This window comes from Ptychodera flava, chromosome 1, assembly GCF_041260155.1.
Source record: "Ptychodera flava strain L36383 chromosome 1, AS_Pfla_20210202, whole genome shotgun sequence".
Taxonomy (NCBI): Eukaryota; Metazoa; Hemichordata; class Enteropneusta; family Ptychoderidae; genus Ptychodera; species Ptychodera flava.
In genome coordinates this window covers 14,543,401-14,687,579 of record NC_091928.1, presented here as the reverse complement: position 1 = coordinate 14,687,579, position 144,179 = coordinate 14,543,401, and the positions used below count along the sequence as shown (strand labels likewise).

Here is a 144,179-nt window from a genome sequence, read left to right as displayed (position 1 = left end):
CTAACGAAACTGAATTTGACACAACAACGACGAAGAACAATAATCAAAATTAGAATATATCACACAGTTTGCATAAATTGATAAATCACATAACAGTAGTTTAAATATATCATTTCTAAATTCGATGATGAAAATCTTTCCATTTTTTAAAGGACTTTCGTCTAAGATGGAAATAAAGCATTTGATTATCATTTGCTAATAAACTTTATTATTTTGAGTAAAAAAATTGTGTAAGAGGGGCAAGTAATGAAAACATTATAGCCCAAACTAGGTACTATGTACCCTTGGGACAGGACACAATTTGCCCTCCTTACGTCGGGCAAATGGTCAGCCACCCTCGGGCACATAGTCCGTAATTTGGGCTATAATATATATATATATATATATATATATATATATATATATATATATATATATATATATATATATATATATATATATATATATATATATATATATATATATATATATATATATATATATATATATATATATATATATATATATATATATTTCAATATTTCATACATGATTGTGATACCTAGATTCTGCATCCTGGAATAGAACGAAAGTCTTCAGCAAAATCAATGCACATTTCTTTCACAACAAGGACACCTGTGGGTGACAGAAATCAGTGATGGATGAAATGATGACACTTTGTTATCACTAGATTTGACAGTCTGACAGGTATGTACGTCATGAATGTCCAATTGACATATGGACCTGACGGAGAACAACACTTTCTATGGACACAAGAAGTGCATTAATGATTTCGGACACTTACCTTACTTTTTAGTGGGTGTCATAAAACCATCAAGAAGATATTGCCAAAGTAAGTGTCCAATGGAAAACCAGTCCTTTCGTAAGGAAACTTTTATTCCGGTTGCAAATTTCAACATTCTAAGAAACTTTTGCACAAGCTTTCCCCGAGCATACTTTTCAATGTTCTCTTTAAAATTTAAAATAAAAATCGATGGTAACTGTGCAAATTGTGGCACTTGACAAGTATCACCTAGACTTAATGTTTACCGACACTTTACATTAAGAATGGTCACAATGTCTCATTTGCAAGTCTTTCCTTGAATTAATTGTTATGATTACCTTTGGTGAATTCACTGACTCTAACACCTGATTTTTAGTAAAACATTGTCACCATAAGTGAGGGGGAGCAAAAGCGTACGATTCGTCTTACTTAACACTTCTCAGGTGTACCCTATCCTTTTAGCTGCTAATGGTGTTGTGTTGTGTGTGTGTGTGTGTGTCGAAAGTTGGCTTTTCCTGTCGTCTCATGGGTTAACCTGTTGGACCAAATTTCCTGTCATAAACAGGTCTACAGTCATTATTGCTATCAATGCGTTTGGGCCAATCAACAATGTTGATGCGGTTTACCGTACTGTTTAAAGTTGACATTTCACACTGGTGTTTTAGAAGCTGTTGTTTGATTACACGCCGGGAAAATGGACGTGCCTTCCGCTGCTCTGAAAACTTCGAAATCACCCGTGGAAACCAGCCTAACACTCCGTCCAATATTTTTGGAATCTAACAGCCTGACTTCGGATCCCATCAGCCAATCTTAGAATCCTGCCGGCCTAACTTCAGATTCAGGCACCATAAGTTCGGATCCTGTCAACCTATCTATTTTCGGATTCAAGCTACCTTACTTCGGATGCTGTCATCTTATCTTAAACTACAGAGTCCTAACTGCGGATTAAGACAACGCAACTTCAGATTCTGTCAGCCTATCTTCGAATCCTCAAAGTCTAACTTTGGATCTTATCAACATATCTTTCAATCCTGGCTACTTAACTATTAATTCTCGCAACATGACCTTACACCCAGCCAGCTTAGTTTGGCGTTGATTGCGCGCCATCTTCACTTGCCAAGGTCTCTTGTCTGGACTGCTTGATTGTCTCTGTTAGTTAGTGGTTCGAAGACTCTTGTAGAACTAATCACCCGTGCGAGCGGACGATGAGTGAAATCAGAAGCAGTCGAAATCAGACACTGTAACAAATTAAACAATATCTAGCTTTCGAGTATAATCACAAGATGCCTAAAACCAGTAACTGCAACAAATTTAGCAATACAATACACGACAAATCGCATAACCTAATGAAAACTGAATATACTCTTGTGACAGAGTGTTTTGTTGGAGGAAACTGTCATAGTACCTGAAAACTTTTTTTCATGGAAATTTTATTAAAAATGTTCATCTTTCAAATATGCTTCAACTCAGATATTAAAATAGGTGTGATGTTTGCAATTTGATCCGAAGAGATCCAAGATATAGCTCTGTCCTTTCCTTTTCTATGTGTATTCTACTTCACTCGATTTTAGTTTTGTAAATATTGTCTTCTGTTCTGTCCCTCTTTGTTTTCGTGTAAATGTGAGTTAGAAAAGAAGATAAAACATTGTGAACTCTCAATATTAGCATTTGAAAGTTTAACTAGTAATCCAGGTAACACGTAGTTGAAGTTTCTTGTTCAACATTTATGGTTCTGGATAACCATGGCAACTCAGTTGCTTCTCTTATAAATCCTATAGTCAAATTTTTTATCATGTGATATTTGGTTGTGCGAAACAGATTAAATTACAGAGTAAAATAAATTTAGTACATTTTCCGTTTCCAACGAGACACGTTACTTGAAAAGACGGTTAATCATAATTTGCCGAGAATGCACCATCCAAAGTTTTAGTTAGTGAATGGCTCTTCAAACCCGATTGAAAACACCGTATTTTCTACCTTGGGCTGGTAGCTCTGGTGATGGACAGAATTGTCCCCAGGCTGTCTTTCGCCCAGTGAAGCGATGTATTCATTGCTCTGATAAAGATTGAGTGTACGATGGATGATAGCGAGTGTGTGAGCGTGAGTGCTTCTGAATCCTACAATGTGGGGAGCGGTAGCAGTCAGAAATATGTTACAACTTAGCCGGTTATTGAACCACTTTTTTGGGAGTGGGGATTTAGCCGAGCAGTTCTGTCTGACAGTGTTGCTTCTCCGCTAGGCTACACAATACCGTATGTTGCTGGTTCGACTCCGATTGAAAACACCGTACTTGTACTACTTTGATAATTATTAAACACTGCCAAGGGCATCATACAAAACAACATGATAAATTATCTGATATTTCGGCTAGCGATTTTTGGATATCGCACAGCCACCCTATATCAAGTATGACCGAAATGGTCCTATCCTTTATAGAAACTGCTGCTATGATGTTTTGCAGTTTTTATCCCAACGACACCATTGTCTCTACCTATTGCCTCTTTAGTAAGATATTGTTTCGATTATTCTAGGGCTGGAGTTTACAATATTTTGGCAAGGAAACATTGGCACGAAGCCAAATGTTTCATTTTTTACGACTCATGCAAATCATTTTACGACAATCGATACCATTGTCACCGAAGCTGTTTCATTTGTAATCAAAAAGTAACACTGTATCTGACCGGATTAGGTAGGTTTCCGCAATGTTCAATATGTTTATGAGTGTACGTTCTGTTTTAAATTTCATGCCTTTTTCTCATTGACCAACACGTCATCTTAATTTAGATCCAACTAAAATGGTGTCTTCATCATTGGTGAAAGGCAAAACTCTGATTGACTATTTATCTTGACGTGCACACTCTCTTTAATATGAAGATATATAGTGTAGACCACTTGGTGACTTAGCTTAAATTCAGAGATAGTAGTCAACAGTAATGCGGTTACCTATAAAAAAGTGTATGCTGAGCAGTTCAGTATTATAGTGGGTAGAAAATTCTAATTTGAATATACATATACAAGAAGAATATGAAATATGAATTACAACTATCACTCATTAAGATTCCCTAGGGCGGAGGCAACGGTTTGAGCTTTTTCATTAAATTCTGATTGTACGTATTGTCCTTTTTGTCAGTGTTTCGAATATTTAACAAAACGATCTGACATCACTGCCCTGTGTTCAGGATGATTTGATAAAGTAATAAAAACACGACTGTCTTATACCGCGACATAGATAGGACATTCTACAAATGATGCAGTCGTTGCACTCGATTTGGAAAATGAAAGTCGTTTAGCAAGAACGCCGTTACGAACAAAACATTGTTGTCAGCTACTTCTTCAAATAAATCTTTACCTGAATGCATGGACGTACTCCCAGTCGTCGTTGGCTATTTGAAAATAAAGATGAATTTTTGTGTTTTGTTATCATTTCCTCATTCAATTAAGTCGCCTTCCAATGGCGTTGATATTGTTAAAATACGAACGGGGTGATATGTAAAAGTAATTTGTTGCAGTAGAAATGCCCTATTTCTTAGCCGATAATATAAACTAATTATATATAGGTTCACAAAAGAGAATATATCTTTCTTACTCCATTATTTGGCCATTATTTTCAATACTTTACAACCCTCTCCATGCTCAAAACCATCGCAAATCCTCCGCTAATAAACAAAGTTCGGTACAGGAATATTTTTACAGCATTACATATTTATTTCGTGACATTCAAATAGACGTAATCGAAATATTTACATTGCACAGTGAAGGAGTGTTTAAGTTCAACAAATCTTTTATTCAAAGCAAAGTAACTCGAGTTTTGTTTTAATGACCGTAGTCCTTATATATCTCCTGAAAAATTACAACAGTTATAGAATTGTGCCTAAACTTGGCCTAGCAAAACTTTTCAACATTTTATGTATACAAACGAATTACAGTGTGTTTTTCGCAAATGTACTCTACCGAGATCACAGCACATTTAGGCATTGTAAACTGCTATTAGTAAGTGAATCTCATTGTTATCTACAGGTCGTAATCTGCAACACGACACAATACAAGTTTACATTTAGATAAACGATGATAACTGTGAAACAGTTTGACATTCAAATTGTTTTGTTTCGTACTTCAGGCAAATTGTTGGAAATACTGTAAAATTTAAAACTAGATTTATTGAGAGCACGTGTTTAAAAAGTAGACAGAGTACATTTATCTCACTATCGTAGTGTTTTGATTATTTCTACATTAATTACTAACAGACAGCTAATGATATTATACACGACTCGTTAAAGTTTCTCGACAATTGCTTCCTAATACGATATATCTTTGAAAAAGCAATGTAGTGACCAAAGGATTTAGATAACACATCATTTCGTAAACACAATAACATACACTGAACGAGTGCAACACAATTATAAAAAACCTACATAAACAATGCAAATGAAGAAGGCATAATCTTTTAAAACACAATAGAATAAAATACAATAAATACAATACAATTACAATAGAATAGAATAGAATAGAATAGAATAGAATAGAATACAATACAATACAATACAATACAATACAATACAGTACAGTACAGTACAGTACAGTGCAGTACAGTACAGTACAGTATAATGCAATGTAATTCAATACAATACAATACAAAACAATACAATACAATACGTAGGATTGATAAGTCGAGTATTTACTTGACGTGATTGATGGACAGCTGGTTAGATAGGATACGATTATTTGACACGGGAGGGATCGTTATAATTATGATATTTCGTGAGTGGCTTTTGTATTTAGCAGTTAATTTATTACTCAATTGAATTTCACAATGACATCACAACTTCTGCATGATCAAGTCAGTACTATGAGTTAAAAAAGAAGTTCACCTCTTGACTGTATGTGACTTAAGCTATCATTGTTTAGTCGTTATTTGTTACACGCGTGATGCGCTTAATAATAATTGGTCCGATTTTCACGATACATAAATAATAAGGTAATTTTGAGACGCCGAAATGAAAAAAATGCCATCCATTTTGTAGTCAACTATTACCATGGCAACCGTTTTGGCTCCCCAAATCGTAATTTTCGTAAACTTTTTATGAAAGAACTTAGATATTCATCAAACTTACAGCATAAAAGTATTAAAAGTGTCTGATTGCAAAAATGGAAACTTTAATGGTAACCAGTTTGTGACATCAAAATTAAAATTTTCAGATAGAGATGATGACAAGAAATTCATCAAACTTACTGCATAGAAGTAAGTTATATTTGTGACTACAGCTATTTAATACAAAAACTGATTGCCCTTTGCATGGCTATGGTTTGTGTCATCTGTCGCAAATATTTCGGAGAATTACTATTTTAACATGTGTTCGCGATGGCCAGATTCTGCATCCTGGCATAGAACGAAAGTCTTCAACAAAATTAATGCCCATAAATTTCTTTCACAACAAGGACATCTGTGGGTGACAGAAATCAGTGATGGATGAAATGATGACACTTTGTTATCGACAGTCTGACAGGTGTGTACGTCACGAATGTTCTGTTGACATTTGTACCTAATGGATAGCAACACTTTCACGGGACACAAGAAGAGCAATAATGATTTCAGACCTTAATCTTAGCTTTTAGTGGGTGTCATAAAGCTATCAAGAAGACATTTTCAATGTAAGAGTCAAATATAAGATGAACTCTTTTCAGAACTTAAAGGAAACTTTTATTCCGGTAGCAAATTGCACTCGGGAATCGATATTCAGAGAATATAATCAGGATACTTTGCCCCTTCAAACCTAAATTTAAAACTTTTGCTCAAACTTTCCTCAAGCATACTTCCAAATGTCCCCTTTAAAATTAAAAATATAAAGCTATAGTTATTTTGAAACTTTAGGCAATAAAAAGTATCACTAGTGGTTACCGACACTTTACATTAAAAATGGGCACAATGCCTCATTTACAAGTATTTCTTCGAATTAATTGTAATGATGACTTTGTTGGGTGAATCTTAATGTTCTTACATCTGATTTTGAGTAAGAACATAAGGAAGAAACGAAAGCGTTCAACGTCTCTGTTGTACCCTATCCCTTTTGCTGCTAATGATGTTGTGTGTTTTGTGTGTGTGTAAAGTTGGATTTCCCTGCCATGTTGTAAGCGAACCTGTTCGATCAAATTTCCTGTTATATAGTAAACAGGTCAGCAGTCATTATTGCTGTCCTTGGATTTTGGACAAACAACGGTGGTGAAACAGTTAACCCAACTGTTTGCAGGTTTTTGACCCTATGCACAGGGAAATGACTATTCCCACTGACTTGATGCTCTTTAACCCTAATTTTTTAGATGGTGTGGTTTGATTACACTGAAAAATGAATGACGTGCCTATCGCTGCTCTGGAAAGTTCGAAATATCCCGTGGAAACCAGTCCGACACTCCATTCACACATTTTTTAGAATCTGACAACCTGACTTCGGATCCTTACAACCAATCTTCAAATCCTTGCGTCCAAACTTCAGATTTATGCAGCTGAACTTCTGATCCTGTTAACCTATTATCGATTCCTTTTATCCCAACTTCGGTATCAAGCTAGCTGACCTCCTACGCTATCATCTTATCTTCAAATACCGAGTCCTACCTGGGGATTAAGGCGACGTAACTTCAGATCCTGTCAACCCATCGTCAAATCCTAACAACCTAACTTCGAACTTTATCAACCTATCTTTCAATCCCAACTGCAGAGCTTTGAATTCTCACAACATAAGCTAACACTCTGCTAGCTTAGTTCGGCAATGATTGCGCGCTTTACGTCTCATCATTTAACCCTTTCACCACCATGGTTTGTCCCAAAACCATTGTTTTCTATGGTAAAGTTGGACCTGTATACAGGGAACTGGGGGTGAAAGGGTTAAAAGTGTTATCAATTTTCGCTTGCCAAGGTCTCTTGTCTGGCAGCTTAATTGTCCCCGTTAGTTAGTCCAGTCAATCTACGAGATTTTGGCACCTAACCCACCACAAATTGCAACAGAATTTTTTTCTTCAGAATGCATTTTAATGAGGTACCCAGAACAACATGTTAAAAGTTTACTCGAATCCACCTTGGGGAAATATGTCTAATTTGCATAAATCAAATATGGCGGCCAACCATCCAACAAAATAACATAATTGGCTATATATCACATATTAAACAAGCTATTTCAGATATTTCTCAGTCTGACACTAGTAATTTGGCTCAGGAAATCATTTTGGAGGTATAATGTTTCATATAGGCACCTCTTTAATTTGCAATATGGCGGCCTACATTCCTACAAAAGACATTTTCGGTCATATGCCACGTACTAAACAAGCTATTTCAGTGATTTTAAAGTTAAAAGTATATTTCTTAGGCATGGACAAACGATTTTCGAGATGCTATGATTTGCATAGGTAATTTTTTAATTTGCATAATTCCAATATGGTGGCCAACATACCTACAAAAACATTTTCTGTCATATACCACGTATTAACCCTTTTGGCGCCAAAGTCTATTTTTGTCAACTTTATAAAATGTACCACAGTCAATTTTTCTGCTTTTTGCCAAAATTTTGATAAAAATATGTAGCTGCTGAAAAATGATATCCATTTGGTCCACATTTTATGAAAAAACCGTACAGAAAAGTTCACAGAAATTGGTAAAATATTGCATTAAAATTTTGGTGTAAAAAATTACAGCAGTCAATGGGTAAACAAGCCATTTCTGTGATTTCGAAGTTAAAAGTGCATATCTTTGGCATGGACAAACAATTTTCGAGATGCAACGATTTGCTTAGGTACTTCGTTAATTTGCATAACTCCAATAGGGTTATCAACATACCTACAAAAGACATTTTCTGTCATATACCATGTATTAACCCTTTGGGTGCCAAAGTCTATTTTTGTCAACTTTATAAAATGTACCACAGTCAATTTTTCTGCTTTTTGCCAAAATGTTGATTAAAATCTGTAGCTGCTGAAAAATGATATCCATTTGGTCAAAAATTATGAAAAAAACGCACAGAAATGTTCACAGAAACTGATAAATATCGCAGTAAAATTTTGGTGTAAAAAATTACAGCAGTCAAAGTGTTAAACAAGCTATTTCTGTGATTTCAAAGCTAAAAGTATATTTCTTTGGCGTGGACAAATGATTTTTGAGGTGCAATGATTTGCGTTGGCACTTCGTTAATTTGCATAAATCCAAAACAAAAGAAATTTTCTGTAATAAAATGTATTGAACAATCTATTTCAGCCATTTTGAAGTTTAATTATATTTCTTGAGCATGAAGAAACACCTTTTGTGGTTCAATGTTTTTAAAAGACACTTTGATGATTTTCAGAAATTAAATATGGCTGCCAAATTAATGCCCAAATAGCTTCTAATATAAGTAAGGTTATGGTAGAGTTTTTAGGAATAGGAATATCAAGAAAAAACTGTCAAGAGGGCACTGCACCCAACGCACTGTATTTTGCAAATATTCCTCCAATTTTTATTAATTTGTTAACCCAAGATTAAAAATTGGTTAGGTTCACCTTTTAGCTTGGCAAGCAGTCGTAAGTTGCATGATATAGAAGGGTTAATGTATGCAAATGTATGCAAATCACCTGAATTCCTGCTTCCCTTTTATCCGAATTTCAAGATTTCCAAAGAATATAACTCTGTTTTAGCTGGGTCATATTTTCTGAAATTTTCACAATATGTTTTTAAATGCTATATAACAAAGCAACTATTTTGTTTTGCAATAAAATTCTTACATTTTGAATTAGAGGCATTTTTATTTTGCTAACCATGATTTTAAGCACTTTTTTTGAGTGTCAGTCGTTCAGCCCATGCCGTTTTAGAATGAGGATATACTTTTGTTTCAAGTGAAATATTACATTTCACGAAATAGTTTGTGAGGGTTTCCTTGTCATCTTAGATGAGAAATATTCCTTCGAAAAAAACTGTGTTGGCAACGTGCAGCTCCACATTAAGTCCTTGAACATTTATTTTTAAAAATATAGAAAATATACAATAAATTTACATACAATAACGATCCATTTACGAATAAAAGTTTATTTTAATAGGTGTCTGTGATACCTGAATTCGTTAAAATACCCCATAAATATATTGTATTTTGAAAAGAATGTTAAAGCAAATTTGGTAGACTTACATATATGACTTCCGAACGGATTAAAATACGTATATGTTGATGTGCGTTTACTATTGAGTTGTAAGAAAGTCATGCAATTTTAATTATTTGTGATTTTTCTAAATATGACAACCGTTAATGATTGTTAGTCATCTAATAATAATCTCTTTCTGAATATAACATTGGATTCATCTGTGTACGGCATTATTTGTGATTTTTATAGGTGCTTTATAATCTACAGTGTTAAAACATGTAATCTTTAATGTTTACTGTTTTAAAAAAGTCGTGGACAAAGTCTTTAGTTTCTAATTTAGACTGAACCCCTTCCTTATGGACGAGTGCATCTTTGGTACATCTCCCTAGATGATAGGCAAGAAGTCATCACATATAACAGCAAAAATACAATAAACACAACAAAGATAATAACAACGCAAAAAAATAAAATAATGTGACCAAAAATAACACATGCCACAATACAGACAAATTAAAACTTAGCGCTGATGCAAACAATGTCAGACTCTTAAAAACTTGATCAACACACAAACTCACAAAAATTGAAAATTGCATGGTTAGCAAAGACTTAAAATTAATTCCAACAACTCATTAGCCCAACAGAATCCAACTGTTACGCCATATAAACATGTACATCTGGAAAAATGACACTTGAAAAAATGGCTCAAGATGCACTTCTTTGTATTGTGTAATAGTTGGATTCTGTGTTTGGATTAATTGTAAGTCTTTGCTAAAGCATGCAGTTTTCAGATTTTTTGAGTTTGTGTGTCCAGAAAGTTTTTATGAATCTGCAATTGTTTGCAATAGTGCTAAGTTTCAATTTGTGTGTATTACGACACTTTTTATTTCGGCCATATCATTTTTTCTGTTTTTTTTAGCTTTTGTTGTGTTTATTGTATTTTGCTGGTATGTGTGATGACTTCTTGCCTATCATCTAAGGGATCTTATAAAGATGCACCCATCCATAAGAAGGGGGTTCAGTCTAAATTAAAAACTAAAGATTTTGAACACCCCATTTTGTAACGGTAAACATTACAGATTACATGCTTTGACACTGTAGAGTGTTAAACACCCTTACAAATTACGAAAATGCCACACACAGATGAATTCAATGTTATATTTAAAAAGAGAATATATCATTCAGAAGACTAACATTCATTAACATTAACAGTCGTCATATACAGAAAAATAAAATTTTTTTAAAAATGAATGTCCAAGGACTAAACAGTTTCTTCTTGATAGTTTCCTAGTGCTAAAAACTATAACAAAACCGTTATTTATATTAGAAGCTATTAAGCCATGGGGCATTAATATGGCAGCCATATTTAATTTATGCAAATTATCAAAGGACCTTTGTAAAAATTGAGCCACTAAAAGTGTTTCTTCATACCCAAGAAAAATATTAAAACTTTAAAATCAAAGAAATAGCTTGTTTAATGCGTGATGTATGACAAACAATGTCCTTTGTAGGAATGTTGGCCACCATATTGGATTTATGCAAATTAACAAATTACCTCTGCAAATCATAGCATCTCGAAAATCGTTTGTCCATGCCAAAGAAATATACTTTTAACTTTAAAATCACTGAAATAGTTAGTTTAATACGTGGTATATGACCGAAAATGTCTTTTGTAGGAATGTTGGCCGCCATATTGGAATTATGCAAATTAATAAAGTACTTATAAGGATTATTATACCTCCAAAATAATTCCCTGGGCCAAATTACTAGTGTCAGACTTTGAAATCACTAAAATAGCTTGTTTAACATGTGATATATAGCCAATTATGTTATTTTGTTGGATGGTTGGCCGCCATATTTGATTTATGCAAATTAGACATATTTCCCCAAGGTGGATTCGAGTAAACTTTTAATATGTTGTTCTGGGTACCTCTCTGAAATGCATTCCGAAGAAAAAAATTCTTTTGCAATTTGTGGTGGGTCTAACCCTATTTTGACTGGACTAGTTAGTTAGCTGTTCGAAGACTCTGGTCGAACTAACCACCCGCGACAGCGGACGATGAGTGAAATCAGAAGCAGTCGAAATCAGACACTGTAACAAATTAAACAATATCTCCGTTTTGAGTAGACTCACAAGATGCCTAAAACCAGTGACTGCAACAAATTTAGCAATACAATACACGACAAAGCGCATAACATGGCGAAAACGGAATATACTCTTGTGGTCGAAGGGGTGACAGAGTGTTAATACACACACTAACACACACACAAACACGATCGGGCTGACAGACATCGCTACATTAGCTCACACGCGTGAAAACGTCGGCTAAAAATAAACTATTTGAGACGAATGAGGTTTCCCATGAATAGGACCTTTTCGGATCATCCAAAAACGTTTGCCTGATAGGTCTGTGACACGTACACACATTCTCCTCTCTACGTTTTTCATTGTAACTATCTATATTGTATGGAGAGGAGTCAGTTCCATTTTGACTGACATCTCTGTAGTCACAGCAACAGTCTCCAAAGTAAAGGCACTTTGGGTCTCACTTACAGCTACACATATATTTTGTAACTTCTGGCAGATCAGTCATATATATTATTGCCTGAATACATGGGTTTAGGTGCCCGAGAGCAGGGGACAATTTGCCCGACGCCAGGCAATATTTTCTCCCCTTTTAAAACTTTCAAGAATGGGCATATAAGTATACTTATTAAAGAGGCTATCTGCTGAGTTTGTTAGATTTCTAATCAGTCTAAAGAAAATAAAACTGATTCTCCAGGTAGATGCCAGGTCATATAGTAGAGTTCTCAGCTAAGCTGCTGGCTAATTAAATAATTGGATGTGACAATTACTCATTCGCCAAATGTTAACAACACGCCATTCCTTAAACACAATAAGATACGCTGCACGACTGCAGCAAAATTACAATAAATTCAGCAGAAAAGAATACGGATGAAGAAGAAAGGGCACTAAACTTTAAAAACCAAAACCTTTTAAAACAAAATACAATACATGGAATACGAAGCAATACGTGAAAGGAAGCCTAAAATTGCTAATGATCCATTGGCGATATTTCAAACATTTGACTTTGAATCACATCACCGTTTACTTTGAAACAAGCGTATCTTCAACATTTCGAAAATCAGATTTATTTAACACAAGCAACGAAGATGTCGGACATTTATTCCTGAATTTCGTCATGACGTTAATGTAAATATTGTTTTCGATATTACCTGTTGAATTAAAAGTTGTGCATTGAGTGGTGTTTTTCAGGAATTCGTTATATACAGTTGCAAAACCGCTACTGAACTTTGAACAGGTTTGTAACTTTGGGTCGAAAATTTCGCCTACTTCACATAGAAATTGTAATGTTCGTCCAAAATGAAGTTGTCGAGCTTACTGAAAGCGATATATAGCCATTTTGTTTTATGTCAAACAACATACTTAATGCAAAAAAATATTTGCCATCTTTTCCAAACAAATTTAGGTCTAGACCACAGGACACCGTGTTCAAATTTTTGTTGTTACATATAACACAATGCTTATTTCTGTATGCTTCGCTCACCGCTTTATATTTTGTGACGATTGAAAACTCTGATTGACACATTTGTTCCATTCTTTGAAATTCTGACTCGTTATCATACAAAGATGATTGACATGTATCAATGATTCCATAGAAACAATGATTCCATAAAAAGAATGTCTCTGCGGTCGCCTCCATGGAGATTTTCAAGCCTTGTCGTAATTTTTGTGTTACGTTCAGAATTACCATCATGAGGTTGCTGCTGTCGATCAGTTGCTGTAGCTGGAAGCTTTTATAATAAGACCACTTCACTGAAACGTTCCACATCACCACTTCTGTATGCCCGATGCCGTTGCATTGTGCACAATAGATGTTAGCGAAGACGTCTCTACCTGCTGGCCAGGTCACGGGAATACTTCTTAAGGACATATCTACAAAGGAAAGGAACACTGTGTAAGATCAGGCGTTGAGAGAAAGAAGCTTTAAATGAAATCGCCAAAACAAAATCCTTGATCGATATCATATGATTGCTTCGATCACGTGATTCTGCCTATACTTTATTATCTCTTCATCTCCGAAAATAAAGCAATAACCATTGGATTGGTTGCAAGGTTCTTTATATCTTGAGTCTTCCAGACAAGGACACTAAAACTAAGTCTCTGTAACAAGTACCGAAAAGATACATTGAAATTCAATGTATGAAAAGGCTTTGAGTGCACACTGTCAGCAAAAGGTTTGCTGAGACAAATTGATGTGATGTGTAAGACATTCCATCAGTATTTTGGTGCTATAGGTGAGGTTCTCTACGATATTTCTTGAAAAGGTTAGCTATTCTAAGTAAACCTGCAATCATCAAAGGTACCGAAGCACATCTAATATGCTGGTAACTAACTAAATGATATATTCGTAAAACTCATTCGGCTACTATCGACAGCGACTTTGCTTTACTGATATCAAGATTTACTCTTAAGCTAGTACGAACCTCGCAATTCAAAGACTTAAAATTTTGCTCAAAGTTTCCTAAAGGGAGTGACTCTTTGAAAGTGAAAAACATGAAGAAATTTTAATCAACGGTATTTCCAAATTAATAAAAAGTTAACAGTGCAAAAGTTGATACGAGAGAAAGAACTGCCTAACATTGAGCAGCTTAAAAATTCAGAATGGTCGCCATTGTCAGGAAGGAACAAATTAATTTTTGGACTATATTAAAGTTCCGGCGGTGAAATCTTGTCCGCAGAAGTTGTATGCCAAAAAATGTGTGTAAAACTTTGAGAATCATGTTCTATTTTCCCAAAGGCCATTCTGCCTGAAATAAACTTAAGACCTTCTCTTAACATAGAAAAGATAAAATTCATTGCTGGTATACTGAATACCAGAGAAACAAATTAATTTGCTTCAACTAATAGTAGTATGTGCTGTCACCAACCTTAATAAAAGCATTTATACGAAAAGGTGGTGTCATAAAATTGATAAAAAATCATACTTGATGTCATTATACAAAGTACATAGTAACGCAAACAAATTGATTGATACAGACATTTTTGCTTATCATTGTTTTGGTGCGAAATGGTATTATAAGCATAACGTACCAAGCGTAGTAACATTCTCACAGCTTTCACGAATCAGGTCATCTTTCCATGACGTGGGACATTTTCGAATCATCCAAAAACCTTGCCTGACAGGTCTGTGACACTGGTACACACATGTACATTCTCGTCGTTACGTCTTTCAGTGTAACTATCTATATTGTATGGAGGGGAGTCAGTCCCATTTTGACAGACATCTCTGTAGTCATAGCAAAAGTCTCCAAAGTAAAGGCACTTTATGTCGCAGTTACAGCTCCTCATATGTGTTATGTCCTCTGGCAGATCATTCAAGTTTGGTATCGAATTGCACAATGGCTTGTACGGCAATGGATTCAAACACGAGTTAAGTCGACGGGTAGTGTTCACTTCAACACATACGTCATCCACCACTTCCGAAAGTACACTGCTTACAAGTAAAAACAACATCAGTTCGCCAACCATATCTGAACTTTAACGTTTCGTTCTGCAAAAAGAAGTACTTGAATCTTAAGAAAACGTAAGAGAAAGTCAGGGTTGATAACTGTTCAACATAGTCTTAATTCTAACATAGTCAACTTAGTGTTGTGGCATTTACTCGTAAATCAGTTAAGGAGGTACGCTACCATTCCAAAAAATGTTGGGACATTCTTGAAGTTGACTTTTCTCAAATAATCTTTACGTGTACATTGCAAAGATATGAAAAAATATGGGGTACCCATGCAAAATTTTTGAAAAAACACATGCCAAAATTGACAGAAACCACTAAATCTCCCATTTTGCGAAATTTGCACTTACCAGCAGAGTCTTTATTTTATCGCAAATGATTAATAGATCCCAGTGTGCATACCACAGTTTTGCATTGCCAGGACAGCTAAATAAGGACAATCAACTAAAACTTGTGATGTCTTGTCTTAAAAATTAAATATTAGAACCTAAATTTATCATTTAACTGTAAAATTAGTCTTTTTTAAAAATATAAACTTCATATAAATGCACAAAATAATTTTCAAAATGTTAAAAAGTACAGCAATATCTATGAAACAGACAGTGTTCTTTGATTTAGAAGCATAAATAGTTGGGGTCACCACGCAAATTTTCTTACTAAACAGCAAAAAGTGATGAAAAAAGGTGAATTTTGTTAGGCCTGAGATTTGACCCTCTAGCTTACTGATATTATGTCAGAGCTACAATTGTTAATTATTCTCTACTGATCTTTAACAATAAAATTAACTGACGATTTTTTAGTGCAAAAATAGAATTTCGGTTGTTTTGATTCATAAAAACTTCTGAAAGAAATATTACAAGGTCACTAGCATGGTTTTTTGCCATTTTGTCCTGTTATTCACGCTCACCAGGTTAGGTAGTCTAAAAGGAACCTGTACATCTTCTGGACAAAAGAGGGCACTCTCCTATCTAGGATGGTAGCGTACTACCTTAAAATAGTTACAGACCATTTTAAATCAAGTCAGTATGTGGCCGAATCCAACACATGTAATATCATGTTATTGGGAATGTACTGTCCGTTGCATTGTTGTAAAGCAATTACAATTAGCATGGTTCACATTCTAAAATTTCACAAATATTAAGCTTATTGCACGAAGTCTGGATAGAGAGGTACCATCCGTAAGTCCACATAACTGATGGTCCAGCCCCTAGGATTTCGTTGCACGCCATTGCATATATCCTTGTCTGTGAGTATGTACTTGAAGTTAGTCGGTAATAATTGTTAATCGTGCTTACACTTTGGCTGCGTGAAGCAAGTCGATGCATAGCACATAGTCAATAGATGTCCAGCCTCACATTTAAAACAAACAACATCAACTGCTACCCCAGGTACTGTGCACTGCTATTGACAGTGTTTGTATCGCGTTTATGCCCATGAGAAGGTTACTGGCCATCAAACATGGAGACCCCTTCCGATTCTTTATTTATTTAAACATTTAAACATTGATGTTTAGCATGACTAGAGCAGTGGCGACTATGCAGGATTGTTAATGAAGACTACAAAACGGATGGAGAGTTTAGAAAACACGAAGATCCTTAGCGTCTGTTTGTTCGTCTGTCTGTGTGTCTGTCTGTCTGCCTGTCCGTCTGACTCTCTGTCTGTCTCTGTCTCTCTCATACGAGTAGGATTATCTTCTTTCTTCGTATTTAACACAAAAAAGGATAGAACACTGAAAGCAAAACTGTCCTTGATTATGGCTCTGCCGTCTTTCATGAATATAGAAGTTACATGTGAAAGATCTTTGTACACTGTACTCGCACACAACTCTTGCTTAATTACAACAATATTGATGTGACAATTAGATATTTATCAGGTCAACATCTTTAGAACGTTTCATTGAATTAAATGCTGTAATTTCGGAGTAATATAACTAATTACAATGTTCATTAAATATGCGAATGAACGCTCAATTACCTTGACACTGCCCAGTGCTTCTCCGGCAATTAGATATTTATCAGATCAATATCTGTAGCAGGTTTCACCAAATTTGGTGTCACAATTTCGGAGTTTTATCATTAACTACAAAGCCCTTTAAATATGCAAATGAACCCTTAATTAACTTTGCACTACTAAATGTTTCACAACACAGTCAGATATCTGTCAGATCAGTATCTGCAGCAGATTTCATCAATTTTTGTGCAGTTATTTCGGAGTTATATGACCAATAACAAAACTTCACAAATATGCAAATGAGCTACTCATAAACTTGATACTGCCCAATGCTTCTCAGCAAATCAGATGTTTATCAGATAAATATCTGTAGCAGTCTCACCAAATTTAGTTCCATAATTTCGGAGTTATATCACCTATTAAAAGTTCATTAAATATGCAAATGATTCCTTGATTAACTTTACACTAAAAATGCTTTACAACAGAGTCAGATATCTGTCAGATTAGTATCTGCAGCAGATTTCATCAATTGGGTACGGTTATTTCGGAGTTACATGACTTACTAACAAAACTTCACAAAATATGCAAATTAGCTACCTTATAACTTAACACTGTTCAATCCTTCTCTGTATTAGATGTTTTTCAGATCGTTATCTGTAGCAGGTTTCACCAAATTTAGTGGCATAATTTCAGCGTTATATCACTAATCACAAAAGTACATCAAATATGCAAATAAGCAAATAATTGCCATGACACTCACAGAATCATCGAAATGTTCTGAGAATGTCATCTATAAATAGTTTCATGAAATTTTGTGCAGTATTTCTTGATATATGTTGATATATGTCGCCATTGTTATTACTGTTTACTTATTTCTCCATAGGAAACTATTATATAAAATAAATGATATCTCATAACTTCATTAATATGCAAGCCACAACTACGAAAATCTAATCAATTTTTGCCATTAACGTATTGCATATGTCTACTAAATCTGACTTTAATCCATTCAGGCCTTTTGGGGTTACAGTGTAAACAGACAGACAGACAGGCAAACAGGTAGACAGGCAGACAAACTCACACACACACGTACAGACAGACACACATCGCTATGACATTAGCTCATGTCTGTGAACAGGTGAGCTAAAAATCAGGAGGCAAAGCACAAAGTTTGCTACTGGAGAAACAAATTAAGAAAAAATTACTAACATTGCAGATTAAACATAACCTATATACCTGTGTTTACTCTATGGGGCAAATAAAATATTCCTTATTCGAAAAACAATGAAAGTGGATTGTTTACATCCAAAGCATTAAAATTTGTCCTAATAGGTGGTTGATGAATAAAAGGTAATAATGCCTATGTGAGGGCGCTGTTTTTCAAAAGCGGCCACCAGCTTGAAATCTGTGATTGGTTAGATTTCCTCTTTCCATGGTAACTGTGGCAAAATTGGAACAGGTGACAGTAAACATTTAATACGACAACATAACTTAGGCCTATAATCCAAGAATCTCCTTTCGCTGTATAAAACAGTGGTTGAAGTTGGCAACATTATTGCTGGTCATGCTTTTTCGGAAAACATGTTTATTTGCAAATGGGCAGGCTAGTTATTGAAAAACCAAACAAGCAACAGTCGAGTTTAGATAACCTTATTGTCTTATGTTTTTTCATATTGTCTGGCAAGAAGTGACATGTCATCTACGGATCGTTAGTTAACGTGTACACAATCAGCAAATTAACCAACTATATAGGGGTCCATACGGTAAATGGTCATAGCACTTTGTGAGCCTCGTCTCTATCTTCATAGCGATACCGTTTTTGTTTGATTTGACTGCATACACGTTAATACGTACGTATGGGCATGTTGCCATTAAACTTATCTAGATAGAAGTACTTGATATAGGAATGGCTGATTTTACGATATTAGGTTCAGAATGAACGTGGAAGTTATACCTTGGATAATATCATACAATACGCTACTGAATAAAGGTAGTTTTTAAGCTTCATTTTTTCATTTTCTAGCGTCTTGTCTTATTTACTGTTCTGTTGAATTTAGATAAAGTTGCCATCGATGTCATATGTTAAAAACGGAGGCCATGTCACACAAGGCATACGCAGACCTTGAAAGAAGAGTCGAGTCGTTTTGAAGAGATGAAAATTTAATTCTCCTTCTCTTGTTTTGTTCTCTTTTTTCACTAATTCTTTGTCCCACTACATTAATGTACAACAATTTGTCCTTATGGAAAGTTGCGTATGCTTCTGGGACAAATATTCGGACACTCAGATGTTAACAGTTCTTTTACGATCTACCGCTCATGGAGCTCGTTTAAAGCTTTCAAGTAAGCAATATTTTCAATGTCTTAATTTTTCAATAGTCGAAAATTTTATTTGGAGTTAACACAAAAATGGCCACCGTTTTTAATTTCAGATATCAGTAAATGTCAGGTAAATTGTTTCTCAGGTACCAAACATTGTACGGTGACCCAGATTTGAATTGTTGATTTGCTAAGAGCACGGCTGCAAGTTTCATTTAAGAGGGTTTGGGCAAAATTCTTCCACTTTCGAGGTCCATGCAACCTAAGCAAGGCTCCATTGCAGAACAGGTATGCACAGCGGGTCATTAATTTTGAATTGACAGAACAGAATGATAAGCCCTGGAGACAATTTCCAGGATAAAAATACCGTGACTATTATCAGTGTTGCCGTTTAAAGTTAACCAGTAAGCGTATTTATGTCAACGTCCTTTGACAAATTAAAGTGTTTTCGGCTAGTGATTAAAATACGCCTGACCCATTTCTATTTTGTAGAGATAAGGAAACATAAACTTTGGAAATGATGTGAAACTGCGATGTTTAGTTGACTGAACAGACTATCAAAACACAGAAAGAACATTGACAGTTTTTGACTAGATCTCACGTAATCCATTAAAAGAGACAAAACAGGAGAAATTACCTAATTTCAACTAGAAGGATAAAAATTTGCAATAAGTATATTGCATATTGTATCTTCCTGTTTGTTGAGATAGGAATTATGAACCTTACTTTATATAGGGTATGCAGTAATACGTTCGTTTCTTCAGACAAAGCTTCTTCGCTGAGAGTATGTTGGGTAGCTTGTTGGATGTTTTGCGTTGCTTTCTCTGCTGAAACTGATATGCTTGTCACCAAATGAACATATTTATGTACTAGGAAAGTCGCGTGCCTGCTGTCAACAAAACGCATTATGTAAATTTATAATCAGGGGTCGTAGTGTAAAGTGTGGTATTGGAGAAACAAATTACCTAACATTTACCGATATTTGACATTCTCGGTGGCCGCCATAACAATGTTACGTTTTCGAAACTAAGATGGAGCTGTAAAGCGAGTTAGCATAATTGGTTGAACAGAAAAGATTTCAAAAATTTGAGCGTCGAACTATATGTCCCCTAGGCGCACTGTACCATAAAATCAACGGTGTTGAGATCAAACTTACAGCATAAAGGTAATTTTGTTTATGACTGCAAATATTGGATCTAAAAAATGATCGCCTGTCTCCTTGGCTTTTGCTTCTGCCATCAAAATTAAAATTATTTTCCAATGAAATAATCAATGTTTTTACAAAGTCATTAAACCTGTAACAAAAATGGTATTTGAACTTGCTGATGAAAAGTATGATAGCCATCTTTATGGTCTCATGTGACCATAGCAACCATTTTAGTCAATTAATTAGATATTTTCTTACGACAATAACAATATGAATATTCATAAATCTTAAAATAAAAGATAATTGAATTTGTCGGTTATGTATTAGAATAATACCATCAAAATTACACAAATATTGTAACTTACAATTCACACATCCTACATGAACTTGCAGATAACAGATATGCGAGTCACTTTATTATCATATTTCTATAGCATCCATTTAGATGAGAACATTCCTCTGTGTAGTCATAAATGGTACATACCTACTACATTGCCTAACAACTATTCCATAGCCTGACTATTCAACCTGAGGTCAATGGCACATCAGTGATGTGGGGCAACACTGTTAAGGTATAGAATTAGTATATACTACTATACTACACAATCCACCGGCACAGATGTCATTAGTCTGAGGACTAATATGTACTGCTTTGTGACCAAAATCTTAGTAATTTCAATTTTTAAGTATCACCCGCAATGCATTGTTAAGCAGTACAGACTCACTGCATGGAAGCTATGCTTGGTGTGGGTAGAGACTCGGTCTAGGTAATAAGTTCTTCTTTCCAGTAACAAACACGACTTGGTTGTTTTTTTGCATAGGCTTGTGAGCGTCTTTGTAGGTTTTCACATTTGTTACAATCTTGGATTTCTAACGTGTTTTCATGGTGTTTTTTTGAAGTTTGGGTCGCAACCATTGTGAGACAGATTGAAAGGACCATGTGCTTTCCCGAGTGAACTGTGAGCCATTCTCCATCTAAAGCTATCGTAGAATTAGATTGATTGAGTTAGTAGCGTTGATTTTTTGATAGCCAATAGTTTAACCGGAAAGTGTAATTCTGTTCACCCTGACAAAGTGATTTATATGACTTTGCTATGCAATGGATTAAGATAAAGTTGATGTCACTACCTGCTGACTCAAAGTGTGTGTGTGTGTCTGTCTGTCTGTCAGTCTGTCTGTATGTGTCTGTCTGTGTCTGTGTCTGTCTGTCTGTGTAAGTTCATGTTATCCAGATATACTCGATAAGAACGATAGTTTTCAACGAAATTACTGCCTATTTGTTTTAGAACACGGAGGTCGCCAGATATTAGAAACCAGTGATCGATAAAATAATGGCACTTTATCAACAGATTGTACAGTTGTGCAGCTATGCACATCCTTGATATGCATTTGACATGTTTTACTGACTGAGCCACTCCACACAAGAAACACAATCGTGATTTCAGAACCTACTCTTACTTTTTCAGTGGGTGTCATCAAACAATCAAGACAATGTCGCCAAAGTAAGTGTCAAATGTATAACTCACTCTTTTAATGAGCAATCCGTGAATCCGATCGGAAAAATCTCGCAGGACTCAACACACACACACAATGAAATCAAGGCAGTTTGCACCTTCAAACTAAAAACATCAACTTCTTCTCACACTTTTCTCAAGCATACTGCCGAATGTTCTCTTTTCTGTGCAGTGAACAGGTTTCGATAATCGAGAAATAAAATCTTATCAATTATATCAAATTTAATATAATCTATAACCTTTTGTTTCTAATGTAATCTAAAGCCTTTGTCGCTAAAAGAAGAAACTTAATCATACTGAAGAGAATGTTTCGCGATAACAAGCGTTTACTATTTTAAATAAAGTGATTGATGAACTTGAAAATATTCGTAGCATTGTTAGCAAATAATCTAACCTTTTGCATGCATGCATACAAACGTACGTACGTACATACATACATACATACATGCATACATACATACATACATACATACATACATACATACATACGTACGTACATACATACATACATACATACATACATACATACATACATACATACATACATACATACATACATACATACATACATACATACATACATACATACATACATACATACATACATACATACATACATACATACATACATACATACATACATACATACATACATACATACATACATACATACATACATACATACATACATACATACATACATACATACATACATACATACATACATACATACATACATACATACATACAGGAAATACTGCATTGTTTGTACTTTTTTGTGGTGGCGCCATGTTATGAGTGTGGCACCATTTTATTATGTAAGCTGTACAAACGCGTAGGCATAGGCCAAATCAGCAAGCAGTGATATTTCTTTACACGTGCTTCATTTAGCACATTTACACAAACCAACTTCGGTTTGAAAATAAAATCATGAAAATAAGGAATAAAATTTGCAACGATTGGTGCTTTAATGAAAGCCATGGTGGAGAATATATAAATAATGATGAAATATACAATACTGAACATTACATATGTCTATAAATGCCACGTGCTCATTCCATGTCGCAACTGGCCTGAGCACATCACGTGACAACAAAACAGGTACGACAAGTCCGTACTGGGTCGGAGAAAGTTACGTCACATGGGATTTGAATTTAGGATGTGATGAGTGTTATGTCGGCATTCTATACTACAGTTGTCGCAAACCGTCTAAACTGTTTTCAAAGGCGAGTCGTTCTAAAGCCGTGAGTGTTTCGGCAGGGAAAAGACTTCCTTTGGCTCAAGCTTGCCGTCAGGAACTTTAAAATATTTCCTTTCATAATTGAAATTAAAAAGCCAGGGGTCACCATGCAAAATAATGTATTTGAGAAACAAAGTACCAGACGATACTTAAAATCTATATCTTATATTTTCGTCATAATAAGCCAATTAAAAGTTTTAGTCACTCGATGAGCTCCAATTGACATCCACAAGCAAGTGAGAGACTTTAAAAAGTACTTGAACTTTGGTAGTCGAATAATTCTCCCTTAGCGCATTCCGCCAAAGAAAAAAGTTCCGTTTCTTTTCAACACAGAAAAGAAATCACAGAATTATTCGTTATTGCATTACACTGACAGTTTTTATAATAATTTTAAATCTTTTGATTAGAGATTGCTATGCAGGTTATGTTTAGAATTGCAAGTTGATTTTTACTGAAAATTGTGAATCATCCAATCATCATTTGGCTTTGGAGTCTCTACTTTACTTCATCAAGGCAGGGGTTACAGGCAGCGTTAGTTTTGAAGTGACGTTAAAAGATTGTGATTGGTGGACTACTGCAGTATCGTGTGCAAATTCAAGGGTCAATAAAACCGTCCTATCGCTTTTAAAATGTTGATCTCCTCAGTACATTCATCAGAGGTACACAACTCGACGTTATTCCAACATTGTTTTCTTTTCACTCAATCTAACGAGCGGAATCACCATCTTTACGGTAAGTCCCAATTAATCGATGAAAAATGTTCTGTTGTCATAAGTTTTGTATTCAATTATGACCACAAACGTGCTCGTCTTTCGCGAGCATGCACGAACAATTTATCTTGAACATGAAAGTGTTTCGTATGCCCTGTTTTTATCAAGAGTCCCCTTTTGTGCTTAAAAGTAAATACTTTCTTGGCTAGAATAGGTTCGTTTTGATGACAACCTTAGCTGGCCAAATCAGGAAATCCGCTGCTAACAGTCACTATCTTCACAAAGGCGATCTCTCGCGTCCATATTTCGATTATTTACAAAGCAACATTTAATTATAAAGCATGAATGTTCAAATAATTCCTTGATCGCAGACAGCTTAATTATCGTGAATGTCAAGTCAGTGCGAACAGACAACCCACCGAGAAGCACAAAAGTCATCAGAGTTGAATATCTTTGCAGTCAACTCCTGGTGGTATAAAACATGTGTTAACGTGATCCTTTTCATGCTGCAATTTCTTCATGACTGTCTCGGCATAAATGCTTGGTATTGTATACTGCCTTTTGAAAATACTTGAATATATATCCGTGAAATATTGATACAAAATATTTTTGTAGTCTGAAATATTATTACTCTTCTCCTTATCCTGCTACACGTATCAAACTAAATTCTGTTTCAGTAGCTCCGTGGCGCTACATATTGGACATGTATTAAAAACATCTTTCACTAACTCTTATTACTTTTTGTAACTACAGAAAAAACACCATGGCCATTGGAAAGATTATCATCATTCTACAGCTCGGCTTGTGCTACTCCGGCAACGTTGCTTCTTTCAATCCGACGGATGACAATGTCTGCATCGAGGAAGAGACCTTGCGCAGATTTGACTCCTGCTTTAACGTCACCGGTGAACCAATTTGCGATCAGGTGTTCATCAAACACAACGTAGAAAACTACCGCAGCTGTAATTGCGACGAAAGGTGTCTGCGATATGGCGACTGCTGTTTTGATTACATTGAAGCCTGTAAAAACTATTCCAAGGATGAGACATTGATAAATGGGTTGGATGAACCGGTCAGAAGCGGAACAGATGGCTGTGTATCAATCAATGGGGACGAAATGAGCTGGATGGTGACCAAATGTCCAAATTCGTGGCAAAGTGATAATATCAGTGAAAAATGTGAAGTCAATGAAAAGAATGTATCAACAGGTTAGTGGAGCAAAACATTTTTCCTGGTCCGCTGCCAATTTTTGTAAGAACTTTTTTCCGTTTGCTTATACTTCAGCCTATGACAAACCTGTAGATGGATTTAATTATTGTAATTTTGGTGTGCAACAAACTTTGTCGAACATGTAGTTGTTAAAATGCCAAAGCGTATCAAAAGAAAAAGAAATATAAGTGATTTTGGGTCGTACTGTTCATGTTGTTCGATGTGGTTAAGACTAAAATTGGGTGTTTGAAAGTTTCAAGATGATATAACTTGACTATAATAGTTTGACTGACTTGGATTAGGATTGAACGAATATGTTTTCTTTGATTCAAAAAGTCTGTATACTGTATGCGTAAGCATGTTATTCAACTAAACCTGGTCGTGTGGAGCGTGCAAAATTGCTCTTATATATCAAAGTTTCTCAAAAAGCCTATTCAGGTGGGCATGCGGCAATAATTTTGGATGAATACAAGGTTGCTTAATTCACAACAAATTTTACCAGAAATTCAATTTTTATTAAGAAGTAATATTTTACGTAGTATTGCTCATCTCTTTGGCTTATTTACATGATATTGCCGAATTGTATCGCATAAGGAAGCCTCTTTGAGGGGATTTTGAGAGATGACCCTTACGTCTTTTGAGCAATCTATTCGTATATTAAAAGCCATAAAAATATATTTTTCACAAATATACTGTCATATATATTGCTGCTCCTGTATTTATCCACGCTACCGAGATACAAATACAAACGTCGATTATTTTTGTTACAGGTTTGTCACTCGAGAGGCTCCCAGTCAGCTGGCCCGCGGGAGAGGAAGTATACATAAATGTATTCTGTGCAATTTGCAACGGAGTGAACGCCTCGGAGCTTGTGATATGGTCAGCCCGAATTGGCATAGACTGGAACATTTACGGAGAATTCGCGGATGCATATGCCAACAATATAGATCCTCTCCCTCAGGTTATGAGGGTCTCTCAATCGTACGTAGATACCGATATGATTGACGTATTCAAAGAAGATAAAACAGGTGTTCCACGGAGAACATGCGTCGAGTACATCGACACCTGTGATCCGTCACTATACGACGTGCAAGCTGATTACCACAATGCAACTCAACTATGCCAATCTTATTACTCACTCATTTCAAGAGGTAGGCGTAATGCAAAGACATTTCGAAATGCCGCCTGTTCTCGATGCAACGATGAGACACAGGGTTTGAAATGTGGTTTGCCTTTTAGTCACACTTTCAGGAGAGTCGTATATGCGTTGAACTTGCTCTTTGACGTGACTGTCAACGGAAAAATACAGATTACAGAGGTAGACGAAGGTGGCGAACCTCTTTCATACGCAGGACATCCAGTGTTATCACATGATTTTGCATGCTCCGAGAACGAAATGTTCAATACTTTAACACTTAGCTGTCAAAAGAGAGAGTGGGATGAAAAGCAACAGATAGACTACGACGTAGGGTCGAACGTTCAAAATAACAGCGCTCATGCCCAAAATAACAGCGCTTCATGCGTTAATAAGACTGAGGACACTGCGCTCATTAAATTACTTAAAGAATGTAGCTATCCAGCAAACGTTGTAATTTTAAATGCTTCAGATTTCTCTCTCGTCCAAAATTCTCTGATCTTTCAAGTCGGTACATCCCAGTTTGAAACAAAGCTTTTCCAATTGGTCAGAAATGGATCAGTAGCCTACGCTTGTCTGCAAAGTAATACCAATCTCGTTCAGTTTGAATACCAAATATGGTTGACAATCGCTTGTTCCTCCTTATCAGTAGTGTTCCTTATTTCCTACTTGCTACGATTCTGTATAAAATCAAGTCTCCGCTCTTTTCCGGAGAAATTGTTGCTGAATTTGGTGATTGCCGTTTTATTCGCTCAAGTTATGCTCTTATTAAGTATGGGTCTAAACGAACTGCCCAGTGTTTGCTTCCTTGTAGCGGTTTCCTTGCACTACTCCTGGTTGGCAAACTTTGTTTGGATGGCGTTAATCAGCTTCGACATCTGTAGGACGGTGCGTTCTGTTCATATAAACTTGTATGTCAGTCAAAACCATCGCAGATTGATTGCTTACATCATCTTTGGATGGTTGCTACCGGCTGGACTGGTGTCCCTGTCAGTCTTACTCGATAAAACTTCTTTCACTAACTTTGATATCAGATATGGTGTTGACAACATCTGTTGGATCGGTAACAGATTTGCTTTATTACTGTTGTTTGTTGTTCCCATGGCTTTGGTTCTTACATTCAATATACTGTGTTTCATTCTGTCAATCAGGTATATTGCTATGTCTACCGCAGACCAAACAAACGGAAGCTCTGGGAGTGGCTTTGGAGATCACATTGTCACATGTATTAAAACATTCCTTGTTATGGGCCTGCTATGGTGCCTTGCTCTAGTGGAAGCTTTTGTCGACAATGAAATCCTAGGATTTGTGTTCAACACCGTCAACTCGCTTCAAGGATTCTTCCTTGTGTCAGCTTTGCTGATCAATAAGAAGACATTTCATTCACTCCGTTGTCAGAAATCATCTTAAGGAAGAGTCACAGGGTAAATAGACGTTGAATTCAAAATTTAATCTAGAGCAGGTAGTGCATTTGCAGAGTGAAAGCATCTTTGCATGGTGTATGACAAACCCCATAGCCTTCCTCTTATATATTTCTTCAATATCATCTCCTAGTCCTTCCATCTTAAAATACTTCTCATCAATGTATCACTTCGCATTAGTGATCAGATTTACCTGTGATAAGACTCCTTCTTCGCCCAGGGTGATCGATGATATTCTACCCTGCACCGTCGTGGAATGTCATTTTTTCAGCAGTTCCGTTGCCTGCGGTTGGGTTGTTAGATAGATGCTTGGCTGTATGTATTTATTGGTCATATTGGACTATTGGATAGATGCATGGATGCACGTATTTTTGAGTCAAATTAGACTGTTAGATAGATGTATGGAATCATTAATTTATGGGTCAAGTGCAAGTGGTACAGGAGGAAAACAGGCCCCAGTAGACAGACAGCAATGTTCTTTACCGTGCACCTCTTTGAAGGGAAGCTTAACATAACCATAGGAAGAGAAACTTCGCGATGAATTCTGTTTCGGAGTTCTGCATGTCCTAGAAATATACTATGGACCTGGATAATGTCCATCCCAGTATATTGTTTATTAAAAGCATTCTCATTCCTCACTGATGGTGATAAATTGACTATCTATACCGTTACAAGCATCTTTTCCTGTATTTAATTATATTCGTGATATGCCTTGACCTTGTCCCTTTACATCGGGCATGTGTAGTCCTCTACCACTACTGCTGTAGCTTATGCTCATATTTCAAGTTGTTCTCCATTTTATATGTGATCTATGTCTTCATTGTATTTCTGATTTTTGTCCGGTGATATAAAGTGATGATATTGATATACTACTTGACCATTAAAGTCGGTCTAAACACGGTTACTGTACTCACTAGGGTAGAGTAATAGTGGTCTAAACGGGTATATCAATTATCGTGAATTTAGTTACCTGTCAGTTAAGTGATTACAAGAAGACTAAATGCATGAAGAAATATGTTAATTGGAATTGAAGGTACAGGATTTAGTAATGTTTAGAAACTACTTATATATTATACGTCTGTGTGTGGAATACTTCTTTGAGATCAGTGTCAACATACTGTGTTGATTATACATGTTTTTCTGAATCATTGTTACGTTAGCACGTCAACATTACGAAAAATCACAGGTCCAGAGCGTTGCATTTAACGAATTATTAGCCCTTTATGAAAGCACTGGTGTAACAGAATGTTACAAAACTTGAAAATAATCTTAATCATTCAGCTATCTTACTTCCGATGACTTGATATTTGGTGCATTATCCATGTACACGGCATGTATGCTATATTAAAATTACGTATTTTATGTGCTTAATTTACTCTAAGATATTACTTAAATCTTACGTGCTAAAGGTTGAATGTTTAAATATTCGATGAATTTGCTATTCATTGCGTCAGTAAAATGTATTTATTCTACTTCAACAACCTTGTCAAAACGTGGTGTTAATGTTGACAAAAACGACACACACATACACATGTGTAATATAGACCTACCCAGAGAGGTGAAACGATGTCTTTCTGGTAAAGCAAGGCCACGAGGGTAATAGACGGATGCTATAGCCCGAATAAAGACTAAGTTATAGGTGTTTTATAACACACCACATGCTTATGTTCTTCTATGTTATTGTTTTAAATTGGCTCTGTAATGTATAGTAGGTACTTCAACAGAACATTATTAGAAATTTACTGGGCGATTCTCCACAGCGTAAACAATAGTGTCGATTTCTTCACAAAAAGAAGTAAAATGTTGCATACCATACAACTTCCATGTTGCACTTGAATCGTTGTTGTCAATGAGCTCTTCAAGTTTCTTCGCTGTTGAAATAGAAAATCTTGCCGTTTTAGGTAGATCCTCGTTCCTCATCTCAGGCACTCATCATGCTCTCATGACCCGCCATTGTTTCACGGGTTTAGTCTACACTTATCTAATGGTCACGTGACCTGGCATTTTTTCAAAAGTTTTTTTTTCCCTGGGGCAATAGCAATATCCGGAAGAGCAGTTTGTTTGTCAGCGAAGCAAATACATTGACAACGGGCGACGTCCGTTTCTAGCTCCTTGGATACAGGGTGGCCGCCGTACCACCGCCGTACCACCAAGCCAATTAAACAGTTGACATTTTCAGAGACGTTTTTGCCAGTAAACTTCTCACCGGACATTCCCTGTTTACAAAAGAAAGTCACTTTTGTGCATGCACTTTATTCTGTGCCTGTATGTCCTACACGCTATTGATAACAGTGAGCGCTTGTGTGCCACGGTGAACACTGAAATTTGAACGTTCGACATGTTAGTTTGTCGTACATGTCTCTTACTCTTAAATTTTCCATAAAAACTCTAACTGTTATTTTTATCGATCATTTAAAGGTATACAGTCACCTGTAATCTAAATATGCCCATATATGGTCAAAAGGGGCGTCCCTTGGTATTCAAAATGCCCATGTGAGGGCGCTGTTTTTAAAATGCGGCCACCCGCTTAAAATCTGTGATTGGTTAGACTTTCTCTTTCCATGGTAACTGTCGCAAAATTGGAACAGGTGACAGTATACCTTTAATAGGATTTCAAGCTCAAAATGTGAAAAAATCAAAAGCGTTCCATGTTCAAAGTTCTCTTTGTTTGGCTCAGATACAACATATGTAATAAAAACAGAACCCCATTGCCCGTGAGTGCAAGCGCGCCGTACTAGCGATATTTGCACGAGTGCTGCGGTGTATTCGGCGGCCGCTCGTGAAAGGACAGCCGAATACGCCGCAGTACGAGTAGGGGTTCTGTCATAGTATTGTATATTTCATTCAGTATAATTCGTTCGTCAAATGATACTCTGCATTTTGTACATAGGCATTATGAAGCGAAAGCTAAGATTTTTGTTTTTCAACAAAAAGGCTTAGAAACAATACGAAAATGTATGTTTATTTAACAAGAGAGACAAACAGAGTACTGGAAATTGAAGATGGTGTACCTTTAAAAGACCAGTGGTAAAATATTATGCACGGCTTATCCACCATGGCTTTAATAAAAACGATTTTTATGTTCAGTTTGCATTCAGTCTACAACTTTTCTTATTAAGGGGGATACATTTGCTATTATATCAGCCGCATAGTGATAACATGTATGTATGTATGTATGTATGTATGTATGTATGTATGTATGTATGTATGTATGTATGTATGTATGAATGTGCACAGTCGCTTGGTGGGCTATTCAGCTCTGGGACAATTCGCCCCATAGACGAGTGTACAGAAGCGAGGGGTGTTTCTCGCTTCTGTACACTCGTCTATGGGGCGAATAGTCCCAGAGCTGAATAGCCCACCAAGCGACTGTGGTATGTGTGAGTATGTGTGTGTGTGTGTAGGTGTGTGTGTGTGTGTGTGTGTGTGACCATTGCAACAGTTGCCAACCATTGCATACTTCACCTTGGTATTTGATGGACAGTGTATCAAACTGTGTTCAAATGCACTTGCCATAATGAATATTACAAACTCGATCGATGAGCAGAGAATCGATCGATCTAGCAGACAACTCAACACACGGTCACCTGTGGTTGGGAGAGAGTTGTATTGGGTCAGTTACTGATAGTGTTTCTTATGACATCTACATTATGTTTGAAAGATTAACATGACATAAACAACAACATAAATAACAACAACAACAAACAGATTTCTGGGTTCCTGGCATTCAATATATATCAGAGATTTTACTACGTACCTTAGATCAAACAATTCTAATTTCAATGCTGTATATTCTGTTAGCTATAAATATCCAATATCATATATTATTACTCCTCACATATAGTACAGATCTCATGATTTGCTATTGAGGGAGCCTTCAATAATTACAGTGGGGTGGGTCGGGGGAACTCTGCACATACATATACTGTATCCTCCTGCCTAAAATGTGACCCCCCCTCTGTCAGACATTCTAAAACTTGACCCTACCCCCAACCATTGCAGTATTCTCCCCAGGAATAACTGAAACACTATCTGCTAATTTACATAACAAATGGTTAAATTGTTATGTAAGTTAAGACAAGTTACAGGGGGGGGGGGAAGGGTCACAATTTATCATGCAAGCAGTTTTGATAGACTGTCGACAGTCCCTCGTGCCTTCTTTGACTGGATCACTTTATTAAAGTGCGGTAGCAATCCAACGTAGGCGATCGAGCGCCGAAGGCGCGAGGTTGAGTGCCGAAGGCACGAACAAATACCAGAAGCTACGCCAAACGCGAAACCAAGCGGTACAAGCGACTGGCGAGAGTCTACAGTTTTGAAGGAACATGATATTTCATACATTTGCAGGAGGGTCACCATATTTTGTGCAATTATAAGAATTAAAGGCAAGCTGTGACTGATATAGTGTTTCATCAAAAAATATCAAATTATACATGCAGTCTACTAGAAGAACTATTGACAATTTTCTCCCACAAAACAAGCTATATCTGTACATTTATATATGCTTAGTAATATATGTAAATGTATTTTGCTGGAACTTGGAAGTAAAACGCACATTGGTGTACAAGAAATTAGATTTTCGGATTTCATCGAAAATGTTGATTTACCATACATGAACTATGAGAAAACTATGAATAATTTTTTATCAATAAAAAACTAGATAAATCTGTGTATTTATGTACCCTTTATCATTGATATTACTGTTTTTAATCAGACTAGGCTGGTTACAAGTCCATGTGTGTGTAAGAAATTTGATTTTGCCATGTCACCGAAATTTTGATTCACTATGCATGGAAGTCTATGAGAGAACTATGAACATTTTTTCCAAAATAAAACTAACAATATCTGTGCATTTATAGAAGTCAGTTTTAATTGTTTAAGGTGTTTAATGTAGGATACCACTGCATCTTCTTTGCCTGTTAGTCTTATATGTATTTAAAAGAATCAGTGTGTATTTCATCTGTGATTTCCTATTCAAGAAATATCACATGGGCAATTGAAGGTTTGGCCATAAAATCTGCCTCTGTTTATAAAAAGTGACCCTTCCCCCTCACCCCCCTCGAAATTACTGAAGACTCCCTAACCATTCTCCACAGCAGAATTCATTCATTCATTTTTTATCAATAAAAAACTAGGTAAATCTGTGTATTTATGTACCCTTTATCATTGATATTACTGTTTTTAATCAGACTAGGCTGGTTACATGTCCATGTGTGTGTAAGAAATTTGATTTTGCCATGTCACCGAACTTTTGATTCACTATGCATGGCAGTCTATGAGAGAACTAAGAACTATGGTTGAGGGCGCCGTACTAGAAGCAACAGGGCTGTGATTACGCTTCGCAATTTTTTAACTTCTCATAGGCGTAGGAACGGGGGGGGGGGGCGGCCGCCCCCCAAATGCTGAAGTGCAGGGGGGGGGGGAAAGGTATACTTCCTTCCCCCCCCCAAAAAAAAAAACTTTTACAAATACACATTGACTAGGCCCGGTAAAATAATTCTTTGTTTGCCGTCCGCGTGCGGGTACTTTTTGGACGAAATCGGAAAAACAAACACAGATCGAATGATCGAAAATATGGCGGGATGTGCTCTCCTTTGTTCGCGATGTCGCAGTAATTTACTTTAATGTCGCAAAAACGCAAATGTCGTACGATCGTTCCAATACAAATCAGATTACCTATCGTAAAGGGGTACATCAACCGCTGTACGTAAAGTGTACATGTGTAAGTGAAGATCAATCGACCGTTTCACAAGTTGATTTCTCCCTCAAAGTTTTCAAATCGGCGAAAGTGCGTGAAATCTCTTTGGTCTCCATACAAGACGGATCGAAAACAATTCTTGACTGGTTTAGCTTCGAATAAGGAACGGAACTGAATTTCCATCAGCTTTTCCACTATCCGCGATTGATCACGATGTTGGATCTGCACCGTGGCAAGCAGGTACCGCCGGTGAAATGTTCGTTGTTGAATTCTCCAAATAGTTCGTACGCGGTGGAAGTTGCCCTTACTTTGAACATTTTTTTCTGCTACAAAACGATTTGGACATTTTATAACTCCGGATTAGAATTCAGTTTTCAAAAATAGCAATGGCCATTCGACATTGCTGTCTTGACAAGCAGAATATTGAGCATTTTAGTACGCAATAGCATAACTTTTTATTTATTTTTATTTATTTATTCAGCTTTGACCTAAAGTCAGGATGAGTCGCACAGGTGACTAACACCTATACAAAAGCAACCCTCCACAAAAACACACATGTAACAAGTTACACATACAAATTAAAAAACAGAAAAGACAAACGCAGAATAAAACAATCATAAAAATACAAAAAATTTCAAAACAGAACAAAACAAAACAGAGAAATTAACAGAGACAGCAATTTTTACAGTGGCATTTTCCCACCCAAGTACAAGTGTTATCAGGATAAAAATTATTGTTTAACAAACCCTTGTAATGTTTTAATGAAATAGACTTGTATGACCTAACATTTGTTGAAGATTTGCCATGAAAGGGCATAACACTACTCGAGTAAAAAGCTCTGTTAAAAAACGAGTGACGAAAATATTCAATTTTAAAAAGTGGCATCTTCATGGAAGTGTCATCAGGAGATTTAAATATGACAAACTGGCTTAAATTTAAGTCATACATACCAGTAAAACATTTAGCTAAAAAGACAGTCATTTAATTCCGAATCTCTCCTTTTGCTCAATGGGAGCAAATTCAATTTAATCATACGCTCTTTGTAATCCATCTCCTGGGGATATCCAAGAATATATTTTGTGGCTCTCCTTTGGACACCTTCAAGATGAAGCATTGATTGCTTAGTCGTGACAGCCCATGACTGGGATGAATAATCAAGAATACTACGGACAAGGGATAGATACAGTTGGAGTTTCATTTTAGTGGAACAGGTGTGGCCACATGTACGTTTAATCAGTCTCAGCATGTGGTTTGCTTTTGTATCAGATATATTGATATGCTTATCCCATGACATATTGGAAGAAACTTCGACTCCAAGATCACGGATGCTGTCAACTTTTTCTAGGGAAACACCACGCATTGAATAAGTATAGGTAATGGGGTTGCGTTTTCTACTAATGGTAAGGAGCTTGCATTTTTCAGCATTGAAAAGCATGCTCCATTTCTCACTCCATGATACTAAATTGTTGATATCACTTTGCAGTTTTAGACAATCAGAAATGTCGTTGATTGATACATTTGGAGTCATCTGCAAAAAGTGCAACCATTGTGTTTGAACTAACATGGTCTGGTAAATCGTTAATATATAACAGGAACAACATTGGCCCCAGTATTGATCCCTGGGGTACTCCGGATGATACATTACACCACTGTGAATTTGAGCCCTCTACAACAACTCTTTGTTTTCTGTTTGACAAATATGCAGTGAACCACCGCAGTAAAAAGCCATGAAAGCCGAAAGATTTGATTTTGTGGATAAGAAGGTCATGTGGAACGGAATCGAAGGCCTTTGAAAAGTCGAAATATATTATATCGACTTGCCCTGACCGATCGAGGATTTTCCCTACATGATGAAATATTTGTACAAGTTGTGTAGTCGTGGAACGTCCTTTAGTGAAACCATGTTGCATATGATGGGGAAATGGTTCAATATGTGGATAAATGGAGTTAAAAATACATCTCTCGAAAACTTTGCTGTTTTCTGTCATTAATATGCAATAATAACTATTTGTCCGCATTTTCGGCAAGAGCGATGATATCAAAACCTGCTAGTGTTATAATAAATACAAAAACTCATACTAATTCCTATTAATTTATGGCTCCGACTACTACTGAGCTGCAACAACGACCGCGCATGAAAAATTTGTCCGAATTTTAGGCAGCGGTGTCTGAAGTCGCGCGTGCAGCTATATTTAGTAACAAACCTGACATCGCGATCAGCGCTATTGAAATTCGGCTAAAAAATAGTTGATACACAAAATTCAGAATAAAGAGCAAACCAGTGATCAGGACTAGTATTTATTTGACACTTAAAAAGGAGGATTTGTACTCAAGGCTGTTATGATTTGTTCAGTTACCCACTCTTCTTACTGTAAAAATTGTAATTTTATGGAAGGGATAGTAGTTTGACCTTTTACCAAGATGTTTAGCATTTGTTTTCTGAGTGACAACTACTTCTTTGTTATACTCAGTAACTTTTGCAGTTTTACATTTGGAATTTTCAGGTTTTGCAAGAACACCTTTTTGTTCTAAGCTTACCCCAACATGTTGAAATACATGATAGTGTACAGTTGTCAAAACAACTGTTACTACTCGTTTTTCTCCTATTATCTCATTACCTCATCTTGGCCTGCTTTTACTCATGGACTAGTCTTAGCTTGCTGAGAGGTGCGCTGGTAGTCTTCGATTAACTACACGAGATGTTCAGAGTTCGTTGGTACTACATAGACTTTATTTCTCGGTAGACAAGCTTGACAGCTGCCATCGCCCAAGATACGCTTCTCCAATTGTCTGTCCTCCTGCCCTGTCTGTTGTATTTTTCTCTCTTGTCCTTTGTATTCCCTTTCCCGTATTATTTTAGAATGGGACTTTAAACGTTATGTTTAAGGCTTGGTTTGGATCATGTGATAGATATGAATTAAAGATGGAAATATACGTCCAATCGTAAACATCAAGACAGATCTCGATCTTAAATGTACATGTCATAATTAATGTACAAATGTCACTTAGGCACGTTGCAAAATTGAAGCAATTGAGTAAACGGTGAAGTTCTTATGTTCCTTCATCAGGTGTTGCTTAAAATATATTTTGTTTTCTTCAAAACTTCGTAAACATCGTCGAATACGTAATTTGCATCTTTTACATTTGTCGCAAATATGCTTTGTATTCATAATTGAGATCTTGTTATTTTAATTAATAGTTTTACTCTTGCCTATGACTACCTAGTGCATAAACCTCCGTCAGAGACAAAATAGATCTACGTAACACAACCAGTTGATTACTATCACACTGTACATGTGGTACATTATGGCCTATTTACTGGTATAGTGTTTATTGCCATTGTTTATGATGGAATTTTTGTTCAGACTCACAGTCACCTAACTCTAAGTATGCTTGTTGTACTTATACAAATATAACCTTTGTTTCCAAGCATTGCTTTCAACGTGCTTAATGATGAGCATAAGAAACACTGCATTGTAAATGTAACAGATGATTTTTCATACCTGTGACCCATAAACCAATGGGAAAGTTAAAGTTTATGCGATTGATCTATGTTGTGTGTTTGTTTGTTTTTTGCTGGCTGGCTTGTAGGTTTTTCAAATATCCAAGGACGGCAAACAAAGAATTTTCTTTACACGGCCTAATACATAAAAACACAAATATTGAGACATTGCCGTATGTGAAAGTAGTGGTGCTTTCATTACATTTTTTACTGTTTAGATTGATTTTGGGCTGTTTTAATTATTTAAATTTATTCATGCATGATTTAATATTTTAATTTATTCATATATGCAAATTTTAGATCGTAATTCATTCATCACCAGAATATAGGTTATCTTTCCCCCCCCCCCCCAACCGTGAAGTGCTTCCTACGCCCCTGAATTTCCCCAACCCCCTCTCCACGGTTCAGAAATCTGCATCAACGATCAATCGATGCATGATACCAATTAAACATACACCTTCGACTGTTAATTAGGTATTTAGCAGATGTTACAGCGACTCAAGTCGGAAATCTTTAGTATCATGTATTGGGTATTTCCCCGGGATTAGGTATCTTTTTAATTAGTAGTTTTTTATCAATACAAAATGCGTAATTCTAGACAAGATCACATTTCGACTGATTTCTTAATCCCACCGTTGAGGGCTTCGTGATGTTTTCTGGTCTCTGGTATGCAGTTCCAAACGCCATGGAATGTCGCACCAGTGCTGGAAAAATAATTGGCCATAAGCACAAAAATACAAACAATGTGATATTGGAATCTAATCGCGGGTCATAAATTTAACTATGGCTTGATCTGACGCTGAACTCCCTGATGGGAAAATCACACGCACTCAAAGTTCAGCGCCGAGAGGGATGATGGGTAATTTTGCAACACGGCATCCGACATCCCCTGAACTTTTATCAGCCAAGTCATTGAATGCAAAAAGGCTAGTCAACAGCATGCCATTAGTATCTAAATCGACGCTTCTTCTCTACTTATGTCTACCAAAAGATTGACTATTTTCGATATGTATTGCCCTTATGGCTGTCACGTGTAGTCCCCATGAACTATTTGTACCCGTGACAAATGTTTCCAGAATTGTATCTCGACAGCTGAACGCAACAGCGGTGGATATGTGAAATGTCAGAGCGACCGAGCTCGCCGAATTCAAGTTGCCAGCTGACCTTGAAGTTGGACTTCACAGAGAGAGACAACTACAAAAACCGACAGTAACAAAGCAACAAGAAGTAAACTCAACCGCTAATTAGAATACGACGACGCCCCTGCCTATTGGTCTGCCAATTTTACTCAACATTTCAGGTTCAATCATGTCTTTGATATTGCCGCAAATACCTAAACTTTCCATCAGCAGTGTACAGATACGATTAAGTTACCTTCTACCAACATTTTTGATCTCCATTAAACGGACAATAGTGTGTATTCTTTTGACAATATCTTCAGGTTGATGTTTTTGATCTTTAAGACAAGTATACATTCTTCTCATCTCCTCCCTAAGGTTAGTTAAAATACACAATGTTAGTCTTGTTAACACGGCGCTTTATATAAACTTACAATGTCAACATTGACAAATGAATTCTTGTGCAGACTAATATTCAGTTGGCAACAATACGCTAGGTAGGGATGGTTGTACATGTGACAACTCACACATACCGACAATATTGACACAAATTAAACACTGCGCGAAGTATTTTGATGTGATTTTAGGAGTAGAATGAAAACCTGTATTGCACGTATAGTAAAATAGCAAATTGGGAAAATACTTCACCAAACATATGTAGATTTTATTCATATTTTTTAGTCTCACCGAATGATGTTGTCACAACAACACTGGGTTGGCCGAAGTTCCACGATGGTGACATAATTTGACGAAAGCGTGTCAATAATTGGATAACGCGGCACGTTGTATGACAACATTTGCTTAAAGTCTTAAAGTAATTGAAAGTGAGTATTTGCCGAAACGCCGTCATCTTTTGACTGAGCTGAAACGACAAAGATTATTTGCAGCATTGCCAATAATAATGGAGATCAAAATAGTTTGTACGCCGGACGGGCATGAATAGCCGCTGTAGCGGAAAAGATTTCACGGCCTAGGGAAATCACTCCGGAGTCAGGGGCCACTCCCTTTGGAAGGGCATACAGTACACGTATGTACTGCGATTTAAATCCCTTCCTACAGACTTGAGAACGGGAACTTTTGATATCAATGCAGAGTTTTAGACTTTTGACTCACAATGCTTTCAGAAGATGTAAAAAGCAGACTCGTGACCCCATTTAAGGTAGAATGCGTCTCGGGCACAGAAATTCGAACTCTCAAAGCTTTGCAATACTATTTTAGTCCGGCACTTGTGGGGGTTCATTTTGAAGCTCATGAAGTCATAAGGTTTACCACTGGCTTGTATTTGTTGATATGCAGAAATTTATTTTTTCTCGAGTCCCTAGAATTAAGACAGGGATGGCGGCCATTTTGAATTTCAAGAGTCGGTACGTGTTGGGTAATACGTCTCTCCAGTCCTTAATTTTTATACTTTATTTCGAGAGTGAATGTGTTGAAATTTCCGCGGGTAAAATTTAAGCAAAAGTTCAAGTTTTTCGATTTCGAGGCGCAAACTACCTTAAAGAAATTTTGTAGAGTTTTCGTAGACTTTGTTCTGTGTATTCTACACTGCCCGGCACCATGGGAGTAAAATGGTCTGCTGAAAATATTGTATGTGTTCCCTTTGCAAAGTTCGAAGACGGCAACACAAATATTTCGCTGAATTTCATTCTCGGGGTCGATTTCCTAGGTTTACACTTTGGATTTCTAAGAATTTGATGATGAAGACAGAGAGAAAGAAAAAAAACTTAAACTAGGTTGAGAACGGCAATCAATGTAAAACATGTAAAGCGCGCCAATTGAACGGCGGTTAAGTGCCACTAAGGCAGATGGGAGGCGCTATGCTCAATGATTTGCGAGATGACAGGCGATACAGCTCCTGGTCGAGTCAGTTTTCCATGTTAGAAGCATAAAACACGGCTCGGCGTAACTCTGACACTTCGCAAGATTCTTGCGTTCAGAAATGCATGGCTTGATCACATGCTAGGCGATCGATATCACCCAACTCATATTTCTACAAGCTGCCGTGGGATCCAAAAGAGCGTGATTGCACATCGAATAATTTCCCATCGATTGGTCAATATACACTGCGTTACTTTCAATTCTGGGCCGTATACCGACTCTAGTAACACTGGCCATGACTTCACGCAATCTACTAATCTGAACAACACATTTTTGCAATTTTGTAGGAACTTCTCTCAAAATGGAACCAATCAAGATGTTAGAGCTACCGAAGGGAATGCACACTTGCTTTCATAGAAACAGCCTTTTACACTGGTGAAACCGATGACCGAACTTTGCTTTCATCCACTGACCTGCTTTCGAGGTGATGTTTTCATTTCCACACTGTATGTTACCGCTCGAGGAAACACTGCCGTTTGGGGCACAGAGGGCGTTTTTTTTCCGTTTCTCTGAAAAGCATGTACTATTACAGTTTATTGGCAGTAGAACTTTGAGATAGTGGGGTCACTCGGTGAAAGGTCACAGCCACCGAATTCTCGTTTGGACGAGCAAATAGTGCTTTCGATCGTTGGGGAGTGTTCTAAATGTACAAAGGTATGCATTTACTTCAGGTTACAAACCAGGACATTCGAACAGCCGATGAAATATGGCTTTGAGCAGATCTAAACAAAAACAGTCAATGGTCCCGACTCTCGTGGCTGAGATGACCGTCTTTTATTATCACCAGTCTCTGATTTATTTGCCGCTATTGCCGCTACTATGACCATTACATTATAGAAGAGATTTACGAGAAAACTAAAGTATGAGGAACATAGAAACAGCTCACTACAACACCGTGACAGTTGTCAGGCTGCACGCACACATACTGTGTAGAAGAGATTCGAAGGAATGAGTGGACTCGAGATTTTATACGGCGTTGAAAAAAAAAACATCGGCTGATCCAAAAGACTCGTAGCAATATCGGCGAAAATACATTGGCGTTACATGATAACTATTTGGCGATACTAGTTAATTACACACGTGGCATGCTTCTGTTTTCAAGCGCGATGCGGGAACAACTATAAGCGTCAACGACGTGATAGCAAATTTGATTTACATATGAATTATGGAGACATTATATTATATGAATTGGGAAAATTATACACAGCTGCTTCAGAACAAGTAATAAAACAATAAAAACAACATCCACTGGTCTCCTAACCAACACCTATGTCCTTTTCTAAAATATGAAACTTTGCTACAACATTGTGACTCATTTACATATATCAAATATTCATATATTTGTAAAAAAACATAAATTTATTTGCTTTGCAATTGCTTTATGTTTGCATTTTATTCAGCTTTTTCGGTAGCGTTCCTTTTTACAGAAAGTTAGAATTGTAGCTTATTAGGCTTTTATTGTAATGTAAAATGTAGATCAGGTGCAATTTCAATAAAGGATTACTTATCTGTTACTCATACTAAATTTGTTCTTGTACATAATATGTAAAACACTGACAGTATAATTTAAACTGATTGCCAACGTGATGATATAGACACTATACTGAAAATCAATCGATATTGCATACACAGATTCAAGTCTGGGACGGGCTGGGGTGCGGGGTGTGAGGTTTGGTTCAGTAGGTTGCTTATAAAACCTAGTGCGCTTATTATTATATTTGTTTTATTTGAAGCTGTCCGGCTTCAGAGAACCCAGCACAGTAGGAGTGTTTTTGAATTCGTGTAAAATTACAGCTGTACTGCGTGTTTGTCGAGTTCGATGACGCCACTGCAGAGCCTTAGCTACCGTAAGTTCCATGTTTGCGTCCCCCGTCATTTGAAGCTGTATAGTTTTCACATTTCCGAAATCTGACCCGTTTTAGGTTAACCTGCTTCAGTCATCGGTCACAACTTTTGAAAGTGTGCTTATTTTACCATTGAGTCATAATGGGTCATATCTGATTCTCGTCCGCGACCTCGACGAGCCATACATATTTCGATGTATCTTTAAGGTAGTTCGCGCCTCGAAAGTGAAAGACTTAAACTTTTGCTGAAACTTTCTTCAAGGAATCCTTCAACCATTCTCTTTCAAAATCGAGAATAAAAATAGGGGTCACCGTGCAAATTTTGGTACTAGAGAAACAAATAACCCAAGATTTACCGATATTTAAAATTCAAAATGGCCGTCATCCCTGTGTTAATTCTACGGAGAAAAAAAATTTTTCGAATTTTGAAAAACTAAGCCGATGAAAAGTTTTCTTACACCAAGAGCTTTAAAATGAACCCCCACAAGTGGTAGATCAGAAAAGAATTGTAAAAGTTTGAGAGTCCGAATGTATGTCCCCGAGGTGCGTTCTACCTTAATGAAACTGATGCTTACTTCATTGCAGTGTTACTATCAAGACTATGTATGATTTATAAGCAAGCAACTGTATTCTGTGACGTTATCTTTACGAGTGGTAGTACTTTATGCAACTCCAATATTTGCTTTTTCACTGGTATAATTCTACTGATCTTAGTTTTAAAAGGGTGTTACTTTTATGAGCCTTTTTCATTTTACACCTGTCTTCCATTTTGCACACTTCGTTGAAATAGTCGCTGCCAAACTAGCCAACAAACCAACGTGGATAAATTTGTCATTTTGTAAAGTGTGTAAGCATTGACAGCCTGTGAAGCGGGCCCAACCTCTAGGCGCATGTAATATCTGGTATCAAGACTGTCACAAGCTTGGTAGGGCAGGTCAAATCGAGGCTAACGAGGGCGGTGTTATATATAGTCACCCATGGAAACGTGTATTCTCGCACCGTGGTGTTAAAATCTCATCGTACAAGAAAAGTGAGATTTGCTTCAACCAGTCGCCGCTCAGAAAGTGTAATCAGCAGTGTTTTTTTTGTAAAGATGCCATTCTGACGAACTTCGATCGAAATTAAAAAAAATTAAGGGAAACACTTTCTGTTCCTAACTCAGTGCCCCCCTCTTCGATTTGAAAATTACCCCTCCATTTATTAACTATACTTTCTCCTTTACCTCATCAGCAAACCCCTCGCTTCATCTTCCCCTTCTACAGAACGTCCCCATTGCTGCCTCTTTTGCTTTGCCCTGCTCGATGGCAAAATCCCGAAAAATAACCAAATCATACCCACTGGCCAGCTATCTGGTGTCCACTGAGCAAGAGAGTAAACCCCCTAACGAGGAAATATTGCTCCCCTGGTCTGCGCCTGCTGTTAAAAATTGCAAATCCTCCCGCCAAGAAATCGCCCCTGAACAGCGTTGTCGGCCGCTCTTATAACCTTGACTACAAGCCACAGGTATGCACGCGCGGCAACTCCTCGGTCCACTGCTCAATTATTTTGACTGTTCTAAAAAGGTCGAAAAATCCACATGACAAAGTTGTTTTTCAAATTTTAAAATTATTTTAGACTAGTCTTGTTTATGATGATTCCAACATTTAAAATATTTGTAATTTTTAGACTGCAATGAGTTCACATATCACGCGCTCTTGTGATGATCGAGAACACACGAGTTATATGATGCTGGGTGATCTATTTCGCAAATACCGAAGAAATTGTCAATGCTGTTTAGGTTAGTGTCTCCACTCCCCCGGCACCATCGCATCATCTAATGCCACCATACACAGACGACACATGATGGAGAGCATGTGCTCACTTTCGAGGTCACGCGTTTGGCGCCTGCCACAGGAAATGCGCGAAAAACTTTCGCATTCGGTGACTTTCCGGTTCTCCCCGAAGTATTTCGAAGGCGAATGGCGTAACCTGTTATGGCAGGGGTGGGAAGGAGGACCTACAAACTTGCATGCGAGCTTGTTTGATATGCAAATTCATGGTTAACCATTGCCGTATATTACGTGCATATTCGCATTATTGGCCTAGGGCAGGCAGTGTCGGGTCAGATGCGATAACAACCCGGACTCAGATAGTGACGGTCAGAAATTCTCCAAGGAAATCTTCTGTCGAGCTTTTTGGTCATCTCCAATTTTTTTGAGGGGATCCCAGTGAGGGTAGAAGATGGGTACATTCATCGGCCATGCCCTGCCTGGGACGTTCTTCTTCGCGTTCGGGCTTTGGTGTGCTATAAAGTACTGCTATCGCCTCATACGCAAAGGCGCAACCAGCAAAGGCAAATCGAGCGAACCGGCCGCGGCGAGCAGATGGAAACGGCTCCTCGGTAAGATTCTGCGGCGGGACCGGGAATCCGAGTTCTGGGAAGGGATTGTCATCATCTGTATGTGGATTATAGGATTCATCGCTGAACTGCCGCCTACGGGATCATTCCCCTACAGACACTGGCAGATGTTCGATCACAGCGTCGAAGGTAAACCTTTCGTCTGGGGAAACAAATGGCAACACGCTACCATGTACACGTTTTTCGGGATATACGGGTTGGCTCTTCTCCTCGCTCGTACCTGCGTACGCGGTCTGCGCGCTTACGAGAAAGTATTCCTGGCCATGGCGTTTTTCGTCGAGGGTGTGCTGTTCTACTTCCACGTTCATGGCCGATCGGAACTAGACATTACAGTCCACTACATGCTCGTTATCACGATATTCATAAACTTTGCCTCCACGACAGCCGAAATTTGGATGAGGGACGACGCACTTCTTCCGTTCATCACGACCTGCTTCATGATGGTTCAGGGAACATGGTTCTGGCAGGCCGCGTTTATTCTGTACCCGCCCAACGGAGTTAAATGGGACGAGGACAGCCACGCGAACATCATGTTCGCCACAATGGCTTACTGCTGGCACATAGCGGCCAGTATATTTATTATCGCTGGTGTGTACGGTGTCGTATCACTGTGTCTACGTTCAAAGGGCATTTACAGCGTACCTTACGCCCACGTTGACGGTAACGACGAAGAGGAGACGCATTTCTCGTTGGTGGAGAACGCGTCAGACGATCATTGAACATCATGTGAACTCCCAAACGAAAAGGGGAACTACATCTCGCGTCGTCAACGTGAACGTGAGTAAACTTGACATGGTATGGTTCTGCATTCCTGCGAAAATATGTACCGTCACGAGTTCAGTCGTAAACATTTTGCTGCATATTAAGAAAATTGTACAAAGCCTGTGTTTTGCTGCGATTGTTATTTTTACCAGACAATTAGTTTATCTAGATCGTAGGTTGCTAAATGCTCGTTTTTATAATATTTTTTTTGCTAAATATCAAAACGAAACAAATTGAGATAAAAAAACCTTGTTGTGATTCTAAATGTGGCTCTAATTTTTTCCTGCGTCGACCTCGATTGGAAACGATTGTCAGCAGATTCTCGAATCAACACAACTTCGTCACCGAACGGCATGTCAAATTCAGCAGAGGCTGTTCCCGCCGAAACGGATTTGTGCATGTAGTTCATCTGCGGCAAATTGCCGCGTGAAATTCTTGAGCTCCCTCTACGTTCAAGTTTTATCCTTGACATTGTGATGTGCTGTAGCAAGAACGCTGAGCGAGAGGATCTTCATGCGCCCGTAACACTGCAAACGGACCGACGACGATAAACGTCTGCCTCGGACAAAACCTGATACGATCTGATTTCAGGGACACTGCTGAGATCGAAACCAGTGATAAGATCGAAGACGTAATCAAAACATAGAGACTAAATTGTGTCACGACATTTAATTTTATTTTTTTCATAGCAGGATCACGCAAATTTTTCATCGCCAGGTTATGACCTATATCATGCCTTCCAACTGGTAAGATTATATTCCCAGCTTTACTTATACCAATGAACATTTTTGCACATGTAACTCGGAGTCCAATTTTATCAGGTATTTCTACCAAGTATTTTGTAGATGAAAAGATATGTCGGGAATATGTAGGACAGTACAGTGCCAATTTAGAGATGGGTCGTTCGATCTGTGCAGAGGGATGGTCGCTGGAAGAGGACCTGCAACGCGAAAAAAAACAAAAACCAAATCAAAAACCAAAAAACAAACAAAAAAGTCGAAACAAACGACGCGATTTGAAACGTTTTTCTGCTTTTGCAAAAATAGAATCACTGAATACTGAAATAAAATTCATTTGCATGATCTACATACTCGGGGAATGATATATCAAAATTTTAGAACGCAAAATAATTGATGTCTTCACCCTGACTTCCCTATCTCCCAGATCTAATGGTCCCATCCCTGAAGAGATCTTAAGGTACATCATTCAGAACAGCCGACCAAAAGTCATTCGGTCGACGACTGTGTAAGTGATAGCGTAGAGGGTAGGGACAATTACAACTCTTAAAGGGAGGGGTCGTCCGAACTGCGCCCGAAGGTCATATGGGACCCATACTACCGATGTAAACATTGTATCCAAGAAACGTTGACGAGTGATACAAATTAAACACGTTTATCATGATGTGCATCGTAAAATGTAAATATTGCAGCCATGCGGACGTCATGCATCTAGATATCGTGCATGAATTACGTTGTTTGCAAACAAGAAAGTCGCACAGGCGCAGTTCCGACAACACCTTCCCTTTAAAGGTACACTGTCACCTGTTCCAATTTTGCCACAGTTACCATGAAAAGAAAATCTAACCAATCATAGATTTTAAGCGGGTGGCCGCTTTTTAAAACAGCCCCTCACATGGGCATTTTGAATACCAAGGAACGCCCCTTTGACCATACATGGGTATATTTAGATTAGAGGTGACTGTATACCTTTAAACTATAACCCTCGACACAGTATTTTCAGCGAGTGACAGCAAACATTCCTTGTGTATTACGAAGCATGAATAACAGACTACCAATATTTGGTCACAGTTGTATAAAAGTTACTTCGGGCGGCGGGAGGCTTTAAATTAGAAAACGTACGGCTATGTTGCAACTGCGAAAAGTTTCGCTCATGCCGGAAACGTTTTTTTAAAATGTTAAATTTCGTCATTTTTTCATGTCTTCAAAAGTTTTCAAAACCGATACAATACTTATCAGCATGTGACTGTTAATATGTGTGTGAGCGTGAGTTTGTATGTGAGTGAGTGACTGTAGGGAAGCTTTGTCAGTGTTCGAAGCTTGCAAACGAATCTTTAGAGAGAGAGAGAGAGAGAGAGAGAGAGAGAGAGAGAGAGAGAGAGAGAGAGAGAGAGACAAGCACCCGCTTTAGAGATGGGGCTTCTAAAAGTAATGAATATTGCAAATGAATGATGTGTATTGTTTAACAGCCCAGTACTTTGCATAATTACAGAAAGAACGTATATTTATACTAAAAAGAATGAAGTAAAGTCACGTACATTACAACTTTGGAAATATTCTCATTTCTTGCTTGCATCACCACTCTGTGGTTTATTAGTTTTGCGTCCCCCCCCTCAGCTTAAAGGGAGGGTGTCGTCGGAAATCTGCTCAAAGGTTGCCAGGGACCCCTACGGCCGATGTAAACACTGTATCTAGGGTACGTTGGCGATTGATGAAAGTTGAAAGATGTTTGTTAACAATGAATGCCATATAATTTAAATGTTGTAGCTGTGTTGACTTGATGCAGCTATATATCGTGCCTGAAATACACTATTTGTAAACAAGAAAGTCGCACACGCGCAGTTCCGACGACACCCTCCCTTTAACAAAATATGGGAGGGCCCCACCAAAAACTGATTGTTATCATAAGGGAGGCTGGTACCAGTGTTCTGCAGATGAATGCAGATGTTTAGTATGGAGTAATGTAACAGAGGAAATTGAGTCACAGTCTCGCCCTCTGGGTCCTAAAAGTCATTAACATTCGACGTATTTCAGTGCATACTGTAAAACAACCATCATGAATGCATATAGTTTGATATGTGCTGATTCAGTTCTAGTTTTAACAAACAAACAAACAAACAAACAAACAAATCTTGCTTATGCATATTCCACTGCTCTTATGTGCATATAACAGCTGCGGAAAAGATTTTTGAGCCAAATACATTGTGACTTAATCTTGCTTCACACACATTTCAATAAATACAAGAGGTATTTAGCTATCGACGTAGGCCCTAGACTCATAAGCTTACTCTGCGGGTTCGCTGTCCAGAGGGCAAGTCCCGCTTTAAACCTTCCCTTTTTTCCGGCGTTAACCACATTCAACACCCCAAACGCCTGTGATTAGGTTTTGCCGCTATTTTGTGGTTTTACTATTTTTACTTTGTGAGTGTCACGTGATCTGTTCTTCAAGGCTGGGATGTGAACGATATCTTTTTGATAGACGGAACCAAGTGATCTGGTGAATAAAGATAAGATATTTTTACGATACAGTATACATTTTAGATGGGAGTGTCGTGTTTCAATAGCCTTCAGCAAGGTTTAAATGTTTCTTGCAAAAACTCGTGTGTGTGTACGATATGTGTATTTTGCCAGCTGGACTTTCTTATTCTTCCTGAACCTCGCCTCGTCGGTTATGCTGTTCGCTCTGTTTAATAACATATTTGGCAGTGTCGTCTGCGTGTGTCAAAAGCTGCTGCTTAATCGTGCCTCAAACGTTCCTTGCGGAATCTTTCATCCATTCTCTTTCCAAATCAAGAATAAAAATCGGGGGTCACCGTGCAAATTTTGGTATAGGCGAAACAACTCATCAAATATTTACCGATATTTGAAATTCAGCTTATGGCCGCAATCCCCGGCTGGTTTGATTCAATAGAGAAAATAAAATTTCGAAAAATTAAGACGGTGGAATTTTTCTTACTCCCAGAACTTCAAAATCAGCTCCAGTAGTGGTAGATCAGGAAAGAATCGTCCGAATATCTGTCCGAATATAATTTGTTTCTCAAGTGTCGCAATTAAAAAGTTTAAATTTTTCAATTTCGAGGCGCGAAAGTACTTAAGGTGCAGTATGCGCCTCGAAAGTGAAAGACTCAATCTCTTGCTCAAACTTTCCTCAATGACTCTTTCCATCATTCTCTCTCAATCAAAATGAAGAATAAAAATCGGGGGTCATTCACCGTGCAACTTTTGGTACTGGAGAAACAAATAAGCCAAGATTTACCGATAGTTGAAATTCAAAATGGTCGCCATCCCTGTGTTATGAAAGCCCGTAAGGGACATGTTTGAAAGCAAAAAATAAAAAAAAATCTTTGTGCTCACGAGATCTTTTCTTGTGATCACAAGATCTTTTCTTGTGCTCACGAGATCTTTTCTTGTGCGCACAAGATCTTTTCTTGTGATCACAAGATTTTTCTTGTGCGCACGAGATCTTTTCTTGTGATCACAAGATCTTTTCTTGTGCGCACGAGATCTTTTCTTGTGATCACAAGATCTTTTCTTGTGCGCACAAGATCTTTTCTTGTGATCACAAGATCTTTTCTTGTGATCACGAGATAGTTTCTCGTGATCACAAGATCTTTTCTTGTGCGCACGAGATCTTTCTCGTGAGCACAAGAAAATATCTTGTGATCACGAGATAGTTTCTCGTGAGCACAAGATAATATCTCGTGATCACGAGAAACTTATCTCGTGAGCACAAGATAGTTTCTTGTGAGCACAAGATAATTTATCGTGCTTTTTTGGTTGGCCTAGGGAGTAAAATTCCCGGCCTTGCATTTTTCGGCCATACAGTTTAAAATTTACGTATCTAAGGCTCAGAGGCAATATATGACACTATAATTTTAATTCTCGTGCCAATTATATAATAAACGGAATCAGCGATGTGGGTTCGAATCCGATTGAAAACTATCCGTATTTAGTGATCTGATTTATACTCCCACTTGTCAAAAATTAGGTTTGAATGGCTTTTAAACTCGACTGCCGAGATCAACAATAATGGTTTATCAATCAAACAGTCACGTACAATTACTCTATCAGTAATATAATGTGCTACCAGTCTTTGTATATTATTCCTCTTACTTTGATCAATGTCAATTTTAAATTGTATACATTCATTTTTACACGTTAACTGATCTTATCATACAGTTAACATTGAAAGTGTGATCAAATTTATTGGCAATGTATAACTTTCAGCAAATTAATTATTCAATATTCAGTATATCTTACAGTGAAAATACAATTGTAAGAATGGTTAATGATGTACTGTTTTACAGTTGTGACTTGCGTAACCTGTGGAGAAAGTCGATCTTTCATGGTTAGTGAATGAATTTATGTATGGATAGTATATGCAACACCATTTTTTTGTATCACAGTATCTGTATTTCCTTTGTGTAATTTATATGGACGAATGCTGTCCTAAATAAACAAATAATAAATTATAATAGATAAAGGTCAAATTTTCGTAGCCTAAGTTTTACTTCATCACTAATCCATCAACTTGATGATTAGCTTTTTGTATGTAAAAATCAAACTTTCAAATTTCAGTAAAATATTAGAATAGGTTGATACTGCTGTGAGAAGGATACATTTTGGTAGAAATTGTCTCTCAAACAAATTTAATCTCCATTATGGTTATTTGTCGATTTTCAATTTACATGAAGAAAAGATCAAATTATCTCGTGAGCACAAGATCTTTTCTTGTGCTCTCAAGATCTTTTCCTGTGCTCTCGAGAAACTATCTCGTGAGCACAAGATCTTTTCTTGTGCTCTCAAGATCTTTTCTTGTGCTCACGAGAAACTATCTCGTGCGCACAAGATCTTTTCTTGTGCTCTCAAGATCTTTCTTGTGCTCACGAGAAACTATCTCGTGAGCACAAGATCTTTTCTTGTGCTCTCAAGATCTTTTCTTGTGCTCTCGAGAAACTATCTCGTGAGCACAAGATCTTTTCTTGTGCTCTCAAGATCTTTTCTTGTGCTCACGAGAAACTATCTCGTGCGCACAAGATCTTTTCTTGTGCTCTCAAGATCTTTTCTTGTGCTCACGAGAAACTATCTCGTGAGCACAAGAAAAGATCTTGAGAGCACAAGAAAAGATCTTGAGAGCACAAGAAAAGATCTTGTGATCACAAGAAAAGATCTTGAGAGCACAAGAAAAGATCTTGAGAGCACAAGAAAAGATCTTGAGAGCACAAGAAAAGATCTTGTGATCACAAGAAAAGATCTCGAGAGCACAAGAAAAGATCTTGTGATCACAAGAAAAGATCTTGTGCGCACAAGAAAAGATCTTGTGATCACAAGAAAAGATCTCGTGCGCACAAGAAAAGATCTTGAGAGCACAAGAAAAGATCTTGAGAGCACAAGAAAAGATCTTGTGATCACAAGAAAAGATCTTGAGAGCACAAGAAAAGATCTTGAGAGCACAAGAAAAGATCTTGTGATCACAAGAAAAGATCTTGTGCGCACAAGAAAAGATCGTGCAGTATCAATCTATTGTAATATTTTACAGAATGAAAATTTGATTTTAAAGAAATAGCTAGTCACCTAGTTGATGGATCTGGGATAAGTTAAAACTTAGGCCATGAAAATGTTGACATTTATAAACTTGAATATTGAATTATTCATTTCCTGAAAGTTATGGATTACAAATAAATGCTAAATTTGATCACACTTTCAATGTTCACTATACGATTAAATCAGTTAACATTGTGTAAAAATGAACATATACAATTTAAAGTTGACATTGATCAAAGTAAAAGTAATATACAAATACTGGTAGCACATTATATTACTGAATAGAGTACTGTTAACTTATAACAGTCAGTGTACTTGACTGTGTGATTGATAAACCATTATAGTTGACCTCTGCAGTCGAATTTAGAAGCCATTCAAACCTAATTTTGGACAAGTGAGAGTATAAATTAGATCATTAAAGCATCCCTGATTCCGTTTATTATATAGTTGGCATGAGATTTGAAATTGTAGTGTCATATACTGCCTCTGAGCTTTAGATACATAAATTTTAAACTGTATGGCCGCAAATGCAAGGCCTTGAATTTTACTCCCTAGGCCAACCACAAAAGCACGATAAATTATCTTGTGCTCACAAGAAACTATCTTGTGCTCACGAGATAAGTTTCTCGAGATCGCAAGATACTATCTTGTGCTCACGAGAAACTATCTCGTGCTCACAAGATCTTTTCTTGTGCTCACGAGATAGTTTCTCGTGCTCACGAGAAAGATCTCGTGCGCACAAGAAAAGATCTTGTGATCACGAGAAACTATCTTGTGATCACAAGAAAGATCTTGTGATCACAAGAAAAGATCTTGAGATCACATGAAAAGATCTTGTGCGCACAAGAAAAGATCTTGTGATCACAAGAAAAGATCTCGTGCGCGCAAGAAAAGATCTTGTGATCACAAGAAAAGATCTTGAGAGCACAAGAAAAGATCTTGTGATCACAAGAAAAGATCTCGTGCTCGCAAGAAAAGATCTTGTGATCACGAGATAGTTTCTCGTGAGCACAAGATAATTTTTAATTTGTTTGCTTTCAAACATGTCCCTTATGGGCTTTCATACTGTGTTAACTCTAAGGAGAAAGATAAAATTTTCGATTTTCGAAAAAAACTAAGACGGTGAAAATTTGTCTTGCACCAAGAGCTTTAAAATGAGCCCCCACAAGTGGTAGAAGATTAAAGAATGTAAAAGTTTGAGAGTACGAATATCTGTCTCCGAGGCGCATTCTATAGCTTTAATGTTAGTGTGTCAATGACTATTGTTTTGTTTTGCATATACGAACATAATGAGTCATTATCATCGGAGAATGTTAATGAACCTCGTGCACTGTATAAACACGGGTGCTAAAAATAGAACAGCGTACCTTGAACTGAAGGTTTGGTGAAAACTTCAAAATTATGTATTGCATCTGAGATGATTAAGTTCGTTCTGTTTTCATCCGTGAAGGAAGCTGCAAAGCACAATCTGTAAATCAGTTTTAAAGCTCTAAAAGCTGTATCTTTTGGCTATTTTTGTCAGAACTGTTGTTTTGTGGTTTCCCTACACTTTCTGCATTGAATCCCTAAACTGTAATTTAATGCCAAGAAGTTAGCATATCAAGACAACCTATACGAGTATAATCTCCATTGTTATTGTATTCAAGTCCGGACTAGAATTCATTTGTAAACAATAAAATATGATCACTACACACATACAAACTGTGTTGACAAAAAATACTCGAAATTTCAGCATGACAAACGGATTAGAGTCGGACACGGTAGTTGATATACAGAAGCAGAGTACTAAAAAACTTGCCACAAGTTATAGCCTATGTCCCTTTAAATAGTCTGTTAGCAATTTACAATCACGGATACTTGCATGAACCATAGACCCCGGGGTCTAGGCATAAACGAGTTAAGAAAAGAGATACAACGGTATTGCCAATTTTACAGATTAGTACCAGTGGAGGTTTGTGTTCTTTGGTTTGAAAGTGTAAAATATCAGACCTGTGTGTATAGCATTCCGTCACACCCCATCCTTGGGGGCTTTACATCCCGAAATCACGCACTGCGGCGGCAGAGCGAGACATCAGTTTCATACCAAAACTCTTCTGAATATTTTGATCAACTGTAGAAGATTTGTGTGAGGGGATTAACCGTCTCTGTGTGTGACCTCTGAAGTCAGGTAGGTCGCCATGTGTTTTTTTTGTGTCGCGCGAATTTACAAAATATTAGTGCAGTGGTGTATTATGATTCTGCCCCAACAAGAACGCACCTAATAAAGATGTGGTTTTAAATACTAAAGCGTTATCTTGTCCGGGGGGTGGGAGATGGGTGGGGGTGGTCCTGTTTAAATTACCCCCTTTCATGCGACGTTTCCATAGAGTTGGTTCAGCTATTAAATTTTTATATATTAGGCCCTACTCTAACACTTCCACACAGACAGCAATGCTAGACTTTACACGGGGACATAAATTTGCAACCGTGAACCTTAATTTCCATCAATTAGAATTCCATGCTTTCATGAATTACACAGATGGCTGTTCGGTATATTCAGTGTCGCAGTCTGACAAAGACAAGGGACAATGTATTATTACTAACGTGCCCCTTACACATGGAGATCGTAAATTCCGTGATCGCCTGGTGTCGAATACTGTAGACAAATTCCTGTAGAACGGGAGATCGCAGATTTTGCGTTAGACTTTTAAAGTTAGTGAAGTCGGTTGAAAGTAGCCTACTAGGCCTCTATTCGTCGCTTTCGGCCTCCGCCGCACTCCAGGGCTGAGAGCGACAAATAGGGTGTAGGCTAGGTTGAAAGTCGAATCGCTACATTTTGTTTGGACTGTAAACAAATAGTCACAGTGACTGTCTTTTCAAATTATTTCGGTTATTTTCGTTTCATTTTAGCAACCATTCATGGTGTTCTTCTCGATGAAACATGCTAAGCTGTCAGTCGTCAGATCTCTAATCTCTGGACGTAAGGTCTTCTCTTGGATATAGCAAATGAAGCTTCAAAGATATAATGTGCCAAAAACTGGCAAAATTACTCCAATTTACAGCCTGGCTGTCACTGGCAATCACTTATCTGCTAGTGTCACATACTGACCATTGGAAATGGTACCGGACGCGCGGTCAAAGGTCAAAGGATGGTGAGTTCGAGACCCTCGTACCAGGTGTGGTCAGGGTAACCGACTTCGCCAGAGGATTGCGAAGATTGTGTTGTGCCACAGAGTATCATAGACAGAGTGGCAACACCTATTGTTTAAGGCGTGAAGCGGTTACATAAGCAATCCGTGTTTGCTCGCCTCACGAAGCTCTTGGCTCTCTTTTCCGAAGAGTGCCGACCATGCACCCTTCGGTAATTTTCGGATTTTCACCAATTGTTAAGCGAAAGTATGTTCGACAAAGTTTGTGTTGTTGTTGTCGTGTGGTGCTGATCGGAATTGATGTGCTGGCAAAACTGGAGTGTTTTGAGCTTCAGGAAAGTGGGTTTTACCGTTTTAAAAATTCCTCTCATATTTTTATGAATATATAATGAGTGTGTTTGAACCAAATTTGAAAGTCTTTTATCGATACTGTCTGGTTTTACTCAATGGTTTACGGTCAGTCATACCGTCTTTTACACGTGCGTCAAGAAAGGGCATGTTTATGAAACTGCTGGCGTGTTATGTTTTGATTGGCGTGAAGCAGTGTTTCTGGCCTGAGAGCTCACAAAGTAACTATGGTTGCTACGCGACTGGCAGTACGATGCCATCTCGTCGTATGTTTCGCATAATCTCGTGTAATTATCAACACAAACAAAGCCTCCAAAAAGCTTAACACCTTTGAAGCTCATTTTAATATGAAAAAGCCAATATCTACCGAGACGACCATGGAACAAAAGGTATGCAAGTGTTGCCACTCTGTCTATGATACTCTGTGGTTGTGCCCTTGAAGCGAGCCACTTCGCTCATCGTTTCTCAATCAGCAAGTGGGTGATTATGACCTTATCAAGCACCTGAAAACGAATTTGCTTTAGAATTAATAAAGGCTAAAAATACGATAATAACAAAATGAAAAATATATAAACTATTGAACGAATCTCACGACTACATAAAAGCTGTATGATGTTTTTGGTATTGTCTGTATTAGATTTATGACGTTATATTTTATTGAAGTGAATATCGTTTTGTTAGCATAAAACACCAGTATGGACGTGATGGTCTTGGAAATACGCCAAACTAAAATATTGGAACAGTTTAATGGTATGAAAAAATCTTCTCATGACAGCTACATACGTACGTGCTCTTATTTATAGCTTTACCATGCTTTGACGTCACGATGGTTAGTTTTGAATCAGGTATAGTTTTTGACTTTTGAATTGACGTTCAAAAACGTTTTAGTCTCTATATGTGATTTTACCACAGTGACAAATCATTTGTCTGACTTCATTTGGACGTCGACAAATTCTCGAGTTTGACGCAAAAGCTATAGAGAGTAATACATGTTCGATACTTAGTCTTCAATTCAACAAAATGGCTGAATGGCAGTTTTATTCGACATGGGAATCTCAAGTTTCAATTGGCACCCTTTTTATGAAATATAAGTTTGAAGCCTAGCAACTGGTTGGTTCGATGTGTTGCTTCATCAAGTCGTGACGTACACCGGCACGATATTCGGTTAAATATTAACACATGTAACTGTTGCTGCGCACTGTGTTTCTCAACGATCGACGATGAATACGATGATTCACGACGTGTAATTTTTAGAAATGTGACGTCACTTAATTTATTAATTAGCAAGTTCAGCTCACCTGCATTGCTATAAAATTTTCATTTGGCGCTTAACTTGTCTAATTTGGGAAAAGAGGTGCACGATTCGAATCTTCGATCTGTGATCTCCCCTATAGTCCTACTGACGACAGTGGCGAGTGATTACAAGTGCAAAGCTATGGGCAGAAACCTTTGGATAAGAATTATAAATTTAAGGTTCTCTATTCATAAACCCAAACCAGCTATCGCACTCCCTAGGTTACTGTGAAAGTTTAACGTGTCCGCCTATCTCCATCATTGCCACAGCGCGTATGCAGTGAACTTGATCGTGTTGATCTTTGAGCTGGCCGACCATTTTGATAATATCAACATATTGATATTCAAGTCAGTAAAATGCAATCACAGCCATGGAAGCATTCACTTGATCAAATATGACTTACTGGAAAGTAGTAATAGCACTCTCTGTCGTGCAAAAATTGGCGCGAAAATTGTTTTTTTAATTCTCTTGCGACAAATTTCGATGAGGTAGAAGTTGGAGATTTGGAGTGCCTTGAGGGAGCCCAGCTGAGTATATTACGGTGCATAGTCCACCCGTGACAGTCGACACCATGTTGACTCAACGGAGGATGTGTGCAGATAAGATATTAACGTTGTTAATCATTAGTCCTCACGTCAAACACCTTGAAGGGTCACCTATGTTACAAGCGTCACCACACCTACATCATACTCAGTTGCTTTCAGGCGGTTTTCTGTAAAGCTCACAGATAATCATGGGTTATCTCCGTGGTGACGACCTTTTATATATCGTTGTGGTGGTAGTGTCGCCATGGAGGTAGTCACAACGCCGCGTTGTTTACTGTGAGGACCTTGCACAAATATGTCTTGTGAAATTTACATGTAGTGCTGAGTCAAATAAAAAATATGTATATTTCCGGTAACCCGACCTACCCTATTTAAAACAATCCAAACCTAGACTTGTTTTTTCTCTCACAAGACTAAAAGAAGTAAAAATAAAATTTTATGTTACACAGGAATTTCAAACAGAAATGCCTACAAAAGATGAAAAGACGCAAAAGTTTATCTAGTGTCACTAACAAACAGAACGTTTTTCCATGACAGCGATTAGACCCAAAAATTGTTTCTGGTCCTTGACATTCAGCAAAAATGATGCAGCGACGCGGTACTATTGATGCAACAGTTACTGTCTTTTATCACTGACTGCATGATACTTCCGTTTTCTTTTTAGCATTTTGGACATGCAAACAGGGATATCAAGGATAGCTGTACTGATGAGTATGTACACCCCTCTCCCCATCCCCAAAAAGCCATGACGCCCATGTAATATATGCTAATATATTCATGTAATGACGTACTATTATAGTGCGCATGTGCACAATAAAGTAGACTCTCCTTATGCTTGAGACCAGTGAACAACGGCCAGGTTCCGAAATGACGCACGCAGTGACGAGCAACGATCTTTTTTGGGGGGGGGGGCTAATCAATTAATCAAACTAAAACGCAATGGACTGACACCAAGAGATGAATATCGGGAGTATCACAGGCATCCTTGACTTGACTTGTACTGCAAACTTGAACTTAAATTAGAGACTACATACAACATCAGTGATACCTTAAAAGGTGTGTCAATAGCTCCATTTCTTTATAATTGTCTTAAACGAAGTCAGCAGAATGATTATATTCATAAAGATTACATTAAAACTGTGCGATACCTACAAGGCACGCTACAGACACCAAATCTGAACTTGACATATTGAACGATCACAACTAGGGCACATGGAGGCTGAACAGCCCATTTTCTATAATAATAATAACCGGAAGTGTATTAAATGTAAACAGCATATGATTATTTTACAAAATATTGCCATGTACGGACGAAGAATCCCTATACTGAAGCAACAGGTGAGTCCAACGCCAAACGCCCAGAGCGAGAGTTCAAATATTACCGTATTTTGTGTATACGCTTATAATAATATACCGAATCAACAGCATACGGCGATTGGTAAAGATTAATCTGAGGTAGTCTGAACAAAAAATAAAATGAAGGGATGGTGAAAGCTGTTAACGACTGCCTTTCCATTCTAGTGACAGTATGTTTGTCCCCTCCCCTCCTGCACACTTCCGCAAACAAACGGTACTCCGACGGGAAAGATAGTTTTTTTTTGTCACAGGCTGATGATGCACACTGGCCCGGAATACTGGTCGCGCCGCTGGGCATATCTCCACACCCGATACAAGAAAAAAAATGCCCTCCCACGTAAAAACCGCTTGGCATGTTTTTTTTACGCAAACGTTAGCTGCCCCTGTAAAGTTGGTTTAGCTGAAGCGAAAACATTTCTAACTCAAAACTTCTTCTTTTAGTGCAAATAAATTGACATAAATCTAAAACACTGAAAACCGACGAAAATACCATAAAACCGCCCCAGATAGTCAAAATTCGTCGACCTTGATGAGAACGACTGAATATATTCCGATATCATCGGCCAGTCTGATTTCACATATACAGGCTTTACAACACGTTATTGAGGAAAACGTAGTGAAATCTCGTCGATTTTCACATCATTCTTACTGCTATATATTAACTAGACTTGGTTCAGTCGTTGAATTTAAAAAAATAAAATCATTTATAATAGTTTTCTCTTGTGTCTCTCCTATTTCGTACAAACCTATCCGAAATTTGGCAGCTCACGCCAGGTTTTCCCAGCGATTGAATGCCGTCACGTTTGAGTCTGCGCAGTAGTGAGTTAGTTTCTGCCGGATTCACCCGATGAAACTCCGCTGTATCCGAGAGTTCACCCAATCATCGCGTTCACCCTACTCATCGCGTCCACTCCTGCGCGCGTTTCACATGAAAGCAAAATACAAATCACATTACGTTTCACTCCACTCAAACATTCACAAATCAGAGACTTGAACCAAGTCTATATATTACCATAAGGACTAAAGTAACTTCACACAACAAGTTGCGTTATATCAGTCAGCGACCGGGCCTAGGCGGTTTTAGGTCGTCAGGGAAGCAGGTCAGCCCGCACTCCTATCTCTATTGTCAGCTCGACTACCTTTTTACTGGAACTGCTATAAACAAGATTTAGGGGGACCGTACCGTGCACGTTGAAAATGCAGGGCACAATTTACCGTCTGTCACTGCTACCTGAAAGTATAACCGCTGTAATTTTAGATAATACTTCCATTATTGTGTTCTGGAAAATGGTTCATTTTCCTGCCTAATCTCTATAGAAGTTGAAATACAGAGTACGAGCGTCGTAACATAACACATTGTGTACAATAACTGACGAGGAATTCTGGTCCGGACCAAAATTGTGTCGTCAAAAGCATAGACTGTAAGCTTCCGCTGTCTCTGCCAATAGTAACAAAGGACACTACAACAACAAATGTTGGATACTAAGCATTTCAATAAGAATATAGCAAAGAACAGAAAACTTTTTTTTTCAAATAAACGAAAAATAACTGTAAATAAATCTAAAGTTACAGCCAATAAGGCTCAATGTTCCACTGTACCATGCATCTGAATCCCACTAGGGAAAACTTCCAAATCAAAAATGATCTATACAATCGTTTCTCGTGCTCAATATGTGTACATCTGATTTTCTTTACTGACTACAGGATCACCGCATAACAGCCAACAGGCACCAATTTATGTATACCATCCCTACCCGAATGACTTGTCTGTGTGTCCCTATTTCCGCGCTTTTCCTACTACGAATGACTTGTCTGTGTGTCACTATTTCTGCGCTTTACTCGCGCAAGAGAAAGTCTCCCTCGAAGGCAATGGACAGGTAGATAGACACCTTTTTCACTCCTAACCTCAGCAGTAGCCCCATATAGGGTTATCTTCCACGAGGCGTGTGTCAGCAGTTATTACGTACAGTTTTGCGTTTGTTTTCCTTTGGTGCGCTCTCTTCTCCAGTAATGGTGTTTCGCGAAGCTGCCTGACCTGAAAACCAAACTATTGACCCTGTTACGGAGGAAATTCGCTTCTCAGAACACTTTTATTAAAACGTGCACAAAGTTCAATACATTTTACGCAAGCCGACTTTGTGAATTCGAACAGTTATGTGTTAATTCGAAAAAGTGACAAACAACAAAAAGTTGATGGTAGATTAACAACAAAGTGTCATCTAATCTATATACTATTCAGACATACGCTTAATTGTCGGAATATCCACAAAGACACGAAGCGGACGTCATCATAAACACGCACCAAGTTTAAGGGTAGACATTTCTAAAAATATCTGTTGTTTTCGATAGTGGTTAATTAATTTACGAGAGTGTTTGGAAGTGTAACTTAATGAATACTAGCATTTATATATATATATATATATATATATATATATATATATATATATATATATATATATATATATATATATTATATATAATATATATATATAAGATATGTACATTGTACATTATTGTCTGCTTGTTATATTTTGAATTGTGTTATGGTATAACCCTTTTCCTGCTAGACAGTATCACTCCCCATCATATTGTCTGCTTGTTATTTTTAGAATTGTGCTTTGGTATAACCCTTTTCCTGCCAGACAGTATCACTTCCCCATCAGCCAAGTCAGTAACAAGCGGTATTGAGCCAAAACATGACGTATTTTCACCCACTTGGCTTGGTCTGCTATAGCATCTTTAGTCGAAAAAAATCAAGTTTACAGTATTTATGTTTTCAACAGCTTTCAAATGTACAGTATTATCTTAAAATACACCATACGGAATATGTTGTGTTTCATTAATTTCAACCATCTTGACCTGGTGGTGAAATATGGACTTGGCAGGAAAAGGGTTAAGTTTCACCTCGGATTATTATAATGAGTTAAATCGAATATACAATTATACTAGAGCGAGGACAGCATAAAGTAAAGAAGTAGTTTTTGGTATAGCAGCCTTTTATCTTCAGCGGGCTCTTCCGTAAGCATCGTTGTCAAAGAAATAAAGATTCTTAATTGTCATCCACAAGCCACCACCTTTGTTGATCTCTGGTATTCTACTTATAACGCGACCGAAGACACAGTAGTAATAACCCGAATCGACTCGACACCGCTACGAGGCTATATCATGACACAGGCAGAAATGACTGGAGTAAAGCATGGGCTTTATGCCAATACAACAGCACTTTTCTCCAGAAGGCACACGTGCATAAGAGATTTGTAGCCACCAGCTCCGCCATGTGCATTCGACCACTATAGCCTTGTCACACATCAATATATAAGAGAATGTGGTGGGTGATTTACCGTCACAGGAAAGTAATGCTGAAACTAAATATGTTTTGACGAAGCGGCGTCCCAAAGACTGATAGTAAAGTAAAAAAATAATAAAGCAAATTTCAAGGGAAGTAAGAAATATGTAAACTGTCTTGTAATTTTGTCCATGTATCTGCAGTCTGGGACTTCTCCTCGATGACGGTGTCAGCTGCACTTAACCCTTTGAGCGCAAAAATCAATTTTTGTCACTTGCGCAAAATATACCCCAGTCAATTTTTTTTCAGATTTTTGCTAAAATTATGGTTAAACATTGTAGCAAATGAAATATGGTGTCCGTTTCGTCCAAAATTACCGAATAAATTTCAGAAAAAAGCATAAAAATTTGAATAATGTTGCACAATTATTTTGGTGGGAAAAATTACAGCACTCAAAGGAATAATTCTCCGAAACCTACTCGGGGGAGGCGTAGCGTATAACGTGACCGAGAAGAAATCCTAGACTGACGCAGCCGCCACTATGCCATCGTCATTATCAATGTTTTGTCCATCACATACGGCTCCGATCTAGGCGGTAGGATTGAAGAACGCCTGGTCTAAACAAATCAAATATTGTAGCAAATTTAAATTCTTTCGAAATAGACTTACTGTAACTTCAGTCGCAATCGAAGGGGAAATCAACCCGAGGTAAGAAATTGATCCTTATTGAATTTGTACATGATGACATAATTATATTAATAAAAGCAAATCGACATAATCCTAGGGGGTCCAGCTGCTTCTGAAAGCTATGAAAGGACCCCTAAAGAAACCTAGTTTTTTTTAAAGGAAAACTCAATCTAAAGCCAGTGTTCTACTTGAACAAGTGCGCAACTTGTGTCAAGCTAACCCGCAAGACTGTTCACGTGTAATTAGTAAGTCTGCCAATACTTTTGATTTGTACATTTTTGTAGAAATTCCAAAGTAAAATGTCATTGTAATCTTTACGTTTTATCGAATCTTTCTGAAGTCACATCGATATGTGTATTAAAAAAAGTATCGCCGTGGTGGATTCCAAAATAAATGACTATAGATGATTCCATTCTTTACGAAAAAGGGGAAAATAAATGTACAAAATAAATAAATAAATAAATAAATAAATAAATAAATAAATAAATAAATAAATAAATAAATAAATAAATCGATAAATAATGCCAGTGGCTCGATCACCCTTAAGAACTGAAATACTCAGCTTTTTGCTTTTGGCATTTTCAACCAATATCTGTCAAAATCGAGAATAAAAATCAGGGATCACCTTGCAAAATTTAGCACGAGAGAAATAAATTACCCCAAAACTTAACGATATTTAAAATTCAAATAGCAGCCATACCCGTGTTAACTATGCAAGGGTAAAAATAGATTTTCGAGTTAAAAAAAAACAACAAAAAAATCCCCCAAACTAAGACAGTTAAATTCTTTTCCCCCAAGGAGCTTCAAACTCCCCCCCCCCCAATGAGCAGTACATCAGAATAATTTTGGAAAAAATTCAAAGTCCGAATATCTGTCTCATTATCTTCAAGGGAACTTGTATCTTGTCCAATTTAATAGGTTCAACAATTGCACGGGCCCGCATTTATGACAATTTCCACACACAGCGCGCCGTGTTCTCTAAAAGCCAAGAAAAATAAAAAGTTTGTTTCTCATCCTCGCGCGCTTCAATTCAGACCCGCCGTGTCGACCTTTTTTCTGCTCATGAGGAATTAAAATGGAAAATAAAAAATAAACGCAAAAATGCGCGACGATAGTGCATAACACAGTGCTGTATAAAACAGAACTGTAAACAAAATAACTGACACTAACATTCCATTCCAAACTGCACACATATGTCACTGTTATATTAAGCTGTCAAAACTGTGCATTGCTGCACTAAAAGTCAAACCTCAGTACTGTTGCTATACAAAAATAATAAAGCAACACTGCTGTACATTTATCTCTGCGTCCATTCCTATCTTGTTTTCATTTTTTGCTTGTTTTTGTCGGTTTAAGAACAGAAAAAAAAATGAGAGAGAAAAATCCCGCATCACCGCATCATTTTTGCAATATGTCTAGGATGAGAAACACAATTTTTATTTTTCTTGGCGTAATGATCTTAACAAAGCATTAGGGATGAAAACTTGATGAGATCGATTCGTAAGCATGGTAAGTCGTTGATGCATGTTACTAATTTCAGAACTCGTTGACTTTTTTAATTGACCAGTAAGCCATTGTTTGTTCAGAAAACGATATCACTTGTAATGGAACAGCTATCAACAGACGGTGCTTGTAAGCTTCATTGGCGTTTTGTAATTTTCTGTTTCTGTGAGGCCAAATGACATAAAATATATGTTTCCTGTAACCCGACAGACCCTAGAAAAAAAACTTGCCAACCCTAAACGCCTTTGTCGCATTTTCAAAAATTCGAGTAAGTTTTCAAAATTTTACCACATTTTGTCGGGCTCAGAGCCAACAAAAAGAAAAAATGTATACAGATTTAGTCCGGCCTACCTACCCTAATTTTCGGCGACATGTTACCGGAAACACACATACTTTTTCATTTGGCCTAGAGGCAATAAAGTCCACAATGCAAGTTGAATTAATTTATACTGTTACAATAGTCAGTTGCTCATAAACGTACAGTAATTTTTCCCAAACTGATGCCATCTAGTATATGCTTACCGGTAGTTAAATATTTACTGTCTATTTTTGTAATCTCAAGATTATATTTCAATGCAGGGCGTATGTCGTCAGTTCATCAAGTGCGAGATGAGTCCCACACGACCTTTACAACACCGAGGTATTGACAAGCAACGTTTCCCTTTTCACTTATGGTAGTATGCGCCTTGAAAGTGCCAAAATTTCCTCAAGGGATCTTTCAACCATTCTCTTTCAAAAACAAGAATAAAGATCGGGGTCACCGTGCAAAGTTTGGTACGAGAGAGACAAATTACCCAACATTTACCAATATTCGAAATTCAAAATGGCCGTCATCCCTGGTTGACTTTATGGAAAAAAAATAAAATTTTCGAATTTCGAAAAACGAAGCCTGTGAAAAGTTTTCTTACACCAAGAGTTTTAAAAATGAACCCCCACAAGTAGTAGATCAGAAAAGAATTGTAAAAGTTTGAGAGTCAAAAGTGTCTGTCCCCAAGGTGATTACACGTATTAGATAAATGGTTAGAACCGTGCTTTCCCATACATTTGCATTGTAATTAGTCATTTCGCTGTTTGGTCCGGCTGTAAACTACTACAAATAACTTCGTTACGCGTTGGCAACTGGTACTTCTCACTTGACCGATAGAGGTTTTGATTGAAAGGGTAATAGCTTTGGCAGTTGAGAAATGGCGTGTCAGTCTTCAACCCAGCATCACAATACTTATGTCATCAGAGTCAGACGACCAAGTTCAAGAGTGGCACAAGTGTAAAATTTTATTGACAATAACAAATGAGTAAGACAGCCTGTGCAGGTCTAACTCTCAAATCGGTCAGTGTTTTAGTCTAGAGAGTGGATCAGTTATCCAAAATCTAATCTTTATGTCTTTACTTTTGCTCTCTAAAGTTTACATCATTTCATATGCATTCAATGATAATTTGCATACTCAAAAAATATAAGCGTGCGTCATGATCACATCGTGCCTTGCACGTGTCACGTGAGTACCCCACGTGATGGGATCGTCTCATGTCACGACGTCAATATCACAATCAATTTTATGGCTTTATGCACTCCAGGTCGAGTAGACTGCCTAGCAGGGGAAAGACAACAGGTGAACGACCGCTTGGCCTATGCTGTACATGGAATTAAAAAAGCGCGAAAAATTTAACAAATTGTACTGGTACTTTTAGTGTGAACACGGTCCTCCCCTTCCCCATGGAGGGACTGTGAATAATTGACCCCCTCAGAGCGAGAATGTTACTCATGTAGAATCAAAATACTGATCTGAAGTTGTAAAATGCAACTTCGAATAAAAAAAGGTCGTATGTTGTCAAATCAGGGTCTTATTTTTGTGGCATTGAGTACGCGCCATACTCAATATCCAGCAACTTGCTACAATTGTTTGAAAAAAAAAAATGCACATGCGCTTCTGACGACCAAGTCCCTTTAATTTTATTTAGATTCAATTTTTTTCACTTAGCCTGGAAGCCACTGACTTAAAGGGAGAGGGGTTAATCCCGTCTGCGGCTGTGAATATGGGACCACAGCGGGTCCGTTGCTAGGCACAACATATCCCAACATCTCTTGTGCGAAAATTTTAAAATGGCGGCTTTACCGAAACTGGTGACCGTGGTAGGTGCATGTTCATATGAACAAAGGGGCGCAACCAAACGTTATTTGGCAAAGTTTCGCAGTGATTTGAAAGCTACAAAACTGATGAACTACACCATATGCCGAATTTGCTTCACCTTTACTCGACATTCATCGGCAATTTCTTGCAAGAGGCAGTTGTTATCAAGTCGCGCAGCCGCAGGCGGGACGACCCCCTCTCTTTACATTTTCGGTAATGTGAGAAGTGGGAGTAGCGGTCTTTAAAAAGAAAATGTGCAATCTTTCTTCTTTTCGGCGGCATTCTATCGATTATTTAAGGCGATAACCCGTCTGATAGTCGTGCGCAACGAAAATCAAAATCAAAATAGGCTAAATTTAGTGATAAAGAGTGTGAAACCAAAAGTTTTGAGAGTCATGAAATGGAGTCTGACATGGAGTCAGCGTATGAATGGGAATTTCGAGTAATATCAAATTGTTTCGTCCTTGCGGAAATGCACGCTTTCACTTGCATTTTCGTCTGTGGCACGTGATTAAACTACAGAGATTTATTTTCGGAAAGCTGTCGGAACGGAATTTTTGTACACGTAACCTGTTCTATGCATACGGCAGATAGACCCGTTAAGACGCCTACATTGCACCCTTTCACATGTGGATAACGGTGAAGCCAACAAAAAAGAGGGGGGGGGGTGTTTCTAGTTCGTGAAATCTCACAAAAACGATGCGATTTTTCCGTTGTTTTCATTTGGGCCCCTAAACACACCTATACGAGGTTACCGCAACTGTCAGCACAGTTCTTTAATAGGACTACTATATATTTCCTTTACCTTTCATGGCATTTATATGTATGGAGGGAGGGCAGCTCCATAAATAAGGTCTATTAATTTTATTGAATTTGTCCATACTTAGAGTTGAGTGTTTGCCGTTTGTCCAGGAACACAATAATGAGGGTTTTGTGATTTGCACCAAAAAGGAAAAAAAAGACTTGTCTCGAGGTGATGCAGACAGTGACCAAAAACAAAATTAATTTAACTTTTTGACCCAATTTAACAACGTCGTTGTTGTTTACCCACCACATCTTCACTGACAAATTATTTCTCCCAGTCTTCAAGTCCAATCATACGGTGTCACTTGTCGTAGCGCACAAAGGCTTAGCATGACATGCTAAAATATGCGACCCGGGCAGTCATCAAGTAAAATTGATAGGTAAGACGGGTAAAATATTCCACGTGTTGCATTTACAAAGAGGAGTTCCAGTAGATAATCTATACAGAAAGCCTTTAGCGATTCAGGACGTAGTAGCACCTTGTCACTCACGGCCACGTGAAAAGTAGCTCACAGGAAGTGACATCATGTGAACAATAACTCGGTTCACTTGCGATCACGACCCGATGCGAAAGTTACAGCTGTCCGCAACATCTCTCCCGCTACAATTCGACGTTTCCCCTAAGTTTTTCACCTTAACTTCCCCCTCTTCCAACCGGGAAAACTCCTAATATTCTTCTGCAACCAACAAAACTCGCACCTGCTCTATCCGAACGACAAGATTTCCCCACCTTCCTCTGCCTCCACATTTTGCTGTCTCTCGACAAACTACAAATTCCTATCGTCTATGCCGTGTCGCCTACTCAGCATTTTTCAAAATGCCCACCAGAACAACAGAATAAAATTTACAAATTCCCGTCCACCCATTCTCCACCAGCTGATACAGTAAGAGAAATCTTTAAGATGCTCACCAGTCCGCGAAGAAACTGTATGTGAGCCCACGGTCCTTCCCCCCGACCGTGGTGAGCCCTTTCTTTGACGAAAAAATTTGGGCCATGCCTGACTCACAAGTTATTCCTACAAAACTTTGCAATAGAGCATATTGCAAGTACAAAGGTCAGCCTTGTCTGTGTAGAAGATTGTTTTTTGCCGGCGTGTAATTACTGTACAAGATGTTCAACGAGGTGAAAGTTCGTTCACCGAGAATTTATTACCAACTTTGGCTCCGTGACAAGAGCAGACCACCATCAACGATGTAGTTTACGATAATTGCTGATCCGAACTTGACCTCGTTCAAGTTCGTATCCGAATTTCTAGTGGGAAATTCTTGTCGTTCTGCTATTTGTCAACCATCGTAGTGTGGGTAAAATACTGAAAGTGCCTGGTTGACTTTGCGTTCGCCATCCAAAAACAGGTTAAAGACTCGGGAGGAAAAACATATGTCCGACCATAGTGCGTGATCACCGTGACTTGACGGAACTCGGCCCCGACTGACTTGTGACCGCAGACCCCCTGGCTGACCGTACTCCCAGAACGGAAACATTGGAAGTGAAACTAGCAGCCAATACCCTCCGTACTCGTAATGCGGTCATGATACAATGGACTTACCCACAGATTCATTGCCATACAAGGGCCGAGGGTAGGGGTGTAAAATACAAAAATAAACCACGAGCATGTTGATTAAGAGCATTATTTTCTCTAACGAGTTCAGCAATGTTATCGCCTGTAAACTGTGAACCGCTGGTTTTGGTTCGAAATTTATGAGTCTTAACTAAGATAATGATACGATGGAAATGCTCTGCTTAAATATTGGCGATTTCAATCGTATGACGTCGAATTCATTATAATTAATTTCAGAAGGGGCTGTATTGATTGTCATCGGAGAATTGGCGGAGGCATGTTGAAGACAGGATGAGACAAGCTGAAGTTTGGGCCACACGTTCGTGTTAGGGAACAACCTGTTTTAGCCATCAGAGACATTCTAGTGCTTTTTATTTCTGCACAATAATCAAGACAGGGTTCCTTTGGGAATAAATTTGATCCTGGTAAATACTGAGCAAATTATGTTTGAGAGATAGTCCATCACAATGAAAGTTTGATAATTAGTATCAGGTATCAAAATACCTTTTTACACCCTTGACACTGTCTTGGAAATGGCGACACGCTTGACAACCCACCAATGATGTCATAAATTCAAAGACTATTTACTGCGTGCAGTGTTTACACTTGGTAATAAATATCCATGAGATGACGTCATGTTTTAAGCAGTGTTCTTGATTAAGTTCTTTAATACAGTTCCGCTTATGTTATGTTTTGGCTCAGGGACCGCTTAATTTTTAACATTTTGCGGCTTAGAAAGGCCCCACAGACGTGTCAGAGATCGTTCTTTCCTAACGCGACGTGTCGTGTAGCATGTGCCGAGGTGACGTCATATCATGTGACAAATGCCAGCGGACGATCAGATAGAAATCGATCACCCCACCGACAAGCCGGCAATTCAAATATCACGGTCGATCTAATTTACGAGACAAGACTGGCGAAGACTAAAGCTTTTATTTTTCTATCAGACGATGTCGCCCGGTTGACCCTTATCTGCTGGCGAAATTATCAAAAGTCGATAAAATGGAGAACATATTTGCTGATAGGGGAGGTACCGCGCAGAGCTTCCGTCGTATTTACAGTTTTATGTTGTTTGTTTGCAGACCGTTATCACTTATGTAGAAGAGCTACTTTTGACAGGTCCGGTTTAATATACGACCATAAAATAAAAAAAAAACACTTCAAGTTATGATATGCCTACCATAAAACCTAGTGAGACGGCCATCTTATATCAGCCGCACAAATGCAGTTGGCGGGCTCCGACCTGACTTTGAAGACACTTTTTAAGTCTACTTGTGACCCAGACTCGATAGAATTGCGTAACAGCCCGTTGATATTTACAGTGTACTACCAACACGAATATGACAAACTGAACTCATCAAGGGGGGTTTGGGGCGGGTTGTCCGACCTTAGTTCGATTATCATGGCGCAAATTTACACTGATAACATACGAGAAGCATGGAAACAGTCTGTGCAATGCGCCGTACTCAATCACCGCGCCGTTCAGCTGTGGTTCAGCGTTTGTCTTGAAATATTTGTTCTGAGACCTGTCAGAGGTTCCAACTTCAGTACATTCTGTCAGGCTATCGTTTTCGGGAACGTTCAATCGATAATACCGTAGTTGGATTCTCGCAGTGACTTCCAATCATACATAGGTAGGGAGTAAGGCTTTGAGGTCAAACGCGGTGAGTTTAGTTTGCCATAATGCGTGTTACAGTCTTCTGCCGGTCCCAAAGTAACTTTAAAGTATTTGTGAGCTGGGAGTTCGGCTGCGGAGAAAATGTGTAATAAAGTGCGAAAGGGAAAGTGAAAGGTGTTGAAAAGCCTATCCAAGTGTCGCCATTTCATAATATAGACCCATCTACTACGATCGCCGAAGGTCATAGGCCCATTATTTTAATTTGTCGAAGTAAGGTCTCCCCTTACTTGTCAGATCAGTGATTTTAAACGTGCACACACTGGGGAAAATATTGTAGGCGGTAGGTATACAAAATCGAGAGAAAATATTGAGTTCGATGCGTTGTTTATTTCGTTTTAGCGAAATGCGAAACCCTACATGCTCATACGAGTTTCTCAGTCGTTTTCCTCAACTTCACTGAAATTCTGTCGCGTTTTCTGACAGGTTTATTCACTTGGCTCTTCGAACGGTGGTCAGTATACCAGTTTCGTCATTTAGACAAACTGGAAACCAGTCTGTCTTTCAGATAAGGTTTTGTGGTGTTAAACACATGTTGAACATGTAGCTCACATGCACGACCGAAGTTTGCGTTGGCCTATTTATCACCGAGACTTCTGTTTTTTGTCGTTGCCCGGCATTTTATGACCTTAAAACAGAGTACTTTTGATGACTATAGCTATTTTGATTGAGCGCTGTTACAGCTGACCATATTTCGAACTTTGTCACCGTGAACTCTATCACACTTTTTCACTATGACGTATTTTCAGACAAAAATTTAGATCGTAGCGGCAAAATGTTGAATTTTGAATACAGCCTACCAACGAAAATACCAGAATGTAAGGTCATGGAGGGGTCATGAAATGTGTAGATATGATACGCGGCTTTGTAAAAATGCCACCAAGTGGAAGAGTTAGCGTTCTGTGTCTCTTTCTATTTCTTTTTACAACTCTCTCATCTGTCACTGTTCCTGTCCCTGTATATCTTGCCACATCCGCGTCGATCTTACTTATTTGGTATTGTTTTCCTTGCTTTGGTGGTGCTAACGTTTATGGAGATACTGAACCAAGTATTTAATGAACAGTTATGCATAATGTGTATCTTTGGTGTACAGTAGAAGTACAGACTGAGTATGGTAGAAGCCACTTCAACGCCATGCGTTTGACACATATCAGACACACAGACGCATCCTCGTATATTTGTACACATTCACGTAATGGAGGAAGTGTGATTTGAATGTAAATTTCATTATGCAAAAATATGGAACAAAAGAAAAACAAAAAAATGGCGACACCAAATAAATCTGATTGTGAATATCTTTCGATATACTGGTATCCTAGAAACATGAATATCACAGGTTATTATTTTGTTCCTTTCACGCCATGTAATCGCCAATGTGATGTACCGACAAAATCTACATAGATCCTACTACTGCAAGGCCCACGAGTCTGTTTAACATAGGTTGGCGTACCGCGCCACAATAGTTTTAGGAAAACAATAATCGGACCCTCGACAAAAAATATTGCGATGGGATGACATGACGTGGCTCAACTTGCAATTCGGCCCTGAGATCGGAAAGCTTGATTACAAACATCTGCTTGAGAACAAAACTTCGTATGTCAGGTACGGACGGACAGAGATCCAGCCAACTCTGACATTTAATGTGATTCGACCCAGGGTCAACCTAAGGCACAATGCGATGAGTATGTGCAGGAAATCGTACGGATAAACTTTAATTATGTTCCAGCAAAATTAAAAAGAGTATTCTTCTCATACTCTAATGATAGGAAATCCGAACTGAAGAGCCAGTTTTTTTCTGGTCAACCAAAGTTCATTCCAAACATGTTGCAATACAAATTACTAAGCTTGGCAATTCAGCCTGTACATATGTAAAGTGTATTTTTTATTTGTTGACAAGTGAATTCTTGTCCGGACCAGACTTCAAACGTAAACAACAACAGAGTATGCACGTTGTCTGGGCGAGCTAAATAGTGGGTGTTTCAAAATGCTGGAGGAGTTAAACAAGAACTTGTAATTAACATACAAACAAAAAAGGATGAAAAAATCATAAGAAGTCCTGTAAAGTCGTGCATAATAATTTATCTTGGTTGACCTGTCCGCTTTGTAGTTTAATTGGGTCAGCATGACACGTACTGCGCAGCTTCGAATAGGATTTCGTACAAACCTCCCACCTCGTAAATTACTCACACCCGACACAGAAATACGTGATTAAACATATTTATTGTCCTCGTGATTTTAACAAGTTCCTGACCAAGTGTGGTGTTTAGGACTGTAACAGCACACCTACTCGTGCGATTAACTATACTTATATAAGTACCCGCATACGCGTTATGGCTAAAAATGGCGCCATCTCGAAAGTTAAAAAAATCGAACCGAGAGTGGTATTTCTTGGCCCTGACTTGTAGTTCTGTATCAGTGGAAATTTATAATTTCCAAAGTTACCTAAGGAAAAAATGCCAAATATGGTAGATACACGCGTTATTATTGAAGTTGTGCATAAACACTCTTCAGAGTCTAAGATTATAGTGATACTTGGATTGCAGTTGAAGGAGGATATATTATGTCGGCCAATTCTGGCTTTGTTAAATGTAGCCTCGTTGACTGAAGTCGCGACTTACACCGTCCTGTGCTGTTATTACAGAGCAACACGCGGGTTTTTGTTGACAAACATCAAGATCAAACATGTGTCGCCAAACGACCTTTTTCCCATCGGCTTACATTAAGATGAGTCGTGTCTTGGGAGCGGTAACATGAAGTCAAATTTGCAGTGTTAAGTAAAACAGACATTGGGTGTGTGGGTTCAACGTCAATATTTAATCGGTATATGGCCACGGTCCTTCCATCACAGACCAGTGGTGCGGCGTATCCTAGACTACCGCTGGAAAAAAACGCCACACCCAATCCGTTGGACAAACAAGAAAATCTGACAAAGGGATCTATCTTGTGAATATTTTGTTAATAAAACCTCAAATCTGACGACACATTTGTAACGCATTCACCTTTTTAAATATTTTTGTCTAATTATCTGGCTAACGCTCAGTGCTGACGTGGATATGCTGTGCCAACCAGCGCAATACCAAACGCGCAATACCAATCAGCGCAATACTAAATTAGTCTGTAAGTGTCGATGATTGCGCAATCCTAGAGTAGAACAATAAATAATGACAAGCACCAAATATAATGTTACCTGTTAATTTTTAACTGAGACAGCCGTTGAGTTCGGCACTGCGTAAAATATAAAATTACTACGGGTATGGCATCGGTGCTATATAGTATGTCAAGTAGGCTGGCGCAAACGTTGCAATCTTCGAGTCGTCATCAACAAGAGCCACGGGTCTTTAAATGTAACAAAAAAACAAACAAACAAAAAACAAAAATCCCCCCAAACCCAACAAAATAACCCCCACCCCCCTAAAATATATCATAAAATAAGAGCATTCCCATAACATTCCAAACATGTCGCCCACTTAACTCAGACATAGTGAAGTGTCGTTGATTTCTTTACGGCAGAACGCGTTCCCGGGCTTTCGACGCGGTTTTGTTTTGCCGTCCATATATAATCGTGCAAACTTTTCACTTTCACAAGAAAATTACTGACAAAATGGAAAGAACGAATATGAAATATTGTTGTGGTGGTCAAGTGTCCCAGGCTTCTCATGTCCTTTTATCAGCATTGGTAATATTAAGATTAATATTGTCAAATATTATACAGATCCCGCAATAACGTGCCGGACTGCGTGCGCAGTGAACTATTTCAAATCAGACAGTTCGTGTTCGTGTCGGCTACATAGACGATCTGCCCGTGGTTAAGGCCTGACCGTGGTTTAATACTCTGACACGGTACATCTGTATCGCGATGCACCAAGGATGACCATTGATTGTCGCAGGTGTTTCGTAACTGACCATTTGCACCTGCGAACGTCAGCAAAGCGGCCCTCTATCACCATGATATCGGAGAGCAAATATACATCCGTTGAAACAAGTGGAATGATTGAACCGGTCTGGTCGGTATTAGTCATTGTTCTCCGTGATATCGTGAACGGTGACGAGACAGAACGATCACCTCCCCGGCTGCCCTTCGGATGGCACCGATTGGTATTTCACTTTACGTCATAGGTAACACACGCAATGACGTCACGGCAGGGAAAGAGTACACTTCGCAGGTTGAAACAGGCTTTAAAGAATTCTACCAACCTGTATGAGTGGAGGACCACCTGCCTTCAAAAATGTTAATGATTTAACTCAAAATAAACCACGTCCCGTCTGCACGTAAACATTCTGATGATAAATTATGGTCAAAGTGTGATAATTTCCTATCTACACGTTACCATGGGCAGTCCTATAAACGAAGCCGTGCCAGTTAGTCGACATGCTCCCTCTGTTATCGACTTCATGAGAAATGGTCGCCCAGGAAAGATGTGATCACAGTCCCTCAGCGCAGCGTTGGCGTGTTGCAAACTTATCGTGCATACCACGGTACTGAGAGAGAGAGAGAGAGAGAGAGAGAGAGAGAGAGAGAGAGAGAGAGAGAGAGAGAGAGAGAGAGAGAGAGAGAGAGAGAGAGAGAGAGAGAACAAACAGACGTCAAACATCAACAAGTAGTCTAGAAGGAACATAGAGGACGCATCTCTTCCTGAAATCTTTATTACTGCATTTATACTGGCAATTTTTGAACCAGCAACATAGCTACAGTGAGAGGATAATCGAATCTGGCCCCATTAATTCATCCTTACATTGTTTGTTTACGCCTTACAGCAGAAATAAGTATTTACGTAGATTGACTGCGTAGATCTCATTTTTTAATGTGTGTGTATAAGACATTTCGTTCGCGTGTGCGGCGACGATGACAAAGACGGACAAGCCCAGACTTACCCTCGGTCTGCCGGCTTTCTCAAGTGTCCGAATGGAAAAGTGAAGGCATGAATGATTGTAAATTATTTCCTGAGTCAAATTCTTCCTCAGTCAAATTCTTCACGTTGCGTTAGCGGAGAGAACGCGTTGAAGTGGTTCAATTAGATCGCTTGGGTAGTGATATATTCGCTTGTGCCACAGCGTACACCCTATCGAGAGTAGAAAGATACAAACAACAACTTACAACTGTACAAGTTACATGGGTAAGCAAGTGAGTAAGTAAGTACAATAAATAAATAGTAAATAAATAAATAAATAAATAAATAAGCAAAAAATGGAAAGAAAATAGTTCGCACAGAGAATAAATCTTAACAAACGACAAAACACGTGATTTTCATTTGTTCATAAACAATCAACTGTAGTGAGCCGGATTTAGACATGTATTCTCCGGGTTACATTCCACCGAGTGCGAACTGCTCTCAGGCTTCGTGATGCATCAAGAGCAGATGAATAGGACCTGTCTTTTTAATCAGAGACACAGAGGCGAAAGGTAGACTCTTAATTTCACGAGAGCACCTGGGTATTATAAAACAGTCAACTTAAGACACCTGTTTTAGTCTCTTAGCATATCGCTCGCGATAATTCTACTGGCAGATCGATGGGTTGCGTTCAACCGGGGTTATCAATGTACAAACTACCTGCCAGGGACTTTGCTCAGGCGACTGAGATCGCAACTCCGCGGGTCTTGAAGTTTCGGCAAATGGACAAGAGTCCTACCTGTTCTAAGGCCAAATGTATCACATTGGGGCTGTTGTGGTTCGACAGAGGCAACGAGACTACACCATATGATAGTTTGACGTACATCAGGCTGCGGTTCGACGGAGACATGAGGAAAGCTTTAAAACGTCGAGATGGTGATTGACTTGCATTGAAAAGCAAGTGGTATGGAACGCCTGCTAGATAATTGGATTGCTCAGATCACCCAACGTTTTCTCAGGTCAGCGTAGACATTCAATGGAGATCATCAAATATCACGTTCATTTGCACCGTTCCTTTGATTAAATGTCAGCACTGTTTTTTTTTTAATGTCAGAACTGTTATCAGGTGTTGTCAATATCTGAGCGCCCGCAGGCGACGAGGTTTGGCCAGGCGTAAACGACGACTCGATGACTTGGTTAACGAGGTGTGGATGATGGATTGTGAAACAGATACATGTATGGACAAAAAATGACGTCTGTCGACATGCAGATGGCAAAGATTATTGATAGGTTTATCGTGGCCAGTTTCGAGACATAAGACATGTTCACCTGTCAAGAGCTGCGCTCAAATAACTTTGTACATTTAAAGTTTTAAAGTGCTAGCTTTACAGTTATAGCTTTCACCGAAACTGCGCAATTCTAGGTAGAAGCAAAATCAGTATAATTTAAGAATAACATGGCTTACAATGAACTGTCAAACGAGTAAATCATGGGTTGTCTAGAATAAGCCGACGGTGTGCGCTAAATATTCCTTGATCAAAAAGTTCACTTCGGGTTGCCACGCATCATAGACCAGATTAATAACAAACAATACTTTTTTATCGAATTTTTCCATTTAACAGAAGTGATATCTCCAATCTGATACCAACTTAAAAACGACAATGGCAACGTGACGATGAATTTACAGACATTTGTCTTGTGTTTCTCGACCAAGCTCAATAATGGACAGTCCTGGACACTTGATATGCTGAGTTGGCGCACTGTCTCCGTGACGGCTGTGAGCGCCACCACCGACCATCATAATCAATCTTTCATCTTTTCTAGGGACTTACATGTGCATGTACATGCACTTCACATGCCGCCTCTTCAAAATTAAAATTCGTGTACCTTTAGATTCAATGCTCATGGAACCTTGAAACCACATATATATAAATATATTTGTTTTGAATCGTGTTTTTCCCCGGGAAATTTCATCAGTCGGTGATGTTGAAAACACTAAAATCATTGCTGCGAAAAGAAGAACACAAATAGTCGTGCCAGTGATTTCATCGTTCGGAACCTTAGATTGCTTAGAGTAAATTGACAAGACAGGAAACACGTGTCACGCTCTTACACAGTTCACTTTCCCAGAACGATTAACCCTTTGAGGGCCAGAGTCAGTTTTTGTCGGATTTATAAAATGTGCACAAGTCAATTTATTTTGTAAGTTTTGTCAAAATTTTGATAGAAGACTGTAGGCAATGACATTTGATGTTCATTTGGTCCCAAATTACTTTAAAAATTACAAAAAATTATAAAAAATTGATAAAATTATGCACTAAAACGTTGGTGGGAAAAATTACAGCACTCGAAGGGTTACACTTCAACGACTGCTTTGTCGATGTTTCCACCAGTGAACAGCTCAAAACAAGCCTTCGGCATGTTCTCGAATCCGTCGTCGGTGAATGCATATCAAGGTTTAGTTTTCCCTGTTAACGAAAAGAGTGTCGCTTATATAGTCACGAAATTATCAGCTGTTTTAAAAAATTTAACAAAAGATTACAAAACTAGACTTTTAATGTTGGCCTAAAACAGTCAGCGTATCGCAGCCCTGCGTGAACAGCATCCGAGTTGTAAACAAAAGCAAATTATTTGTGCACGATTTTATTTTTTTAGATAGTACTCGTAACAAAATTAACATTATGTATACACTCGCGAATCCCGACGACCTATTCTTTAGGTTGCAGGCTGACAAAAAGAGTAAAATTCTCCCTCCTTAAATTTGCTCGCGAGATATTTTCCCCTCTGCTCATAATGAGAAAAAAATCGACCGACCGCCAAGAACTGTCTGGCCAACACATTTTTATTCCAAAAACGGCTTTCTATGTCAGTCCTTGATTCAATCATCACAAGTACATGATACAAAACTTTGCTGATCTGCGCCGAACGTGTTTCTAATGGGATACAGATCTTTGGTACCAGATGCTGCACGAGGTGAAAGTTCAAACGACTAAAATTTATTACCAACTTTGGTTCCGTGACAGGGATAGATCAACACCGACAATATAATTTACGATAATTGCTCATCCGGACTTGACCTCTTAAACTTCATATGCTTATTTCTAGTGATGCATCGTTGTCGGTCTGTAGCAGGTCAACTAACGTAGTGACAGAAAAAATGAAAGTGGCATGGTGACTTGACGTTCACTCGGGACCTGGGAGGTAAAACATTTGTCAAACTATGATGTGTGATCAACCGTGACTCCACGGAACTTGGTTCCGACTAACTTGACACCACAGAACCCTACCCTGGCTGACCGTACTCTCAGAACGGAAATCTAAAATAACTGTATACTGTAAGTTTATTATGAGCAGGACCGTTCTAGTTGGACGATCTGTCCCAAGTAAAATCATGAAACGATAGATATACCCCACTATTCTGATTGACATTCTATTCACGCACAATATGATAATGATTTTGTGTCTTAGATCTCTAAATGCCCATCATATACGTTGGCACTGTTTGGAAAATGGCGGCGCACTTTCCAAGCCCTCAATGAAGTCGTAAATTCAATGTCTATTTACTTTTCTTTGTAATAAATATCCTGGACATGACGTCATATTTGAGCAGTGTTCTGGATGAAAATCTTAAATACCGTTCCGTTTATGTTTTGTTCAAGGATGTCTTTTTTAACACGTGCACTTTCCTCTTTCGAAAACCTTAATATCAGAGAAGTCCTTTGCCAGTGTCGTCACGGTGACGTGTCACACATGCCGTGATGACATCACATCACGTGACAAATGCCATGAGATGATAAGTGGAGAGACAGTCCTTTGACAAATCAGTGATTCAAATATCGGGGTCGATCAAATTACGATCAAATTAAAGTGAGACTCCAGGAGACCTACGCTTTTTTTCTCTGAGTTGATATTGCCCGCTTGACCATTATCTACAGATTCTGAAGCAAAGTATCCAAAGTCGCGAAATTTGGACACATAAGCTCACAACATTGATGCTTGGCGAGTTGAGGCAGGGCTACCCGCAATAAGCAAGTATCACGTATACATTATTGTCTGTTTTTGTCTCCAGATTGCTATCACTGATGCAGAAAAGTTACTTTTGGCAGACTCGATTATCATCTCATACCTTAAACTCGATTTGTATGAGACTGCGAGCTGATCGGTAGCTTTTTAAACGCAGCTCGACAGATAGAAATAAAATAACTATATACTTTAGCATAAAATAAGTAATGAGTAACCTTAAACGATGCAAATCACTACCATGTCACATAGTCTAAGAAGATGTGCACTAATATTTTGACCACGAACTCTGTTGCGGATTTTCAAGGCGTGGTTACCGATAGTCAAGCACCTAATATCTTCGGAATACAGATCTCGTCCAAAATCTCTCGCAAACCGCTTGTCACGTGATACTTTAAGCTGAACTGACTGAGTACACTTGCATTTCTCGTACAAACGGGTGAAAAATATCTACAGGGCATTTGTTCTAGTGAATAATTCATTTTATTTATTGTTATAAGACGGATTTAGGAGTACTTTTTCCTCAAATGCAAATATTTGGATGTTTTCAATTACATGCAAACATAAAATGACAAATAACGAATAGTGAACAATAGACGGTGCATCAGAAAGTTCGAAAAGCCCATAAATCATTCATTTCATTCTCGAAGCAGTCCAAGCAAAGTGTGGTGTATCGCAGTGCAGAGCTAATTCGATAAAATCGAGGGAAGTAATGGTGTCACGATTGTCATCGGTGGGTATCATGAATCGCCCACATCGGTTACAACCATGAATTGCCCACGGGAAATTGACATCTCAGAGAACAAAGCTACATTTTGCTCAAGGTTCAGGCTTTCACGATGGCTTTGCCCAGGTTCCAACCAGTGAACAACTCAAAGAAAGCCTTCGGCATGTTCTCGAAGCCTTCCGTCCAATGCATATCTAGTTTAAGTTTCCCCTGTAAGAAAAAAAATATAATAAATAAATATATAAATGAATAAAAACAAAAAACAAACAAAAATACAGCTATTAGACTCATGAAATGCTGGCTGCTATGAAATTTATCACGGTTTCGAATTCTAGAGACGACGGTTTTTTTTCTTTTGTGAGACAATCATTAGAAACTTTTTACAAATCAGTATTACAGGTATAACTGGTATTACTAGTATCATTTGATTATTTCGTGACTGAAATACACAAAATGTTCCATTTTGTAACAACTGTTGCTACTTAAGGTAGAATGCACCAGATATGTGACAGATATTTGGACTCTCAAACTTTTCAATTTCTTTTCTGATTTACCACTCGTGGGGGTCCTTTTGAAGCCCTTGTGGAAAGAAAGACTTTTACCGTCTCAGTTTTTTGAAAACAAAATTTTTTATTTTTCTCCATAGACTTAACACAGGGGTGGCGGCCATTTTGAATTTCAAATATCGGCAAATCTTGTTGTAATTTGTCTCTACAGTACCAAAATGTGCAAGGCACCCCGACTTTCATTCTTGATTTTGAAAAAGAATGGTGGAACGAGTCATTGAGGAAACGGTTTGAGAAAAAGTTTAAGTCTTCCACACTTTCGAGGCGCATAGTACCTTAAAGAGCTCATCCTAAGTCCTGAAAATGATGAAAGGCAAAGTATATGCGCAATATTTCCCCGTATACGTAACTACAGTAGTCGGCATGGGAACGACAAAATGCCGTTTGTAGAACAGTGCCATCAATTATTGCATATACCTCTTTATCTATCATGGTTTTTAATAAAAATCTGTCTTTTTCTGAGATTTGAACCGGGGATTGCAAAACAAGCGACCCAGGCGCTGTGAGTTGCAGCCGTATTCAACTAACAATATTGTAATCACTGATTGTCTCAAGATATGCTCCCATTATCTTCATATCAGCATTCCCCTACGTAACTTTAGTACTTCCTAACTCGGTTTAATTAGACATTGGTATCAGGGGAAACGATGTCGATGTTTTGACACAAATGAGAAAATTAGCCAAAAAGTTTGCACATACAAACTATAAGGAAAGTATCTACAGAAACAAAAATTCAAAGAAAAAGTGAGCAAGAAAAGTTATCAAAATTTTGAAATATTAATTTTATGTAACTTGATGAGGGCATCCCTAGTAACCTACATAAAAAAATTGAAAACAATTTGACAAGCGCTACTACTTGCTGAAAATAAGCATTGTCTTACTGAATATGAACACGATCTGTGGGTTTTGTTCACATTGTCGACATCCCCCACATATTTTAGGGAGTATGGTCTTGAAGCGTAGGTCTATGGGTAAGATACCTACAGCCTAGGCAAGCAGCAGTTTGTATAAAGCAGCGTAATATAGATCCATTGATAAAAGCCAAGCATGCAGGATCGATCAATACACCAAGTGCAAATATACATGCAGCATTTACTTAAGGGGGCGCTGCACCAAACACAGCGTATTTTGCTCAAAAATTTCGTTGTCGCAAATATTCAATTTTAATTAATTTGTTAAACCAAGAATATAATATTGGTTGGGTTCACCTTTTAGCGTGTCAAGAAGTTGTAAGTTGCGTGATAAAGAAGTGTTAATTTATGCAAATTTATGCAAATCACCCGATTTCCAAGATTCTTTTTCTCCCAATTTTTAGATTTCCAAATAATTTAAGTCAACTCTGGCTGGGTCAAATTTTCTGAAATTTTCACATTATGTTCTTTAAATGCTATATAACAAAAAGATATAATTTTGCTTGGCAATAGCGTTCTTACATTTTGAATATGAGGCATTTAATTTTGCTAATCATATTTTTAATCACTTTTTTGAGTGTCAGTCTTTCAACCCATGCCGTTTTTAGAATGACGATAGATAATGCCAAATAAAATGGTCGTTTTTTTCCTACATATTCTCTTCTTTTAAGAGAAATATTACATTTCAGAAAATAGTGTCAATTTATTGAATTAAATTAATTTTCATCATTAATACAAAGGGGCTTTTTACCTCAAATATAGACCCCTTCATCCTTCGAGTAGTCTATTGCTACCATACTAAACTTTAGATTTTCTGCTTTTTAAAATTTTTTTTGTATATAGTATGAGAGGGGGGGTTTCCTTGTCATTTTAGATGAGAAATATTCCTTTGAAAGAAAAACTGTACAAGCACCTTAATGGACTTGCAAGTTCTGAAAACGGAAAGCACTATGCGGAGGATGACCTTGACATTTGAACAACTCCTGTGGATTTTTAGGACAGAGACGTTGAACACTGATTGACCGAGCTTCTGAACATTCGGTATGTCTTGCTTGCAAAATCTAGATATTCTACCATACGTTCTAGATAAACTGACAGGAAGGAGGATCCTTACATACCTGTAGGTACCATTCTGACATCTGCTTGTATGCTTCCGGAAATCTCTCTGATTTTGATAGACAAAGGAAGCCTTGACTTTTAATCTCTTCACTGACCATCATGAAATCTTGACAAGGCACTGGAATCAAAGAAAGATAGTGTTTGTCATATTTACTTGGTGCGACTGTAACGTAGGTCGATACTCAGTCCGCGCCATTTCCAAAATTGGCGACGCTATACCATAATATTTTTTCCTATCATTAGCCAATCAGCGGCTAGCGCGCCATCATTCAACTTATTGTCAGAGCTTTTAGCATGAAAGCGGACGTTGTTAGTGATGATTGAATGATCATTATATTATCTTCGAGTTGTAAGTTTTAAATGTTTGAATGTTGATATATTTACAAAGTATTTACAAATCCCAACAAAATAATTTAAAAAGGACATATTTCTCATCAAATTGTGATTTTTTCCATTTCACATATGGGAAGGGGGTGATATTAAGCGATGTAGCATTGTAAATATCCTGGTGACCCCATATTTTTAATTGATGCATATAATGTGCAATATCTGAACAACAATTTATGAGAAAATAAACAAAATTGTTGGATTGGGAACCTAAATAATTCTACAAAGTATAGATAAGGTGTGGTCATTACATTTAAGTTTGCAACAGCTTTAACTGTTGTTTCGGAAGACCTGAGAAGTGATAATTAAAATTCTTACACACATTTTCAGCGGAAAAATAGCTAAAACTTTAATTTATTATCCAGTTCGGTTCACATATAAATAAACAAGTACAGCATTTCAAGAAAGTAACTGAAAGTAAATATATAAGGTTGGGCAAAGCTTACGGGAGATTCATAATTTCTGTCATTCGAATGGGATAAAGTGGATGTATTTCAAATAGCGGCCAAATTAATCTTACATTATTGATTTTTTGTGGTAATCTCATCCTCACATACAAGTCTTACTGTTTGAGAAAAAAATTAGTGGCCCGATTACCCTTAACTTCTTCATTTTTTTCATCTTCATTTATAACCTAAACATATACAGTAGAAGCGAGAAACTTTGCTTTTGCTTTTGTAATCTTATATGTATAACCTGTAGAAATTCCCATTATATTGGTCGACCGCCAGAGACTTTTATGAGTCACTTAGGGGGGCATCATCGTATTTGGGGTACCGAGAATAGTATCTTACTCACAGACCCTGCAATTAGTTAACAAGTTAACAAGTAAAACTTCTCCCTTTCTGATAGGCTATAGTATTTCCTCCGACGGAGGAACCGTCAACGGCGATATTGTTTGCACATCATTGTAAAGCTGTTCACATTTTTCTGGCTGAGATGCTACTATATCTGTTTTGTCGCTCAATAACGGATAAGACAATAATACCCTTTGTAATATTCGAGGAGAAGGGGCCCGGACGTCCCCTGTCACTTACCCATTAAGGGTTCTTTCAGGTTGTACTGCGAAATGGCGCCACATAGACTGATGCGACCACACTTGTTCATGTGTCTACGAACAGTGACAGAAAACGTACCACCGACCTGCGAAAATACACATTGGTGAGAAATAAGCGATTTGTTTGAGTATTTTTTAGAATCAAAATACCTTGTGATTGTCAGTGGGTAACGTTTTTATCATTACGAAGAGAAATAAAATCAATCTACATTCGAGAAATGATTTCTTGAGATGAACATTAAAGAGGTAGAATGCGGTTCGGGACAGATACTACTCGGACTCGCAAACTTTGACAATGTGTTTTTGGGTCCCTCGTGTTTTTGGGTCCCTCGTTCAGTTTTTCGGGGTTCGTTTTGACTCTCACGGAACAACTGGAGTTTTCACAGGCTTATTTTTGCGAAACTCGACTATGTTATTTCGCCCACACAGAAGTGACGGTCATTTTGAAGTTCAAATGTCAGTAGATATAAGGTTACTGTAATTTTTTGTCGTTGGGATGGCTACAAGTGATTAAAAATCAAAAATATTTCCTAACAATGCCTTACATTGTCAAAATACACATCAACGCCGTTGGGGGCAGCTGCCTTCAAAGTCTCGTCAAGATCGACCGTTTTGTAATTGAAAGCTGCGTCAAAGCCGAGTTCCTTGAGGTACTTGACTTTCTCATCGGATCCGGCGTAGCCAATCACACGACATCCCTGTTAAAGAGAAAACTGATATCTGACCGACAAATGTGATACATTGCAACCACAATCGTATGGCGTCGATTTTTGTTCATTGAACGAGGTTGAAATTGAAGGCATATTCTTTAACATCATTCGATAGAGCCGGCGAATCTGTCTCTCAAAACAAAATGTATTTAACATATAGTTACTTTAAGTAAGGATGAGCAGTTTTCTTTTAACTCTGCTAGAGAAGGATTGCAATTATTGATTATATTAGAGTAAAATATTACCCCGGTGTCACCGACCATGATGCATCAAATTCACAATCACCGTTTAAGAGTCACAGAAATCAAATAGGATTTGGATATTTTGAGCAATGCTTATTTTCCCGGCCTTTCCGTACAAGCACTCTATCATGGCGCCTGGCCATGGCTTACCTTAATCTTTCCAATCTGTCCGACCAAACTACCCACCGCGCCCGCCGCTCCGTTGACCACGAGAGTTTCGCCCTCTTTCGGTTGGCAAATGTCGTTCATACCAAAGTAAGCCGTGTACCTGATAGGTATATTAGGGGAAACACTATGGTATTTACTAATTAGAGAATAATTTAATGGAAATTAAGATGCCTGCAATATGCATGGAGGAAAATTAAATTGAAACATAGATAGCACTAATGTATACTCAATATCAAGTTACGTCATAAGGTACCGATAGCTACAAGCGGAAGAAAATACATCTTATAAACAATGAGATACTTACATTTCGATGTTGGTAAGTTCATATGAATTTACAATGTAGGTTTGTAGGTTAAAGGTATACTGTCACCTGTTCAATTTTTGCCACAGTTACCATTGAAAGAGAAAATACAAGCAATCACATATTTCAAGCGGGTGGTCACTTTTTAAAAACAGCGCCCCCACATTGGCATTTTGAATACCAAGGTGACTGTATACCTTTAAACGGATAACTATTCCCTTTGAACAGAGATATATGACTAACGGATCCTAGGAGACAGGAGGTTAATATTAGAGAAATAGGTAGTTCGAAATCGGTAGTCATATAGTGTCGAAGTTAACATATTTTGCGAAAGCCAGAAAAAACTGAAAATATTGGAAACGCCTGAAAAAAAGAAGAAAACGAAAGAAAAGAAGAGAAGAGAGAAAAAGGTACGAATGGCATATTGGCATACTGACAATCCCCGGCCAAATAAATATCCATGCCTTAGGAATGATTTCCCTGTTGTTTGGTTTTCATCTTGCGAATATAACCGTCGTTTTATATCAGATCACAACGAGTCATTGTGAACGACATAGTCCCAAGTGGATGATAGACATAATTTACATTTTCTATTGTTATGAAAATGTAATAATTTGCTTGTTGATTAGCATATAAGTAGATCATTACAAACTGAGTGGTGGTTAGCCCCAAAATTTCCCTTGCGGAGAACCATTACGGTGCATTTTCTTTATATCAATATTGATTGGAAATCGATCTGCTCTAACATGTCTGTCGGTACAAAAATCATTAAACCATAGCCACAAATGGCGATGCTTGGTCGTATCACGAGACAAGTACATGATAGTATTAATGGCCCTTTTATATAATTTTAGCAAAGCAGATTAATGGCTCTGGACAGGAAAATTCACAACAAAATGGCTACCTGGGCTGTCATATTAGATTGTATTGTGGGACACTTTGTATGCGTTTTTCAGTGCATTTTCATCATACACAATTAAATGGGATCTGTTTATGTATGCCTGCATAATTCCTCCGCAGGTAAAAGATTACAACAAAAATGGCCGCCTATCGGCCGTATCGAATTATATATCACCAAAAATTGAAAAGGATAATTATGTGCCTGCCGACAATATTTAATCATATTGTGACAAGAACTGAAATGTTAAAGAACATTGTCCAAGCTTGTACCTAGTTTGAGTGACATTGGATCTTACATATCTGTATAGCGGCTCCGGATTGCCACCTGTCAATCATATATTGGGACTCAAATTTACATGTATGTGTATGTCGTAAAACATCGGCCTGGTATCCAGTTTGAGTGACATTGATTGAGGCGTGTCTGTATAGTGGCCTCTGTCCATGGCAAACGGCTTACGGCATACGGCATACGCCAGGCCATCACATTAGTCCGTTGGACCGTTCAAATGACTAAAACGACTGCAGGCAGATACAAAGTAAAGAAAACCAAAAAACAAACACTGCAACCAAAAAACCAAACCTTTAACCCTCGATTACCTTTTGTCATTACTTTTAATTTTCACCATCAGTGCGCCCTTCAGGCACCACATTTCATGATATCTGATTTCATTTCATTTTTTAGGCAGACTTCCATGCACTGTTATGATGAACATTTTAACTCATACTTTTCCTTTTGTTTTACATGTACCCATAAGTTTTCAATTCCGCATTTTACTATCACCATTTATGGTGTTTTTTTTCTATACCGTTTCTCTTGCTCACTCCATAAAGCGTGCTGGAATACTCATTTTCAGCTTATCGACATTCCCTTCACTGGATAAGGACCAATCTAATTATGGCTTTTGTTATTCATACAGATATTCCCTCATAGACTAATCCACACCAACACTTAAATACTTCAGCAACACACGGTTGCACAGTATTTGCTTTGTAATGAAATAGGGATTAAAGGTATACAGTCACATGTAATTTAAATATGCCCATATATGGTCAAAGGGGCGTTCCTTGGTATTAAGAATGCCCATGTGAGGGCGCTGTTTTTAAAGCGGCCACCCGCTTAAAATCTGTGATTTGTTAGATTTTCTCTTTCCATGGTAACTGTGGCAAAATTGGAACAGGTGACAGTATATCTTTAAACAAGAGTACGAACATTTGCCATGAAACAGACCCCGTCAAAAATTCACAGTATGATTATTAGTCCCCGCTATCGAAATGCAAGAGGGCTAATTGTTTTGCTCAAGTCCGTCTGTTTGTCTGTGTGTACATCTGTCCCTTTGTCTGTACGCTTTTCTTGAAGATGTCTGGACTTATTTCTCTCAAAATTTGTATTAGGGCGTAACCCTCTATCACAAACTGAAACTACTTTTTAGGTTTAAAATGTGCAAGTTCTAACTTACCCTATCAAGCCGACAGCTCCCAATGCTTGTTCGAGTGGAATCTCCGGTGGAAGGTGGTCAAGTTTGGTCATTATTCCCTGACCCTCGGAACTTACAAAATGACTTCGCCAGCCGCAAAGGACATCCGTCAAGACATTAGTACCGACCGGATAGTCTTTATGTTTACTTTGAACAACTCTTCATATCACGTGGGACGGAGAAAGATATAAGGAATTTCTGATGACATAGAGGACACTGGAGATAAGATTGATGATTGGTGGAAGTCACGGTCACTTAACTCTCAAATCCGTCTTCCAAGTCATATGTACAGACGACCTATTGCTTATACATATAATTATACCTATATCGATGTCGTTCTGACGTTGTATCTACGATTTGTTTGCATAAAACTGAGCGATCCCTCCATCGTTAGGGGAAACAAATGTGTTTCTTTTTAGAAAGTTATTTGAAAAAGCTTACAAAGATGGAGAAAAAAATATTCATCTCTAAATTCGTCCCGCAGAGTGTTTTTCGTTTTTTTTTGTTTTCGATGGCCATATTCCGATAGAGTATTGTTTTAAAATTCAAAATGTTATGGAAATAGTGGATCAACATAAGTTTGCAAGGCGAGTTTCTTAACATAAGTTTTTGATAGTCTTTAGACTGATGTGGAATGATTTATTCATAACACGATTGGAACTAATTTTGAATAATTGGCTAGTGAATAGTTTAATCTGCAAATGTAAGCTGATTAAGCTGATCTGCTTTCCTCTGTAAGCAATAATGCACTTGTTTTTCTATTGGTGCAAGATGCGAGGTATAATGATACTCAAATATGCAGATTACATTAATGAGCATTGTTTCGGTATTAAAATTCTATGCTAATGACCCTTAATCAATGTGGAATATTCATGTACCTCGGATCTTGCATTGTATATTGTTTTTATGAGTAACTTGCAATATTGCGACATTCAGCTATAGGGCACCAAATACTTTTGCGAAATTTAATAAATATCCAATTCTCTCAAATAAGTTCCAATCGGTTTTTTGAAATCATTACCAAGAAGAGTTCCACTTACTTCGCTACTTGCTGTCCCATCATTGTATCGCCCTCTTTCTGCCATTTGCCACTATATGGCCTGTTTGTAAATACAAATATCGTCAAACAAAAAAAAGAAACAAACAAAAAAAGCAAACAAACAAAAACCCACATTAATTTTGGGCTTAAGGAGTTGTTGAGTGTGCATCTAACTGGACACAACAGAACGGCCATAAACGATCGAATCTTTGTCAATGTAATGGGAAGTTGCCGGATGTACTCCACATATCAGTTCGTTTCTGAACCTTTGCAAAACTTGACAATCGCTTTCAATTGTTTCGAGCCGTCCTTGTCACCCGACCTTGGCTTCTCCAACAGAAGCCAGTGCCTGGTCATAAGGCCGACAAAGTGTGTGTATTTATTTTGTCTAGTATTATTTTTGTCAGTAATGTTTTGTATGAGAAATCGAGGGTAGGTGTCAGAAGCGCGAAAGCCTACTGTAGCATTGGTTGACGGAAAAGAGCTTTAAAAAGCTCACTGAAAGAAAAAAGTATTAAAAGTACGAAAGCAATTGCAACTTCTGGCATCTTTAGAACCACAAAAGGGCCTACCGTGGAAAACTTTAAACGCCAGACTACGATATAACGACCTTTTTGACATTTAAGTTAACAGTGTTACAATAAGTTAATGTTTGCTGTTTAAAAGACATTCTCTGACAAAGCCCTACATGGAAAAATGTATGAATAGCTACATTTCAGATTGGTAACACAACACCACCACCACCACCACCAACAACAACAACAAGAAATAAATATATTACTCGCAACAGTGGCTGACTGACTACGCCTGCGCAGGTTCAATGTACTATGCGAATAACCGGATGTGTCCCCGACTAAATTCAGAGACACTGCATTGTTTTTTATTTCTTTCGAAGAAACAAATACAAAACAAGTAAAGTATTGTCTTTTAACTCGCCATTAACAAAATCTATGACTGCCATTAGTCCCTGAGCATCCTCCCTGTAGTCGTTGATACAAGATATAGTTACCATTACACCATAAAAGCACAAGAGAGAAAACTGTCGTGCACATGAACGAGATTAACAGTTGGAATGCTGGGATTGAACATGCAGACGACACAGCACGTTCACATTTAGAAAAGCGCCCTCTGTGTTAATAACTAGATGCAAATTGCCAGTCATTAGACATAAAGGTTTCCAGCTTGCAATTGGAAGTTGGGCAGTGTAGTTGTTATTGCAACGGTGATGATGGAACAGTACGCCGCTTATTGAACACATCGGGTTGTTCTCATGGTAAATGAACATGTTATGTATAATATTGCCGTTTATTTCAAACTTTTCTGACAAATTAAACAGAAAATCTATACCTGCCGGGTCTGACAAAGCACGTGTGAACACATCAGTGGGTGACCAAGTAAACTGGATGTTTGAATTTATTGTTCATGCAATGCGCAGTGGTATAGCAAGTAACAACTCATACTATTTTATTCTTTCTTATTACTTTATTACTTATTATGAAACAATACTATTATTGACCACGCAAGCGTCGACTCTGAATCTTCAGACGGAAATAATACTAATAGTATCGGACATGTACATGGAGAACACTGGGCCCAATCTTTAATACGAATACATGGGGTTTGCTATAGGACTCCCATAGCTTTTTGAGACAACTGGACCCCCTTAAGGTAGAACGCACCTCGGGGACAGACATTCGGACTCTCAAACTTTTACAATTCTCTTCTGATATACCACATGTGGGGGTTCATTTTAAAGCTCTTGGTGAAAGAAAACTTTTCACCGGCTTAGTTTTTCGAAATTCGAAAAAAATATTTTTCTCCATAGAGTTAACACAGGGATGGCGGCCATTTTGAATTTCTAATATCGGTAAATCTTGGGTAATTTGTTTCTCTAGTACCAAAATTTGCATGGTGACCCCCTGTTTTTATTCTTGATTTTGAAAGAGAATGATTGAAAGATTCCTTGAGGAAAGTTTGTGCAAAAGTTTAAGTCTTTCACTTTCGAGGTGCATACTACCTTAATTATAGTGCTTTTGTAAAATGGTCAGGTTGGGCCTAGTCTTCTGCTGTCACGCCACGTTTTCATTATTAGAGAGGTTTGGCTACACGTTTTACGTGAACGTGAACGCGAAGAATTCACGTTGACGTTGGCGTACACGTTCACGTTCAAAAATCCATTTGGCTACGCGTCACGTCATCCGTTCGTGTGGCACGCGCAAGAAATGATTCGGCCCGGCTTGGATGCGCGTGGTCTGTTTCCGCAAACAGGGATATAGCTCAATGGTTATCCGGTATGCCGCGAATCGACGAAGAAATTTCACATAAAAAATAACGTCAACACTTAAATATCTTTGAGGATGTCACTATCATATGTCCAACAAACAATGTGCATGAATGATTCACAGTTTATACCATGTTTTACCTAAAGATGAGAATAAATTTACACGTTTACAAATTACGTGAAAACAGCTGTCTCCACGTAAATACGCGACGCCGGCTCCGTGTACGTGAAGGACGTACGCACAAGTCGATGACATCATCGCAGAAACTCGTGACGTTACGCGTTCACGTTCACGTAAAACGTGTAGCCAAACCTGTCTATTGCCCTTATTACCTCATTCCAGGGTCGAGTGAGTGGTAGACAGCTTCACACAAAAATTCTGAAATGATGAAGTGAAACGTGTTAATGACGCAAGGTGACATAGCAAATCTCTTAGCAACATAGCGCTCAATGGTGCTACAATTGATATGTCACAATGTACTGATCACGAATAATTGTTAACACACTGACAGTAGAGGGGAGAAGGATTGGTTAGTTGTTTGGCTGCCATGCAAAAACATGTGACGCCTTATTTTCTCTCGAAGCCCCTCGACGGCTTTTTTGAGAGACACATTTATTAACTTACAGAGCCAAATGTAAATAACTGTGATATCATGTTAACAAACAAATGTACACAGAATTGGTCTTAAAAAGTAACTATTTAGCTTTAAAGATGACATTATCATGACATTATAAATATTAATTGTTGAAAGAAACGTACTGCAGCACAACGTCGACAGCTAGCCATGCGTATCTTTATCAGGATGTTGGAAAGTTAAAAGAAGCTATCCATACTGAAGTCACTCTCGTTCGCTTAGCAGCTCTACCTTCAACCGTATGGTGATGCGCCCTAAACGGTCTTCATAACAAGCGCGGCTCATCAAGCTCAACTGCTGAGGGCGCTAGCACACTGAGACGTACGTCTACCCCCACTACAACAAGATTACTGATTTAAGACAATGTGATTGCCATAGCAGTCATTGTGATTACTATCGTTTTGAAATCAAGTTTGTTCTAGGTTTTACGTAAACATTCGAAACAATCTACTACTAAGGGAACGAGCATTGTTTAACGGTAAGGAGCGGAAAGTAATTCTTTCGTCGGCCTTTGTTGTCATGGCCCCCTCATGACGTCAGCCAAAATTTGCAGAGCCCCCATCTGTCGGCAAGAAATTTTTTTATGGCATTTTGTGCCTCCCACTACTGCCAACATAAAGACGTAGAGGCGAGCACCAACTTATCCCATAAGCTTAAGCTCTCACTATCATGATATATAGTGTATATCTTTCAGTCTGAATGTATGATATATATACAGGGCTCGAAATTAACTTTTTGCCCTGGTAGTCCACTTGGGCTACCATTTTCTGAAGTTGGTAGTCCAGTGACAATGGCTGGTAGTCCATGCATATTTTAGTTTAGGGATATTGTTTTTCATTAACCAGACAAGAAAAAGCAATTTTTCAAAATTCTGCCCATGAAGTGAATTTTCTAGTCATTTGATGTGGATACGTAACACACCTAGTACCAAAAGGAAACAGGTATAAGCCCCCCCCCCCAAAAAAAAATGTTTCTGGCACTTGACAGTGATTCAAAGTGACGCGGTTTTCGTTTTTACCTTTTTTTCCTTAACAATGCTGGTCTAGCACTATTGATGCAACAGTTATTGTCTTTTATCACTGGCTGCATAATACTTCGTTTTCTGTTTAGCATTTTTGGACATGCAAACAGGGATATCAAGGACAGCTGTACTGATCAGTATGTAACCCAATAAAAATGCCATGACGCGCAGGTTCTGAAATGACGCACGCGGTGACCAGAAACGATCTTTTTTAGCCTAATGGACAACAGTGATACTAAAAAATTAGTGATGTATTGGCAACTTGTTTCATCCTCAGAGTTGTACGAAATTTGATAGTCGTCACGACAACGACCACGACCTTCGAAGTACTCGACGAGACTTGACATACTGTAGCAGCGCTAAAAATAGGCCATGGACTTTCTGTAGGGAGGAGGCATATTGACGGTCAGCATTACACTGTTCACAAGCACATACTGAAAATGATCGTCAGTAATTGAAATACAGCTGTTTTTCTGTATAACTTTAGAAAACTGGTTTATGAAATATTTGTTTTCTGCCCTATTCTGAGTGATTTATCGCTATGATTTGCATTGAGTGCAAGTTGGAGGCCCCATGTTATTGTACCCTGGAATTTTCAAGGCTCGCTTGAACCCCTTTTCTGTGCCGCCCCTTTTTCTTCCGGTCCCTCTCCTCTGACATTAATAATGCCTGTTCCCTAGTGGTTTGAAAGCATGTACATACCATAAATGTAGACACAAATAATCCAATCACTCAGGGGAGGTACGAAATCGAAACATATTATCCTACATCCACTGTCGTTATCGCCCTGAATCCTAGAGCTTATCTCTACAGACTACTCACCGCCATCTTTTATTTCTGGGAGCTCCTCTTCCACAAGTTTCAAATCACTGTCCTTGGGGGACCCGACAAAATGTTTTACAAGAACGAACTTCCTGGCTTTCACCATGACGAACAGACTTCTACAAGAAAGAAAAATTCTCCGTAATTTACCAACAGTCAACTCTGCCTACGCTGCCGCGTTGTGTGTTTATAGGGAAGAGAAACTTTGCCCACGACTGCAGTGGACGTGTCACTGGTATGTAACCTATTGACATGTACCTTTGCCATTTACCCCTTCACCCTTGATAAAACGCCACTGATAAGGGGCTGTGGATAATTAAAGGGACAAAGTCGGCCATTTTTCATGAATTTTGTTTGATACGAGATACTACTTATATTGTTTGACATGTTGAAAGATACTGATTGAATGGGTGACCAAGGTATATATTTGACCCCGGTTTTAGACACGACACATGAAAACATCGCGAAAATGAATTAATGGATATGACCATTAATTCATTTTCGCCATCGTTTCATTTACTTTGTCTAAAATCGGGGCTGAATATATGCATGGTCACCCATTCAATCAGTATCTTTCAACATGTCAAATAATTTAAGTAGTGTCTCGTATCAAACAAAATTCATAAAAAATGGGCGACTTAGTCCCTTTAAAGCATGCGCACGGTAAACAAAACTAAGTGCGTTTGGACTTAACCCCTTCCCCTTCCCTTAAACGAAAGTTAGAAGTGCGAAAATCTAACTGGGCCCTCCCCCCCCCCCCCCCATGCCGCCTCTGTTAAAAATCAATCTCTGTTCAGCGCCAACCCAACAATGACGCAACCAATAGAATGAAACGAAACAGTGTATCAAAAATGATCGTCACGTTATTTTACTCGTGCACTGATTCACATATATATGTCAAAAGAATGCTGGTGTAGCCCCTGTGCCGTACGTTACTTGCCTGGTACACGCCAAACAATATTGCGCGATATTTTGCGATACATTAAAACTTGAAGCGAGATGTTGATGCGTTTTTTGCGCACGGTAATCGAAATACAGCCAAACCCCCTCCCCCTAAACACAGAAGTTGCGTTTACCGTGCGCGTGTCCACGGCCCCCTAAGTGTATCGTTTATAACTCATCGATTGAGTTCAGTAAGGTTTCACTTTACACCATGTTCGGTCGCCACGTCTGTAGTACCGTGGACTAAAACGACATTTCTCCGTACTGTTTCAAATTTCTCTTCTAGGAGACAATTCTCCGTACTGTTTACAATTTCTCTACTGGGAGACGATTCTCTGTACTGTTTCAAATTACTCTGCTGAAGAGAAAAGTTTCCCTACTGTTTCAAATTTCTCTGTCAGGAGACAATTCTCTGTATTTTTTTCAAATTTCTCTCCACTGTTTCAAAATTCTTCGTACTGTCACAGGCGGCCCAAACGTATTGATTTTTCTCACTGTTTTCTCTATCAGTTCCTCTCCTTTTCGTCATGCTCTGACTTATCGGAGTAAATAAATAAATAGATAAATAAATAAATAAATAAATAAATAAATAAATAATAATAAATAAATAAATAAATGATTACATAACCTAACCTAGCCTCTTGACTCTTTATTTATTTAAACCCCATTACAAGGACGTTTATCTCTCATATACACACGTCTTGTAATTAATTAGTCAACACAACTAATTATGCTAATCTATGGGCTTATCAGGGATTTCATGGGTTGGTCAACATTACGAAAGATAGGAAAAGTTTCTAAAATTTACTATTGTCGGTGGTGTTATATTTTTGATTTTGTTCAAGTTGTCGCTTTCTTGTTTTATGTTCTGTTTCTCCGATAATGCGTTGTATTTCATTGTTTTTGTATTGTCGGTCTGAAGCTTTTCACTAAATTGCGTGACTTTCTATGTGAAATCGCCTTCGTTGTTTCATGTTATATATCGTAATGTTTTGCCTTTTGACCTGGCCCTTGAATGTTGCTGTGGTGTAGCATGAGTTTCTCTGTAAGTACTGGAATGTATCTGTTGGTGTTGTGTGTGTCTTGATGACGAGAATAATTATTCTCATTTCTGTCGCGTGAAATGTAATGTCGGCGATTTCTGGTGAAACTGGAGAACCCATACTACACTACTACTATTTGACGGTAAAAATCATCTCGCATAGCTGTCATGTATTTCATTGGTGGTTGTCTGATTATGTAACAGTTTGATGATTTTTCCTGATTTAACCTTTTAGCTCGGCTAGGAAGAAGGCGAAAGACAATATAAACAGCAAGCAGTCTCATCAACATAAATAAGTAACTGCTTTCGCCAAACAAAACCAAACCACAAACAGCCTTTTTCAAGGACAACACAAATGAAAAGAGAACTAACGTTACAAAAAATGGAAAACCCAGAAAACATAAGACACAAATCCAAATACAATAGAATCGCCATGGCTAATCAACACTTTACATAAAACAGCCAAACATGCTATACACTTACAATATACCGGTACACAATATCATACACAAAACGCAAACAACTCAGGTATGAACGATGTGTGGAGTTGCTTTCCGTATACTAACTAGTAAGTTTTTAATCATGAATTCATTAATGAATGATTTAATTTGAAACATTGCAGAGGAATTTTTAACAGTAGAGAGAAAGTTGAAACAGTTCGGAAAAATTGTCTCCTAGCAGAGAAATTTGAAACGGTATGGAGAATTGTGAAAGCAATTTGAAACAGTACGGAGAATTGTCAGAGAAATTTGAAACAGTACGGAGAATTGTTTCCAAGCAGAGAAATTTGAAACAGTAAGGAGAATTGTCAGAGAAATTTGAAACACTACAGAGAATTGTTTCCTAGCAGAGAAATTTGAAACAGTACGGAGAATTGTCAAAGAAATTTGAAACAGTACGGAGAAGTGTTTCCTAGCCGAGAAATTTGAAACAGTGATGATAATTTTCAGAGAAATTTGAAACAGTACGGAGAATATTCTCCTAGCAGAGAAATTTGAACAATTGTCGTTTTCGTACTGATGGGAACCAGAACGCCAGAGTATATATCGCCTCTGAATCCAAAAGTCAACATCATCGTCAAATGTATGTCATTCTTGTATAACAGTCCGTTGTACATCACAAAATAAGCCTCGTATGTTTGAAGTTTTGAGTGTGTATACGGTGTTCGATACAGTCATAGCAATGCATTGTGGGATGACCGAGAAAAAGGTCTATTATGGTACCAGATGCCGAACGAGGTGGAAGTTTATACCACTATTATTTATTACAAATATCGGCGTCGATCAAATTAAAGTGACAAGACTCAAGGAGACCCTCGCTTTTAGCTTCCCCGTCAGTTGATATTCTCCGGTTGACAATTATGTACAGATTCTCAGAAAAGTATCGGAAGTCATGAACTTGGGACATATTAGCTCACAAAATTGATGATTAGCAGGTCGAGGCATGACTACTCGCACCCAGCTATTATCACGTTTACATATTTTATCGCTGTTTTTGTCTGCACCATGAAAAGTTACTTTAGACAGACTGGGTCATCCACACATACCTTAAACTCGATTTGTATGAAAGTACGAGCTGACCGGTGGCTTTTTAACCGCAGCTCTTCAGATAGAAGTAAAGTAACTATATATTTAGCATAAAGCAAGTAATGACTAATGGTACAAGACGCAAATCACTGACTAAACACAATATTAAACCAGAAGATGTGCGCTAACTCCACTGCGGATTGATTTCAATGCGTGGTATGGCTTCCGGTAGTCCCGCACCTTTTCATTTATGGAATGCAGTTCTCGTCCATAATCTCGAAAACCACTTGTCACGCGACATTAGACACTGACCATACTGAGAACAGTTACATTTCCCAAAATTGTTTAATTGAAAAAAATCTTTTTATTCATTGATATACACTGAACGGATTGTAAAAGTACTTGTTCGACAAATGCAAAGAGTGATATGTTTTCGATAACCTGCAAACTTAACTTAAAATGACAAATACAGGAAAGTGATAATGAATGCGTGGACTGTGTACTATCTCGTGGACGGTGTCTCAGATAGTTCGATGACAAGTTTGCACACAGCTTGTCGTTACTGCCCTAAGCGCCACCACCGACCATGTAATCTAATCTTCCATCTTTACGTGGAAAATACGAAAACCTCGTGCCCTGAGATACAAGAACTTGAGAACTTGAAACCGTCGACCGTCTGAATATATTTGCCAATAAATTGTTCATTTTATTTCCGGAACAGTCCTGGTTTTGCGTTGTTTGTAGTAATCAGTGATATCGCAGTAAAGAATTGATCCGAAAAAAGCGAGGAAAGCGATATTGTTACATTGTCATCGGTCGGAACCATGAATTGCCCACGAGAAATTGACATCTCGGAGAACACAGGTTCAGGCTTTAACGATGGCTTTGCCCAGGTTCCCACCAGTGAACAACTCAAAGAAAGCCTTCGGCATGTTCTCGAACCCTTCCGTCCAATGCATATGTAGTTTTAATTTTCCCTGTAGACAAACAAGCAAACAAACAAACAAAAAAACCAAACAGACAGATAAACAAATAAATAAATAAATAAATAAATAAATAAATAAATAAATAAATAAATAAATAAATAAGAGAAAAAAAAGAAAATGTACCGCTATTAGAGTAATGAAATCAGTTGCGCTGAAATTAAAAAGTTATCAAAACTTTAGTCTTACAGTAGGCCCAAACTGTCAGTTTGCCAATAGACCTTCTGCTTCTAGGGACTACAGTTTGTATCAATCTTGTAAGGAAAGCATTTGAAAAACGTTACAAACTAATAATACAGGTAAAACTAGTATCAGTTGTATCGCTTATTATTTCGTGACTAAAATACACGAAATGTTCCTTTTTGATCTAATAAAAGCTGCATTTGATGAAATATGACGAAAAAGTTTTGTAACTTAAACAGCTCATCGTAAATCCTGAAAATGAAAAGCAAATCAGTGGTAAATCTTTCTGAAAAACTGCCGTTTGTAGATCAGTATCATCACTTGTTGCTTATAAGCTTATCTATTATTACCTTCCTTTCTCCTGAGATGAGTAATTTTGACCTAGGCATTGTAAAACAAGCGACCCAGCCCCTGTGAGTTATGGCCGTGTTCAACTTCAGTGACAATATTGGAATAATTCGTTGTCTCAAGGATATGCACCCGTGATCTGATCTTCATATCAGCATTACCGTACCTGTCTAAACTGAACACTGACTAAACTGGAAACCTGTCTATACTGAACTCCCTTCCTAGTCCCTTCCACAGAGAATGCCATGTTTAAGGAATCTCTATAAACCAAACACCTCTGTAAACCGAACAGTTTTCTCAGTCCCTTAGACAGTACTTTCTGACTCAGTTTCTTCATAGACATTGGAGTTACAGGAAAGAATGTCTGGATCACTTAAATGAGAAAATTCGTACAAAAGTTTGCATATATATACAACTTCGTCGTTATTTTGCAAAACTGATAGAAGTTGTCTTCGGAAACTTACAAACCAACAAGTTAGATTACTATCAGGCGAACAGCAACAGAAAAAATAAATTCAAAGGAAATTTGGGCAAAAATGAATAACGTTTAAAATTGAGATATATTAATTTTATGTCAGTTGATGATAGCATCCCTGGTTACATAAAAAAATGAAAGAAATCTGACCAGCGGTAATTGCTTGCTGATGATAAACATCGGTTCACCAATTACGAACACGATCTGTTGGAAGAGTTCACAGTATTGGCATCCAATAGTTGTTTGAGGGAGTATGGTCCTATAGCTAAGATTTAAAGATCATATATCTACAGCCTAGGCAAGAAGCAGTTTATATAAAGCAGCCCGATAGCTTTTTTCAATGGATTAGCTGAACCAAAGTTTACAGGATCGATACACAGTGCAGAAGTCGTTTAAAATACATGCGTCCTTTTATGTAATCGACTGGCAAGTCCTAAAGACAAAAACAATTATGCGAAAGTTGACCGTGACAGTTGAATGATCCCTGTGTTTTTTTAGGACCGAAATGTTGAATATCGATTTATCGAGCTTCTGAATACTCGGTATGCCTTGCTTGTGAAATCTAAATATTCTACCATACGTACTAGATATACTGAATAAGGATTCCTACTCACCTGTAGGTACCATTCTGACATCTGCTTGTATGCTTCCGGGAATCTCTCTGTATATGTTATAGATAGGAAGCCTTGACTTTTGATCTCCTCACTGACCATTATGAAATCTTGACAAGGCACTGCAATCAAAGAAAGAGAATTTTGTCATATTTACTCGGAGTAACTGAAATGTATGTCGATACTGTCAAAAGTATAACAATTTGCTTTGTCATTAGATTCGAGACAGCAGTAGATTTTCAGGTATAAACGTATCATAAAGGTTATCCCTTGGACGTTTTACCATCTTGACAATTCAACTAATCACGTTGGGCAAGGGTTGGTGTGAGTGCACGGTGATTAAACTTCGGGGGTGACTGTCCTAGACATGGTATTGTATGAATTCGACCTCATGAACGTACACATCCATATATACTCATGCAATACACAATAAAAGCGACGCGAGTTACCGTGTCCAGCAGCGCAGTGTCAGTCTCAATCAAGTCTGTGAAGTACTTTCTGACAGGAATAGGGTCAAGCTTAACCCTTTGAGTGCCAAAGACGATTTTTGTTGCCTTTACACAATACAACACCAACAATTTATTTCAGATGTAGACCATTTTTCACCTGATTTCTCCACAAAGTGTGGTCAAAAAGTGTAGTCCATAAAAATGTATGTCCATTTAGTCCAAAATCATTGAGAAAGTCATAGAAAAAAATCATAAAAATTCAAAAAATGTTGCCCTGATATTTTTCGGGGAAAAATTACAGTGCTCAGGGGGGTTAATTGGAAGAGTAGTTTCAACCGGGTTTGGCTCGATGGCAAGTTTGCCTATGCACAACTTGGACTTTGGACGCTCTTTATTCAGGTCAAAGCTTTTTTCATTCGAACTGTGTTGTGCTTTGAAATCGTTTTACCAGCGTTCGACGTGATTATTGAAGCCCCTTCTTTTTCACTCTAGGAAGATTTCAAGGGCCACGTTCTATTCGTCAGCTAAACTCATTCATTTTTTCCATCTTTTTAGTTATTTCTGGCATTCAGTCCCTGTATAAACTAAAACTTTACTTTTACTTCTGTAATCTTAATGTGTTTTTTACCTGTAGAAATCCACCATATTGAAAATATGGTCGAACGCCTGAGACTTTTATGATTGACTTAGGTGGCAACATCGTATTTAAGGTACCGAGTGTGGCATCTTACTCACATACCCTGCAATTTGCACTCCGATAGAAGTTGACAAGTAATGCTTCTGACTTGCAGATAGGCTACTCACAGTATTTCCCTCCCGCTGAAGAACCGAGAACGGCGGAATTGTTTGACATGTTGGGGATGTGTTCATTGTTTTTCTGACTGAGATGTAGACTGAAAGATTCAGTCGTGTGCGGGCGCTCTGGCACACTAAAGGGTCGTAGGTCGCAGTGCGCCGGAGCGCCCGCACACGACTGAATGTTTCAGCTAGCTGAGATGGTAACATAAATCTATGTTTCAACAGAAACAACACATACGATTTTTTTCTTGTTTTGTTGATATATAACAGATAAGACAGTGATAACATTTGTAATATTCAGGGACAGCGAGGACATGGCACTTACCCATTAAGGGTTCTTTCAAGTTGTACTGCGAAATGGCTCCACATTGACTGATGCGACCATACTTGTTCATGTGTCTACGAACAGTGACAGAAAACGGACCACCGACCTGCAAAAATACACATCGGTGGGTAAATATAAGCGATTTGCTTGTGCATTTGTTAAACCAAAATTTCTTGTGATGAGTAAGTGGATAGAGTTTTCATCATCATGATGACAAAAAAATCCAATCTGCATGCGAGCAGTGATTTTTCGAGATGAAAATTGAGGTAGAATGCACATCGGGACAAATATTCGGACTCTCAAACTTTTACAATATTTTTATGGTCCCAACTTGTTGGGCTCATTTTGAAGCTGATGGTACACCTAAGTTTTGGCAGGCTTATATTTTTGCGAAAATCGGCAATGTTTTTTATCCACAGGGATGGCATTTTTTATGAAGTGCAAATGTCGGTCTAAGGGTAATCTGTTTTTTAGTACGATATTTTGTACGATGACCCCTGATTTTCATTCTTGATTTCGCAAGGGAATGGTTTGAAGTTTCCTCGAGGAATTTTTTGGCAAAGGCGTCAAATTTTCCATTTCGAGGAGCAAACTGCCTGAAAAGGCACATTACGAATCATTAAGTGGAAGAAAAGGGTCCACTCGCCGAACCTCGATTTCAAACTGTCGTGTATTATCAGACATAACATGTACATTAGACTGACCCAATCTGAATATACGGAACGTTTTTTGTCGTTGGGATGGCTAAAATTATTAGAATAAAAATCAGATATATTTTCTAACAGTGCCTTACATTGTCAAAATACACATCAACGCCGTTGGGGGCAGCTGCCTTCAAAGTCTCGTCGAGATCGACCGTTTTGTAATTGAAAGCTGCGTCAAAGCCGAGTTCCTTGAGGTACTTGACTTTCTCATCGGATCCAGCGTAGCCAATCACACGACATCCCTGTTAAAGAGAAAACTGATATCTGACCAACAAATGTGATACATTGCAACCTTAAATCGTATAGCGTCGATTTTTTTTTCAATTGAACAGGGTTGAAATTGAAGACACATGCTTTAATGTCATGCATAGAGCGACTCTACCTCTCAAAACTAATGATGTATTATAATATAATTACTTTCAGTATACAGCAAGTGCTTTCATATGAAAAGATTCACTCCTCGCAGTTGAAATCAATACATACCTACCTACCTACGTAGGCCTGCCTACCTACCTACCTACCTACCTAGACCTACCTACCTACCTACCTACATACCTACCTGCCTACCTACATACCTACCTACCTACCTACCTACCTACCTACCTAGACCTACCTGCCCATCTACCTGCCTACCTACCTGCCTACCTACCTACCTACCTACCTACCTACCTACCTACCTACCTACCTACCTACCTACCTACCTACCTACCTACCTACCTACCTACCTATCTAGACCTACCTAACTACCTACCTACCTACCTACCTACCTACCTACCTACCTACCTGCCTACCTACCAACCTGACCTTTCCGTACAAGCATTCTATCATGACGTCTGACGATGGTATACCTTAATCTTTCCGACTTGTCCAACTAAACTACCAACAGCGCCCGCCGCTGCGTTGACCACGAGAGTTTCGCCCTCTTTCGGTTGGCAAATGTCGAGAAGACCAAAGTAAACCGTGTACCTGTTAGGTGAGGGGAAAACACTATCGTAATCACTAAATAGAATATGTTTTGTAATGAAAATTAACATGCTTGATAAAGGTATGTTTGAAAATTAGATTTAAAAATAGAAAGCATAAATGTAGCCCCGTTGTCAAGTTACATCATGAGGTACCAATAGCCGCCGCAAGCAGAAACACCCTGACGCAAAATTTTTCAATTTTGAGTTATTGGTATTTTCAGAAAGTACTGATGCTGCTCTTTCCAAAAATGCAAGTGGTTAGCCCACTTCGTGCTCCTATACCCTATAAATCAAGGGTTAAACGACCTTGACCTATGCAAATTTATGCAAATTTATATCTGACTATTTTCATCCACTGTGATCCAAGGCATATCTTTCATGTGACATTATGAAATACTTGTCATCTTGGGGATAACCAATTCTGTTCGACTGTGAAACTTGTCATAGTAGGCATTGGGTATGGACACTTACTGTTGGATCAAACCATTTTCCTTTGTGGGGGTGGAAGGAAGACACAACAGACCTAATTTTAAGTAAAAGTCACCCATTTTGAGCTGCTATGGCATCTTTATTCTTTTGTTGAAATGTAAAAACTTGCTCATGACATTTTATATACAGTGCAGCAGGTATTCTCAATTATAGAGATGACTAATTGCCATGGAGATTGTTGCTAGGCAACACATAGAGTGAATATAATACAGTGTAAAATAGTCATAAATGACTATATTGAAATCATTCCTCTTCATATAATTATATTACAATATGAAATCCTTTTTTCTTATTATGCACAGATACATTTTCACACTGGAAAATCAGTGGATATACAATGAATTGCAATAAAGTGAATCCCAATGAAACCTTATTTATCATAAAACATATCACATTAGTGAAGCATTGTCAGTGAGACTAGCATGCATAATACTCTTTCAAATCTACTCAGTAGTCAGTGACAAACAATGCATTATCTCATGTTTGCTTACATTTGTTAAAATCTCCTTGAATACTTCTCAATGGAGTGTAAACAATAATTTAGTTTTATTTAAGTTCATTTCTAAGGAAATTAAGAAATATAACAATGGCTATTATGCTAATTTGCACCAAATGCAGTACTATGTCCAGTACGAGATACTTTTACTACACCATAAATTTGCTATCAATATTCAGACTACAATTATTCATCTACATACAATTATAGTTGTTACTCCCTCATTGAGAAATACAATTGTGTAGCAGTATACTTCCTCAAATTTAACTTATACCATAAATTGCTCATAATGTGTCAGTATTCACTGCACATTCAATATTTTTCAATATATATACAGAGAATAGTACAGCACTGCAATAACAACTTTTAAACTGTTACTATTGCATATGATACAATACATTGATGTATTGTAGCCATATAAGAAAAGAATAGACAGACAGATTGATAGATGTAAAGATTGATAGATAGACAGACAGATAGATGTTTTACAAACTGCTATTTTTCAAAGTGTTACCACAGCACCATTTATTTACTATGTGTAGCAGTGTTGCAGAAGTATGTGGCCCTGTATGGCTCCCGAACATACCGTAGCACTCTGGTCTGGAGATCCCGATATCTCTCTCTGGACAGACCACCAGCTGGCAGTACTGTGGGTAAAGTATCATCACTTGGTGGCCATGTAACCCCTCTTTTCACTAAATAAACACGTTCCTCAACTCCAGTTACTGATTTTTTCACATACACAGCCCCTGGGTCATCTTTAGTGAATCTAAAGTGATGATAGCCACTGATTCCCCTAAGATTTCTAAGATACTTCTTAAAAAACTCATCCCACTCCCTCCACTGGAAATTCGACTCACTTTCAACATCACCTGATGCATCTGAAGACATGTATGGCCTTGAAGAGTTGACCTTTGAACTTTTATTGACAACATTACACAGTTGTGCCATAGTGTCAACGTCACTCCTCCTGTACAACTGACGGATCTTACCAAATGCTGAGTCACACACACATTTTGTATGGCCAGCTTCCATAAAGTGATATGTGATCTCCTCATGTTTACCTGTGCTACAACGATAAATAAAATAATGCAATAAACTCTTGTTTTTATTTTGACCAGAACAGTTATCTGCATGGAAAGAAGCACATTTTTCACCAAGGCCAAAATTTCTCAGAAAATCATCCAACATACTAATTACATTATTTGGCCCATGACACTTCTTGTTGTCTGGCTGTATGGTTTGTGATTCGTCAAATAAATAATTCATCTGTAATTTACATGCCTCATTGTGAATACCAAAACAATTAACTTTCATTGGATTGAGAAAATAAAGTGGTCCTACTTGACGCGATTGATGGGGTAAAAGAAAACTCTGAGCAAAATCAAACGTATAGTGTACTTTAGATAAATTATTACAACAGAAATTATAGTGACCTGGCTTAATTACTTCTTTGACAGGCTCATACTCTGCTGTTGCCATTTTTATCAATTCATTACAAAATCCCTTTCAGACTGTGCACTTAAAATGTGATTACTGAATTCAGTTGTAACAGTCAACTTATCGGATTCACTTGTTGCATACTGAATAGATTGTCTGAAAGCTTCACACTTTGGACAAACATCAGTCCTTGGTTCCATCCGTTTGATATGTGGCACACAGCTACTCCAAATATTGCGGAAAGTTGTCTCACCAACAGCCATGCGTGGAGGGTCACTTTGTTGACAACTCTCTGTATACTTGTCATATACCTCAGCTTTGGTGTCACTTGAAGGTAGGTAGATGGGAGGGTGATCATCTCTACCCCGTGGAGCAGCTGGCATTGGTAACCCTTTCTCATCCGCATACCTTATAAGGAATTGTACAACATCCTCAATAACCTACAGATCAAAGAAGGTATAGGAAATGTTACTGAAAGGAACATATCATGCCATGTAAAACTTCCACAAATTCCAGAGCTACAAAATGTAATGTATGACAATAAAATGTCACACTTGGATTGATATAACCTCTAAGATATATCAAAAATTTGTTTGTTTATCATTAGTTTGCAGTTGTTAAGTGAGTGGTTTGTCACTAACAAATAATTACAGAGAAAGACGAATGCAAATACTGGCATTATTTCAATTAAAATTATTTTGTCACAGAAATAGGTGAACTGAGGTTTCATTTGTTATTACTTGAAGGTGAAAATTCAAACTTGTACTTGGCCAGAGTAATTTTAACTCAGTGTTGTGCATCCCAGTATGCATAGTGTTGTAGAAGATTATCATGAAAATCACTCTACTCATTAATTTTTCTCAATAAAGAGTAGTCTGTGAATGTAGTAAAACACAAAATGCCTTTCATAATACACAGCTGGTTAAATACAACAGACAGTGATGTTTTCTGTCTTATCCAAAGAAATCATAAATGTTTCAATGTATCAAACTGTAGAATGAGTGAATATTTTAAAAACAAACTACTGACAAAAGTTATTTTTTCACCCTACCCACTCAACATTCAAGATTTCCAGTGGTATTTAAATCCAGATTTGAATTACTAAATTAACTGAAAGTCTTCCATGTTCAAATTTGTCTTGAAAAGTCTTAACAATTTACAACAATAGCAACTTCTAACAGAAAATATCTACCAGTGAAAAATAAAAGTGACTGGATCAAAGAAAGTATTGTACACAATCCTTACCTCAAATGTGTATGTGTTGACTGGTTTTCTCCCTTTCAAACCATGTTGTCTTGGTATTACACCATTCTCTTTATAGTGCCTTTTCAAGTTTTTAAATGTAGTTTCCCCTGAGGAAAAAGACGTTCAGCTGATGAAATGTATAGTCTCAACATGTATACATAAAGTTTTTCAAGATATTGGAAGCCGTAATTGATTTCAGTGAGATCATGTGATTGTCAGAGAACACAGAACCACATTTGATTGAAGACTAGCAAGACCCTTATTTATTTTCAAGTTTCATCGAACTTGGACACATACACCTAATTAACACCTATGAAATAAGTTTAAGATTATCGGTTTGGTTTCGTGACAAAACAGAGTATTTCTGGTTTGTGTGAAGTCCGATTATTATAGAGGTCATGTTTGTTTACAAAACGAGGGCTTGCCCCATGACGTCATAACATGAATCCGTGTACAGTCAGAGCAAAGCTACTTTTTTTGGTTTGATCGTAGCGTCCAGTGAAACTTTATTCCTGTTTTACATAACTGGTTGAAATCATAATGCTTTTATTGTCGAAGAATAACTGATTCATTTGCAGAAAAATCGGGCATGTTTAATAAAAATTCCGTCAGACGAAATTAGACTGGAATTTGGACTTACCGACATAATAACAGTATCGCCAGACCTTCTCACAAACTCTCACGCTGTCGAACTTGTAGATAAAACGTTGACACTCTCGCTTACCACCTCGAACTGTGTCCCCAGAATATGAATTCTCATCAAGCTTTGCCAAGATTAGAATGTCCCGTTGATCTTTGGTAAACTCTGCCATATTCAGTCGATGCTGAAAGACGACGTCGAGTTTCAGTTTCCCAAAACACTCGTCTTTGCAGCCACAACCTTTCATCACGTCGCCCGGGCGGCAGCTCGGTCAAGATCGACATTTGGCCCAGTATCTCGCAATCCATCGACACCGTTTACCGGTTGGTTGTCGTTAAAAAGGCTTGCTAGTTGACTTGCCTCAGAAATATCGACACTGCCATCATCATCGTCATCATCGTCATCTTCAGACGTAACCTCCAGACTGGCATCTGGTGGTGTCAATATCGACACACTTGACAACTGAGAGTTGGCAATATCGGCGTTCTCCGATTCCGGGCAGTAAACAGATGAAATTTCATCGTGTCTGTCTTGGAGTAGCTGTACTAGATCTCCATCAAGGTCAGGATCAATTGGAATGTCAGACATACTAAAAACAATCTGTTTCAGACGCAGACAAAACAAACGATGCGTCTTCGGCAGCGCGAAGGTGACAGACTGAGCCCTGGAAATAGCCCGGGCGGTGAACTTTAGTCACGCTAAGGTCACATGGGAAAACTAAAAGGTCACATCGGAACGGCGCCAAGTTTACAAATTTGGAAAATCTGTTTTTCTCAGCAACTAAAATAGATACTATTAGAACACACAGCATGTGACAATAACTTATTTTATTTCTATCTAAAAATTTTGTCAAAAATATTCTGAAATTCGTTGTTTCAGCATCGTTTTCGTAGGGCGGTAAATTTTACACTGCGTTATCAGTGTAATCTGACACGTAAACTTTAGATACATTTCCTCAAAGTGTTACAAATTTGCATCAGGGGTTTTCTGCTTGCGGCGGCCCTTGTATGTCGTAGAACATCGGCCATGTATGTATGGAAAGTGGCCCTGGGCTTAGAAAATAGTAACAAAATGGCTGCCGATGGACAAATTTGATTATACAAAAATAAATTGACATGTATATGAACCTCAAAGTTCATTGACCTTATTAAAAAGGTTCCAATGAAATTGGTACAGTTATGTCTTTGTAGAGTTTGGACCGTTCGATTTTCGGATGGGGGCTTGCAAAGTTTTTGGGAAAAGACTCCATGAAGTTGTCAATATAAATATCTAGCCACTGTAGGAAGAGGAATTAAGAAAGATTACAAGCAGATACAAAGTAAAGAAAGCCAAAAAACAGACAGCTCCCCCAAACAACAAATCAGTCACCTTTTGTCATTACTTTAACTTCAGATCGCTTTTCAGGCACCCCATTATCATAATATCTGATTCATTGCATTTTTACGGGCAGACCTTGAGGCTCTGATATTAAAAACATCATAAAGCACACTGTTCCTTTTCTTTTACATGTACCCGGTTTTCAGTGCAACAATTTATTTGCATCATTTATTGTGCTTCTGCTAAAGCTAACACGATTGGAACTAATTCTGGATAATAAGATTGTGAAGTAAAGTCGATTTAATGTACAAATGTTATCTCATCTGCTTTTCTTTTTAAGTTACACACTTGTTTTTATAAATAGTTTGCGATATTGCAACATTCAGCTATATGGCAGCTAACACTTTTGAGAACTTTGCAAAAAATCCAATTATCCCAAATGAGTTCCAATCGTGTTTAACTTACCCTATGAAGCCGACAACTCCCAATGCTTGTTCGAGTGGAATCTCCGGTGGAAGGTGGTCAAGTTTGGTCATTATTCCCTGACCCTTGGAACTTATAAAATGACTTCGCCAGCCGCAAAGGACATCCGTCAAGACGTTAGTACCGACGGGATAGTCTTTATGTTTACTTTGAACAACTCTGCTCATCAGGTGAGACGGAGAGAGATAAAAGAGGAATATCCGATGACGTAGAGAACACTGCACAGAAGATTTCAGTGGAAATAGAGGACACTTAACTCTCAGATCAATCTTACAACTCTCATGTACAGACGACTGCTTAGATATAAGAATAATACCTATACCGATGCCGTTTTCACATTGTATCTACGATTTTGTTTTCGTCCTAATTGGTAGATCCAACCGCTCCGGCATTTCCTTTGTTGTAAGGGGAAACAAAGTGTCTCCTTTTGGAAAATTATTTAAAAAGTTGACAAGGATGAAGAACACAAATTGATGCTCCAATTCGTTCCGCAGATTATTTCTCTTATTTTGATAACTCAAGTCCGAGGCAGTATTGTTTATCCTAAATTGCTGCGGAAATAGTTGACCTATATAAGCTTGCATGACGAGTTTCTTAAAGGGGCAGCTCTCAATCCCTGGTTCTCACATTACTTGTTGTTGACATTGAGTATTAACATGGTGCTAGCCCATTGTTTTCCTTTTTCCATGTTCATCACATTGGCCAATCTGCTTTTAGATAAAGCTGATAAACGACCTGCCCCTTTAACATAATTTTGAAAGTCTTTAGACTGATGTGGAATGTTTTTTTATTCATTGAAATCATAACTAAGAACAGTTCCACCTACTTTGCTACTTGCTGTCCCAACATTGTATCGCCCTCTTTCCGCCATTTGCCACTGTATGGCCTGTTTGCAAATACAAATATCGTCAAATAAACAAACAAACGAAAAACAAACAAACGAACAAAAAAACATTTTGGGCGTGCAGAGGTGTTCAGTGACCACCTGGCTGGACGGAACAGAAGGGCTGTAAACGATAATGATTGAACCTTTGTCCATGTTTTTGGAAGCTGTTAGAGGTACTGCAACCGATAAGCAGTCGTTTCTGAACACACGCAAAACTTCGTAGACTGAACGATACTTCGTTAGAGGGCGCTCTCTACGCTCCCCGGAGCGTAGAGAGCGCCCTCGAGCGAAGGTTCTTTCAGTCTAGAAGCCGTCCTTGTCACCGCATCCGACCGCTGCTTCTCCAATAGAAGCCAGTGTCTGACCATTCGGCCGACAAAGTTAGTGTCTTTATACTGTCTAGCATCGTCTATGTCAATTATGTGTTGTGTGGAAAATCGGGCATGGTTGTTAGGAATTCAAAAGCGTACTGTCAGATTGGTTGACGCAAAATACCTTTAAAGGGCTGGTGAAGAGTAAAAATGAAATCGCTGAAAAGGTGATTTTCACTCGTTAAATAATACATGGAAAGGCACAAGCAAAAAATTTACGGCAGAAAAATGGTTAAAGTGCGTATTTTCCGGGGAAAAAATGCGTTTTCCGAAGCTTAGTCACATTTTCCCGCGAAAAAATCAAACCCGGAAGTGTGACGTCACTTTAAGAGCAGGCTATCTGTACTTGCCTAGCCTTGAACACGATGTTGAACACGATGGCGCGACCAAGACAGTGTTAGAGGACGAACAACAGCTAGATTTTGGGCTGTTCATGGTAGCTGTAGGTCTCTATCAAATTGTGTCAGTCATACTGACAAAACGCTCGCTGGCTCCACCGTTATGTTAGTCCTACTGATTAAACGCTCGCTCGCACTGTCCGTATTATCCATGGAGGTAAACTCTTCTGGTACCGCCGTGGTGATTATCGTACTGTCTTCCATGTCAGTCCTGACAAAACGATATGGGTTATAGGCTGCGCCGCTGATAAAGGCCGAAAAGGCTAGGCTGTCATCGCCGAACAAACCGGGGTTGTGAACATTACCGGCCGAAACAATTTGGGCTAAAACCTACAATTGCCGAAACAGCTAGAAACCTGGGGAAAGTTGTGCATCATGTATCTGTGTATGATCTGTGACAGTGCGCGAGCTGCGGTGTTAGAATCATGTACACCTGAAAACTTCTAATCTTTGACATATAGTTTTGACGTGAGATTCAGAACCCGTATAAGACGTGGAAAATGGTGTTCTCCATGATCATGACTCAGTATCTTACATTATATATTCCCATCGATCTGTAGACGTTGATTGACCGACTGTCAAAGGTCACGCCATGCCAGGCAATTGCCGAGCTACACTAGCCAACGGCACATTTTTTAATGAATCATTCTATCGCACGTTTTTAAATTCAACTGTGAATTTCCGATATTTTTCACAGATTAATTTCTTCGGCAATGTAAGCTTAGGGCTGTTGTTGTTGTAACTTCTTCACTGAATACATCGTCAAGTGTGAACGGTATGATATTTAATCGCCGCGACGTAAATCAGACGATCGATTGCGCAACACATGGTTTGGCCACATAGAAATGCTTGGAAAGCAATCACAGCAGTCGTTCGACATCTTCGGTTACGCAGAACTCGTGGGGTAGAACTTGTACACCACCAAAATAGTCAAGCCAATCACTAGTTTTATTGATAAATCTTATAAATTAGGGCTTGCCTTCTGGAAAATCCATCATCGTATTCCGTGAAAACAATCGTCAGTGAAGTGTTTGTAGCGTGGTACGCGCCTGGCTAGCTCTGCATGGCAGGGCTGTGTGTCACCGGCGTTATACGGCGGATCGTCTATGTAGCCGACACGAACATGAACTGTCTGATACCGGCTACCAAATACTATGAAAAATAGCAAAGAATGAGCTACAAAATCACTATCAGTTTTAAGTTGCAGGTAGAATAAGTCTGTGCCTTTGCATAAAATACCTGTTATTACGGCCTCCACGTATAACGCCGGTAACACACAGCCCTGCCATGCAGAGCTAGCGCCTGGCTACAGGAGTAAAATTAACCCGCTTTGCTTTTACAAATTTGGTCCATTTTCTGGTCAGATCTTCATCCTTTGGCCATTGAAACAATTTTGATACTGAATGAGAACAATGCACAGCAACACAACGCTTAGGCGCTGTTACAATTTTTTACGATGGATTTCGAGAATGCACACAAAAGCACTGGCGTGAATATCGCCGACGGTCAATGTGCTGTAAATGACGTCATACCCGACATTTGCCGAAGTGTACCGAAGATTTGTATCTTTGTTGCCAAGGGCGTCGCTAGGGCCTTTATTCGGAACTGGGAGCGCAGTTTTGAAAAATTCCAATGCAGATCTTTTTTGACCATTTTATTCGTCAAAATAAACAAGCAATAAAAATTTCATTTTTACTCTTCACCAGCCCTTTAACCAAACTCACTGAAAGAAAAAAAATAATAACGGAACAACTTCTAGCATATTCTAGAGACACAGCAATGGCCTGCTGTAGCAAACTCCCAACATCAGCGAACGATACATCGACCTTTATAATATTTATAGAAGTTAACAGTGTTATTAGCATAAGTTAAGTTCACGTTTGCCGTTGAATACACACCAGCAGCAGCTATAAGAAGAATAAAATAATGACAATTTTGGCGTACCTCGAGAAAACCGGGCCCAATCTTATTTCGAATAGGGGGTTGGGGGATACTAAGGGGTCTCCCAAAGCTATTTTAGGCAACTGGACCCCTTGATTATATTGCTTTAATAAATTCTCAGTTAAGGCCCAGTCTTCTGCTGTCACGCCATGTTTTCATCGTTGTCTTAATTACCTCATATAGGGGTCGACTGAGAGGTATACGGCTTCACATAAAAATTCTGAAACGACAAAATGAAACGTGTTAATGACATAAGGTGACCTAGCCAATCCTATAGGATCATACAGCACAAAATGGTTCTACAGTTAAAATAACAAAATGTACTGCTCACCAATAATTGTCAATGAAGTGAAAGAAAGTTATTCCTATCTAAAGGTTCCAAATCAAGAAATTGACCTTTTTAATCTAACAATTGTCTGGTATTTAATAAGATCAGAATCCCCGTGAATTATACATTTTCCGAAAGCCAAGATATAGGGGAACATTTTGGTAACCACAGTGTCACCATTGGTTAAATAACTATAACGTGACAGATAATTTGCATAACCTTTCAAAAATTAGTTTTCCCTATGTTTTGTCTCAATACTTCAAAATATCTGACTCAAACTTGCTGGAATGCAAGCTGTTACTGTGTCTCAGATTTTTTATATCTTGCTTAGTTTAGAAATCAAATAGGGTTAAATTCACCGCTCCGGAAGTTTTTCTGGCATAAAAATTGTTTAAGAAGGTTTAAGAAAATTCAGAGACACACTTTTGAAGATCTTAAGGACAGCTTGCACTCATAAATTTCAGCCACAGATCTCAAAGCATTGACACGTAATTTACGGAGGTTTGAGCTTATTAACCACTAGAGAACTGTTAGCTTAATATAAAGGTCAATTTGTAGGGGGGGGGGGAGAGATAAACAAGGATTTTGGCTGCCATGAAAGAAATTATGACGCCTTATTTTCTCTCAAAGCCGTTGATGTCGTTTTTTGAAAGGTAAATTAAAACCAACATTTAAATTTAATAATTTACAAAGTCAAATCTAAATAACTGTGGATATATCATGTAAACAAACAAACGTACACAGAATTAGTCTGAAAAAGTAACTGTTTAGCTTGAAAGATGACTTTATCGCGACATTACAAATTCAAAGTAAATTTGGAAAGAAATGTACTGCACCACAACGTTGACACGTAACCATGGACATCTGCTTCAGATAGTCGGAAGCCACTCACACTATAGCATAGACTCTCACAGCAACTCCCCCCCCCCCAACCTCCTGTTCGCTACGCAGGTCCATCTTCAACCACATGGTTGGCCCTCAACGGTCATTCTAGCTAGAAAGGCTCACGTGGCCAGCTAATCTAACCCTAGATAGAGGCTCGCTGAGTAGAGCTCATCTGCTGAGGGCACTACTTGCAAGGTTTGAGGCGTGGCTGTCGAGGGGCTGGAAGAAAGTCTGCCCACACTGCAAGGCTACTAGACTTGGTTCAAGTCGGTGAATTTAAAAAAAATAAAATCATTTATAATAGTTTCTCTTGTGTCTCTCCTATTTCGTACAAACCTATCCGGAATTTGGCAGCTCACGCCAGGTTTTCCCAGCGATTGAATGCGTCACGTTTGAGTCTGCGCAGTAGTGAGTTAGTTTCTGCCGGATTCACCGGGTGAAACTCCGCTGTATAGCGTTCACCCTACTCATCGCGTCCACTCACGCGCGCGTTTCACATGAAAGCAGAATACAAATCATTGCGTTCACTCCACTCAAACATTCACAAATCACAGACTTGAACCAAGTCTACAAGGCTACCACTGATTGAGGACAAGGTGATTGCGCAATCATGATTGCCATTGTTTCGATGTTATGTTTGTTCTAGGGAGTTGGGTATAATATTCGTAATAATTAAGCAACTGAGGTTTTGAAAGACTGTACAATGCATAGAGGCAGAGGAATTTCATGCACTGAACAGCCACAAATGGTTTATTTCCTCAGGGGAGGTTAGGAACCCCAATACATGTCATTATCACCCCTGAATCTTAAGGCCAAGATATACAGTCCACTCACCGCCATCTTTGATTTCTGGGAGCTCCTCTTCCACAAGTTTCAAGTCACTGTCCTTGGCGAACCCGTCAAAATGTTTTACAAGAACGAACTTCCTGGCCTTAACCATGACGAACAGCCTTCTACCAGAAAAAATACAGATGTATAAACAGCTCTACCACAGTTACGAGTGGAATGATACGTACCGGCCGCCGCGTACTATGCATATAATAATTGGAAGTTGGGAAGAGGAATGGCCGTTTTACGCACCCCTCGCCGAGTTTGGAGGCCGATTTCCCTCACAATAAGCCTCAACTATATACTAAACCAGCATCGATGGCCTCCAATACATCTTAGAATTCATACCTACAAGCCTCTTTGCGTCAAAAACGACCTTCTGTCCGTTTTTGGGTGCGATTTCCGTGTTTTTTGACGTGATAGAACACTTTCATTCTACAGCTGTGGGCGGGGTCAGACCAGCCGCGCTGTGATTGGCTAATTTTTTTCCGATCGACCCCATGATGACCTCTCTTGTTTTGATCGCTCGTTTGAGGCATAAATACGGCCCGGTGGTTTCAATCGGGTTCGAACTCATATAGGAAATGAAGGCTACTTCACATCTGCTCTACCAAAGTTGTTTTATATTACGATATGGTGAATAACAGGATCATTGTAGTTATTTTGTTTGGAATAAATGGCGAGACACTGGCGAATCGATAGTGCTATGACCCTGTATAAATATAGTAAAGGGAAAGCAATTCCACACGTACACATCGTCCGCGTCCATAGATTGGTGGTTTGCGTTTAATGTATAGTAATGTGTAAGTTTTGTTTCACTGTCTTGTATATAGAGCCGATTTCAGGATTTTAATTCCAAGCGCGCCGTCCTCCCTGTCACAACGCTTGTCCCACTGCGAAACACACACATCCTGTGTAGAAAAAAAAACACCAACAAAACACTGCAGACTCACTAGAATGCTTGTACAAAACAGACAGCCGACAGACACCGAACGAAGTTGATACATCAACACAGATGAGCGGCAACTTAACCACACAGTTGGAAGTCTCAAGTAAAAAACAGTTGGTGAAATGTACCTTCACGTCTCAGAACTCGACATCACAGTACATTCGCAGTGAGCACCGTACATGATTCAGTGTCTTCACCACACATCATAACGGGCACACCACAGAGAGTCAAATCCGCCTTCAACTCTATGTTTAAAATTTCGCCAAATTTTCTCCCTGCACAGTTTAATATTGATGAAAGCGTTGCAGATTCAATTTCCTTATATGTTGACCTTTCAATTATGACATTTTGGCATCTGAAAATAGCTATGCGATAATTAATTATTCATATACACAATAGGTGAAAAACACAGTCAACAGCCAAACGATCGTTAACTTGTCATTTCATAAAAATAAGAGGGAAACTCAAAAAAATAAAACGAAAGTTTCATCAGCTGTGTTATCTCAAACACTTTAAGAATTAAAGCGAAATGAAAAAATTAGATTAATGTTTTTTGGTTTTTTTTTCAGATATATTTTCATTTTACAACGCGGCAAATAGGCTTGATTTCCCATAGAAAACAATGACGTATAATACACCGAACAGACTGCACACTTCTCGCCGGTGCAAATTCCTCAATTTTGAACGAATAATGATGAAATTGAATGAATAATGATGAATTTCTCCATGAAAATGTTTTATTTGCATTTTTTATTCCGATCACTGAAATATACGGACTGTTGCCGTCCATAATTTGGCGATCTTACGGCGTGTACATATGCAGAACAAGGGTCTTAAATTGACGCATTTTAACCAGTATGCGTCTCATAAGTTGTACAGCCAAATATCTGTCATTTTGTTGTAATATAGACCAAATTTGGGCGAATATCAACGATAAAAATTCCAGTAAATTTGAAAAAATAAAACAGAACGGAGGCGAACGGGCGCAAAGTGTCCACTGTCATCGAGCGGTGAACGTTATCGATCGATATTGTTTATTGGAAATTGATACTATGTTGTGTTGCTCACTCGCATGACCTTCCCAGCCAAAAATGGCGCAAAACTTGGCCAATGTGCGCCAAAATGTGCTGAAACATAAACACATCACAAAAACTGTAAAGAGTGTCGACGATTCAATTTAAGTTCAAGAAACCAACGGATACGTTGGTACTATGGTATGTAAGTCCATACATACGGGTTATTGTGGACATATTCATGACGTGACCTGAACGCATGAGCCGATACGCCAGCAGATTTCGATCGATATTCTATCGAAAATAAATTGATACAATGTGTTCGCTGTCGTCATAGCAACCGGCCAAAAAGTGCTCTGAGGTAAAAATATGCTTCGCAGAATATGAGACACTCGGGCATAGTTTCGCCCCGCAGTGGTTGTAGCTTTTGAGTAACGGTGTAACAGTCTTCTCGAATATGCCTATCAGCAATCCCTTTCTATAGCCTAATTTTAATGTCTCCGCTAGGTGACAAGATACCATACGTTGTGAGTTCGAACCCGATTGAAACCACCGGGCCGTGAGCGATCTAAACAAGAGAGGTCATCATGGGGTCGATCGGAAAAAAATTAGCCAATCACAGCGCGGCTGGTCTGACCCCGCCCACAGCTGTAGAATGAAAGTGTTCTATCACGTCAAAAAACACGGAAATCGCACCCAAAAACGGACAGAAGGTCGTTTTTGACGCAAAGAGGCTTGTAGGTATGAATTCTAAGATGTATTGGAGGTCATCGATGCCCGGGGGGTCACTTCCATTACTTGCCTATATGTATACGTGCCGCCCAATGGGGTGGGTATTTCAGCAACTTGGTCTAAAATGGGGGTATCAATTCCACTGCAAACCAAGGTCTAAAATGGGGTTGATTTTTGAGTGCCACACAAGAACAAATTTCAACCGTCTGTTCCCGTCTCGCTCGCAGGGCTCTGAGCTGCACTCTATAAGCATCGATATCTTTTTCTGTGGCAGGGCATCTCTACTACCTCCATGGGCAGGGGAACCATTAAAGAGACCCCCTGGCTTACGCCAAAGTAATATCGACTTGGTTGTCAAACACTGTCACTGATTGGTAAGAACTCCATATATTGAAGATTTTTGCCCAATAGAAAATACCCAAAACAAAGTGGTTCCTAGTATTGATCATGACAGACAGGTCAACCATGGCCACATGAAGTAGTATTGCTTTACAGATGAACAGAGAGTTTGTTGTGAATTGCAATTTCAAAAAAACCCACAAGTCAGACTGTAACTGCAGATAATTGACAATTTGTAGAAGCGGGACAAAATTCGGTGAGGGTGAAAGACAAAATTTTCTTTCATCAAATTTTTTTGGTATTTCCTTTTGGAAATCATGGTTTGGCCAGCAACAACATAGTCCTAAACGCGGTACAGTGGTAGGCTTTGCCGGGGCAAATACTTGCTTTTTCCGTTTTAAAAATTTTGACGCTTTGACTTTTGACCTGGGTCAAAGGTCATAAAGGTCTAAAATGGGGTCCTAAAATAACAGGATTTTAGGTCTAAAATGGGCCCTGGGTTTTATACCTGCGGCCGCACACCCCTACCACTTCTCTGAACAGGTACCCCCCCCCCCCGGGCATCGATGCTGGTTTAGTATGTAATTGAGGCTTATTGTGAGGGAAATCGGCCTCCAAACTCGGCGAGGGGTGCGTATAACGGCCATTCCGTTTCCCAACTTCCCCTTCTTATATGCATAGTACGCGGCGGCCGGTACGTATCACTCCACTCGTAACTGTGGCTCTACCTACACTGCCGCGTTGTGTTTATTTCAGGATAAGAGACTTTGCCAACGATCGCGGAGGTCGTGTCACTGGTATGTAGCCTGTATGTCTTTAACACATACCCTTGGACCACGTTCGATAAAACGCCACGTATCAAATAGGCATCCAGATAAAATTGTCGTTAATACCTGTTAGGATACTGTTAGCATTTTCTGCTGATATGGGTGTTATGTAATTTTAAGACGTCTTTGAAAAGTTTAGAGTTGTTCTTTCAGTATATCATCTACATATCAAATAGGATGTGTGTGAGGCATTTGATTAAAGTTGTCGCAAGTCTTTCCACCTTTACTTCAGGCTTTACTTCGGAATTAATGCAACCTGATTCACGATTGTTATAGTCCAGTCCTCAGAAGACATCGGACGTACCATGTGAAGACCTCAAAGTGGTCCCTGACTTCAAAGTGGTCCCCATCCTAAATGTCCGGCAAGATAGGGGTTAAACTCAAGTCTGACGACACCTACCGCATAATGGACGCTTTTGTTGTCACACGGACGTTTCCGATGTAATATCAGCTGCTATTTTAGTATTTAATACCTAGAGTTGGAAAAATGTACAAAATAAGGGCTGAGCACAGAATTAACAATGGGGAGGGCTAGTGTCTATATCAATCATGACTATAAAATGACTTATTTGAAGTCATATCGATATTTGGAAGTCATTCTAATCGCTGCTCGTAAATACATAAACGGATATGAAATACAATTTGCAGCATTGCTGTGGCGTATCAATCGCACTTGCGGGTCAAAAATTCATCGCCACAAGCCAGCCCATAGACATTTTTGGTAGTTTACTTCGACCGGTACTATAACACTGGTCAGTTCACGACCCATTGTCTACTTCTGCTAGCTACCTCAATAATATAAACATGTATTTTCAACCGTTTTCCCATGAGCCGACGTCCACGAATTCTGCAACGTTTGCCCTCTCGCGTAATTGAATACTTTGGGTCTGTCAAAAGTTCAGAACCGAGCAGAAACAGTCGACGGCTCTTAAAAAAAGCTGAAATTATAGATGTTGCCACATTCAACATAATTAACGGAAGTAGGAGATGAGTCATAGATAGTCAGAGATAAAGTAGGTACATGTTCATTTATTCAAAGACTAAGCTATTTCATTATTTTGCGAGGTAAATAAAAAAACCGATTGGTGTCGTAGTAAACTACAGAAAAGGTCTATGGACAGATTAACAGCGGTTCTGAAGCGATATCCCTTGACACGAATGCAATCTATAGGCCTCAGCATTATGCTACGAATTTTCATGGGACACCTTTGAAGTCAAGAGGACGCTTTTGAAGTCAAACTGATTTCTTTATTCTTTACTAAAAGTTTGAAAAAACGGGAAGTGTACTCTTGTCTTATTTATACCTGATACTTAACAGGTCGCATATTCAATTCTAAAATCAAAACATTCTTTCTTTAACATAAACGATTGAATACAGCACAGAGAGCGTAAAATCATCACAAGTCTTTGGGGACCACCTTGAGGTCAAAAGGACACTTTTGGAGTCAAACTGATTTTCTTTATTCAATACCAAAAGTTGGACAAAATCAAAGAAGTGTACTATAGTTTTATTAATACCTGATACCTCACAGGTCGCATGTTACATTTTTCAAGTCAACACATTCTGTCTTTAACATAAACGATGTTGAATACAGCAGAGAGACCGTAAAATCATCCCAAGTTTTCGGGGACCACTTTGAAGTCAAAAGGACACTTTTGGAGTCAAACTGATTTTCTTTATTCAATACTAAAAGTTGACAAAAATCCAAGGAAGTGTACTATTGTCCTATTAATAACTGATACTTCATAGGTCACATGTTACAATTTTCAAGTTAGAACATTGCTTCAATTACGCAAAAGAAGTTGAATAAAGCAGACAGAGTGTACAATCATTCAAATTTCCCGGGGACCACTTTGAAGTCAAAAGGACACTTTTGGAGTCAAACTGATTTTCCTTTATTCAATACTAAAAGTTGACAAATATCCAAGGAAGTGTGCTATAGTCCTACTAATACCTGATACTCACAGGTCGCATGTTCCATTTTTCAAGTTAGAACATTGCTTCAATTACGCAAAAGAAGTTGAATAAAGCAGACAGAGTGTACAATCATTCGAATTTCCCGGGGACCACTTTGAAGTCAAAAGGACACTTTTGGAGTCAAACTGATTTTCTTTATTCAATACTAAAAGTTGACAAATATCCAAGGAAGTGTGCTATAGTCCTACTAATACCTGATACTTTACAGGTCGCATGTTCCATTTTTCAAGTTAGAACATTGCTTCAATTACGCAAAAGAAGTTGAATAAAGCAGACAGAGTGTACAATCATTCGAATTTCCCGGGGACCACTTTGAAGTCAAAAGGACACTTTTGAAGCCAAACTGATTTTCCTTGTGCAATATTAAAAGTTGGACAAAAAAGGAAAGTGTACTATAGTTTTATTAATACCTGATACCTCACAGGTCGCATGTTACATTTTTCAAGTCAACACATTCTGTCTTTAACTTAAACGATGTGGAATACAGCAGAGAGACCGTAAAATCATCCCAAGTTTTCGGGGACCACTTTGAAGTCAAAAGGACACTTTTGGAGTCAAACTGATTTTCTTTATTCAATACTAAAAGTTGACAAAAATCCAAGGAAGTGTGCTATAGTCCTACTAATACATTTTGCGATTGTGTCTACTGCTGATCACCATGTAAATTGTTTTGTCAATATTGATCGTCAGCTTGTTAACATAACACCATTCAGTCACATTTTCAAACTCTATATTCGCTTGACGGAGGGAAACATTTCCTTGGTTTGACTGAATTGTACGAAACAGATTCGAGTCGTCTGCATACAGTCTGAAATTGAAATAACTGGAAGACTTAGGAATATCATTAATGTACAACAAAAACAATATTGGTCCTAGAATGGAACCTTGTGGAACACCACAAGTGATATTTAAAAGATGTGAGTCTGTATCCTTGATCCTGACAAACTGCTTTCTGTGATGTAAATAACTACTGAACCACTTCAGAGGCAGGCCCCTGATTCCATAATGTTCCAGTTTAGCAAGTAAAATATCATGATTGACAGTGTCAAACGCCTTTGAAAAATCTATGAACAAGCCAAGAATTGAGTTTCCCTTGTCCATTGCGTCCAGTAAAGACTGTGCCAAACTGACAATAGAAAGATTACAGCTGTGTTTTTCTCTAAATTCATACTGGTGCTCGTATAAAATATGTTTTTCAAGAAAGCGCAATAAAAAGCTATTCATGATTTTTTCAAAAATTTTACTGATGACAGGGAGAATCGAAATTGGTCTGTAATTACCTAATTCTTCGATACTACCTTTTTTATAAATGGGCATTAATCTCGCAATTTTTAGGTTATCTGGAAACTGACCTGTTGAAAAAGACAAATTAATTAAATGTGCAAGTGGGACTGAAATTTCAGCCTTGCCCTCGTGCATTAAAGTTGTAGAAATATTGTCCCATCCTGCAGCTTTACGAACATTAATATGTGAGATAACATTTTCAACATCACTTGGTGTAACAGGAGATACAAAAAAACAATATGATACTCTGTCACCTAAAAACTTATGAAAAGAATCAGTAAGTGTTGCTGGAAATTTGTTTGCCAAATTTTCACCAACGTGGACGAAGAAATCGTTAAAATCTTCGTGAGGCTGTGTATGGATAACATCCTGGCCATTTATGTTGGTTTTCACTTGACCTGGCACAATTGCTTCTTTCTGCTTACACCTGCCAGTCAAATCGTTGATAACATCCCAAGTCCTTTTTGTGTTACCCCTATTACTCAGTAGAAGGTTCCCATAATAATGACTTTTTACTTTCCTCAGTATTTTCGTAAGAATATTTCTAAAACTCTTGTACCGGTTGTAGAGCTGTGCGTCGAAATTCCTAGCTACAACTTTTTTGTAGAGTTTGTGCTTTGTCCGCACAGACTTTCGTATGCCAGGAGTCAACCATGGCTTATCTTTTTTCCTTTTTTTACTGACACATTTTTCCTCCTCAAAGGAGCATGAATTGAACAGATGTCTTGAAATTTATGAGTAAAAATATCAAAAGCAGTATTTACATCATCACAATTGAGAACTTGATCCCAATTTTCTGCTCTGAGGTCATTTCTGAAAGCCTGGCCATCAAACTTTGACATATCTCTAGTAAAAACAGTTGATGGAGTACAACCATACGTCTTGACATCATTGAAAAAAGCAAAAATTGGAAGGTGGTCTGAAATATCAGCAGTAATTGTACCACAATTAATATTTGTATCAACCATATTTGTGGTATAGATGATCAAGAATAGTTTGGGAGGTGGCTGTTAAACGAGTTGAGGTGTTAATTACCTGAATAAAATTGTAACAAGCCATTGTATCTATCAAGTTACAAGCAATACTATTCAAGTCATTGCTAACATCAACATTAAAGTCACCAAGTAGAATACATTTACAGTGATTACGTTCGAGGTCACAAACGACATGTTCTAAGCTACTGATAAAAGCACCAGTGTCAGTATTTGGCGGTCTATAAATAACCCCGACAACAATAGTTTTCTTTTGAGTTTGAATTCTGACCCACAACGTCTCTGCATAATTAACATCAATATCACTCAAAATATCATAGGATAATGACTTGTGGATGTAAATTCAGCCTGTTAAAACGTGTAGGCATGGTCCAAATCAGCAAGCAGTGATAACTCTGATCTTTCCACATCATTTCCAAGAACTCTGTTATCTGGAGAGATTAAAATTGAAAAATTTATTACCAGTAAGCAAATCAATCCAGTCATCATTATCAGAAGATAAAATGTATGCAAATTAAGAAAGAAACACAAATATAATCTCTTTTTGGTATTTATATACACACCAAATATGAGCTAAAAACCGACTCAAAGCAGGTCTGTTCATTATAAGCACATATGTAAAATTATGACTACGGTAAGTATTGAAATGGAGACATAACAAAATACATAAATGAGTACACTATAGGTGTAACCGTAAAGACTCAAATTGTGTGCTGAACACACATGAGGCTGAGATTGGGGATTTGGCTCAGCGGTTTTATCTATGGCTTCTGCGCTAGGTGACTGGTGCTATACGTTGTGAGTTCAAATCCGACTGAAATTCCATGAGCACAATCATATTGTATTCAGTTTAGATTGTCAGCTTGAATTTACAGCTAGACATCAGTTAAGACTGATGACACAGTCCTTGACGTAAAAGAACTTTGTCATTCAAAGTCACTGAAATGTACGTTGTACCAATGATGTGAAATGACCTAAGTTACAATGAAAACAATGTCAAGGCATGTAGAGTACGAACTCAACACATGGAAACTAGACAATATGGCTGCCTCCAAGTGCTAAATTTGCTTTCCTGTGCGTGCATGATACAGCCTTGGGGCTTAGTGGGCCAGGGTCGGGTGTTGGAGTATATTTCTATTCTTTCAAGTATCATCATAAATTCCTGACAAACTGTGTTTAAAGCCCTTTCCCTAAGATTCGATGGACAGGTAAAAAAAATCTAAGTTGGCAAAGAGCAGTCAGGGGGGGGGGGGGTCACTTCTATTACTTGCCAATATGTATATGCGCCGCCCAATGGGGTGGGTATTTCAGCAACTTGGTCCAAAATGGGGGGGGGGGGAGGTGTCAATTCCACTGTAAACCATGGTCTAAAATGGGGTTGAAGTTTGAGTGCCACACAAGAACAAATTTCAACAGTCTGTTCCCATCTCGCTAGCAGGGTTCTGAGCTGCACTCAATAAGCATGGATATCTTTTCTGTGGCAGGGGAACCATTACAGAGACCCCCTGGCTTAAAGTAAATATGGACTTTGTTTTAAAACATTGTCACTGATTTGTCAGAACTCTACATATGGCAGATTTTTGCCCAATAGAAAATACCCAAACAAAGTGGCTCTACTGCTCCTAGTATTATTCAGGTCGACCATGGCCATATGAAGTAGTATTGCTTTACAGACAAACAGCGAGGTTTGTTGTGCATTGTAATTTAAAAAAAAACACCACTCAGACTGTAACTGCAGATAACTGATAATTTGCAGAAGCTGGACCAAAATTTGGTGAGAGTGAAAGGCATTTTCTTTCACAAAATTTGTTAGTATTTCCTCATGATTTTTCGGAATCATGGCTTGGCCAGCAACAAAATAGCTCTAAACGCAGTATAAGCTTGCAAACACTTGCTTTTTCCGTTTTAAAAATGTTGACGCTATGACTGTTGACCTGGGTCAAAGGTCATAAAGGTCTAAAATGGGGTCCTAAAACAACGAGATTTTAGGTCTAAAATGGGCCCTGGTATTTATACCTGCGGCCGCACACCTCTACTACTTCTCAGCAGTTCTAGCTCTGCGTTATATAACGCCGGAAACACACAGCATCGTACGCAGGGCCATCATTCATTGTGCGATGTTTCTGTGTAAGTTCACAGCGTAATTTGATTTTGGACGAAGACAATCAGCACTCGCACACAGGCGTTCTGTTTACTGGATAGTTTGTATAAGTGTAGTTTATGCTACGTTCCGATGTTCTGTTCCGTAAAAGTCTACGGAACAGAACGTCGGAACCATGGTCGGAACGTAGCATAAAACAAACTACCCAGTAAATAGCTCTGCATGGCCATAGGGCAGGGCTGTGTGTTAGCGGCTCGGCGTTATACGACCTCCCAACACATGTGGTGGGAGGCCGTATAACTATGGTGTCCAATCCATGCCAAAATTACTACTTTGATTTTACAACACAACATGCTATTTCACAACTCAACATGCTATTTGACAACACATCATGCACTTCCAAATCCTATTTACAACTCAACATGCTCTTCCCAATTTCATTTGACAACACATCATGGACTTCCAAATCCTATTTTACAACTCAACATGCTCTTCCCAATTTCATTTGACAATTCAACATGCTATTTCACAACTCAACATGCTATTTGACAACACATCATGGACTTCCAAATCCTATTTTACAACTCAACATGCTCTTCCCAATTTCATTTGACAATTCAACATGCTATTTCACAACTCAACATGCTATTTGACAACACATCATGCACTTCCAAATCCTATTTTACAACTCAACATGCTCTCCCAATTTCATTTGACAACACATCATGCTGTCTCCCAAATCCTATTTTACAACTCAACATGCTCTTCCCAATTTCATTTGACAATTCAACATGCTATTTCACAACTCAACATGCTATTTGACAACACATCATGCACTTCCAAATCCTATTTTACAACTCAACATGCTCTTCCCAATTTCATTTGACAACACATCATGGACTTCCAAATCCTATTTTACAACTCAACATGCTCTTCCCAATTTCATTTGACAATTCAACATGCTATTTCACAACTCAACATGCTATTTGACAACACATCATGCACTTCCAAATCCTATTTTACAACTCAACATGCTCTTCCCAATTTCATTTGACAACACATCATGCACTTCCAAATCCTATTTTACAACTCAACATGCTCTTCCCAATTTCATTTGACAATTCAACATGCTATTTCACAACTCAACATGCTATTTGACAACACATCATGGACTTCCAAATCCTATTTTACAACTCAACATGCTCTTCCCAATTTCATTTGACAACACATCATGGACTTCCAAATCCTATTTACAACTCAACATGCTCTTCCCAATTTCATTTGACAACACATCATGGACTTCCAAATCCTATTTTACAACTCAACATGCTCTTCCAATTTCATTTGACAACACATCATGCACTTCCAAATCCTATTTCACAATTCAACATCCCATTCTAAAGCTAGCTCTGGGGAGCAGGGCAGTGTTACTGGCTATCGAACAAGATTCAAAATGGCGGACGCGAAATGGTCCCCTCGCACAGAGAGAGAAATGCGAACTTTGCACAAGTCTAAAAACGCAGCTTAGTACATTGTGTATCTAAACAAAATGAGCGTGCTCGAAACTAGGATCGATCACGATTATAAATTAAAAATTGGCTGTTTTTGGAAAAGAAACTGCACGCTGCAATCAGCAGTTTTGTCTATTGTGCACCGTGCGTGGGAGGCTTATCGTGAAAGACCGAGATTTACTATATGGCGCATCTGATACGGATATGGTCCCATCGCATAGAGAGATGAAAATAGGCTTTGTCTAAGTTCAAAAGCACAGCTTAGCTCATCGTGCATCTAGACAAGTTGAGCGTGCTCAAAATAGGAGATCGATCACGATTTTGGGTGAAAAAAACCGATTGTTTTCGGTGGAGAAACTGCGCGTTGCAACCAGTGGTTGGTTTTGCCTATGGCGGTCAGCAGGGCTGTGGTGGGAGGCCTTTAGCCGGCAAGGGGTGGACCATTGGGGAGTGGAAAATTTTCGAAAAAAAAATTCCCCACAAATTTCAATAAAAATAATCAGCCAAAGAAACTTGAGAAAAACAGATGACGCACTTAGGTAAAAGGAAAAAAAATCCGTCAAAAGTTACTTTCTGAAACATTTTTATTTTAGTCTGCATCAGATATACTATGATTCTTTGGCCAAGAAGGGGGGGGGAGGGGAGATCTGAAAGGTATGATCGTGGCCAGTAAATGAAGTAACTTTTTTATTTTATAACTTTTTGTTCTGTTTATCATATTTTTTCTTTCACTGAAGTTTGGCATCGTAAAGTAATTCGAGATATAAGATAATGTAAAAATCATATCTGTGATATCGATTGTTAACAACTGTATTGTGGGTCTTTACACTATGATTAATTAACAAGAATTCAACAATTCAGGCAGCTTGCATCGGTACATAAAATGGGAAATATTCACCAACCATATGACAAACAATCACTTTCTTTGTATTTCACTATTCAACGAAACTGATTTCCATTGTAATGTTCTAAACTTTATTTTACAATTAAACATTACAAATCCGTATTTTTCTTTTCAAAATTTCATTTGTACACTTGTCTTGACGGTTGAATACCGTGCGTGTGAAATGCAATAGTGCAGAAGAATACGGATAGCGACATTACAGCCATGACAACTGACAACTAAGCCTCAGCAAGCGGAGATGTAAAATACGAATATGGGGCAAGACAAGGGTCAAAGCTCTTTTGGAACGGACTTCGCGAGAAAGACTGTGTGGATAACAACCAATAGAGGTCGCTGTAATGTCGCTATCCGTATTCTTCTGCACTATTGCATTTCACACGCACGGTATTCAACCGTCAAGACAAGTGTACAAATGAAATTTTGAAAAGAAAAATACGGATTTGTAATGTTTAATTGTAAAATAAAGTTTAGAACATTACAATGGAAATCAGTTTCGTTGAATAGTGAAATACAAAGAAAGTGATTGTTTGTCATATGGTTGGTGAATATTTCCCATTTTATGTACCGATGCAAGCTGCCTGAATTGTTGAATTCTTGTTAATTAATCATAGTGTAAAGACCCACAATACAGTTGTTAACAATCGATATCACAGATATGATTTTTACATTATCTTATATCTCGAATTACTTTACGATGCCAAACTTCAGTGAAAGAAAAAAATATGAAAACAGAACAAAAAGTTATAAAATAAAAAAGTTACTTCATTTCTGGCCACGATTATACCCTTCAGATCTCCCCCCCCCCCCCTCTTGGCCAAAGATCATAGTATAGGCCTATCTGATGCAGACTAAAATAAAATGTTTCAGAAAGTAACTTTTGACGGATTTTTTTTCCTTTACCTAAGTGCGTCATCTGTTTTTCTCAAGTTTCTTTGGCTGATTATTTTTATTGAAATTTGTGGGGAATTTTTTTTCAAAAATTTTCCACTCCCCAATGGTCCACCCCTTGCCAGCTAAAGGCCTCCCACCACAGCCCTGCTGACCGCCATAGGCAAAACCAACCACTGGTTGCAACGCGCAGTTTCTCCACCGAAAACTCGGTTTTTTTTCACCCAAAATCGTGATCGATCTCCTATTTTGAGCACGCTCAACTTGTCTAGATGCACGATGAGCTAAGCTGTGCTTTTGAACTTACACAAAGCCCACTGTCATCTCTCTATGCGATGGGACCATATCCGTATCAGATGCGCCATATAGTAAATCTCGGTCTTTCACGATAAGCCTCCCACGCACGGTGCACAATAGACAAAACTGCTGATTGCAGCGCGCAGTTTCTTTTCCAAAAACAGCCAATTTTTAATTTATAATCGTGATCGATCCTAGTTTTCGAGCACGCTCATTTTGTTTAGATACACAATATGCTAACATGCGTTTTTAGACTTGTGCAAAGTTCGCATTTCTCTCTCTGTGCGAGGGGACCATTTCGCGTCCGCCATTTTGAATCTTGTTCGATAGCCAGTAACACTGCCCTGCTCCGCAGAGCTAGCTTTAGAATGGGATGTTGAATTGTAAATAGGATTTGGAAGTCCATGATGTGTTGTCAAATGAAATTGGGAAGAGCATGTTGAGTTGTAAAATAGGATTGGAAGTCCATGATGTGTTGCCAAATAGCATGTTGAGTTGCGAAATAGCATGTTGAATTGTCAAATGAAATTGGGAAGAGCATGTTGAGTTGTAAAATAGGATTTGGAAGTGCATGATGTGTTGTCAAATGAAATTGGGAAGAGCATGTTGAGTTGTAAAATAGGATTTGGAAGTCCATGATGTGTTGTCAAATAGCATGTTGAGTTGTGAAATAGCATGTTGAATTGTCAAATGAAATTGGGAAGAGCATGTTGAGTTGTAAAATAGGATTTGGAAGTGCATGATGTGTTGTCAAATGAAATTGGGAAGAGCATGTTGAGTTGTAAAATAGGATTTGGAAGTGCATGATGTGTTGTCAAATAGCATGTTGAGTTGTGAAATAGCATGTTGAATTGTAAAATAGAATTCGGAATGGCATGTTGTGTTGTAAAATCAAAGTAGTAATTTTGGCATGGATTGGACACCATAGTATAACGCCGGTAACACACAGCCCTGCCATGCAGAGCTACCCAGTAAACAGAACGCCTGTATGCGAGTATGAAATATAATGTCGAGCAACAAGATTGAAATTAATGACTGTTTGAGCTGGTACTCACTCAGTAAACTGCTAGGCCATATGGACATCCCACGGTCCCTCCACAAACATCCACATATCCGTACAGTGATCGGTGGGTCGCGGTCGCTGGTCTCGTCCGTGCTGGTGCATGTGCAGCGCAATCTCCCATGATGCTAATATGAGACACCCTAACCAGGTGAAAAAATTGGACGCGCAGTTCGCATTGTAAAATGCATCGGAATTTTGAAAAAGTAATAAAAGTGAGCGCATATATCAAAAAGGACCAAAATAACAGATTAGTATTGGCAATGTTACAAAGTTTAACAACTTTATGCAAATATAGGAATGGAAAAATCCCTGGACTGCGTAAAATTTCAGTTCAATTACAACTACGGGGACCACTTTGAAGTCAGGGACCACTTAGAGGTCTTCACAGACGTACCATGCGACCGCCATACTGCTGTAACTAAAGACGAAGACGCCAGTAGAATTCAGATTGAAAACTTCGTCTACACACAAAGCAATTACTCCTCTCCTCCGATAGGAATTTCTTATGTACTCAATCCATGTTTACGTAATCTACATAATCTCTGCGCATTGTATTCTCATTGACTGGTCAGTTTCTTCGTGGGGGGGGGGGGGGAATCTATGGAGGGGGTCACCCTGTTTTTGACTTTGATGTTGGGCAAGGGGTCATTTTTTTTGAAATGCTCAATGGGGGGGGTCCAGTGTGTTTCTGAATTAAGATACAGGCTTATAATTGCATAAAGCCACGAATTGCATCATTTAGTTGCAGTTTTCGACGCACCCTTTGGTACGTAATTAATACAGCATGAAAAAAAATTATCAAAAGAGGCAACTACTGTCCATTGAATATTAAAACTTTCAGTCCTCATTATACTTAACTGGATAGTTGGTTACAGTAACCACTGAAGTTTTTGATTAACTACCACCCTTTCTTTGATATCAGAGATTGGCAACAATTTATGTAAGACAATTTTGAATATATCTGGTTATGCACAAAAAGTGTGAAATACATTCACAGCTCATTCAAAATACTGTATTCACACTTTTCAATTGATAATTTGAAATCCTATACTACAGCTGACATGTCAACAAATTTCACCAGAGTCCTGATCAAACGTATAACGCTATCTCCTTCTGGTGAGCATGCTTCTCGTGCGAACTAACCTTCCGAAGCCGCCACGTGAGGGACGCTTCGAGATCAACATCTTTACAAGGGAGGGCGTTACTTTTCTGCGAAAAAATCTCGTTCATAATAAACTATGATCGGCGACGTTAATTCTGTGTAAGAGCAATTTTTCTAGTATAGCGGAAACAAGTTGATGAAGTTAATTGCCCACTTCGTTTTTCAAGTCGCCCACAGTGAAATGAAAACGAAATTTTTCCCGCCCACTGATATGAAAGTCCCATTGTGAAGTGCGTGGTGAAGCACGTGCACCATACTGAGCGGTAATATTACGCCAGTAGCTCATTTAACATTTTCATAACGTCATGTGTTGATACGGTACTGAGTAGCCTTTCATTTAAGTACACGTTGATCAGCAACTCGGTAATGTCATCCGCCTATTAAAACAACTCAGGAACAGACTGCCATGTTTACCCGTTAGCGCCGTGCAAACAAATATTAATTGACAATATTATTGTATCTGAAGCAGCAGTGACTGATACTGAACAAACAAAATAGCCACTAATACACAAGCCACAATTAAGGAATAAATAAGCCGTGATAGAAATGTTCACTTTTATTTATTTCAGTAGCAAAAGTCATTACAGATCACACGACGGAAATTAAATATATTACAAGTACCATTTAGTCTGTCGCCCGATTCAATCCTCAATAACCCTACAGCGGTTGTCTGCAAGTGATGCCTTCCCTCGGATTTCGCTGCCACCTTGTTGAACTACATCGGATACGTTTGGCTAAGGTCCCACGGAGGGTGTGTTTGACAAGAGTCGGGCAGTGTGTCTGCAGTACGCCCTCAAACTTTAACCAATGCTTTGCCGGTGTTGGCACCAGTGAACAGCTCGAAGAACGCCTTCTTCATGTTTTCGAATCCCTCCGTGATGTGTTCGTCTAGTTTTAGTTTTCCCTGTAAGCAGGACAGAGATAAAATTGAAATTAAATATCGGCGTGTAAAACTTTCGATACGCGAACTTTGGCATTCATAGTGTGTTGCTCAACGGGAAATTCTGTGTTAAAGGGACAAAGTAGGCCATTTTCCATGAGTTTTGTTTGATACGAGATACTGCTTATATTGTTTGACATGTTGAAAGGTACTGAATGAATGTGTGACCATGCATATATTCGACCCCGGTTTTAGATACGATACATGAAACCAACGCGAAAATGAATTAATGGTCATGATCATTTATTCATTTTCGCGATGGTTTCATTTGTCTGAAACTGGACTCCATTGTGTTAAGGGGGTGCTATGGCTAAGGTGTGTGTTATTCGCAGGATGATTATGTCCAAGAAGTGGTATGATCCTAAGTACGTAAAACAAGCTCTTTCCGTTGTGAGGAAGGGTACGTATGTGCTCATTCTTGATCAGTGTTCACGCAATGTGATCTCACATGACATCATTTCCGTAAACGCATCTACTTCTGCCGCACACTTCCGTCAAATTCCTGCACTTTTTGTGTGAAATTAACAGTCCAACAGTAAGACAAGCGTTTGCCGAGGAGCAATGATATGTGAACACGTGACATTATCCTCTGGAAGTAGTGCAAGCTTACCTTCAAATACCATTCTGCCATGAATTTTTTACCTTCAGGGTATCTGTCCGAAAACGATTCGGCAAGGAAACCTTGACATTTAATCTCTTTGAAAACCATCACGCTATCAAAGCAAGGAACTGTGAAAACCAACCCAGGAAAAATCATGTGACGTCATTCTCAGTGCAATACACAACTAAGACAACCAGGCAATGATATAAAAATGATATTTGCAAATTATGTGGGCTTACAATCGAGAGTGAATGTTTTATTTAGTTTTCCTGTCAAACATGAATACATCAGAGAGAAGAAAATACACTAAGAACTCCCAAAAATGTTTGTAACTTATTGTAAGGTATCATGTTTTTTTCCTGACTGTTGTTTGTTTGCATTTATACATGCCGTGTCGAGACCCTTGACCCCCAAAAAGTTACGTCGTACATCTGTCATACTTACAATTAAGTAGTATGTGCTCTGTATGCGGATTTAACTGTTGCTCAAATTTTCCCCAGTGAAACTTTCAACCATTCTCTTACCAAATTAAGAATAAAAATCAGCGGTCACCTTGCAAATTTTCACACTAAAGAAACGAATTACTTGACATTCACCGATTTTCGAAATTCGAAATAACCGCCATCCCTGTGTTAACTCTTTCGGGAAAATAAATGTTTCCAAAAACTATTTTTCCTACTCCAAGAGCTTTCAAATGAGCGCCCCCAAGTAGGTCAGAAAAGAAACTTGAAAAGTTCGGGAATTTAAAGATCTATCCCCAGGGGCATTTTACCTTCAAGGACGATGATAATTTACAAGTCTGTTTTACATGTCTCTTGACACGAATTCCGGAAGTGACGTAAGGGATTATACTTACGCATGTCCGGTTCTTTGAGGTTGTACTGTGAAATGAAGCCACACTGACTAATACGACCATATTTGTTCACGTGATTTCGTACAATCGACGAAAACTTGCCACCGACCTGAAGAATACACGAAATAGAATCAGATAAAGTGAAAACATCAGATGTGCGCTATTTAAAAATGATTTAATATCTGACCCAATGAGTAAGGAAACAGAAAAATAGCGTCAATAAACGGACGATTGTGAGAAGCACCTAGGTCTTACATGCACGTGGAAATCTTAAAACTAGAGAGAGGCATGATTAAGTGAAACGAAGTATTAAACTGTAGCTCAAACATTGTCTTTCATAATCAGGAGTAAAAATAATCGGTCATTGTGAATTAGGCAAAAAGAAACAGATTAAACCTATAAAATTCACCGACATTTAAAATGGCAGCTCTACCATGTGCAAAACTCCATATTTTCGATTTTCGATTTTCACAAAAACAAGGCGGCGAAAACGTCAGTCTCTCAGAATAAGACCATGTATTCAACCAGCACACCAGAAAAAAATACTCGGTCAAAGTGCAGGATATTGCCAATCGTCTCTGACGATCAAAATATATAAACGTGATAGAAAGCCATAGCGGCGTTAGCAGCTTCCCAGCTCATGAGGTCGCTTGGCGTTTTTTTGAAATGTTTCAATAAAGATTCTACACCGATTCAGTTATTGCTAGTCTCTTATTCGTATTAACCGTATTTATCCTTTGCTCAGTTTCAAATGTTTGCTTTCGGTAAGGTTAGCTCGCTACTAAATCACACCAATCTAAAAATAAGTGCAATTCTCTTGTGCTACAATAACTTCAAACAAATTTTGCAGAAAATTTCTTAATTTTTCTCTGACTTAATTAAGCCCATAGACTTAGAGCAAGTTTGGAGGTCACGCCATAATCGTCCATAGTGAGTTACTTTCCCCTAGCATCAAAACTGTTACCTCACGATGGGCGAGATACGTCAATAATCGCTATCCCTCCCTTATCAATATCGAATGACGTTGGTGAAACATCGCCCATATCAAAAACATCGATGTTATTACAGCTAGAAAGTTGTTGTTGTTGTTGTTGTTGTTGTTCGAAGAAAACACTTTGTTATTGGTTGTTTATATTTAGTGACTGTTATCCCTCTGACGACAAAAAATAATGTTTTTCGTATGGATATTGTTGTTATTTGCAATGTCCCCATCCTGAGTATGTTTAAGCATGGAGGTAGCAGAGACTACCTCCATGGTTTAAGGATGATTGGAAGTGTCACAGTAAGGAAATAATGCGAATCTCTGATCAAAATTGAACATTCAAAAGTCAAGTTTCAAGGGGATGGGGGAGGGGGTGTTGGAACAAAACTTAAGGTCTAGAATTAAGTTTCTTTTAAGATATTGAACGTTTGACCCCGCCCCTGAGGCAGATCGGGTTAGCGGAATCACACTTATTGTTTTATATAGCCTTACGTTATCAAAATAGATGTCAACGCCGTTGGGGGCGGCCTTCTTGAGGGTTTCATCCAGATCTATGGTTTTGTAATTGAATGCTTCATCGAAGCCAAGGCTTTTCAAATACTTGACTTTGTCGTCGGATCCGGCAAAGCCGACCACTCGGCATCCCTGAAAGATGAAGGCGGAAATATTTTGTAACAGAACAACAAGAACATCGGTGTATCGATTGTCAAGTTAAAGTCGGTTCTGCACTGGGTAAAGTTTTCACTGATATGGCCTTGCTTGCCATTAATTCCGTTTTAGCAAATGAAAAGCACGTTGTATAGCTCAAATATGACGACAGTTTACAAGTAAACTCTGTGATCGAGTACCTCCTTTAGCGTGATAAATCTACAGATCTTTGACGGTTTGTTGAAAGTCAAGTCTCCTTAACGCCATTGGAACTAATTTTGGATAATTGGATGGTGAAGTAATGTTGATTTCATCTGCAAATGTAACCGCATCTACTTTCCGTTTTAAGTTCACACATGTGTTTTGATGAGTAATTTTGTAATATTGCATCATTTATCTATAGAACATTTGACACTTTTTAGAAATTTGGAAACTATGAAGATCCAATTATCCCAAATTAGTTCAAATCGTGTCCCGATGTTGTTGAAACGTCCCCCGTAAACAGAAATGATAAAATATCAAATCAGGCTATGTGTCTCAGATCGGTATCTTAATTTCATTTCATACTCTGTTAGCACTGTAATGATGATGCACCATAGCAATGGTCACAATGTTCTGACAAAAACATGGATCACCTTAATTTTTGCGATTTGCCCGACCAGACTGCCGACAGCACCGGCTGCACCATTGACAACGACTGTCTCGCCCTCTTTCGGCTGACATATGTCCACGAATCCAAAGTACGCAGTCATTCTAAGAGAGATATAAAGTAAACGTTAATGCAAATTTAGTTTCTTGCTTCATGTATTCAAGGATTCTTTTCCGTTCAGAGTTCAAACTTTCTTTGGTTTTTTAGCACTTTTGAAATTATTTTACATTATTATTATTATTGCCACTATTTAATTAAACGTTCATGTTTTGTTGATCAGGAAGAAGACCACGATTTGAAATTGTACGCGATAGTTTCCCTGATGGCTTGAAAGACATCGGTACAATCGTAGGAAACAGGATGAAGATAGCCGTTCAGTTATCACAGTGTACTTGAGATGAATTGGTTTTTGAATCATTGGTATGCATTAGGGAACATTCGTATTTACTATCAGCGGTTTCCTATTTCCTTACTTCACGTGGTACAAGCCAGGAAATTAAAGTACTTGAACATTTAACAATTTTCCCAAAGAAAATGTCAAACAATTACCTTTAGAAAAAAAAAAGTAGAATTCAGGGGTCACCATGTAAAGTGTTGCATTGGAGAAACACATTACCTAACATCTACCGATATTTGGAATTCAAAATGGCCAATATCACTGCTTTTAACTCAGTTAATCTGGGGAAATATGTTACTTATTTACAAAAATTAAGGTAATTTATTAACTCTACTGGCTTCTAAATAAGTAGAAGCAAGCGTTCTTTGAAGGGGCGATATAGGAACTGCGCTCAAAGGTCGTGCGGGACCATACGACCACTGTGAACACTTTGTAATCCAGATATGTTTGCACGTGGCTACTTCCCTTTCTCTAATTCTCCACCTCAAAATCAAAATGTGTGTGTGACCATGATTTGACAGCAAAATAAAAACTGATGCGGATAAACAATTTCTTGCAAAGACAGACTATTTTGCGTCTAGGAAGAGACACTGACATTTCTTAAGCATTTGACACTGCTGAGTAGTGCTAGCTACTTACCCGACCATACCTAAGACTCCCATTGCTTGTGACAGTGGTATCTCCTCGGGATGGTCAAGTTTAGTAACAACGCCCTCAGACGAAACAAAGTGGCTTCTCCAGCCTAGGCCGATCACTTCTGTAATAACATAGGTACCCACAGGATAGTCCGCATTTTTAGTTTGAATAACTCTGCAAATCACATGGAGAAAAGTGTATTGCCATTGTTGGTTGTCAAGGTCATCGTGTTAATCAAGCCTTAAAAAAGAACGACTTGGATTGAAGAATAGCTCTGACGTACACCTCAGAACAACCAATTAGAGGCACGATTTTGTTCATAGCCAACCGTAAAATGTGAGAATCTTAGTTCGTGTGTAAGATTAATAAAAATGTTTAGGAATTCTTCATGGCGTAAATTTCATCTTTTGTTTTTTGGATACCATGAGAGGTGAAGTTCCGACCCCTAAAGAGCTGTCATAAAGTTCTGTTAATATGAAGACAGTAAGGTGTGAGCATTTATTTCAAAGCAGTGTACGTTCGTAAATGTATTCGGATGTAAGACATGGAAGACCATCGCTAGAGGGCGTTCATTGCAATTCCCGATCGAGGGATTTACTCATTAAGTGTCATTCAATATCATGATTCCCTGATATAAAGCTTTCTTCAGCATTACAAATCTTGACGTAAGTTTATCTCCTCTGTCCATAGAAAAATGTGATGAAATGAGCCGTTGTGACAACAAGGCTCGAATGTTGAAAAAGAAAATATAACGAAATCACATTTGTCAACGCCATGATAAAACAGGTGTGATAATTGCAAAAGGAAAACATTCTAAAGCGCTTAATTGGTAAAGCGATCGATGGACACCAAAGTACTTACTTTGCTACTTGCTGACCATACATTACATCACCTTCTTTTAACGAAAAACTGAAGGCTCTATAACAAAAAATTATGATATTTGAGGTCAGTAAATGTGACGACATGACAACTTCAAAATGACGATTTTTTAATATTTGCTCAGAGAAGTTAATTCCTTCTACTGGCATTGGTTTTAAGGAGACATTTGGATCAATATTGGATCAAAATTTTCTTAAAGAATATATCAATTCAGCACTTCTTACCTCATGTAGGGATCAACAGAGAGGTACACGGCTTCGCAGAGAAATTCTGTAATGAAGAGTTGAAAGCGAGGCGATCAGACTGTAAATTTATTGATGAGGCTATTGTTCCTAAATGACCGGTTTCAAGGAAGCGTTCAGATTATTGCGTAATCTGGTTCCCTGCCCCATCTCTACCGCTGACTGCGCTGCGCGTGAGCAGCCCAGCCAGCGGTGGGGCAAGGGACCAGACTAATTATTGCGTGGCTATAGAGTATTTTATTTTTAGCACTGCCATTTAAATGTTAATCAGGAAATTTTCAGGACTATTGTATGACTTCGTGCGAATTTAGAACCTGTTATATAATTACAGGTTAAGTTGAGCAGATCTTTGCTATACGTCAATGCTTAAGTAGTTGTTATGCTAGAATTTTCTGGTTGGAATGTCTTGGATGTTATTAACCTGTAGCTGTAGCACGTCAAGCTGATTCACGCTATACCTTTCGAACTCCTTGACCCAACACAGAGTTTACCCTCTTGATGATATACAGCAATGAAGTCAAAATGTCATTCTGTTAACTGACAGACGCTTTGTAAATGTCAAATAGGGCAGGCCTTGCAGCTTTTGATGAAATAAAGCCGTGTTCTCTTAGTAACGATAAAATGTGACGACGAGAAGGTCAAAGCCGGTCGGAACATCAAGCGTAGTGTTCACCTTTTTGAAGTGATACGTGCGGTCAGTAACTTGTCATCGAAAATGGTTGTCGCATGTCAAAATGAGTCAGTGAAAATAGCGTTGAATACAAATTTCAGATGGAAACGAGGGACGCTTATCTTAACTCTATTTGTATTCTGCTGTTCACCACAACATTATATTATGTGTATGTGTAGGTTTCTTTTATGCGGGATAAAAAAAAAATACGGTATGACAATTTGCCTTTCCAAGAGCGAGACATGAGGAAAACGCATTAACCACAAAGGGTTTATGATTAAGGTATTTATAATACCAATTTTACGATGGTGACAAGCCCTCTATCGAGAATGTCCCTGTACCGTTAACGAATACTAAAAGGAAAGGGTTATCAAAAGTGTGACTGCATTACATGCACGACATCTAGATGCATCACTTCATCATTGCTCCAACTTAAATTGTACGATGTACATTCTGACAAACATGTTTTGACTGTCATAAATCAACGTAAACCTTGAACATAGTGTTTACACTGATTACATTGGTCCCATACGACCTTGAGCGCAGTACCTTATATGTATATATATACATGTTATATATATATATAATATAATATATATTATATATATATATATATATATATATATATATATATATGTGTGTGTGTTGTGTGTGTGTGTGTGTGTGTGTGTGTGTGTGTGTGTGGACAACCTCCACCGTGTCTCGGTATCCATAAACTACCGTAACGACCTTTAAACCCGTTGCACTACGTCTGTGTTGCTGAACCGCAGACATTTTCGATCGGCCTGACTGCTAAACCAGGTGGCTGCAGTGGCTATGTCTCTTACACATCTAGTTGTAGAGGGTTGTACGGCGTCGATGGCTCAACACGGGGATGCGTGACGCCGTATTAACGAAACATGTATACGTCCGCAAGTTAGTGCCACAACTACGCTAACCTTTGAAGCAGCTTTTAATAACGGAGGACACTCTGAACGGCAAAGCGGATCGCTCGTATTGTTAACCAGTAATGAGAAACGCAAGCGAGATTGTGAACTGTGTATGAGATATACATCTTATGATGAGGTCACAGAAGACTAACGGTAGACGCCAATGTTTTGACTCAGATATCGCTGCTTGGGTCTATATGCAGGCCACGCACGGTCGAGTCGTATGCCACAGATTCTGTGGCGCTAACCCTTGACCCGAGCGAGATCGATACGCGACAGCACGCTGCGTTAAATCACGACTACCTCTAACAGTCTTAATAAAACTTACATGATCCCGCACCAAAATCGACCGGGTAGATAGCTGGTTATTTATGTGAGCAATACTGACCTCCATCCTTGATTTCAGGAAGTTCAACTTCAACGAGCTGTATGTCACTGTCCTTTGGAAATCCGTCGAATTGTTTGGCTAGGATGAATCTCTTTGCCTTCACCATGTTTGATCACGACCCCTCTATAAATGCATGGCCGTGGACGCAGAAGCGAGACTGACTCGTTATCACGTGTGTAATGATGTGCGCGAACACGTCGACACGCAGATATGTTCAGTTTCCGACCCGAAGTTGAACGGGGAGGGGCAACGAACTCACGGACATTCATGAGGTTTAGAACAGATTTGCTAACTGATGTATGCAAGTACGAAACGTCTGCGGGTACGTAAGTTTACATGATGTTACAAACTGTTATTATGTATATTATTATGTATAATAATATGTATACCTGGGTAAAACCAGGAAATCATTTCTTCAACTGGCACGTTGTAGACCGACCCAGCTTTGGGACATTTCACAATTTTTTATTTCTCTTTTTTCCCAAATCGTCTCACATGGAATGCCGTCCATGAAGTTATCGCTGCACAGAGTATTAGCAGTGCGCCTCCAAGAGGCCACATCTAGGATAGGATTTAACCAGGATTGTACTCTTCAGTTGTATTTGCTGTGGCGAACACTGACTAGTAAATTTATGCTCATAATGCTTTTATGCATTCTCATCCCGCTCGCACACGTATCCTTGTTTCCAACTCTTGTAGACATACCTGAGCATTATTCTACAACCTTGAACTCATGTTTAACAATCTACATTTGCATATTGATCAAACTTCAAAGAGAGCCACTTGGTTGTGTGGCAATGAGAACATTGTCAGACCAACGTCTAGTAATTCGACCATAGTCCCCTACCACAGGTGCCTGGATTGTCGGTGTATTATACACAAAGAGAACTACACTCGCAATTCCGGGCACCTGTGCCCCCTACAATCTTCACGTGAAGAGGACACGAAGCTGGCTTCTCTACAGTGACGTTTCTGGACAAACAACTGTGCAATGGAGGGTCATCACTCGGTGGTGATGTCCTCGTCCCTACACGAAGGAGCAGTCTGTCTTTTGTTTCAAGTATTCTTTGAAAATTCAAAATCGGCTAAACATTGATTAGTTGTACAATCAGTTTTCTTACCATTGGACACCACATGTGTAGTTCAATCTTTAATCGTGGGGGACAATCCGTGACTTTATTCGGCCAATCATTATTTCGCCCAGAAATCAGAGACTGAAGGTCGAAATACGGGCAAATTGCATGATGTCATCGTTTCACTCGACCATTTACATTAATTTTGGACCAAATTTCGATCCTGAATTTGCTCTGTTAGCATTCTATTTCTGATTAAGCGCGGCATCTTTTGAGGCCAATCTTATTTGTAATCAATAATGCAAATGGGAATGACGAATTGGGTGAAATACTAAATTTGGTTTTGGTTTTCCTGAATACGAATAGCGACCTCAATGACGAAACTTCTAGTTATGCAACATTTTAACAGCAAATCGAAATTAGAAATTGGCTCCGCGTGATTTCTACTGACCCATTTTCATATCACTTCGTAGGTCCTTGACCCGATTTAGTTAAGGTGAACATAAGTGACACAAAACACGATCAGGACATAATTGTAACAATTTTGGAAGACCCACACTAAATGGCGATAAATTCAGACATGGAAACATGGACGGCATGCCAACGAAATTTGGAGTCACTAAACCTTTTGTATCTATTCTAAAGAATCACAGACAAATAGAAAGACAATAGCAACGCGGCACGCCGTTTGATTCATGGTCGTCTCGATAAACTGCACCAACCTTGGCGATGCACAGACGTTAACTATTCCGATGAAATTTATGCAAAAATGATTTTCAGCCGAGTTTCCGCGTTTTTTAAATAGTCACCACCTTAAAGATATATACGTTTTTAGGATAAAGCAGGCTAAGAAATGGACGTTTCTTTTGGCAATTAGTTGGAAGTAGGAACAATTGATCGTGGTATCATACCAGCGATATCGTCACCATCAAGTTTCAGACCGACACCATTTCTGCATAGCGGCACTGTTTCCAATGTTATAGTTATTACAGTAGACTACATTCCTATGCTGTCATTTATATGGGCCTATATTGTCAATAGTCACTTTTAAAAGATGGTATCTAGTGAATACCAATTTACATGGAAATTTAAGAGTCAAGTTTTTCCCTTTTCTTTTTTTAAAAATATCTGCTTGGAGGATTGGTGACAAACCTCACTGAAGTTTTGTAGAGCACATTGACCTCCACAAATGATGATAAATGAATTATAATGTAGTACCAGTATTCACTGACTCTTGATTATCTGCTAGTTATTCCGTAAAATGTCGAAAATTATGAGGAAAGTTATGTCGCTGCATCCAGTGCCTATAGATTATCTGATGATTTATCTGGCTTTAGTCGGTGTCTGCAGATTCTCTGAGAAATATGTTACATTATTCAGAGCCGTATCTGACAGTGACCACGTGGAAAATGGCTAATGAAGTAAATGCTAGAAATATTTAGTATTTACATATTAAATGACATAAGCTGTAGTCCAAGGCAAACATCTAAATAAAAAAACTAAATAACAAACAAACAATTCAACGAACAAACAAACATTCTAGCTCACTAGCTAGCTCACTAAATAAATTACTATAAATAAAGCACTGAATAAATAACTCGTATTCAATCAAATCAACACTTTATTGACGTATTTTGACAAGTTATACATCATCCGAGTACATAAATGTTTGTATTTGATTTAAGGGTATAGTGCAGACGAAAAGTAGCAATGCCCGTCAATGCGCATGTACCAAAGACCCAATAACATTCATGGTTTCAATTCCAACAGATCTCGCCATGGGAACAGCAGTGCCTCTTACGCTATTTTTATCATTTGCCTCGCTTCTGGTTGTGAAGTGCTCACTATGTATCGTTCACATACTGTGCTAGTCGCTGTGTACTGAATTCTCGTTACAATGACAGATGATCAATTAAGAATCTGCTTTCTTATTATTGGATGCTAAAACTACAGAGAAACCCTCTTTTAAACGAAAGAAAAATTAAACGATAAAATATAATAGTATTTACAGCTCCAGTCGGCATACACTCTACTTAGGTGCAGTTCGCTCCGGTATAGAGCACTCGCTAGCTGTTGGAGCTACATGTCACACATTGAACCCAAATCTTGTGTATTCCCGTCTGGAGCCGAGCTATCGATTAAAATCACTGTTTATAATCAAATTCAAACAAAAAGGCACATTTTACTCTAATAAGTCATTACAAATCTACTTCTCCGAAGACTCAACAAATGGCAAGTACGTTCTATCCGTTACCGGATTATATTCGGGCTACAAGAACAGCAATAGTGCATTTCTTAGGTTGATACAATAGCGCCGTGATGACTTCGCATTGATTCCGCTGTGCAGTTGACACGCTGCTACATCATCTGCAACTTAGGACCTTCACCATGATTTGCCAACGTTGGCACCAGTAAACAGTTCCATAACGGCCTTATTCATGTTTTCAAATCCTTCGGTGATGTGCAAGTCGAGCTTTAGTTTCCCTGCAAATATAGGAGATAGATGTAAAAGTTAAATAATAGCGCCGTGAAAACTTCCGAGAGACCAATCCTTGAATATTCATGCATATGGCTCGACGCTAAACAAGGCCAAAGAAAAAAATGTGCTGTTCCGATACCCCGACCTACCCATTTTTTGCCTGCCGACCCAAAAACTTTTTAGAGCTACGTAAACACGGAAGTAAAAAAAGAAAGAAAAAGCCCGTAAAAGTCACGTGTTCGTTCCCTGGCATTTGATTTTTGCTTTGACGAGGACGTCTTTTATGTTTTTATTCTCTTTTATATGTATGTTGCGTTGTCTTGAAATGTTGTGGCCAGTGTTTGATCGCACTGAACCCCTGAAAAATGCATGTTTAAAAATAAAAAGATATCTCATTGGAAAAAAATCCCTGCCGACCTACCTATCCTATTTTTAAAACTATGTTATCGGAACGGTACAATTTATTTTTTTTGCCTAATGATGGACCACAATCTGTGGATGACGGGACTGTGGATGGAATAAGGTAATACGCGTATTGAAAAAAGACGTCTGTACTTTTAGTCAAGCATTATCTCTTTCTAATCAACCAGATGTGAATCAAATGGTCTCCTGTTCTCTGTATCTATTATTGATACTTTACTCTTGACAATTATACACAAGTTTAAATTTTACACAGGTGACATGAAACTATCTAGTTAGCGTCTTTCAATAACCCATGTCTTGTTATGATCAACATCATCGGCAGAATCCACGTATAGAAGATGGTGCCGCCACTGTGGCAACAAATAGCAAATTATAATTAGTTGACTCAAAACTGCTGCAGTAGTCCACTTATATACTGCCATCAGCAATATCTGTAGTTTCATCAAATTCAGATCACGGACGGCCCGTAAGTTTGTGCATTTGATGTGATTGATCCCAGGTTTGCAGAGGATAAGAGCTAAATTGGTGGTCTTAGTATATTCAGCATTATTTTACCATGCCCTGTCGGTCGCATTTAATTGTAGAGCTAAACCACGTGACTGACCACAAAACACAGTTATGGTTTGTTTACTCGCCCGTAATGTGAATAATCATATTAACAAATCATCACAGTATCGGAAACATAACTTTTACAACTACTAAAATGTAAATTGATTTGAATAAAACTCATGATCATCGCAAAATAAAATGGAGCACTTGTGGGCTAAGGTTAGATACTTTTTTCAACCAAAATCTCCGGCTTTGCAAAATCTTTACAGCGCGCGTGACAGTGCTTCGCGTATCGCATACACGTCAACACGTCACCGTTCAGAGAACGCGACGTTTTCGACACTTTCAGTGAATATGACATACACAAGTTCTGGGGCCCCTTTTCTTCCGCGCGGGAAATTTCGTAAATTTTGACGGTTTTCTTGGGTTGTAATGGTCAGGGCGTTGCCCTTCATTTCTATATTATCCGTTTAGTAATTTATTGAATTTTAAAATCTTCTTTCCTTGATGATGGAAATAGATCTAGAAATTATCCCAGCATGAAGAAATTTAGGGTCAGTTCAACTTTCCCGTTTTTTTTTCAAGTATTCAATAGATAAATAGTTCAGACAGGAAATCGCCTTGCCCTCTGTCACACGATAAACATGCGTTCATTTTTGACCAAGGAGCGCT

The 144,179-nt window shown here is 38.4% G+C and overlaps 4 protein-coding genes and 1 long non-coding RNA gene across 10 annotated transcripts; 1 reads left to right on the top strand and 4 right to left on the bottom strand.

Moving 5' to 3' along the window:
- Positions 1 to 43,921: 43,921 nt before the first annotated feature.
- LOC139130832 (transmembrane protein 45B-like) lies at positions 43,922 to 48,506 on the top strand. The gene has a single exon (XM_070696632.1). It carries the CDS (start codon positions 44,290 to 44,292, stop codon positions 45,184 to 45,186), a length of 897 nt encoding a protein of 298 aa, XP_070552733.1. The 5' UTR covers positions 43,922 to 44,289; the 3' UTR covers positions 45,187 to 48,506.
- A 23,516-nt stretch (positions 48,507 to 72,022) lies between these two features.
- LOC139130822 (uncharacterized) lies at positions 72,023 to 75,772 on the bottom strand. 2 transcript variants are annotated; one of them, XR_011551992.1, is made up of 3 exons: positions 75,375 to 75,772; positions 74,694 to 74,881; positions 72,023 to 74,300 (listed from the first exon to the last, which is right to left on the bottom strand). It is a non-coding gene; the product is annotated as an uncharacterized lncRNA (long non-coding RNA). The 2 variants fall into 2 exon arrangements; XR_011551991.1 differs by having other exon boundaries at positions 75,450 to 75,768.
- A 3,547-nt stretch (positions 75,773 to 79,319) lies between these two features.
- LOC139142984 (prostaglandin reductase 1-like) lies at positions 79,320 to 93,137 on the bottom strand. Its single transcript, XM_070713179.1, has 9 exons — positions 93,032 to 93,137; positions 90,887 to 90,932; positions 88,274 to 88,333; positions 87,216 to 87,392; positions 84,540 to 84,657; positions 83,983 to 84,135; positions 83,418 to 83,523; positions 81,993 to 82,111; positions 79,320 to 79,607 (listed from the first exon to the last, which is right to left on the bottom strand). The coding sequence occupies exons 1-9, from the start codon at positions 93,135 to 93,137 to the stop codon at positions 79,497 to 79,499; spliced, it is 996 nt and encodes a 331-aa protein (XP_070569280.1). The 3' UTR covers positions 79,320 to 79,496.
- Positions 93,138 to 96,861: 3,724 nt separating this feature from the next.
- On the bottom strand, positions 96,862 to 114,921 carry LOC139130791 (prostaglandin reductase 1-like). Of its 5 annotated transcripts, none has more exons than XM_070696596.1 (10): positions 114,478 to 114,921; positions 114,136 to 114,251; positions 112,263 to 112,308; positions 109,319 to 109,378; positions 108,475 to 108,651; positions 102,266 to 102,383; positions 101,507 to 101,659; positions 100,714 to 100,819; positions 99,145 to 99,263; positions 96,871 to 97,518 (listed from the first exon to the last, which is right to left on the bottom strand). In XM_070696596.1, exons 2-10 carry the CDS (start codon positions 114,239 to 114,241, stop codon positions 97,408 to 97,410), a joined length of 996 nt encoding a protein of 331 aa, XP_070552697.1. In that variant the 5' UTR covers positions 114,242 to 114,251; positions 114,478 to 114,921; the 3' UTR covers positions 96,871 to 97,407. The 5 variants fall into 5 exon arrangements, with proteins under 5 accessions (XP_070552683.1, XP_070552706.1, XP_070552697.1 ...); XM_070696588.1 differs by having other exon boundaries at positions 96,872 to 97,518; positions 114,136 to 114,254; positions 114,478 to 114,920; XM_070696605.1 differs by lacking the exon at positions 109,319 to 109,378 and having other exon boundaries at positions 96,870 to 97,518; positions 114,136 to 114,254.
- A 15,786-nt stretch (positions 114,922 to 130,707) lies between these two features.
- Positions 130,708 to 139,155, bottom strand: LOC139130780 (prostaglandin reductase 1-like). Its single transcript, XM_070696575.1, has 9 exons — positions 138,984 to 139,155; positions 136,979 to 137,024; positions 136,737 to 136,793; positions 135,879 to 136,049; positions 134,829 to 134,946; positions 134,038 to 134,190; positions 132,567 to 132,672; positions 131,720 to 131,838; positions 130,708 to 131,073 (listed from the first exon to the last, which is right to left on the bottom strand). The coding sequence occupies exons 1-9, from the start codon at positions 139,087 to 139,089 to the stop codon at positions 130,963 to 130,965; spliced, it is 987 nt and encodes a 328-aa protein (XP_070552676.1). The 5' UTR covers positions 139,090 to 139,155; the 3' UTR covers positions 130,708 to 130,962.
- Positions 139,156 to 144,179: the final 5,024 nt, after the last annotated feature.

Excerpts from the sequence above, each read along its gene's own strand:
- LOC139142984 (XM_070713179.1), bottom strand. The coding sequence starts at position 93,137 with ATGGTGAAAGCCAGGAAGTTCGTTCTTGTAAAACATTTTGTCGGGTCC. Across the intron at positions 88,334-90,886 it reads TCACTCGACCCTGGAATGAG|GCCATATAGTGGCAAATGGC; the intron begins GTAATAAGGGCA and ends ATTTACAAACAG. Across the intron at positions 79,608-81,992 it reads TGTCAGAATGGTACCTACAG|GGGAAACTTAAACTAGATAT; the intron begins GTATGTAAGGAT and ends TTTTTCTTACAG.
- LOC139130832 (XM_070696632.1), top strand. The coding sequence starts at position 44,290 with ATGGGTACATTCATCGGCCATGCCCTGCCTGGGACGTTCTTCTTCGCG.
- LOC139130780 (XM_070696575.1), bottom strand. The coding sequence starts at position 139,089 with ATGGTGAAGGCAAAGAGATTCATCCTAGCCAAACAATTCGACGGATTT. Across the intron at positions 134,947-135,878 it reads GGAGTCTTAGGTATGGTCGG|AATGACTGCGTACTTTGGAT; the intron begins GTAAGTAGCTAG and ends TATCTCTCTTAG. Across the intron at positions 134,191-134,828 it reads GGCAAATCGCAAAAATTAAG|GGATGCCGAGTGGTCGGCTT; the intron begins GTGATCCATGTT and ends TTCATCTTTCAG.
- LOC139130791 (XM_070696582.1), bottom strand. The coding sequence starts at position 106,939 with ATGAAAGGTTGTGGCTGCAAAGACGAGTGTTTTGGGAAACTGAAACTC. Across the intron at positions 101,660-104,227 it reads TGCATCAGGTGATGTTGAAA|GGATGTCGTGTGATTGGCTA; the intron begins GTGAGTCGAATT and ends TCTCTTTAACAG. Across the intron at positions 99,264-100,713 it reads CTTGAAAGAACCCTTAATGG|TGCCTTGTCAAGATTTCATA; the intron begins GTAAGTGCCATG and ends CTTTGATTGCAG.